This window comes from Salmo salar, chromosome ssa13 (genome assembly GCF_905237065.1).
Source record: "Salmo salar chromosome ssa13, Ssal_v3.1, whole genome shotgun sequence".
Classification (NCBI taxonomy): domain Eukaryota; kingdom Metazoa; phylum Chordata; class Actinopteri; order Salmoniformes; family Salmonidae; genus Salmo; species Salmo salar.
In genome coordinates this window covers 23,892,190-24,034,751 of record NC_059454.1, presented here as the reverse complement: position 1 = coordinate 24,034,751, position 142,562 = coordinate 23,892,190, and the positions used below count along the sequence as shown (strand labels likewise).

General features: G+C 42.5%; 9 protein-coding genes across 18 annotated transcripts in view; 5 read left to right on the top strand and 4 right to left on the bottom strand.

Moving 5' to 3' along the window:
- LOC106566735 (cadherin-4) overlaps positions 1-9,791 on the top strand; it is a 512,548-nt gene extending 502,757 nt beyond the window's left edge. The window contains exons 13-17 of the mRNA XM_014135075.2: positions 2,601-2,837; positions 2,921-3,154; positions 4,642-4,781; positions 6,631-6,795; positions 8,507-9,791. Of these exons, the coding sequence (XP_013990550.1) occupies positions 2,601-2,837; positions 2,921-3,154; positions 4,642-4,781; positions 6,631-6,795; positions 8,507-8,713 (983 nt within the window). The 3' untranslated portion in view covers positions 8,714-9,791. The remainder of the gene's footprint in view (positions 1-2,600; positions 2,838-2,920; positions 3,155-4,641; positions 4,782-6,630; positions 6,796-8,506) is intronic.
- Positions 9,792-42,575: 32,784 nt separating this feature from the next.
- On the bottom strand, positions 42,576-54,709 carry LOC106566737 (transcription initiation factor TFIID subunit 4). Its single transcript, XM_014135076.2, has 16 exons — positions 53,939-54,709; positions 52,992-53,786; positions 50,972-51,120; positions 50,753-50,878; positions 50,532-50,660; positions 50,320-50,442; positions 50,105-50,194; positions 49,738-49,980; positions 49,216-49,351; positions 47,509-47,620; positions 47,231-47,400; positions 47,016-47,146; positions 46,623-46,748; positions 46,453-46,509; positions 46,008-46,124; positions 42,576-45,161 (listed from the first exon to the last, which is right to left on the bottom strand). Exons 1-16 carry the CDS (start codon positions 54,414-54,416, stop codon positions 44,997-44,999), a joined length of 3,147 nt encoding a protein of 1,048 aa, XP_013990551.1. The 5' UTR covers positions 54,417-54,709; the 3' UTR covers positions 42,576-44,996.
- A 436-nt stretch (positions 54,710-55,145) lies between these two features.
- Positions 55,146-58,799, top strand: LOC106566738 (protein LSM14 homolog B). 3 transcript variants are annotated; one of them, XM_014135080.2, is made up of 9 exons: positions 55,146-55,400; positions 55,727-55,890; positions 56,591-56,723; positions 56,862-57,050; positions 57,390-57,464; positions 57,604-57,765; positions 58,042-58,180; positions 58,321-58,481; positions 58,582-58,799. In XM_014135080.2, the coding sequence occupies exons 1-8, from the start codon at positions 55,280-55,282 to the stop codon at positions 58,472-58,474; spliced, it is 1,137 nt and encodes a 378-aa protein (XP_013990555.1). In that variant the 5' UTR covers positions 55,146-55,279; the 3' UTR covers positions 58,475-58,481; positions 58,582-58,799. The 3 variants fall into 3 exon arrangements, with proteins under 3 accessions (XP_013990555.1, XP_013990553.1, XP_013990552.1); XM_014135078.2 differs by having other exon boundaries at positions 58,321-58,493; positions 58,582-58,670; XM_014135077.2 differs by lacking the exon at positions 58,582-58,799 and having other exon boundaries at positions 58,321-58,521.
- Positions 58,784-63,382, bottom strand: LOC106566739 (proteasome 20S subunit alpha 7). 3 transcript variants are annotated; one of them, XM_014135082.2, is made up of 7 exons: positions 62,917-63,382; positions 62,102-62,228; positions 60,279-60,403; positions 60,088-60,210; positions 59,886-60,002; positions 59,724-59,806; positions 58,784-59,621 (listed from the first exon to the last, which is right to left on the bottom strand). In XM_014135082.2, the coding sequence occupies exons 1-6, from the start codon at positions 63,010-63,012 to the stop codon at positions 59,753-59,755; spliced, it is 642 nt and encodes a 213-aa protein (XP_013990557.1). In that variant the 5' UTR covers positions 63,013-63,382; the 3' UTR covers positions 58,784-59,621; positions 59,724-59,752. The 3 variants fall into 3 exon arrangements, with proteins under 3 accessions (XP_013990557.1, XP_013990556.1, XP_013990558.1); XM_014135081.2 differs by having other exon boundaries at positions 59,724-59,786; positions 62,917-63,380; XM_014135083.2 differs by lacking the exon at positions 60,088-60,210 and having other exon boundaries at positions 59,724-59,786; positions 62,917-63,381.
- A 1,157-nt stretch (positions 63,383-64,539) lies between these two features.
- LOC106566740 (SS18L1 subunit of BAF chromatin remodeling complex) lies at positions 64,540-91,878 on the top strand. Of its 4 annotated transcripts, none has more exons than XM_014135084.2 (10): positions 64,540-66,806; positions 70,860-70,936; positions 82,636-82,720; positions 82,914-83,061; positions 85,020-85,193; positions 87,850-87,951; positions 88,550-88,642; positions 88,877-88,996; positions 89,173-89,365; positions 89,525-91,878. In XM_014135084.2, the coding sequence occupies exons 1-10, from the start codon at positions 66,738-66,740 to the stop codon at positions 89,616-89,618; spliced, it is 1,155 nt and encodes a 384-aa protein (XP_013990559.1). In that variant the 5' UTR covers positions 64,540-66,737; the 3' UTR covers positions 89,619-91,878. The 4 variants fall into 4 exon arrangements, with proteins under 4 accessions (XP_013990559.1, XP_013990563.1, XP_013990562.1 ...); XM_014135087.2 differs by having other exon boundaries at positions 64,545-66,806; positions 89,173-89,300; positions 89,525-91,877; XM_014135088.2 differs by lacking the exon at positions 70,860-70,936 and having other exon boundaries at positions 64,542-66,806.
- A 6,575-nt stretch (positions 91,879-98,453) lies between these two features.
- Positions 98,454-101,383, top strand: mtg2 (mitochondrial ribosome-associated GTPase 2). Its single transcript, XM_014135090.2, has 6 exons — positions 98,454-99,189; positions 99,514-99,661; positions 99,960-100,075; positions 100,232-100,450; positions 100,609-100,747; positions 100,834-101,383. The coding sequence occupies exons 1-6, from the start codon at positions 98,956-98,958 to the stop codon at positions 101,232-101,234; spliced, it is 1,257 nt and encodes a 418-aa protein (XP_013990565.1). The 5' UTR covers positions 98,454-98,955; the 3' UTR covers positions 101,235-101,383.
- A 1,424-nt stretch (positions 101,384-102,807) lies between these two features.
- On the top strand, positions 102,808-105,497 carry y4629 (SCO4629). 3 transcript variants are annotated; one of them, XM_014134953.2, is made up of 6 exons: positions 102,808-102,929; positions 103,441-103,529; positions 103,927-104,050; positions 104,184-104,336; positions 104,722-104,904; positions 105,156-105,369. In XM_014134953.2, exons 1-6 carry the CDS (start codon positions 102,902-102,904, stop codon positions 105,272-105,274), a joined length of 696 nt encoding a protein of 231 aa, XP_013990428.1. In that variant the 5' UTR covers positions 102,808-102,901; the 3' UTR covers positions 105,275-105,369. The 3 variants fall into 3 exon arrangements, with proteins under 3 accessions (XP_013990428.1, XP_013990430.1, NP_001134830.1); XM_014134955.2 differs by having other exon boundaries at positions 102,883-103,022; NM_001141358.1 differs by lacking the exon at positions 102,808-102,929 and adding an exon at positions 102,957-103,301 and having other exon boundaries at positions 105,156-105,497.
- A 1,692-nt stretch (positions 105,498-107,189) lies between these two features.
- Positions 107,190-114,442, bottom strand: LOC123726135 (cadherin-like protein 26). Its single transcript, XM_045692729.1, has 5 exons — positions 113,811-114,442; positions 113,197-113,548; positions 108,188-108,415; positions 107,541-107,723; positions 107,190-107,203 (listed from the first exon to the last, which is right to left on the bottom strand). Exons 1-5 carry the CDS (start codon positions 114,009-114,011, stop codon positions 107,190-107,192), a joined length of 978 nt encoding a protein of 325 aa, XP_045548685.1. The 5' UTR covers positions 114,012-114,442.
- Positions 114,443-122,041: 7,599 nt separating this feature from the next.
- LOC106566742 (cadherin-like protein 26) lies at positions 122,042-140,308 on the bottom strand. The gene is made up of 19 exons (XM_014135091.2): positions 140,116-140,308; positions 136,171-136,242; positions 135,974-136,066; positions 135,605-135,766; positions 135,329-135,476; positions 134,920-135,092; positions 134,121-134,249; positions 133,782-133,967; positions 133,099-133,376; positions 132,829-132,974; positions 132,423-132,650; positions 131,656-131,877; positions 131,154-131,284; positions 130,145-130,228; positions 127,184-127,252; positions 126,206-126,313; positions 125,962-125,994; positions 125,760-125,822; positions 122,042-123,727 (listed from the first exon to the last, which is right to left on the bottom strand). Exons 1-19 carry the CDS (start codon positions 140,143-140,145, stop codon positions 123,521-123,523), a joined length of 2,562 nt encoding a protein of 853 aa, XP_013990566.2. The 5' UTR covers positions 140,146-140,308; the 3' UTR covers positions 122,042-123,520.
- Between the last annotated feature and the right edge of the window lie 2,254 nt (positions 140,309-142,562).

Here is a 142,562-nt window from a genome sequence, read left to right as displayed (position 1 = left end):
GCCATACAGGGGAACTAAACCGCCATACAGGGGAACTAAACCGCCATACAGGGGAACTAAACCGCCATACAGGGGAACTAAACCGCCATACAGGGGAACTAAACCACCAGACAGGGGAACTAAACCGCCATACAGGGGAACTGAACCGCCAGACAGGGGAACTGAACCGCCAGACAGGGGAACTAAACCGCAATACAGGGGAACTGAACCGCCAGACAGGGGAACTGAACCGCCAGACAGGGGAACTGAACCGCCAGACAGGGGAACTGAACCGCCAGACAGGGGAACTGAACCGCCAGACAGGGGACCTAAACCGCCAGAAAGGGGACAGTAAACCGCCAGACAGGGGACTGTAAACCGCCAGACAGGGGAACTAAACCGCCAGACAGGGGACCTAAATCATCAGACAGGGGACCTAAACCGCCAGAAAGGAGACAGTAAACCGCCAGACAGGGGAACTGAACCGCCAGACAGGGGACCTAAACCATCAGACAGGGGACCTAAACCGCCAGAAAGGGGACAGTAAACCGCCAGTCAGGGGACAGTAAACCGCCAGACAGGGGAACTGAACCGCCAGACAGGGGACAGTAAACCGCCAGACAGGGGACTGTAAACCGCCAGACAGGGGAACTGAACCGCCAGACAGGGGACCTAAATCATCAGACAGGGGACCTAAACCGCCAGAAAGGAGACAGTAAACCGCCAGACAGGGGAACTGAACCGCCAGACAGGGGACCTAAACCATCAGACAGGGGACCTAAACCGCCAGAAAGGGGACAGTAAACCGCCAGTCAGGGGACAGTAAACCGCCAGACAGGGGAACTGAACCGCCAGACAGGGGACTGTGAACCACCAGACAGGGGACCTAAACCGCCAGAAAGGGGACAGTAAACCGCCAGACAGGGGAACTGAACCGCCAGACAGGGGACTGTGAACCACCAGACAGAGGACTGTGAACCACCAGAAAGGGGACAGTAAACTGCCAGACAGGGGACACTAAACCGCCAGACAGGGAACAGTGAACCGCCAGAGAGGGAAACCCTTCCGGTCTTGCGTGCGTGCGTATGCACACAAAAGCAATGTGATGTGTGTCTTACCACTGTTCCAATAGAGAACATACAGACACAGTATGCAGTGAAGTGAGAACATAGTATCCACAGAGTTGATGAAAGGAGAACATACAGTATGGTAGCTGCCTGGTTTACACAGTGGTCATCATAGTATTGGAGACAAGTACTGAACAAGAGCCAACGTTGAGATGATAATCCCCATTTTACCTTTATTTAACTAGGCAGGTCAGTTACAAACAAATTCTTATTTTCAATGACGGCCTAGGAACAGTGAGTTAACTGCCTTGTTCAGGGGCAGAACGACAGATTTGTACCTTGTCAGCTCAGGGATTTGAACTTGCAACCTTTCAATTGCTAGTCCAACGCTCTAACCACAAGGCTACCCTGCCGCCTCATTTAATATATGGGGATTATCATCTCAACGTTGGCTCTTGTTCAGTACTAGTCTCCAATACTATGATGACCATATTCACCAACAACAGAGGTGGGTTATGAGCTGGTAACTGATGTAAATGATCATGACTGCAGGATATCCTTAATATAACCCACATTTTTACTTTTATTCTCTGCTTTAGGGGTTTCCGTGGCCTACTCCCAGTTAGCCTTAACAGGAGAGTAATAAATTTATCTTCCTCTGGTACCCCTCTCCCTCCTCTCTCTTTCTCTCTCCCGCTCCTCTGTAGTACTTTTTATCTCACTCTCCCCTCCTTCTCCATCTTTGTCAAATGTCTTGCACTGTTGCCATGTTTAATTGCCAGATCTGTGAGCTTTACATAAATCTTTGGTAAATGACAGAGCTCTTATCTCCATCCCGGGCTTGGTTCTGGGACACTTCCCCACTAACCATTGGCTGAGCCAGCGGGGCGTAGCAGGGAAATTACTCCTAATTGGAGTCAGCAAGGGTCACCGGCCCCCTGACAAACACTCTCAATAAACAGCATTGAGCTGATAGTACTGCTGCACACAGTCTCTCTCTCTCTCATTAAGACGGAGACAGACAGTCTCTAACTTTCTTTCTTTTTGACACACACATTACTCTCTTTTTCTCTAGTATCCTCTATCTATTCCTCTGTATTACACATTTGGACTTTTTCTCTTTCCTCTTGCTGTACTTTGTTGTTCTGTCTCTCTGATTGCTGAAGGCCTTTTCTCTCTTCCTTCTTTCCCTGACATCTAAATGTTATGTGGCCATGTTCCATTGGTTCACTCAATCAAAAAAAATGGCCTTCATATTGTGTATGTATACATTTACACACACACACACACACACACACACACACACACACACACACACACACACACACACACACACACACACACACACACACACACACACACACACACACACACACCTCAGAGAAAATATCCACAGACTGTTTTAATAACAACAACAGTAACAATAACGCCTTCCCTTACCTCATCTCCCCCTCTCCTCTCCTCCACTCTTCCCCTCTCCTGCCTCTTCTTCCACTCTCTCTCTTCCATCCTCTTCTCCTCCTCCACTTTCCCCCTCTCCTGTCCTCCTCCCAGGCTCTCCCATGGCCAGCGGTACAGGAACCCTCCAGATCTATCTGATAGATGTGAATGACAACGCTCCATCTCTGCTGCCCCGCGAGTCTCAGATCTGTGAGCGCATCAACCGCAACGCCGGCATCAACATCACGGCTGCAGACTCAGACACGGACCCCAACGTAGGACCCTTTGTATTCGAGCTGCCCACCTTCCCCGCCAGCATACGACGCAACTGGACTGTGTCACGTCTCAACGGTGAGGGGACCGCCAGATGTAGATTGGGGGGGGGTGTTCTGATATTGGGTATTAACAGTGTGTCTCTCCCCTCCCCTTCCCAGGTGACTATGCCCGGTTGAGTTTGCGGATCCAGTATCTGAAGCCTGGGGTGTATGAGGTGCCTGTGATTGTGAGCGACTCGGGGAACCCTCCTCTCTCCAACAGGTCCGTTATAAAGGTCAAGGTGTGTCCGTGTGATGAGAACGGAGACTGCACCCTGGTCGGGGCTGTGGCTGCCGCTGGACTGGGGACTGGAGCCATCATAGCCATACTCATCTGTATCATCATACTGCTCAGTGAGTATACTGACTGGACATCGTAGATAGACACAAACTCTTTTTCTTGTATTCACAAGCACACACAAAGAATACACATACACACCTGCCATACCTCCAGACGCTTCACTTAGATTCACTTAGAGCCATCACCTTCTTATTAACAACAAATCGGGTTCACCGCTGTTAGAGAGTATAGAAAGAGACTAGGTTTGTCAGAGTTTACATCAGTTTACTCAAGTTCAGTTTTCATTTGAGTGTAAACATTCTTTTCAATTGTGATTGATCGCATTGACTGAAAGTGTTGAAAATACGCTAAAAACATCCCAAATACATCATCTATACAGCTAAAAACAACAATACAATGTAAAAACAAGTTGACATTCAGGTTAAAGAAAGTGTGCTTTCTCAATGTACAGTTGAAGTCGGAAGTTTAAATACACCTTAGCCAAGTACATTTAAACTCAGTTTTTCACAATTCCTGACATTTAATCCTAGTAAAAAATTCCCTGTCTTAGGTCAGTTAGGATCACCACTTTATTTTAAGAATGTGAAATGTCAGAATAATAGTAGAGAGAATTATTTCTTTTAATCTTTTATTTATTTCATCACATTTCCAGTGGGTTATCATTGTAAATAAGAATTTGTTCTTAACTGACTTGCCTAGTTAAATAAAGGTTAAATAAAAATATATATTTTTTAAGATTATGCATATTGGGTCCGGTTGGGAAAGCCCCAGGTTCATTTCAGAATGGGTCCAACTTTTTGGACCCGTGAAGATCTCTACCTGTAGCTACCACTACCTCCTCCTCCCTACACACAATACATCAGATCCCTCCTTATGATCACATGGTATATTAAACCACCTTTCATACCAGATGCTGAAGAGGGTAATGATTTGCTGTTCTCTCGTTTGGGCCTTTACCATGCAGTAAACACAATAGCATACAGGTTGTATTGTAGATGAATGCCTAGCTGGCCACCAGAATGTGTTCTCTCTGAGTTGGTGACCCCATGGGTTTTATTATTGGGTTCTGTCAGACAGGGGTTTTAATGTGGAGTTGTCTTGCTGAGGTGCTGCTGGTGGTTTGTTTTGTGGCTGTGTGGTGTGTGCTCATTTACATCGTGGGTTTCGCTCCTGTGTATAGTGGTACAGTCCTATGCTCTACAAATGTGTCGTTTTTTGTGTGGTTGTGTGTTTTGCAGTCGGCCTTTAAGTGTGTTGTTAAAGGTGTGTTGGTTGTGTATATTGCCGTAGGCCTATAATGTGGTTTAAGTGTTTTGTAGTAGAAGTGTTTTAATAAGGGTTTATTGGTTGTGTGTTTTGCAGTTGAAGGGTATTCTTTAATGTGTGTTCATTGTGTGTTTTGCAGTATTATTGTGTTGTTAGAGGTGTTTTGTGTGTGTGTGTGTGTGTGTGTGTGTGTGTGTGTGTGTGTGTGTGTGTGTGTGTGTGTGTGTGTGTGTGTGTGTGTGTGTGTGTGTGTGTGTGTTGTGTGGTGTTCCAGGTATGGTGCTAGTGTTTGTGGTGTGGATGAAGCGTAGAGAGAAGGAGAGGCAGACCAAACAGCTGCTGATCGACCCAGAGGACGATGTCAGAGATAACATTCTGAAATACGACGAGGAAGGAGGGGGAGAGGAGGACCAGGTACACACGCACACACACACTGAGAGACACACTCAGAGACACACGCACACACACACACACACACACACACTGAGAGACTAACACATACAGAGACACACACTGAGAGACACACACACAAATACAGACTTATAAACATATACATGTATGTTTACAGTATACAGTGCCTTCGGAAAGTATTCAGACCCCTTCACTTTTTCCACATTTTATTAGGTTACAGCCTTATTCAAAAATTGCTATAATATTTTTTTTTGGTCATCAATCTACACACAATACCTCATAATGACAAAGCAAAGCAGGTTTTTATCAATTTTAGCAAATTAAATGTATGAAAAAAATAAAATGAACATGTACGTACTGTAAGTATTCCGACCCTTTACTCAGTACTTTGTTGAAGCACCTTTGGCAGCGATTACAGCCTCAAGTCTTCTTGGGTATGATGCTACAAGCTTGGCACACCTTTATTTCGGGAGTTTCTCCCATTCTTCTCTGCAGATCCTCTCAAGTTCTGTCAGGTTGGATGGGGAGCGTTGCTGCACAGCTATTTTCAGGTCTCTCCCGAGATGTTCGATCGGGTTCAAGTCCGGGCTCTGGCTGGGCCACTCAAGGACATTCAGAGACTTGTCCCGAAGCCAGTCCAGCATTGTCTTGGCTGTGTCCTTAGGGTCGTTGTACTGTTGGAAGGTGAACCTTCTCCCCAGTCTGAGGTCCTGAGCACTCTGGAGCAGGTTTTCATCAAGGATCTCTCTGTACTTTGCTCCGTTCATCTTTACCTCGATGCTGACTGGTCTCCCAGTGGCTGCCGTTGAAAAACATCCCCACAATATAATGCTGCCACCACCATGCTTCATGTTAGCGGTGGTGCCAGGTTTCCTCCAGACATGACGCTAGGCATTCAGGCCAAAGTGTTGAACCTTGGTTTCATCAGACCAGAGAATCTTGTTTCTTATGGTCTGAGAGTCTTTTAGGTTCCTTTTGGCAAACTCCAAGCAGGCTGTCATGTGCCTTTTACCAAGGTGTGGCTTCTGTCTGGCCACTCTACCATAAAGGCCTGATTGGTGGAGTGCTGCAGAGATGGTTGTCCTTCTGAAAGATTCTCCCATCTTCACAGTGGAACTCTAGAGCTCTGTCGGAGTGACCATCGTGTTTTTGGTCACTTCCCTGACCAAGGCCCTTCTCCCCCAATTGGTCAGTTTGGCCGGGCGGCCAGCTCTAGGAAGAGTCTTGGTCGTTCCAAACTTCTTCCATTTAGGAATGATGGAGGCCACTGTGTTCTTGGGGACCTTCAATGCTTCAGAAATGTCTTGGTTCCCTTCCCCCAGATCTGAGCCTCGACACAATCCTGTTTCGGAGCTCTACGGACAATTTCTTCGACCTCATGGCTTGGTTTTTGCTCTAACATGCACTGTAAACTGTGGGACCTTTATATAGACAGGTGTGTGCCTTTCCAAATCATGTTCAATCAATTGAATTTACCACTGGTGGACTCCAATCAAGTTGTAGAAACATCTCAAGGATGATCAATGGTAACAGGATGCACCTGAGCTCAATTTCAAGTCTCACAGCAAAGGGTCTGAATACTTATATAAATAAGTTGTATTTTATTTTGTATTCGTATACATGTGAAAACATTTCTCAAATCCTGTTTTTGCTTTGTCATTATGGGGTATTGTGTGTAGATTACTGAGGATTTTTTTTTATTTAATACATTTTAGAATAAGACTGTAATGTAGCAAAATGTTGAGTGATCTGAATACACATATATATTACACATACACCCACAAACACTGAGTGCAAGTTAGTTATGTCTTGAGGTTGACTGTATCATCTGTCTGTGTGTGTCTCTGTGCAGGACTATGACCTAAGCCAGCTGCAGCAGCCTGACTCTCTGGAGCACATCATCAGTAAGCCCCTGGGGGTACGGAGGGTGGACGAGCGCCCCATCATCCCTGAGTCCCAGTATCCCATCCGGCCTGCGGTCCCCCACCCTGGAGATATCGGGGACTTCATCAACGAGGTGAGGGGGGCAACCAGGGGTCATAGTATTGTTTTGTTTATTTCTTTATCAAGATACCGTTTAGTCCGTCAGCACTTTTCTACTTGGGATCTGACACAAACACAGACACAATTCCACATACAAGGCACAATGACTAACCTACAATACACAACTACAAACACTCAACATGAGACATTGAAATAAAAAAGGAAGACATCTGTAAATATGTGGAGGTGCATATACTGTGTACCTCCTTATTTCTAAGATACATTTGATGCACCTTCTGTTTCAGGTAAATGTGTGAGATCTGAGGATAATATTGCATAAATGTCGGCATTTTCTGCGTGCTGTTTGTTTATAGGCTTCAATCCTCTGAGCTCTGGCAACAGTGGAGATGGAGATTACCTGACAGCTGTTATCACACACACACACACATACATGCACGCACACATGCGTGTGTACGTAACCCCAATTTAAACGCACTCGTGCAAGAAGGCTTTGACTGACAGGCGGCGTGACAACATGTTCACACTTGAGAAGTATTGGCAGCTTTTCAGCTTTGATCCATCCTGCCTACACACACATATACACACACACACACACACACACACACACACACACACACACACACACACACACACACACACACACACACACACACACACACACACACACACACACACACACACACACACACACACACACACACACACACACTGATCTCGCTCCAGCAGTCTGGCAAAACACAAACACATGGTGGCTCGGCTGCCCACTGTATCCTCCTCCTTGGGGATTCTACATCCCTGCCAATGACATCACTCTGTCACTCCCAATATATTGCCTGTATGCCAACATTTCTCATCTCCTCTATGGTGTTTCCTTAGCCTGTGTATGTTATCTTACTGAAAGCCTACCCTCCTCTGGCTCTATATAGTACTATACACTAACCTTGCTAATCCTGTTGGCCTTTGCTGTGATGCTTCTTCAGCCTGTGCTCTATTAACATGTAAACAGCCTAACCAGCTCTGCTACGGTGAGTAAAATGTTCAGAGTGAGGTGTTCTCTCATTTGTGTCTGGAAGTAGCTAGCTAGCAAGCTAGTTTGGGTGCTTGGTTGGGACAAGCATGCATTGGCAGGCAAGGTGCAGAAGGACGAGTAGGCTACAATTCCCCATTGTTTATCAGTGCAATTTTGATGGCCAACTAGCTGTAAAAGTTTGAGAGGGTTTATCTAATGTTCCTTCGTTATATTTTAGCTCATCTTGCTCTGGCTAGCATTAGTTGTTGACCTTGTTGTTGTTGATGTGCATGACTGAGGGAGAGAAAGCCTACCCTTTCATGGTAGTTTGATCGATAGCACTGTAAAGTTCCCAAATGTAAGAGGACTCCGTGGGATTTACATATTTGCAGAAATCCATTCAGGTGTATTTTGTGGCTTTTGGCAAATGCGTTGTAATGATCTAAAGTCACGCTGTTGCTACTACCTGTAAACACACAGTCCAGTTCAAAGTGAATGATGGCAGGACCATGTGGCAAATGACTTGTTTTCATAAAGGCCTACAGTAGCTCTGATTGGCTATAGCGCACTGGTAGACGCTATATTGGTATTCTTCCTAGGGGTGTATATGAACAGATTTTAATATTGCTAAAATGCTGTCAGTTCCACTTTAACCCCCCTCCCTCCCTACAGGTCAGCCTGTTTACTATTAACTCCTCTCTCTATCTCCCTCCAGGGTTTGCGGGCGGCAGACAACGACCCCACGGCCCCTCCATATGACTCCCTCCTGGTGTTTGACTACGAGGGCAGTGGCTCCACGGCTGGCTCCGTCAGCTCCCTCAACTCCTCCAGCACAGGGGACCAGGACTACGACTACCTCAACGACTGGGGCCCCCGCTTTAAGAAGCTGGCCGATATGTATGGGGGAGGGGAAGATGACTAGGGCCACAGGGGGCCTGGTCAAAGATCAACTTCCCCAATCCACCCTACTCAGCTGGTCTGCCATGCTCTCTATGTCTTTACAACCTTGGTGGGGTCCTCAGATCTCCAACTTTAATACACACCTCACACACACACACCAACCAACTGAACTGACCTAGCAACAGACCAATCAATTAAGCAACCGCCATAGTGGACTGTGCAACAAGGCAGCTTTGGGTCCTACTGTACTGTACTGTACTGTACTATACTGAGCCCTCTGCTGCTCCAAGACTGTCTAAGACTGAAACTTATGCTCTCCAGGTTTTTTGGTAGATTATGGGGTTGGTTACTTTTGTTGTGTGTTTTTTATTTTTTTTATTATTTTTTATTATCTCTTGCTGTCTTCTCTGTCCTTAAAAGCAAGCTATTTTCTGGTGTTGGGAGGCCATTGGCTCCCCATTTCCGCATCAGCCCCCAGCCGTCCCTTTGCAGATAGTCCAAGCTGCATATTGTGTGACGGGGAAGAAAAGAAAGAGAAACACAGAATGTCAATTCTTTCTTCTGCGTGGAAGGCCCTGGTTTAATCTCTCTGAACTTTGAATTCCATAGAACAGAAGCACTGTTGTTTAAGAAGTGCCTTCAGTGGTGCGTATTATGTCTGACTCTCGCTATCTCAGGATTGGTTCCCATTTTCTGGGCTAACGTGGGGCACCGCCCCCTTATAACCCCTCACATTAGAAATCTGACCTTCACGTCCAACTTCCTGTGTGTCATGTCCATCACCCTGTCATGCAACATGGACAGACACAGGAGAAGTTGCAGAGGGATTTGCCTTTGGGGGTGAGGGGGTATCAGGAGAGAGAGTGCTCTGTACAAAGACATACATTACCAGTCAAATTTTTGGACCCACCGACTCATTCAAGGGTTTTTCTTTAGGTATTTTCTACATTGTAGAATAATAGTGAAGACATAACAAATATGAGAACACATATGGAATCATGTAGTAACCAAAAAAGTGCTAAACAAAACAAAATATATTTTATATTTGAGATTCTTCAAAGTAGCCACTCTTTGCCTTGATGACAGGTTTCGAGCGCCAGAGAGGGTAGGCACCAGAGAGGGGAAGAGGTAGCAGGTGTGACAGATGGAGTGCTGCATCAGATGACCTGGCCTCCACAATCACCCGCGTCCACAATCAACCAACTCAACCCAATTGAGATGGTTTGGGATGAGTTGGACCGCAGAGTGAAGGAAAAGCAGCTAATAAGTGCTCAGCATATGTGGGAACTCAAGACTGTTGGAAAAGCATTCCAGGTGAAGCTGGTTGAGAGAATGCCAAAAGTGTGCAAAGCTGTCATCAAGGCCTAGAATGCCAGCATCCCGGAGTTTCCTCTTCACTGTTGACGTTGAGACTGGTGTTTTGCGGGTACTGTTTAATGAAGCTGCCAGTTGAGGACTTGTGAGGCGTCTGTTTCTCAAACTAGACACTCTAATGTACTTGTCCTCTTGCTCAGTTGTGCACTGGGGCCTCCCACTCCTCTTTCTATTCTGGTTAGAGCCAGATTGCACTGTTCTGTGAAGGGATTAGTACACAACGTTGCACAAGATCTTCAGTTTCTTGGCAATTTCTCGCATGGAATAGCCTTCATTTCTCAGAACAAGAATAGACTGACAAGTTTCAGAAGAAAGTTCTTTGTTTCTGGCCATTTTGAGCATGTAATCGAAACCACAAATGCTGATGCTCCAGATACTCAACTAGTCTAAAGAGGGCCAGTTTTATTGCTTCTTTAATCAGGACAACAGTTTTCAGCTGAGCTAACATAATTGCAAAAGGGTTTTCTAATGATCAATTAGCTTTTTAAAATGATAAACTTGGATTAGCTAACACAACGTGCCATTGGAACACAGGAGTGATGGTTGCTGATAATGTGCCTCTGTACGCCTATGTACATATTCCATTAAAAATCAGCCATTTCCATCTACAATAGTCATTTACAACATTAACAATGTCTACACTGTATTTCTGATCAATTTGATGTTATTTTAATGGACATTGCTTTTCTTTCAAAAACAAGGACATTTCTAAGTGATCCCAGACTTTTGAACGGTAGTGTATTTTGATTTGTTTAACACTTTTTTTGGTTACTACATGATTCAATATGTGTTATTTAATAGTTGACGAATCAATGTAGAAAATAGTACAAATAAAGAAAACCCTTGAATGAGTAGGTGTGTCCAAACTTTTGACTGGTACTGTATCTCTCCTTAGTCGAAGGACAATTATTTTATTTCCTTCAAGCCTGAGGTCCTGATAAAAAGCCATCATCAGTGTCACAATAGGAATTTTCACACAGATACAGGATTGGGACTGTCTTTAGACAACATGTATTTACTGTATTAAAACCATTAGTCATTGCGGCTCTAAAAGCAGTTGAGTTTTGATGGCTTCGGGACTTTGCTTTTTTGAGTTCACATTTACTTTGCACTTTTAACTTAATGAGGCTGGGTAGCTCGGAACAGAGGGATGAAGTGTGAAATGTGAAAGAAAATAATCCATAGTAGGACGAAGGATGAAGGTGTGTTGTATGGTTCTGTCCCCTGTTTCCAAATGTTATTAACATAGACCAACCAGACCACAAGATAACTATGTGTTGAGATAAACTATAGAAATTGTAAAAAGAAAAAGGGTGTGAAAATAAATATTTTTGAAGTATTAGTAAACGTCAAACCGTTTGTGCTCCATGCCCTCTTGCACTGCTGGCAGAGAAGACAAAGTGTGAGACACAAAATTTCAAGCTTCGGCTTTTGTGCTGTTTCACTGTCGTGTCCTGACACACTTTTAATATACAATCTCTGATGCTGGTCCCTGTCGCAGCAACAACACAGAGAGAGAGAGAGAGAGAGAGAGAGAACTGAGATTCTGTCAGGGACTTAGCAAGCACCACCGTCTGTCTCCTCTCAGACATTTTCATTCATATGACATTTTGGTGCAAGAGGTTTTGAAAAACAAGTTGGGGAAAATCCGTCGTATAAACTTTTTGGAAAGCGAGAAAGAAAATAACTGCACCTTTCCAAAGAAATGTTTATTAGTGCTAAATATATCATAAGATGTTGGTATTGAGGAATGGCCATTTTATTGTATTTTATGGAAACACCACTACCCATGCATCATCCTATGATACAGTATACAGGACATTTCCCCCAATGTCATTCCAGTTGAGATTTACAATTGAGAGGAATGTGCTTTCTACATACGTATATTCTCTCTCTTTCTCTCCCTCCTCTCTGTCTCTCGCTCTCTAATAGTAGATTTCATAGGGATTGGGTGAGGTTATGTATTTAATCCATCCTCCAGTTCTCCTCATAATTAAGAGGATGATGGATTCCTCCAGGTAATCTCCTTGACGAAGAGAGAGAGCTCTAAACTCCTAGATAAGATGTGAGGAGAGGATGACTCAGCCTCCCATGCTCTTCCTCACAGCTCCCCCTTCACTATCAGGTTATTTCCCTTTACACTGCACCCAGTATCTCTCCCTCACATCTCCCTTTGGAGAAAAAAGATATGTACAGTATGCCTTACACAGACAGGGAAGAAAATAGAAGTCTCTGAAAGGGGACAAGGTCATATAGGTTATTGGGGGTGTAATTATAACTGAATAACAGTGAGCCCTCAGAGTGTAGGTAGACCCTAAACCACCTGTGGTGGCTACAGGGTATCAGTGAGAATGACCTTTGACCCTCTGATCCTGCTGTGTGCCCACAATGCCTCTGGGTGACAGAAGCAGAAACAAGAAGCTGTGTTTAGGCTTTCCACCTCACCTCTCGCCATCACAAAGTAGGATTAGTGCTTCTTTCTCCACTAGAACGTAGCTCAGCTCAATGCACACACATGCTCGCTTACGTGCACGCACACATAAGCACATACACACATTACACAGCTGTTGCTGTTCGTGATTTATGATTATCTCTTTTTACCTAGAAATGTTGTACATATACTTTTTTTATACCTTTTGTTGTTTTTCACTTTCGCTCTCTTTTTATTCTTCACCCTGTATTTTGTTGTCTTTGTTGTTCGACGAGTAGCCTACCGAGCCTGCTCGCAAGCTTCAAATTACCATAAAAGCCATTTGCGTTCACTGAAGATTTAAAGAGACTTGTACGGTCACAGCCAGACTTGTTTATGTGTCGCTGTTCGAGATTGACTTCATTATTACATTACAAGACATCCTACTGTACATATTTACACTCACCTTCTCTGGGCATCATCTTACATGTCATCCATATAGATGAGGCCTACTTGCTTTGCTCTAGCCCCATCAGACACAGTAGAGACAGTATTCAGATATACACCTACCATGGGGGCAGCAAACCAAGAGGAGATAGATCCAGGCACTTCATGGTCCCACTTTGCATAATGCTGCTGTCATAAGCACTACATAGCATCATCAAGTGAATGGCCTAATGCCTGTCATAGTGTCTCATTATCACGGCTAGGAGTTATTTGGGGGACAAATGAAGCCATGCCATTCCGACACTATGAGAGGATGAGAGGGAAGCCAGGGATGGGTTAAATGAAGGTTTTGGAGAAATGAAGGATTGAATTGGAGGATTAAAAGTTGTACATGTAAAATGCAAAGGTGGTTAGGTTAAATGGATGCGATTGATGTGACATTGACACACAGGGGAACTGGGATCAGGATGTATGGATTTGCGCATCCACGCTTCAGTTTGACATATTGAAGACAGAGTACGCGGGAGGCTTAAGGTGTGCAAATAAATTCCTTGAGTCAAAGCTTGGGGTGAATGATATAGTGGGAGGAACGCAGTATGTTTAGCTAGTGCAGATGTATTTCAGACCTGCTATGTAGTCTCTGTATGTACTAGTTACCCCCTTTACCATGAGGCCTGCACACAAACAGTCACTCTGTCTGTCCCTGTCTGTCTGTCTGTCTGTCTGTCTGTCTGTCTGTCTGTCTGTCTGTCTGTCTGTCTGCCTGCCTGTCCCTAGAGGGAAGTGGTCATCTTCTTTCAGAGTGGTGTTAGCCTTTGAACCCTCACTGAAGACCACTGATCCTGATAGCGCTCACCAACCCATGGAGTGTGCTGCACACTATTCAACTGCAGGAGACTCCAACAGGAGTGAGGTTACAGTGTTAGACATAGCCTTCGCTATCACCAGGCCTGCACCGAAACATGACAGTATTTGAGTCTCTCAAATGGCACCCTATTCCCCATGTAGTGCACTACTGTGGTTGAAGGTAGGGCACTATATGGGGAACAGGGTGTGATTTGAGATGCAACCAATGTCGTATTGGAGTGGTCCTGATGTTGCTCACGTCTGAGTGTACATAATGTAGTAATTGCTTAAAGCTAAACGGATCAAGTTAGGCAAAATATAACTGTACAATTGGAGCTTTTTTGCATGTGTCTTTTTATAGTGGACTGAAGAAGAATTCTATGACGGTTATCATAAAGATTATTTAAAACATGTAGCAGCCCGCATGACCGAGGTTGTGGTCCAGAAGGACTTCTGGTGTGTAACATACTCACATACACTTAAGTAAATAAAAATACAAAATACAAAAAAAACACAAAATGCTTAAAAAAAAGAATTGCACAGTTATCAAGTTAAAATACTTTTTTTTGTAAACTGTCAACAGCACAAGTATTTTGTAATGTTGTTTGTACCATTTTGTATGAAAAAAATGGAAAAAAGGGAAAGAGTCCGTCGTTTTAAGCGTGTGTTTCTAGTGCCACTGCAATCTTGGTTTCCAACTACAGTAACAGTACATATGCAGCCTTGCAGATAAATCTTGTAATATAGAAGTTGAGCTGGCAACTCCATGTCAGAGCCCCTGTGTTATAAATAAAGTTTCCCCTCCTTATACAAACACTGCTTCCTGTCTCCACATTCTCTTCCTGTTTTACATGTAAAGTTGTTGATGATGATTATGAACAAAGACACAGATTATGTTACTATTTTCAAATACCTTCAATGTGTTCGACCCCGGACCCCAGACCTCATCTATAAGCGAACAAAAACAAAGCCATAACGTACAGCAAACACTAGCCTATAAGCATAACGTGTGCTCAAGCTTTTTTCTCCTCCATATTGGTAAAACATATTCTAATTTGTTATGAGCATTTCTGCTGTTTACTATTCCAGTTAACTCACCTATGTTTGAGCCAGTTTATCAACTCACTGAGATGTGTCTCCGTCTCCCAGCCTTTAGCATCAGGGGAGCACAGATTGAACCTGAGGGTAGTTATGTGATTTGGTAACTGCATTTGATTATGGCCCCGGAAAGGCAGAATGCAATTTGATGGGAGGCCTCTAGCCTCGTATAGAGTAACACTCACCTTGATAGAGCGAGCGTGCAAACTGCATGATAACTGGATTACAAGAACCCATCAGCCAAGACCCAGACTAGGGGGCGTCTTGTCAGGGTGTGTGTGTGTGTGTGTGTGTGTGTGTGTGTGTGTGTGTGTGTGTGTGTGTGTGTGTGTGTGTGTGTGTGTGTGTGTGTGTGTGTGTGTGTGTGTGTGTGTGTGTGTGTGTGTGTGTGTGTGTGTGTGTGTGTGTGTGTGTGTGTGTGTGTGTGTGTGTGTGTGTGTGTGTGTGTGTGTGGCCTGGATTTCCAACGACTTTGATCAAAATGCTATCAATCCTCATGTTTTCAGGCAGAGGACCGATTCCGAGGCTCACTGGGGGAAAAAAACACTCACTCAAGCACATGCGCACACACACAAGCATGCACATACACACCCAGGGTACAGCAGTGAATTTCTACTGGGAAATTACTCTGCTTTCACTTCTATGGTACAATACAACTTTATTGGTGATGCACTGAAGACAGTCTGACTTCAAAGTTAAACTTAATGTTAAACATTATGATTTATTTCACTAAAAATGACTGTGAACAATAAACAAATCAATTAACTCTGTGCATTTGTCTTCTCTCTCCCTTTTACAAGGTGTGGGAATGATGTCTGTACCAGCTGCAGCTGATGCTATGAAAATAGGACTAAAGCCAATATGCTAATATATAGCAAGATGGGTGCAGATTGTATTTTCCTAGGGGTCTATTTGTATTGCGAAAGTTCAGAGTTACAGCGTCATTGACATTTAAAGGCAATGTTCCCGCAATCTGTAATGCTTCAGCGATACAGATTGAATAGAGCCCCCTAATGTGATGCTCAACGCTTGATTTATACGCTGCCGCTTAAGATTCAATTGCAATCATTGATATATAGTTACTGCTGTCCAGATAACACACTAGTAAATTAAAGACTGGCAAAAGTATGGACAAACAAACAGCTTTGAAAGAAAACAGAAGATCAGTTTGAGAGAACAGACGCCCCACCCAGATGAGGAGAGAAGTCAGATAGAGGGCGCTGAGATGGACCTCCAGCAGTACTGTTACCAGGGCAGGTCAATGAAACAGCAGCAGGCCAGACGGCAGCTCCTCCACATCGATTGGCCTGTCACTGGACATCAATGCACAAGCAGACAGCATATCCCCCACCGGAGCCAGGCCAAGTTCTAGACACACTCCCAGACACACACACACACACACACACCCTCACAATGCCCTCCATCAATACCCCACCCACGGTGAGAATGTGCAGGAAGCCTGATCTATTTGAATCATTTCACCTGCTCTCTGACACACAGACATGCTCATCTGAAATAAGGACACGGTGAGGCAGAGAGACAGAGGGCAGAGGACGATTGTTAAAGAGAGAGAAAACAGAGGGGTGCAGTTAAAAGGAGTTGTGCTCAGCAGTTAAATGTCAAGGTTGACAGGATGAGGCAGTATAGATTAACCCAGCCAGGTAGCCTATGGTCATCTGGAACAAACCATGCTGCTGCATTTTGACCCATTATGGATTCATAGAGGTAGGTAGTCTAGGATCATATTGATCAAATGAAGCAGCGTTTTTCTTGTCATATAACAACCTATGTGTTGTGATAATTGCATTGTTTGCTCTAAAACCTGTTCGCTCATATCGCTTGCCACTGTGATATGTAGGCATAAGGCCGAGGCAATAAGAAGACACAGTGGCAGAATAAATTCAACCACACCTTTGTTTCATCACAAAACCGGAGAACAACCTCTGTCCGGTGAAGTCCACAAAGCATATTGCATGTAATAAACAGTTCCATGACCTACAGCATGTTAATGTTCCTGATATTTTTGGACTACTAAACAACTATTGATTTAGAACAACCGCAAGTCACAAAGAAAACAGGAGCTGCCTCCACAATTCCAGCACCATTTCAACTTCAACATTTCAACATCATCAACTAAAATATACCAAAAACAATTTTGTCCAATCAATGTAAGCTGAATATGATGTGGCTGTCCATGGTTCTGATTTTTGTTTGTGTGTGTGTGTGTGTTCGAAAGTATGTGTCCCCCCTATCTATACATGCAAGTAGAAACATGTTTACTCACCCTACTTGTAGAGAAACGCCAATGCCATCCTCCTCTCTTTCATGTTGACGAAACGGTCTATGACTGTCATATAGTACACGCTTTTCGTTTTTGTTGTTTGTCCTAGGCTACCTGGCTACCTTGCTTGCTAGCTGAACTTCCTTTCATGGGCAACGATGAGCCAGCTAGTTAACATTAGCCTACTACATGATACATCTAGCTACATATTGACCTTCCATCCTCTCAGGCCAGGGATCCAATGTATGGTTGGATCCGAATCAGAGAACTAAAACCAAGTCCAAATCCCTATCTCCATCTATTTCTAATTTAAGAAAGGGCCAATTTTAGCTAGCTAGACACTGGAGGACAATGACACAATGAGATGCAACAATTCAAGTTTTTTCTGGCAATGACGTTTTGCTTTGATGTGATGTGATTGGTGTGAAGCCAAATCCAGACTGGCTTCCCTTGACACTTTTTTTTGGTGCACAAGGACCATTCACAGTTGAGCTCACTCAGTTTACCTCAATGCTGATTGACTATTATTTGATGTTCTTTTTATCAAGGGAGGCCAAATGCTCACTGGCTTCCCTTACATTCAATGCTATGGGTATCATGACTCAGGATGAGACCCAGATGCAGACACGTGAGGCAAATGGTTCAAGTCTCAGAGATTTATTGAATATACACGGGCAGGCCAAAGGCAGGTCGAGGACAGGCAGGGGTTCATAATCCTGGTAATAGTTGGCAGACGTAAACGGCAGGCAGGCAGGCTCAGGGTAAGGACAGGAAAACAGGTTGTAACCGGGGAGACTAGAACAAAAACCAGAAAGAGGAAAAAAACACAGAGAAAGACACTGGCACGACTTGACAAGACGAGCTGGCAACAGACCAACTGAAAACGCAGGTATAAATACACAGGCGATAATGCCGAAAATGGGAGACACCTGGTGGGGGTTGGAGACAAGCACAAAACAGGTGAAACAGATCAGGGTGTGACAATGGGTGGCAACAATGTCATACTTATTTCGACCAGACAGCATCAGATAGATGGGTTACACATACAGAGACAGAAGGGCGCTGTTTCGCTCACTCTGATGCTTTCTCTGGGGAGATACATTCAGCCTCTTGCGAATTTAAGGAAAATTATGAAACACAGATAGATGAAAGATATATATATATTTATTTTTTTTGTCAATTTTGGGGGGGGGGGAGAGTGGCTTCCCTTGTCATTTGTGAATACAGGCCACTGATTCCATGTAATACTTGTATGAGATAAATATGAACTAAATTCCACAAAAGTATGCTAAAACTGGAGAACATTTCATTATCTTGGCTCTATATCCAAGTCGTGCTGTGTTTGAAAATACGCTCAAGAAAGAAATACTTAATCATGAAGACAGTTCACAGAAAAACACTCATTATACTCCACTAACATCTTAGTTGTTAATGTAATTTCCAGAGAGGGTCATATTGACCTATGGGGCCCGACTGTTCATGTTCTTACCAGAGAGTCATATTGACCTATGGAGCCCGACTGTTCATGTTCTTACCAGAGAGTCATATTGACCTATGGAGCCCGACTGTTCATGTTCTTACCAGAGAGTCATATTGACCTATGGAGCCCGACTGTTCATGTTCTTTCCAGAGAGTCATATTGACCTATGGAGCCCGACTGTTCATGTTCTTACCAGAGAGTCATATTGACCTATGGAGCCCGACTGTTCATGTTCTTACCAGAGAGTCATATTGACCTATGGAGCCCGACTGTTCATGTTCTTACCAGAGAGTCATATTGACCTATGGAGCCCGACTGTTCATGTTCTTACCAGAGAGTCATATTGACCTATGGAGCCCGACTGTTCATGGTCTTACCAGAGAGGGTCATATTGACCTATGGAGCCCGACTGTTCATGTTCTTAACAAAAAGAGAGGGTCATATTGACCTATGGAGCCCGACTGTTCATGTTCTTACCAGAGAGTCATATTGACCTATGGAGCCCGACTGTTCATGTTCTTACCAGAGAGTCATATTGACCTATGGAGCCCGACTGTTCATGTTCTTACCTGAGAGTCATATTGACCTATGGAACCCGACTGTTCATGTTCTTACCAGAGAGGGTCATATTGACCTATGGAGCCCGACTGTTCATGTTCTTACCAGAGAGTCATATTGACCTATGGAGCCCGACTGTTCATGTTCTTACCAGAGAGGGTCATATTGACCTATGGAGCCCGACTGTTCATGTTCTTACCAGAGAGGGTCATATTGACCTATGGAGCCCGACTGTTCATGTTCTTACCAGAGAGGGTCATATTGACCTATGGAGCCCGACTGTTCATGTTCTTACCAGAGAGTCATATTGACCTATGGAGCCCGACTGTTCATGTTCTTTCCAGAGAGTCATATTGACCTATGGAGCCCGACTGTTCATGTTCTTTCCAGAGAGTCATATTGACCTATGGAGCCCGACTGTTCATGTTCTTACCAGAGAGTCATATTGACCTATGGAGCCCGACTGTTCATGTTCTTACCAGAGAGTCATATTGACCTATGGAGCCCGACTGTTCATGTTCTTAACAAAAAGAGAGGGTCATATTGACCTATGGAGCCCGACTGTTCATGTTCTTTCCAGAGAGGGTCATATTGACCTATGGAGCACGAGTGTTTGCGTTCTTACCAGAGAGGGTCATATTGTGCTATGGAGCCCAAATCAATTGGTAGTAGGAAGTAGAAAAGTACAGTCCTGAAGAGAAGCACACACAGGCACACAGGCGGGCTCTGGAAAGGAGGGTAGCTAGGGGAGCTAGTTGTCGTCAGACACTAGTGTGTGTGGCTGAGGCTATGTGCAATATTACCTATCTCCTCATCCACTTGAGCTTTAATGACATACTGGGTTGTAAGAAGTGTTGACATGCTGAATGCCCCGAGGTGTCTGTTTAAACTACTAGCACACAGCTTGGACACACATGCATACCCCACAAGACATGCCACTAGAGGTCTCTTCACAATCCCCAAGTCAAGAACAGACTATGGGAGGCGCACAGTACTACATAGAGCCATGACTACATGGAACTCTGTTCCACATCAGGTAACTGATGCAAGCACTAGAATCAGATTTAAAAACAGATAAAAATACACTTTATGGAACAGCGGGGACTGTGAAGAGATACACACACACACACAGGCACAGACACACATACACGTGATAAGACACGCACTCTACGCACACGTACACATGGATGTTGTATTGTAGATGTGTGATAGTAGAGTAGTGGCCTGAGGGAACACACTTAATGTATTGTGAAAAGTGTTATGAAATGTAATGTCATGTAATATTAAAATTTTTATTTAACTGCCTTAATGTTGCTGGACCCCAGGAAGAGTAGCTGCTGCCTTGGCGATGGTGATCCTTAATAATTACAAAAATACAAATACAGTACTGTTTAGTGAAATAAGACCATACCACAACACTTCAGAGGGAATATGGATGATGCTGCTAAATATATCACACAAGAAGAGATGTAGTTGTCAAGCAGGGGCAGCAGGAAACCCCATGACTGTATCAGATTATTTTGAAATCACCTTCTCACATATTGCCCCCGTTATAAATGTTTTTGACTGAACCAAAGTCATTGTCACAGCTCAGAATTAGTCTATTCACACGTTTTACCTGAATAAGACATTAGCCGTTAAAGGACAACAAACAAACATATTTTTTTCTGCAGACTCTGACTTCAGAGAAGCTGAAGTCTTACTTTTAGACCCTTGCTCCTGAAAACAAGGGATGAAAGACAGTGTTAGAACCCAGGATAAAAAAATACACCAACCCAGCTGTGCACACAAATCACTGTGGAGAGCATGCTGAGTGATCACCAGCAAGAAAACACTGTTTGCCACAACATCTATCACTTGTAATCAGAGGTGTTTGTTTTGACATGTAAATCAGAACACATCATGATGAGAACACATCATGATGATGCAAATGACTGTAATTATCTATCGCTCACCCACCACCTCAATACAACGTTAACTTTGCAAAGACTTCATACACAAACTCTCTGCACATATACTGTAGTGACAGAGAGTGGCAAAGAATATGAGGGAGGGAGAGAGAGAGAGAGAGAGAGAGAGGGAGAGAGAGGGAGAGCGAGAGAGAGCGGGAGAGAGAGGGAGAGAGAGAGGGAGGGAGAGGGAGAGAAAGGGAGAGAGAGGGAGAGAGGGAGAGAGAGGGGGAGAGAGCGAGAGAGAGAGAATTGGCTCTGAAGCATATGGTCAGATATGAGTTTGCCTTCAAGGGGGCTCTGTCTCAACACATCTACTCCATCCATTCATCTATCCACATCCGTCCATATTCTCCCTCTGTGATTCTCATTTCAAGCCTGATCGCCTTAGAACTATATGAAGAGAGGAGAGTACAGGAGAGGGACGAATCTGATATCTAGATAACTGTTATGCATCTGATGGGTGTGTTAGTGGTGTTCCTGTGGCCTCTGTGGAGACTGGTGAAATAAAGCCAATGGGGATCTGTGCTCTGTGGTCTCACAGTAATGTGTTTGCTCAGAGGTAGACATGTCACTCTGGGTAATAGGAACAAAACAAACGCTGTGATCACATTGGCATTACTGTCTTACAGATGCGTTCATTTACTCGTAACCGTGGTGGTGGGCTATATGCAAATTAGCTGTTGGCCGCATCATGAACTCTGCATTTCCTCCCGGGAGTGATGCACTCTGGGTAAAAACTTTTTTTTGAGAGGAGAGGGTTCAAACAGTCAAACACACCTCAAATGGTGCGGAGAAAAACAATCACACAACTTCAGATCGCTCTCTTATCACATAACAAGATATTTTCAATCTATATGCACCTCCCCAAAATGACAGTTGGCTGGACAATTTGATGATGAATGACATTTGGGTAATGTATATGATGCAGGCCATTTTGAGAAGTACCTAGAGCTGTGGACATCTGGCTGTGGGATGATGGGATAGATAGGATAATGTGTCCTCTCCCTGATCGTCAGGACAATGCCTTAGGGTAGATAGCCTCCCGGCTGGGAGATGACCACATTAAGGATGCTGAGGGATGGAGATGGAGGAGGGTGGGGTGCTGGGTCCATTCTACTGTCCAAAATTTGATTTACATTCCACTCCCAGCAGCATCCAAATCACATTAGTCTCCACAGCTATTCACCAAAGTTTTATTTATCACTCAGTCAGTCACACAACGTCAAAACACTAGCTGCTGCAGCCAGCAGCCCATCCTCACCAGCACACTCATTACCTACTGTACACTAGAGTGCTTCATGATTCTTACTGAGACCTTTCATTATTTCTCTTCATCAGTCTCACCACTCAAGGGCAATTTTCCTAATAGAATAACCACGCTAGATTTGACTGGACTCGTCATTTTTTTCTGCCTATTTTAATGTACAGTATGAGAAGGAATTGAACAAAGATCAGTTAAATAAGTCTTGAAAATATTCTGAAATGTTATGTCGCTTGTTGCATGCATGGCCAACTGTAGTGTGATCCATTTGACGATGCGTGTGTCTGTACAGTGTGTGTGTGTGTGTGTGTGTGTGTGTGTGTGTGTGTGTGTGTGTGTGTGCTGATCAATACATTACATTAGTTTCATCCTTGTCTTTCTCATATTTAGTAGATACACATTTATCACAAAAAGCTCATATTTACATAAATCATCCAAATGGTGTCATTATACAAACAAAGAAATTAATATTTTACATTTAGATTTGCGCAAACATTTTAGTTTTTTTGACCAACAAACTTCACGGGAAAATAAACTGTCTTTCCCTTCTGTAAAACAGACTTCAAATAAATGACACAAACCTAAACCTAACCAACCCAAACCTAACCAAGCCTAGAACTGAGTGATGTACGCATGCACTGACATGCTTGATTGATGAGATATTGGTGAAACCGAAACACAAGTATTGCCTTTGTGTATTATGACTCAAGGCTGAAATACTGATAGAAAAATATGACGGTTTTTGGTTTATTTAAATCAACAACAAATGAGAGAAACTAATAAGCGAGCAGGTTGACAGAAGGGTCAGTGGTGGGAAGTTTTCTTATTGTTTTATTGTGTTGGAAATCTCATTTTGTCTCTATCCTTTCTCCGTTTCCTGTGCTCTTTCATATTTTTAGTTGTTGTTGTTTTGTTTGGAAGAGTGGTGATGAGATTAGGTTGGACCCAGTCAGGTTTACAGTCTCTCTACAAGGCATCTCTAAAGGAGCTGGGCTTTTCTCTGTCTTACTATTGTTCTGAATAATTGCCAAACTGAAATTTGAAATATTGCTACACACACACACACACACACACACACACACACACACACACACACACACACACACACACACACACACACACACACACACACACACTTTAAACCCCCTATGCTCCTTTGAGAACCTTTTTTCAAAGTCACTGAGATCTCTTCATCTAGCTATGGTATTCAAAATCATGGGCAACTGGGCATTTTTATACACAACCTTAAGCATGAGGGGATGGCAATTGCTTAATTAACTCATAGCTGTGTGGAAGCACCTGCTTTCAATATACTTTACGTCCCTCATTTACTCAATTGTTTCCTTTATTTTGGCAGTTACCTGTATGTGTCCATGTTGAAAATAGTATAGGCTAGTCTTTTGTGGATAAATATCTGGCTGAAGAAACACATTGTCAAAAACAAACATTTCAGATTCCGTTTACAGAGATTACTTGAAGCCCAAAATCAGTGGATGGAATGACAACCATGAGGATAGAATGACAGTCTAAAGTCTAAGCCTTTTACTACAGACAGTAAAAAAAAATCAATGAAAAGGAAGTTTGTTCTGAAGTGTCTGTTCTATATCTGAGAGATATCACAAAGATCAGGAAACTATATACAGTACCAGTCAAAAGTTTGGACACACCTACTCATTCTATTGTTTTTCTTTATTTTTACTATTTTCTACATTGTAGAATAATAGTGAAGACATTACAACTATGAAATAACACATATGGAATCATGTAGTAATCAAAAAAGTGTTAAACAAATCTAAATATATTTTATATTTCAGATTTTTCAAAGTAGCTACCCTTTGCCTTGATGACAGCTTTGCACACTCTTGGCAATCTCTTAACCAGCTTCACCTGGAATGCTTTTCCATACAGTCTTGAAGGAGTTTCCACATATGCTGAGCACTTGTTGGCTGCTTTTCCTTCACTCTGCGGTCCAACTCATCCCAAACCATCTCAATTGGGTTGAGGTCGGGTGATTGTGGAGGCCAGGTCATCTGATGCAGCACTCCATCACTTTCCTTCTTGATCAAATAGCCCTTACACAGCCTGGATGTGTGTTGGGTCATTTTCCTGTTGAAAAACAAATGATAGTCCCTGATAGTGAGCATTTCTCCTTTGCCAAGATAATCCCTCCACCTGACAGGTGTGGCATATCAAGAAGCTGATTGAATAGCATGATCATTACACAGGTGCACTTTGTGCTGGGGACAATAAAAGGTCACTCTTAAATGTGCAGTTTTGTCACACAACACAGTGCCACAGAGTTCTCCATTTTGAGGGAGCGTGCAAATGGCATGCTGACTGCAAGAATGTCCACCAGAGTAGTTGCCAGAAAATTGAATGCTCATTTCTCGACCATAAGCTGCCTCCAACGTCACCACATGTAAGCACACCAGTCCAGGAACTCCACATCTTGCTTCTTCACCTGCGGGATCATTTGACATCAGCCACCCTGTCAGCTGATGAAACTGAGGAGTATTTCTGTCTGTAATAAAGTCCTTTTGTGGGGAAAAACTCATTCTGATTGACTGGGCCAGGCTCCCCAGTGGGTGGGACTGGTTCCCAAGTGGGTGGGCCTTCCTGCCCGGTCATATGAAATCAATAGATTAGGGCCTAATGAATGTATTTCAATTGACTGATTTCCTTATATAAACTGTAACTGTAAAATCATTGAAATTGTTGTATGTTGCATTTATTTTTGTTCATTGTAGTTTGTTGGCCAAATATTTCAGATGTTTTCTTTAGAAGCCCGATTTTCGGGATGTCTCATGGTTTGACAAACACCACAGATGCGGAAGGGCGATATTGGCGGATGCGGTAGATTGAGACGCAGCCATGCAAAAAAAAAACACGTCTCTAGCTTAAACTGAAGTATTATGATGGGTATTTTTTTCTAATGTAATTCGATTACCACAGGGCTGCAGAAATTGTGGGTTAGGGTTTTTTTCCAGCCCATAGCCATGTGTGTGAGGTGTATACTTTTGTTTCAAAGTAGATTGTTTAATACTACCAAGAAACACTCTGCGTGACCCTGATTTAGCACACTGCAGTAAAAGGTGAATGTATATATATATATATATATATATATATATATATATATATATGTATATTTTCTAAACTTTCGAGACAACAATTTGAGGGCAATTAGAAAGTTTCCAATATCCAGCAAAAGTAACTAAATCTCTATGTGTAAGGAAAGTATCTAAGCAACTGTACGTGGTCTGTGTACTGACCAATCAAATGGCATAGCAGTGTTTTTGCACACATATCCTCATTGAACAAAATCACTTCAGTCTCAAATAAACCAGTCCTTGGTAGGCCTACCCGTGGGTTTACCCATAATGAAAGGCCTAGAGAATGGTATACGTTATCACAGGCCTATGTCCATTACAAGGTTTTGTACCAGTCAGAAATGTGAGTGTTTGCTGTTGCTGTTAAAAATCCCAACATAATCAAGAAGAAAACAGCTGCAATGACCATGTTGGAAACCATGTGTAGGCCATGGCGTACCATCATGCCTATTCACAGTTAAAATGCTGGACCATTCTCCCCTCTCTGTGTCCTCTCAGACAAGCAACATACGAATGAACATGAGGTCCTAATAATAAGCTTTACATTACAGGTTATTTTTTTCCCGGAATACTGTGGCTGTAATTAATGGACACTTGGCATGCTTGGTGTGCCTGGCGATTTGTCGAATCCATAAAAGGAGATGTCGAGGTAATTATGTTTGGCATGATATATTGAAAGTAGGAATGGGCGAGCTAATCAGAATGCCTGACAGCTGTGGTGTGCAGATGCTATCAGACCTCTTGTCCACGGCGATAAAATGAAAGCGGGTCATTTTAACAGCTAACAGCTGTTCATGACTAATTTGTTCAATTATGTGTGGAGGAGGCACGAAGAGGTTGTTTCTGGGCCCTAAGGGACTTCCACTCCTCCTAGATATTCTCTCTTACTCTCTCTCTCGTTTTCTGAGAAGGAACATACCTGCAAGCAGAGCGACTTTGCATTCTTAGCATTCAGCAGCAAGGGAAGGCTCCGATGATGACACTATTGATGTTGTTATTTCTGTTATGGTAGCTCATGTTGAGCAATTAATCATCAAGACATATGTATTTATTGCAGTGCAACTGTCTTAATAAAAGGACACCAACAATAAAAATCCCTTGATGACTTATTGCCAGAACAGTTTTTTCCCCTGAGTGAGATGTAAAACTACTAGTGTGTAAAGTTGAATGATTTCAAAACCATATAACATTTATTTTAAGTATTTAAAGTGTGTTTATTGGTCAGTGTGGCACGGCAGGACGTGTGTGTGTAAGGGGGAGGGGGGGTCCACATGTGTTTGTGCATTTGTGCTTGTGTGTGCAGAGCCGTAGCCAGCGTTCATTCACCTCAGTCTATCTACAAACACATAGCCTATTAGCTATATAATTAGCCGCTGCACATTAACTGAGCACTGGGAAAACTATAATTTACACCGAACAAAAATAAAAACGCAACATGCAACAATTTCAATGAATGTACTGAGTTGTAGTTCATATGAGGTAATCGGTCAATTTAAATCAATTCATTAAGCCCTAATCTATGGATTTCACATGACTGGGAATACAGATATGCATCTGTTGGTCACAGATACCTTAAAAAAAAGTAGGGGCGTGGATCAGAAAAACAGTCAGTATCTGGTGTGACCACTATTTTCCTCATACAGCATGACACATCTCCTTTGCATAGAGTTGATCAGGCTGTTGATTGTGGCTTGTGGAATGTTGTCCCACTCCTCTTCAATGGCTGTGCGACATTGCTGGATATTGGCGGGAACTGGAACACACTGTCAATACTGAGCATCCCAAACATGCTCAATTGGTGACATGTAGCAGTGAATTGGTTTAGGTCTTATATGACCAACAGAACACAAGTATGTAATGTTGATGATGTTCTGTTAGAGGCAAAATAAATACTGTGGAGTACCGCAGGGATACATTTTAGGGCCTCACTTATTTTTTATATGCCAGATACAATAAAGTGCAAACTCCTGCTTTATGCTGATGACTCAGCCATACTGGTATCATGGAAGGATACCGTTTACATAGAGGAGACCCTTAGTAAGTTTAGCATTTTGTAGAGATTGGTTGACTGACAACAAATTGTCGATACATTTGGGAAAAACTGAATCGATTTTGTTTGGAACAAAACGTAGATTGCTTAGAGTTGACAAGATATCCTTACCTGTGCAGGTAAGGATATTGAATCTAAAACAAGTGTAACTTATCTTGGTGTGTCCATAGATCAATCCCTTTCTGGAGACCTGATTTCTGCAAAAATGATTTTAAAAATGGCGACCAAGGGGGGTTGGAGGGACGCCATGTGCGACTGACTTGTTTTCCGTTTGCTCCCGCGGTATTCTTAAAGTTTTTGTGAAATTTGCAGCAGACCGTATTTATTTTCAAATATTAGTTTGGTGATCCCTTTCCGTAAAAACCAAGACTACTTTGCTTTCGAATGTCAGCATGTCAACAAAACATAGGGCCAAAAACATGACTTTGACAAAACCCGGCCTACAAGACCCACTCTCATCACCACCCTCTCCTTAGTCTGAGGGCCCGGGGACTTACACTTTACCCGGGGGTGCGGCTTGGCCTGGCGGCGCTGAAATTAACATTCTCGAGGCCATCAAACTACTACGCTCTGAGATAGTTGAACTGAAAACGGAGGTAGTTGCTACGATTGAGGCCCGAATACAGGTTTCTGATACTTTAAAAGCAGATCTAACCAAATTGTAGTTATAACATACTTGTCTTGTATAGTTGGGGAGTTGGCGAACCCATTCAGGCTTATTTGATGTGATCTAATGTTTTGATCATCTAGTGTGCTTGCCTTACAAGCATTCAGTCATTTTAATTTCATTGTATTAAGGTTTTACTTAACTCCTTTGTTTCTAGGCTGTCTAGTTCACCTATTCAGTTTGTTTACATAGTGTCTCAGTGACCCAAAATATTTTTGGTTATTTGTTTACTGCATCCGTTTGCACCGACCCAGTAAACAGTAAATGTTTCTGAGGCTACACATTTTTGGGGGTCTTCACTTCAATTACAAAGGTTTTGAGCATCATTTATGCCCAGCAAACGTTCAACGTTGCGCACACGTAATGTTTTGGTCTTGGTTGTAAGTTGTCTTAGCATCAAACTAGACAATTCTTTTTTTTTTTTTGATTGTCTTACTACGATTTGCTTACTTCAAATTAGGTTTTTGGTTGAGAGCCTTTATACATTGGATTTATTTTCACTCTCAATGCCTGTTATAAGACAGGAAATATAATTATATACATCTACAAGTGGTGCTTTTGTAATTTCGTTTGCACAAGGGATTCACATTTATTTGTATTTTTCTCTCTTTTTGCTGCTTGATCCACTAACACAAAACGTGACTTTAAAGAGCGGGACAGTGGGTTTAGGTTTACGACCGCACTCTCACAGACATACTGTGCGAAGAGAACATGTTCTATTTAGGCTTGTACTTCATTTGGGGAGGTACTGTCTGGGATGGGGGAGGGGGTGGGGGGGGGGCTGAAGGTTGAATTGTTCAGTTCTAATGTTGTCATTGTCTTTTTAGTTTTTTTTCTGTACTTTTTCCAAACATCTTGCACCGTACATTATTACTCTGAGACAAGTTATTCTGGGGTTTTTGGGCACTCATTGCTTTTCCACTCTATGCTCTAATGGACAGAGTTGTATAACGGGAGTGCCCAGGGTGGCCGAAATAACGTGATCAAGTACATTTCGTGGAACATCAAAGGGGATAACAACCCTGTGAAGCATAAGAGGGTGTTGACACACTTAAAGGGTTTGAATGCAAATGTTGCATTTCTACAAGAGACTCACTTGAGGACTGGTGAGCATTTTAGGATGCGTAGGGACTGGGCTGGTCAAGTGTTCCAATCTAACTTTCATAGTAAATCAAGAGGTGCTGCCATTTTGGTTGATAAAACTACTCCCTTTGTAGCTTCTGAGGTTATTGCTGATCCTAGGGGACGATACGTCAAAAAATGTTTTACCCCTCTTGTTTTGGCTAGTGTTTATGCTCCCAATTGGGATGACACAAGTTTCATTTCTTCTTTTTTTATCTGCTATACCCAATTTAGATTCTCATTTGTTGATTTTAGGGGGAGATTTCAACTGTACAATGTCCCCAGTTCTTGACAAGTCTAAGAATAAATGTGCCCTACTTATTCAATCTTTTCTTCAGAAATATGCTATGTTTGAGGCCTGGTGTTTCCTACACCCTACAGATAGACAGTATTCCTTTTATTCTCATGTTCATCAGACATACTCCCGTATTGATTACTTCTTTTTGGACAAAAAACTTCTGCCTAACCTTCGGTGGTGTACTTACGAGAGTATTGTTATTTCTTACCATTCACCATTAGTGCTTGAACTAGAGTTTCCCCAGCGACCTCCTATGTGTTATCAAGTGTCTTAACCCCATTTTACTCTCAGATAAGGAGTTTGTCAATTTAATTTGTTCTGAAATCACCTTATTCCTAGAAACTAATTCAACGCCAGGTATGTCCTGCTCTACCATATGGGAGTCTCTCAAAGAGTCTCTCAAAGCTACGTGGCCAAATTATTTCTTATACAGCCAACCAAAACAAAGTTCTCTCTGAGCGAATCCATAGCCACATTGGATGAGAAGTATGCTACGGATCCTTCCTCTGATCTACATAAAGAGCGCCAACTACTCCAATCTGAATTTGATGAGCTTTCTACCAGGCAAGCTGAACAGTTACTCTTGCAAGCTCGGTACAGAGTGTATGAACAAGGCGACAAGGCCAGTAAACTCCTTGCACATCAGATCCGTAAATCTGAGGCCTCACGTTTAATCCCACAAATAAGGACCCCGTCTGGTGCCACCACAGTTATACATAAAGAGATCATTGATCAATTCAAACAATTTTACTCTGCGCTATACACCTCTGAATCCCCTCAAGACCCTTTGCTGATTGATTCATTCTTTAATGGCTTGAATATGACTTCAATTGATACAGACTCCCATGACTGTCTAGAAGAAGAATTTACACCTGAGGAAATTGCAACAGCAGTGTGCGCAATGAAAAGTGGTAAATCACCGGGTCCGGACAGTTTTCCAACCGAATTTTACAAGATGTTTTCTGGTCTGCTTTGCCCATTCTTGTCTCGATTATTTGCAGAGTGCCTTAATACCTCAAAGCTACTGCCTAGTCTTTATCAGGCTTCAATTTCATTACTATTAAAGAAAAACAAAGACCCCCTGGAATGTGGATCCTATCGCCCAATCTCGCTTTTAAACTGTGATTACAAAATCCTAGCCAAGCTTTTAGCCATCCGTATGGAAGGCTCGCTGCACCAAGTAATACACTCTGACCAGACTTGCTTTGTGAGAAATAGGCATTTGTTTTTCAATATTAGGCGCCTTATGAATATACTGTACTCCCCAGCGTTGGGGGACCCGGAGGTGGTCTCACTTGATGCGGAAACTTTTTTTGACCGCGTTGAGTGGGACTACCTAACAGCTGCCCTTTATAGATTTGGCTTTGGCCCCAAATTCATTGCGTGGATAAAGATTCTTTATTTTTCCTCCATGGCTTCGGTACAGACTAACAACTTGTCCTCTGACTATTTCCCTTGCACCGCGGATCCAGACAGGGTTGTCCACTCTCCCCCTTGTTTTTTGCATTGTCAATCAAGCCTCTCGCCATTGCACTACGCTCTAATGATGCCATTCAAGGAATAATCAGGATGGGCTTAGAGCAGAAAGTCTCGCTATATGCTGACGACCTCCTTTTGTTTATCTCTAACCCTGATACCTCATTGCCACGTGCCTTATCTGTTCTTAAAAAGTTTGGATCAATCTCACGGTACAAGCTGAATCTAGGCAAGAGTGAGCTTTGTCCTGTAAATAAGGCTGCTTTAACCTGTCTGGGCTAGGGGGCAGATGTACCCAATTTAAACAGGTTACTACTCTGGCCCAGAAACTAGAATATGCATATTATTAGTAGATTTGGATAGAAAACACTAAAACTGTTTGAATGGTGTCTGTGAGTGTAACAGAACTCATATGGCAGGCAAAAACCTGAGAAAAAGTCAACCAGGAAGTGGAGGATCTGAGAATTGTAGTTATTCTTTCTAGTCCCTTTCGAAACTACAGTATCCGTGGGGTTACGTTGCACTTCCTAAGGCTTCCATTCGCTGTCTAAAGCCTTCAGAAAGTGGTTTGAGCATTCTCCTGTCACTGGGCAGATAATAGGAGCTCAGTTTCTGAGTGGACAGCCTGGCAACAAAGGGATTGGATATGCGTGGTCACGCAAGCACGCTGTTCCTTCTTTTTCTCCTTGAATGAATACGCTATTGTCCGGTTGGAATATTATCGCAATTTTACGTTAAAAATACCATAAAGATTGATTTTAAACAGCGTTTGACATGCTTCTAAGTACGGTAATGGAACATTTAGACTTCTCGTCTCTGGTTCCGCGCTCGCGCGTTATGCCTTTGGATAAGTGATCTGTACGCATGAACAAAACGGAGGTATTTGGACATATATATATGGATTATTTGGAACAAAAACAACATTTCTTGTGGAAGTAGCAGTCCTGGGAGTGCATTCTGACGAAGATCAGCAAAGGTAAGAGAATATTTCTAATACTAATTCTGAGTTTAGGTTGCCCCAAACTTGGCGGGTGTCTGTATAGCTCACCGTGAAGGCTGAGCTATGTACTCAGAATATTGAAAAATGTGCTTTCTCCGTAAAGCTATTTTAAAATCTGACACAGCGGTTGCATCCAGGGGTAGTCTATCTATAATTCTTTAAATAATTGTTATATATTTTGTCAACGTTTATTATGAGTATTTTTGTAAATTGATGTGCACATTCACCGGACGTTTTGGTGAGAATACATTTTCTGAACATCACGCACCAATGTAAAATGCTGTTTTTGGATATAAATATGAACTTTATCGAACAAAACATACATGTATTGTGTAACATAATGTCCTAGGAGTGTCATCTGATGAAGATCGTCAAAGGTTAGTGCTTCATTTAGCTGTGTTTTGGGTTTTATTGACACATGTCCTTGCTTGGAAAATGGCTGTGTGATTATTTTTGTCAATATACTCTCCTAACATAATCTAATGTTTTGCTTTCGCTGTAAAGCCTTTTTGAAATCAGACAATGTGGTTACATCAAGGAGAAGTGTATCTTTAAAATGGTGTAAAATAGTTGTATGTTTGAGAAAGTTGAATTATGACATTTTGTTGTTTTTGAATTTGCCGCCCTAATATTTCACTGGCTGTGTCCCGCAGGTGGCGTCCCAAGTAGCCCATAGAAGTTAATGTGCTATTTTACAAGTTTTCAATTTAAGATTGTCCGGGATCAATTCACCTATTTGGGAGTTAAAGTGACAAGGAAATATTCAAATTTGTTTCAGGAAAACTTTTTTGCTCTAGCAGACAGTTTGAAACAATGTTTTACTTTTTGGAATTTGCTACCTCTTTCTCTTATCAGAAGGATTAATGTCATTAAAATGAATGTGTTTCCCAAATGTTTATATTTATTTCAATGTTTATTCCAAAATCTTTTTTTAATTCACTGGATCAAACATTCATGTATTTTATTTGGGATGGCAAGGTACCACGGATTGGTACAAAACATTTACAGAAGCCTAAGGCATTGGGGGGTTTAGCTCTACCAAATTTTCAGACATACTATTGAGCTGCAAATTTCAGAGCCCTTCTGTACTCGCTGCAGACTGATCCTACTGGCCCTAGACCACTCTGGGTCCAGATGGAGTCTGAATCGTGTAAACCTGCTGCACTTTCTTCTGTGTTGTGCTCGTCTCTCCCAGTGTCCCTAGGCAAAAGGTGTGTCAACCCAATTGTAAAGCAGTCTCTTAAAATGTGGAATCAGTTACGTTTAGCCTTTAGCCTCCGAGGCTTTTCTCTATCAGGCCCAATCAATCAGAACATTTTATTTCCTCCATCTTTGAATGATGGGGCTTTTGCCATCTGGCACTTACTAGGCCTCTCCTCACTCGCCCAATTATTCTTTGATGATATATTTGCCTCTTTTGCTCAGCTAAAGGAAAGGTTCAACCTCCCCCAATCCCACTTTTTCTTCTATCTCCAGATTAAGAACTTTGTCAGCGCTAACACACCTGAATTTCCCCACAGACCTGCGAATACAGCTATAGAGAGCATCTTTGAGCTGAACAAGCTTCCTAGGGGCGCAATTTCAGATGTATATGCAATCATTAATGACTTACAGAACCCTTCTTTGGTGCCTTTAAAGACTCGATGGGAAAAGGATTTGGGGGAGGAACTTGGGGAAGACACCTGGGAATCTGTGCTGCACAGGATGCATTCGTCCTCTTTTTTAGCACTAGACACAGCCTCATTCAATTCAAGGTGGTTCACCGTATCCACTGGTCCGGGGCCAAACTTGGAAGAATATTCTCTGATTTTGATCCTACCTGTGTCAGATGTAAAATGGAACCGGCCACACTGTTGCATATGTTTTGGGGCTGTCATAAACTGTCAGGTTTCTGGGAATTAATATTTAAATGTTTCTCTGATATATGTGACACTGTTATAGATCCGTCTCCCCTTACAGCCCTTTTTGGAGTATTGCCCATAGGTACCCCCCTGTCAAGAATCCAGTTGGACACTGTTGCTTATCCTCTATGAGCTAGGTGGGACACTTAAAAAAGGCTTTACAACGAAAGCAAAACATTAGATTATGTCAGCAGAGTACCCAGCCAGAAATAATCAGACACCCATTTTTCAAGCTAGCATATAATGTCACATAAACCCAAACCACAGCTAAATGCAGCACTAACCTTTGATGATCTTCATCAGATGACAACCCTAGGACATTATGTTATACAATACATGCATGTTTTGTTCAATGAAGTTCATATTTATATCAAAAAACTGCTTTTTACATTAGCATGTGACTAGCATGTGACTAGCATTCCCACCGAACACTGCCGGTGAATTTACTAAATTACTCACGATAAACGTTCACAAAAAACATAACAATTATTTTAAGAATTATAGATATAGAACTCCTCTATGCACTCGATATGTCCGATTTTAAAATAGCTTTTCGGTGAAAGCACATTTTGCAATATTCTCAGTAGATAGCCTGGCATCACAGGGCTAGCTATTTAGACACCCAGCAAGTTTAGCACTGACCAAACTCAGATTTACTATAAAAAAAATTGGATTACCTTTGCTGTTCTTCGTCAGAATGCACTCCCAGGACTTCTACTTCAATAACAAATGTTGGTTTGGTCCCAAATAATCCATTGTTATATCCAAATAGCGGCGTTTTGTTCGTGCGTTCAAGACACTATCCGAAAGGGTAAATAAGGGTGACGAGCATGGCGCATTTCGTGACAAAAAATGTGTAAATATTCCATTACCGTACTTCGAAGCATGTCAACCGCTGTTTAAAATCAATTTTTATGCCATTTTTCTCGTAAAAAAGCGATAATATTCCGACCGGGAATCTGCGTTTAGGTAAAAAGAGGAAAGAAAATAAAGCACGGGGTCGACTCGTGCACGTGCCTCAGCCCATTGTCCTCTGATCGGCCACTTGCCAAACGCGATAATGTGTTTCAGCCAGAGGCTGCCTCGATATCATTCAGCTTTTTCCCGGGCTCTGAGAGCCTATGGGAGCCGTAGGAAGTGTCACGTTACAGCAAAGATCCTCAGTCTTCAATAAAAAGAGCCAAGATGAACAACAACTTGTCAGACAGGCCACTTCCTGTTCAGAATCTTCTCAGGTTTTTGCCTGCCATATGAGTTCTGTTATACTCACAGACACCATTCAAACAGTTTTAGAAACTTTAGGGTGTTTTCTATCCAAAGCCAATAATTATATGCATATTCTCGTTACTGGGCAGGAGTAGTAACCAGATTAAATCGGGTACGTTTTTTATCCGGCCGTGTCAATACTGTCCCATAGCCCTAACAGGTTTTAAACAACTATTTTAGCTAGACGGCTAATATTACAGAACTGGAAGATGGCAGCTCCCCCATCTTATAAATATTGGGTGAGAGATGTGTTGTGCTCTCTGAAACTAGAAAAAATGTAATTCAATACACGTGGGAACCCCAAACTGTTTTATGAGGCTTGATCTCCATTCCGGTCTTACTTTAAACAGTCCATCCTCTGATGGCATTCATATTAAAACAAAAATAAGTCTGTATTTGACCCCCTTGTGACTTAAGGGTTGGATGAGCATTTCTTTGTGTTTTTTCTGAGGGGGGCATTAAGGTTGATGATGTGCTTATTGATTGTGACCTGCAGATGCCTTGTTCATCTTGCCCGGTCAGAGACTAAAATGTGAGCTTGTTTTTCCCATAAAATAAATAAATAAATAAATAAAAATAATTTGTTCACGCTTACATAAAATGATTATTATTCTTTTTTTATTTATTTTAAAGCATTGTAAACTTTTTTTTTTGGTCCAGTGGATGGTCGGTCTGTGGCCATGACAGTCTGAGAGTGGTTGCATTTCTCCACCCCTATCCCTTGACTGTTTACAGGAACAATGGTGAGGTGTTTGCTCTGTCCCTGTACTATAGATTGCCCTTTAACCTTTGTAGCCCTCTACCTGGTGTGTTTAACTTGTCTAAAGTATGGTATCTTTAAAGCTATTTAAAAAAAATATATATATTGTTTGTATTTTTTCGAGTTGAGTATATTATTTATATTGCTTTGTGTTGTCTTGTGTGTGTAAAACTGAATAAACAGACTTTTCAAAAATGGCGACCAAATTGACATTTTTATATTGTAACACTAGATAGTTTTAAACATGAGCTAGCGCACACCCAGAAAAATAGTTTGTGTGGAGGTGCTGACTAACGGCGAATAAACAATAAACTATCAAAATAAAGAAAGTTGCACACTCCATGTATGAACTCCCAGCAATTTAATGGGTATTTACCAACTTTTCGGCATCACTGTGCCTTCCTCGGGGTAATGTCATGAATACTTGAACCAGGTTATGTAGACAAACAGTGCAATTAGTGCAACCAATGACAATAGTGAAGGGTGGATCATAATGATTAAGTTAATTATTATTAATTAGTGAAACTGTTAAAAAATTGTATATGGCATATTAAATATATTTTTCGTATTTTGTTTCATATTTGTTACATGTAATCTTTTGGTTCAACCTTAATGTATAATAAGCATCATCAACAGGGGGAACATATTGGGTGTATGCTGATAAGCTGTAGAAAGAATATAGCAATATATAAGACTTGTTCATAAGGGAAAAATTTGTTCATAAGACAGGCCTGAGATCAAAGTAAATATTCAGACCACTGGGTCAATGTTTTTAGATAGGATATCCAGTAGGCCTCCCTTTGTAATAGTAGGATCTCCATGTTACCTCCTCTCCTTGGTAGAGCAACATGCTCAATGCCTTTGTATTTGAGGGAGATGGGATGGTCAGCTTCAACAACGTAAGCTGCTACTGGATGTTCTTACACCTGATTGAGCTGCAGTGTTCAGCTATGCATTGTTTTAATTGTCCTTTCTTTTGTCCTATGTAGGCTTTTCCACATGAACAGGTGATGAGATAGATTACTCCCTTGGTCTTGCATGAGATGATACACCTAACAGAGATCTTTCGACCTGTATGTGGGTGTCTGAAGAAAGACGTTTTTATAGTGCTATTGCACTGTGCGCATGAGCCACATTTGTAGTTCCCATTTGGGATAGGTGTCAGGAGTGTCTGAGTGGGCTCAGAGGGCATGTCAGATCTCACCGAACTATCTCCAGGATTGCGACCACCCTTATAGACCACCAGTGGTGGCTCCTTGAAGAGGTGTGTGTTTTTTTTTGTCTGATTGCAGAATATGCCAGTGCTTTTTCAGGATTGCTTTCATTTTCTCCGAACCCTTGGTGTTCTTAGTTCAAAAGACGGTTGCGTTGTTTTTCTTCTTTGGTTGAGTTTTTAGTAATTCCTCTCTTGGTTTTTGAGATATTTTCATCATTGCAGCAGCAAGAGTTTTGTCCTTGTAGCCTCTCATTTGAAATGTATCTGTCATTTTTTTTAGCATTGATGTCAAAATCTGACTGGTGGCCAAAGATTCGTTTAACCCTGCATAACTGGCTAAATGGTAGAACATTCTTGAGGGGAAGGGGATGCATACTATCCGCACATAGCAAGGTATTGATGCCGAAACGTTGGTAAATACCCATTAAATTGCTGGGAGTTCATACATGGAGTGTGCGGCTTTCTTTATTTTGATAGTTTACATGAGCTATTTTAACATAAGTTAAGAAACAGCTAGTCTCAACTTTGATTCAGTGTTATTTTGATTATGCCTGCTCTGCTTGATATAGTGGGCTATCAAAAAAGCTAAAAAAAAAAGAGAATGCAGGTCATGCAAAATAATGTTATCAGTACAGTGCCTTCGGAAAATATTCAGACCCCTTGACTTTTTCCACATTTTGTTACGTTACAGCCTTATTCAAAAATGTATTCATTCATTTTTTCTCTCATCAATCTACACACAATACCCCATAATGACAAAGCATAAACAGGTTTTAAGAAATGTTTGCTAATTTATATAAAAAATAAATAAATAAATAACATTTACATAAGTATTCAGACCCTTTACTCAGTACTTTGTTGAGGCACCATTGGCAATGATTACAGCATCGAGTCTCCTTGGGTATGACACTACAAGCTGGCACACCTTTATTTGGGGAGTTTCTCCCATTCTTCTCTGAGGATCCTCTCAAGCTCTGTCAGGTTGTATGTGGAGCATTGTTGCACAGCTATTTTCAGGTCTCTCCAGAGATGTTCGATCAGGTTCAAGTCCGGGCTCTGGTTGGGCCACTCAAGGACATTCAGAGACTTGTCCCGGAGCCACTCCTGCATCGTTTTGGCTGTGTGCTTATAGTCGTTGTCCTGTTGGAAGGTGATGCCAGCAGATGAATGGCACAACAATGGGCCTCAGGAACTCGTCACGGTATCTCTGTGGATTCAAATTGCCATCGATAAAATGCAATTGTTTTTGTTGTCAGTAGCTTATAATTGCCCATACCATAACCCACTGCTACCATTGGGCACTCAGTTTACAACATTGATATCAGCAAACTGCTCGCCCACACAACGCCATCTGTCTGGGTACATCCATGAAGATTCATCCATGAAGAGCACATTTCTCCAGCGTGCCAGTGAAGGTGAGCATTTGTCCATTGAAGTCGGTTACGACGCCAAACTGCAGTCAGGTCAAGACCCTGGTAAGGACGACGAGCATACAGATGAGATTTTCTGAAACGGTTTCTGATGGTTTGTGCAGAACTTTTTTGGTTGTGCAAACCCACAATTTCATCAGCTGTCCAGGTGGCTGGTCTCAGACAATCCTACAGGTGAAGAAGCCAGATGTGAAGTTCCTGGGCTGGCATGGTTACACGTGGTCTGCGGTTATGAGGCCGGTTGGACGTACTGCCAAATTCTCAAACAACATTGGAGGTGGCTTATGGTAGAGAAATATGGTAGAGAAATTAACATTTAATTCTCTGGCAACAACTCTGTTGGACATTCCTGCATTCGGCATACCAATTGCACGCTCCCTCAAAACTTCAGGCATCTGTGGCATTCTGTTGTGTGACAAAACTGCACATTTTAGAGTGACCTTTTGTTGTCCCCAGCACAAGATGCACCTGTGTAATGATCATGCTGTTTAATCAGCTTCTTGATATGCCACACCTGTCAGGTGAATGGACTATCTTGGCAAAGTAGAAATGCTCACTATCAGGGATGTAAACAAATTTGTGCATAAAAATTGGAGATACGTTTTTGTGCATATGGAACATTTCTGGGATCTTTTATTTCAGCTCATGAAACATGGAACCAACCCTTTACATGTTGTGTTTATATTTTTGTTCAAAATAATTCATGCTGAGGGATCTGTTTGCAGAAAAAGTATTATGTAAACAAATGAATTTGACAGCAAATTTCCAGCAATTCCACAAATTTGTACATGACTTATGGTAGGTTATTAATATGATATCTGAGTGAGATTGACTAACAAAATCATTGGGGCCCCCTGGAGGTCAGGGCCCCTGGGCACTAGCCCTGCGTGCCAGGTCGGTAATTCGGGCATGATTACAAGTCTAAAAAGCTGGCTAGACTAACTAATTTCCAAAACAAAAATATTTTAACTGTCATGAGCTAATTGAGTGACTGTCAGTGAGTGATATAACAAGAGCAAAACTGCTGCAACCAAGTTTTGAAATTGCACCTTGCGTATTCTAACTCTCAACAATAAATTGAGACTCCGACTGAGTTCCAAAAAATACTCTGTTTACTAAAGAGTATCGCTGTCTAATCCTCTCCCACTGATAAAAAAACCACTCAGTGGATGAAAGTCATCAGTAGGGATCTATCCAAACAAACAAACCACTGTCTCTCTCTCTCAGCCCCACTGCTCAGAGGGATTTGGCTCCTTGGTGATTCAACCTGCTAACATATTTCTGCCAAATAAGTTAGATATGGGCAAGGCAATATGTAAGAGTACTCAGTTATGAAGAACATACACAGTGGAAGTGGGAAGTTTACATACACTTAGGTTGGAGTCATTAAAACTCATTTTTCAACCAATCCACAAATTTCTTGTTAACAAACTAGAGTTTTGGCAAGTCAGTTAGGACATCTACTTTGTGCATGACCCAACAATTGTTTACAGACAGATTATTTCACTTATAACTCACTGTATCACAATTCCAGTGGGTCAGAAGTTTACATAAACTAAATTGACTGTGCCTTTAAACAGCTTGGAAAATTCCAGAAAATGATGTCATGGCTTTAGAAGCTTCTGATAGGCAAATTGACATAATTTGAGTCAATTGGAGGTGTACCTGTGGATGTATTTTAAGGCCTACCTTCAAACTCACTGCCTCTTTGCTTGACATCATGGGAAAATCAAAAGATCAGCCAAGACCCCAGAAAAACTATTCTAGACCTCCACAAGTCTGGTTCATCCTTGGGAGCAATTTCCAAATGCCTGATGGTACAACGTTCATCTGTACAAACAATAGTATGCAAGTCTAAATACCATGGGACCACGCAGCCGTCATACCGCTCAGGAAGGAGATGCGTTCTGTCTCCAAGAGAGGAACGTACTTTGGTGCGAAAAGTGCAAATCAATCCCAGAACAACAGCAAAGGACCTTGTGAAGATGCTGGAGGAAACAGGTACAAAAGTATCTATATCCACAGTAAAACGAGTCCTATATCGACATAACCTGAAAGGCCGCTCAGCAAGGAAGAAGCCACTGCTCCAAAACCGCCATAAAAAAGCCAGACTATGGTTTGCAACTGCACATGGGGACAAAAATCTTACTTTTTGGAGAAATGTCCTCTGGTCTGATGAAACAAAAATATAACGTTTTGGCCATAATGACAATCGTTATGTTTGGAGGAAAAGGGGGGAGGCTTGCAAGCCGAAGAACACCATCCCAAACGTGAAGCACGGGGGTGGCAGCATCATGTTGTGGGGGTGCTTTGCTGCAGGAGGGACTGGTGCACTTCACAAAATAGATGGCATCATAAGGAAGAAAATTACAGGGATATATTGAAGCAACATCTCAAGACATCAGTCAGAAACTTAAAGCTTGGTCGCAAATGGGTCTTCCAAGTGGACAATGACCCCAAGCATACTTCCAAAGTTGATGCAAAATGGCTTAAGGACAACAAAGTCAAGGTATTGGAGTGGCCATCACAAAGCCCTGACCTCAATCCCATAGAAAATGTGTGGGCAGAACTGAAAAAGCGTGTGCGAGCAAGGAGGCATACAAACCTGACTCAGTTACACCAGCTCTGTTAGGAGGAATGGGCCAAAATTTACCCAACTTATTGTGGGAAGCTTGTAGAAGGCTACCCAAAACATTTGACCCAAGTTAAACAATTTAAAGGCAATGCTACCAAATACTAATTGAGTGTATGTAAACTTCTGACCCACTGGGAATGAGATGAAAGCTGAAATAAATCATTTTCTCTAATATTATTCTGACATTTCACATTCTTAAAATAAAGTGGTGATCCTAACGGACCTAAAACAGGGATTTTTTAACTCGGATTAAATGTCAGGAATTGTGAAAAACTGAGTTTAAATGTATTTGGCTAAGGTGTACGTAAACTTCCCACTTCAACTAAGTATTTGGGTAGACTTGCGATGCTGCCCATGTATGGGATATAAACTGGGTGAAGACACAGGGATTCACAGGAATCTACTGTGTCTGCAGAGTGAACAGAAACAAATTCCATAAGCTTAATATCCACACTATCTGAAACAGGGACATGACTCTGTGTGCTTTACTGTGAGCCCTCAATGAGCTGCCCAACTGTGTGTGTCTGAGTGTCTGTAGTAACCCAGTGGTGTGTACCTAAAGATCAACAGCCTGCATTCTCAAAGTCACTGGAGCCATAGCACAGCCAGAGACATACTCCTGGTGCTGCTTGGCTAGCTAGTGTTGCTCATAAAATCTCTCATCAGTATGATATTCTCAGCTCATATCTCTTGCAGTTGTTGCTGAGCTAAGGGGAGGGTTGGGAAACTGACGGTATGCACCAAAGGCTGCTGTACTGATAAAGCCATATGCAGGGGTGGAATTGGGAGAAATCACTCCAGGAACTTACCACTGTCATATCCCCGGGCATTCAGCTTTGAAATATTGTACCATCTTAAAATACTCCCCCCTGGGATTTTCACTTTGTGAACTCCATTCACACGTGTAAGTGTGACTTTGGCGGCATCGACTTGGATCACGTCCACAAAGATACAGGTGAGATCGCTCTCACTTCCAAAAGACACAAAGCTAATTCATTTGGTTTTCTGAGTTTGACTGTTTTCTGCCTGATGCTGCCTCGCTCTGTTTGCGGGACGTATGGATTTAGTGACAAAATAGTGCCCTCCTGTGGAAGAATTATGCACTTTAACTCAGGAACTATATTAATTAAAATGTAAATCATTCATCATAGCTACATCATTGGAGCCCATCTGCCTTTGGGCTAATAAAGTTGATAACCACTGTATAAGACAAACTATAAAACACAGGCATTGGCAAGATCCACCGATAGGTTGTTGTACTATTTTTCTTTTTATGAAGGAGATCATTCTCTCTCAATTACCTATAAAACAATTGCAATTAAAAAAACATTCTTTCACTTAGAATATTTACATATTAACAAGTGGCTGTGCAAAATGTACAAGATATTAATACATAATCTGCTTCAGGTTTTCACTAAAAACAGTTCTCTGATAGAACATGGATAAAGGGAAAGATGTGTAACAGCTGCTAGGGGCGATGGTATTGAAAAGTATGTACAGTCTGAAAGGTTTCATCAATACCATCCAAAAGCTTAACAACCAACCAATTAGTATGTGCGCTAAGAAATATAAAAAAGACACATAAAGTGGGTGTATCCCTCTGAGCGACTGCTTGATTAAAAAACGGATTGTTCGGGGGTGCATTCTGTATACTCTGTCCATATTCTGCATTCCATCCCACATCGCCATGGCAGCTAGCAATGGCCTCCCTTCAATCATAAAGGCTATCTATTGCCAACTTTGCATCAAAGTCTCACTTTGCATCAGTCTTACTTTGCATTGTTGCATCAATTAATGAATATAAAATGGTTTTACATTACTCTTCTGAAAAAAATAAAAATAAATGTATATCAATTTCTTCACACGGTCTACTGATAAAAACCTACAATTTACCGACTGCTTCCATAGGATGTGTTTGTGTGTGTGTGTTTTCATGTATGCATATACATGTACAAAATGTTATCAACAGACATGTTGACAAAATAAATAATCATTATAAGTGATTAAAAACAAAGTCCAACACACAAGCACCTGGGAAGAGATGCTAAAAACAGAAATCAAACAAGTCTAAAAACTCTGTGGAAAATTGACTGATTGAGAAGGAGTGCTCCTGTTCTGTCATCAGAGTTCTGGAGAGTTAGAGATGTATGATTAATATGGCTTATTTTGGCTGCAAGGCAGCTCGATGGAAGAGTAATATCAGTCAAATTAAAATAATCCACAGGCAGTAAAAGAGCACTAGAATGAATGACTATAAAATAGGAAAAATAAAACGTCTCCTCAACAAAATGCACAGAGTTTCTGTATCGTCAGGTATTTGACGTTACTCCTGCAGGTTTACAGAGTTTCTGTATCGTCAGGTATTTGACGTTACTCCTGCAGGTTTACAGAGTTTCTGTATCGTCAGGTATTTGACGTTACTCCTGCAGGTTTACAGAGTTTCTGTATCGTCAGGTATTTGACGTTACTCCTGCAGGTTTACAGAGTTTCTGTATCGTCAGGTATTTGACGTTACTCCTGCAGGTTTACAGAGTTTCTGTATCGTCAGGTATTTGACGTTACTCCTGCAGGTTTACAGAGTTTCTGTATCGTCAGGTATTTGACGTTACTCCTGCAGGTTTGTACATATGTTGGTTAAACGTATAAAAGTCCACTAGCTGGGGATCTTTCTAAAAAAAGTCTAATCATATATTGCATGAGGTTAAAGGATGGAAAAGATAATGCATGTCCCTACTGCAAAACATGCAGATGTTTCCAGACCCAAAGGAGACCTCTCAAATAAGAGCATTTCCCCTCCAGGGGAGTGTATGGGAGGGGACCTGGTTGCCAGTAGCAGGTCTCTAACATGGAGAATGATTGAGGCCTCTAGTGGCCAAAAGGCCGTATTAGCATAGGCAGCGCCATTGGGGGCATCCACCATTTTAATGTGGTCAACTAGGTGGGACTTCCGACTTTATTGGCAGATCCCTCCTGGTGACCTTGCTGAAGTCATGTCCAACTGGGTCATCAGGAGGGATCAGGCAATCGCAAAGAAAATGTAATACTTCAAAATGGAGATTGCGTCAATGGAGCTGCCCATGCTGTCAGACGCTATAATGGCACAGATACAAAGATGAGTCCTCTATCCATCTCTATGGTCTCTACATAACCGTGAGAGGCACTGTAAAGGAGAGGCCAGAAGAGCTAGTCTGATAGGTCAGTCCCAACAACTCATTGTTTCACAGCTGCAACAGCCTGGTCTCTCTTGAGGAGGGAGTGTAGGGCTCAGCTGATGATTCATTTTCCAGGTGTCATTGGTCTCTCATCTAGTCTAGGTGGTCATGGTTCTAGGAGAGCACAGAAGAAGAGACGGTACCATCAAGTGTAGCTGGTCTATCTTGCCCTTTGAGGGAGGTGCTATTGGTTGCTCTTGTCTCTAGGGGAGGTGCTATAGGGAGTGGCTGGTCTCTGTCTGTTAGGGAGGTGCTATAGGGAGTGGCTGGTCTCTGTCTGTTAGGGAGGTGCTATAGGGAGTGGCTGATGTCTGTCTGTTAGGGAGGTGCTATAGGGAGTGGTTGATGTCTGTCTGCTATAGGAGGAAGCATCAAGTGCATCAGAGTGACTTGTTTAGTCTCATTCATTTCTTGTCCCTTAGGAAAGTGTTATTGGGCATGTCCGGTCTCCCTGTGTGTTATTTGAGGAAGCCTTTATAAAGCAGGTGTGAGCGGCTGGTCTCTCTCTCATTTTCCAGACAGAAGAGCAGGTCCCTGAGGTTGACCCGGGTGATGCGCTGGCGCTGAGGCCTGGAGCCTCCGCTACTGTACCCACCTGACGGAGAGGGACCAGAGCACAAGTCCTGAAGAGAGAGAGGAGGAAGAAGGGGAGAGAGGTGGAGGGAGATAGAGAAAGTAAAGTCCATGTTGATCTTCAAAAATATGTGTATGATAGGGTGCTATCATCTAAAAGCATTGTTTTCTTTGTTAAGATCCATTAGGATACTGTCTCAGCCTCCAGTATTTATGCTGCAATAGTTTGTGTCGGGGGGCTAGGGTCAGTCTGTTATATCTGGAGTATTTCTCCTGTCTTATCCGGTGTCCTGTGTGAATTTAATTATATATTCTCTCTCTCTCCCCCTCTCTCTCCCTGAGCCCGAGGATCATGCCTCAGGATTACCTGGCCTGATGACTCCTTGCTGTCCCCAGTCCACCTGGTTGTGCTGCTGCTCCAGTTTCAACTGTTCTGCCTGGGGCTATGGAACCCTGACCTGTCCACCGGACGTGCTACCTTGTCCCAGACCTGCCGTTTTAAACTCTCTAGAGACAGCATTTACACCTGAGGTGCTGACCTGTTGCACCCTCTACAACCACTGTGATTATTATTATTTGACCCTGCTGGTCATCTATGAACATTTTGGCCATGTTCTGTTATAATCTTCACCCGGCACAACCAGAAGAGAACTGGCCACCACTCATAGCCTGGTTCCTCTCTAGGTTTCTTCCTAGGTTCTGGAATTTCTGGGGAGTTTTTCCTAGCCACCGTGCTTCTACACCTGCATTGCTTGCTGTTTGGGGTTTTAGGCTGGGTTTCTGTACAGCACTTTGTGACATCAGCTGATGTAAGAAGGGCTTTATAAATAAATGTAATTGATCAGGAGTCAATGATTCAGCCCAGAGTACTAGTCTGTTTGGTTATGATACTCTACCTCAGCCCCGGTTCTGACAGGGGAGTTCATTTTCCTTTTCTTCCTGGGGCCGATGGCTGCCAGGGCCGTCATGTTGGCCTCCTTCTGCCTGATCTGATTCAGTTCCTGCTGCTGCATCTAGAACACACACACACACACACACACACACACACACACACACACACACACACACACACACACACACACACACACACACACACACACACACACACACACACACACACACACACACACACACACACACACACACACACACACACACGGAACAGGCATGACAATAGAAGACTCCTTTGCCTGAAGACAGACACATGACATGATCACACATACCAGCACCCACTATAAATGAACATACTGACACACAAAGAGTATGAGAAACACTACAATTCATTCACATACAACATGTTACACACACCATGTATACAGCTACACAAGCCTGTACTCTTACCTCTTTAGCCTTCTGTTTAAGCCGAAGCTGTTCTGGGTCCTCTTGTCGTGATCGAGACTGGGGGAAGAAAGAGGCACAGTTTTCAGTATCAACACTACTAGCACTTACAGTACATGACCACTAGATGGCACAAACAGCTATACATTACTGCCTCTGGTGGAGTTAGTTACCTTAGCTGCCTTCATCAGGATCTCTCTCTCCTGCTCCTCCTTCCTCTGTTTCTCCATCTGATCCAGCTGCTCAAAGAACTTCAGCTGCGCTCGCACGTCACTCACCTGTTCACACTTATCATCCTCCTGAAAGAGAGTGAGAGAGAGATGGAGGGAGAGGGGAAAGATAAATAATGAATTACAAGGGTAAAATGGTTCAATCAGATATTATCACTGGCATCATCAAATTATTTCAGCACTTTTTGCAAACCTGTTGCAATGAGCACCAGTGAAGATCAAATACCAAATAAACTGGTTTTGACTAAATATAACATACAACTTGAATAGCTCATTAAATAACTTTACTAGTGAACCTCTTACACACAAACGCCCACAGAAGCTGTGTTCATTCACCTTGAAGGTGATGTTTTTCTGCTGCGCCACCACCGTCACTTTCTCCAGCAGGTTCTGCAGCCGATGCTGTGTAGCATGGGAAACGTAGTTGATCACCTCCGGCCCCAGGTCAGTCACCCCTAACATCCTGCCTGTTACAACAGAAGAGGACAGGAGATGTCATAGATTTTAGGTACAGAATGTGTGTGTGTGTGTGTGTGTGGTGTGTGTCTCACCTATCTCATGTACTCTCTGCGTTAGTGAGGAGGTGTAGAGGAAGGCCTCGTCTTTACAGGAGCGAGTCACCATGCCGACCAGCTCAGAGTTGGTTGCCAGAATGCGGGCACTCTCCTCTGATAGGTTGACTCCAGCCATAGAGGCCACGTCATTTATATCATCATCATCCCTGAATGGAGGGAGAGAAACTGTTTATAACGCCTCATTTTCACTTGAAGAATCCCAAAATCATCTGATTTGTACATGCATGTCTATGAGTGTGTGTATGTGTGTTTACTTGAAGGTTCCTCCGCCTGCCTCCTGCCTGTTCTTCAGTACTACAGAGAGCATAGACTGGGGCCCCAGTGTTACCTTGGCCCCTGGTGCTAGAGCCTGCTTCACTACAGGAACTGAGAGAGAGGGAAGAGATGGAGAGAGAGCGAGAGAAAGGGGGGGGGGGGGGGGACAGTTACATAACAGAGACACTATATTTTTTTATTTAACCTCCTAACCCTTTCACATTGTATATCATAACTCAGCAATAAATAATTAACTTTTTCTTGGTAGAGTTGCTGTGAGCAGAAAAGCGAAGCAGACCTCAAGAGGAAGAGAGATGGAGGAAGAACACATTTCACAGATGAAGAGCTTTCCATGGGTCCCTCAAAACACCATTCATCAATATAGCATGCAGTTATATACATATGTCACAAGGGGAAGTGTTTCAATATAGTCCTCGGTCAGTGAAGACAGCAAGGCAAGCCAGGAGGACACTGGACACACACACACACCCACAGCAGCAGCACTTATTATATTACTGCTGTCTCCACTAGCTAATAGTAGCTGGCCCACAGACAGAACCAGTACACTTCTTTCTGTCTGTCGCCTTCGATCATGGACACTGCTAACTGGCATTGTTCACACTGTGTGTCTTTGTCCCAGAGCCTCACAGCCCAGTGGGAAAAATACCTCACACAGGAAAGATCCAATCCTGCACAGGTGTCGTATCACATTCTACAGTGATGGTATCAAAGCATTAAATAATACAATTAATAAGGTCATACAAAGTACTATTAGGCCCATAGTATATTTTATATAAATTATATTTCTATTAGAGATGTTCATCTATGACGAGTACACAAACGCATGCATCAAACACACAGGCAAAATGCAGATAGAGTCGATGTCTGCGCCCCAGCGGAAATCTAATTAGCATTGCCTCACAAGACACGTCTGAAGGTTCCCCGTACCAGTTGAAAAAAATGAATGGAAGTATACAGAGCGTTCAGAAATATTCAGACCCTTTGACTTTTTCCACATTTTGTTACGTTACAGCCTTATTCTAAAATGGATTAAATGAATTGTTTTCCTCATCAATCTGTATACAATACCCCATAATGTTAGAGCAAAAACCAAGCCATGAGGTCGAAGGAATTGTCCGTTGAGCTCCGAGACAGGATTATGTTGAGGCACAGATCTGGGGAAGAGTACCAAAACATTTCTGCTGAACTGAAGGTCGCCAAGAACACAGTGGCCTCACTCTGACAGAGCTCCAGAGTTCCTCTGTGGAGATGGTTGTCCTTCTGGAAGGTTCTTCCATCTCAATAAAAGTGAGTGGCCTAGCCGGAGCCTGGACTTGAACCTGATCGAACATCTCTGGAGAGACCTAAAAATAGCTGTGCAGCAACGTTCCCCATCCAACCTAACAGAGCTTGAAAGGAGTGGCAGAGAAGAATGGGAGAAACTCCCCAAATACAGGTGTGCCAAGCTTGTAGTGTCATACCCAAGAAGACTCAAGGCTGTAATCGCTGCCAAAGGTGCGTCAACAAAGTACTGAGTAAACAGTCTGAATACTTATGAAAAAGACTAACGTAACAGAATGTGGAGAAAGTCAAGGGGTCTGAATACTTTTCAAATTTCTGAATACTCCACCCACCCCCCCAGCTTCGACAGGGCTAAGACTGTAATGGGATAAGAAGGGACACAGAAAATACAAAAACACACACACCTGTCTGCAGCTGTCTGACCACCTGCGGCTGCCCCATGATGATGTGACTGTGGGGCTGGCCTCGGAGCGTAACCATGGATGACTGGGCCAGAGTCACCTGAGGCCTCGCCATTGCCCCCTGCTGCTGAGGCACCATCTACACAGACAGAGACCAGAGAGAGAGCGAGACCAGAGAGAGAGCGAGACCAGAGAGAGAGCGAGACCAGAGAGAAAAAACAGAGAGAGAGAGACAGAAAAAAGAAAGAGAGAGACAGAAAACAGAAAGAGAGAAAGTGAGAGAGGCCAGAGAAAGAAAGAGAGCAGACCTGAACCTTACTGTGCAGGCTGGAGTATTTCCTTTTCACATTGTCCTTTCCAGCATGTTTCCAGCAACTATGGTGGACGCGTAACCAGGCGATACACTTGGGGTCATCCCTCAACATAACATAGTCATATAGACTTCCTATTACATTAAAACAACAAGGCACCCTACCCATACAATAGAGGAAACACTGAGTGGAGTATCGTTAGGATATAGTATACCAGGCCAGGCTTGCTATAAGATGTCTGGGCCAGGCTGATGACAGGAGACTGGTGCATGGTCCCCTTGGCCCCAGGGCTGCTACTGTTGAGACGGGATTTCTGTGCCGTGGACGTGCCCCCCAGCACCACAGCAGTCAAGGCCTTAGAGGAGGCGGCAGGCTGGGCACCACCGTGAAGCAGCTGGCTCTGCTGGATGAAGGCTGCCGAGTCTGGGGTCATTTGACGCAGTGCAGGAAGACTCCTCTGGAGATGGGGAGGAAGAGCACAAATCATTCTCTCATCTACAGTATATTGCATCATTGGCCACTTGTATTTATTTGGGTGTATAGCTAGCTACATTAGAGAAGGGAAAAGCCATCAGTCTCACCTTGAGGAAAGGCACGAGATATGGCTGAGGAGAGGAGTTGAGCTCCCGGTATAACCGACTGGTGAAGTCCTCCGCTTCGATCTTACCCTCCTGTGGTGGTAGAAAAACAGACAACATAGAAAGACAAAGTGAGAAAAATAGTGAGAGTGAGCACAAGAGACAGAGAGATAGACACATATGGCCAGACAGATGGCCAGACAGACAGACAGGTGTACCAGCAGGCTCTTGACTAACTCCTTGACGTTGGCTGTGGTCTCAGACGACTGCTTCCCGCTGGATGCCAGTTTGATCAGCGTGGACAGGAAGTTCTTACACTTCTTCACGTTCTCCAGGATCTCCTACACACACATATACACAAGTTAGGACCACTGCATGACTATTTAGGAGTAGATAAATGTCGGAAGGAGGGAGATGAGTGTTGTCTCACCGTGGTAGAAAAGACCGTGGGGGCGCCTGGTGTCCCAGGGGTCCCTGCTCTCTGGGTGACTGCTGCCGAGCAAGGCTGCACTGGAGCCTGACCTGAGGTGGCGGCCGCTCCACCCAGCATAATGGTGTTCTATAGGAGATGGGAAAGAGGAAGCAGGGTATGAAAGGAGACAAAGGGGGAGATTGAAGAGAATTGAAGAGGGGGATGAGTTGTGTACCTACCTGTTGTAGTACAGGAGGCCTCTGGAGGGTGGTGGTGGCCTGGACGGTGGTCTGGGCCGGGGAGCCCTGCTTAGTGATGGTTGTGGTGGGGGTCACCTGACGGGACATCATGGGCGTCCCTGGAGCCTGCAGGACAGAGGAGAGGACAAGGGTTCAGGAGTTCACAGTGATCTCTCCATCACTGTAGGTAAGAGATGATTAGTGTGTGTGTGTGTGTACCTGTACAGAAGTGATCTGGACAGGGGGAGTGCTGGTGGGGGTGGCTGCCCGTGGGGTCATGGCGCTCTGGGACTGGGACTGCATCTGGGCCAGGGTCTGCTGGTGGATCATCAGAAACTGCCCACTCTCACTGCGTACCAGCACCATGCCTACACAGGGCATGGAGGGGTAACGGGTAAGAAGTCAAACAGGAGATATAGATCGACAGACAGACACTTACTTGCTAAATACAAATAACGTTACATATCTTAATAATAGCTATGGAAACACATTGTTTGGTTAGAAAATACAGTGTTGGCCACTCTTGGCAGAAAAGTACTTTTTTTATTGTCACAACAACAAGAACATTCAGCTCTCAGTGGAGAGCTTAACTAGAGCTAGCATTGTTAGCCAGAACCTGTGAGACATGCAACTCACACAGAAAATGTGCCATATGCATGCAACTACGTTACATGATGTGCTATGGTGTCAGCGTGCCTATTGATAAAATCAGTCAATTTTATGTGTGCAAGGGTAGCCTGTGTGTTATTTTACAGGCGACACAAGTAGACAGAATCAATAGAACGTTCCCACAGGTCAATGTGCTCGTGGAGCATAAACAGCTGACAGCAAAACACGCATGCACGTGGAGTTTTGTGTAATAAACAAACCAAAGGTGCAGCAGCGATGGCAACTGTAGCTGATATGACATAGCAAATGTTAACTACAAGTTTGCAACAAAGTTTCTGTTTCACAGAGAGTGTTACAAAGAAACACTAAGCTGCCAGCAAATACATTGTATCCTCTCTCGACTGTGGCTATTTGACATAGGGTTAAGTCAGCGTTAGCGGGACATCTTTTGGTAGATTGCTATGTAGACAGTCAAAATCAGTGTAGCCCTACTCAAGCAATGTTTATTTCAATTAATGAATGTCTTATCTACATTTTAATGATGAAACAAGTTGACCATTTATTATTCAGTGGATGCTACATCCCCTAAAACAACATCAGAACCCTACTTTTGATGAAGTCTTTCAATGCTAGTGGGACACTTTAGTAGATGAAGTGGGACACTATTTTCTCATTAAGAACACAGTGGCCCACTTTACCTGGCACTTGTGAAATCATCAATTATACTTTGTAGAGGCTTATACCTTCTGTATAAAAAAATATATATATATTAAGAAAAAGACAACCTTCGACTAGACCCTCTCAATGCCCTTGGGAAATGTATTTGGGAACATTCCAAGCTCTTGGTGAAAAATCTAACTAAACATAGACATCACAGCTTTTACCCCCCCCCCCCCCAAAAAAAACCCGCTGTCCCTTTCATAAATTGCGCCTCTTTTCTATCCTTCCTTCCTCCCTTACGTCATTGTCCTTTCCTACTCTTGCTATTTCCCGCTAATTCTATCCACCATCATCCTATGCTGTTTGTGCTAAATAGCGTCTAGAATCGATTTACAGATGTTAGGAACAACTAAAAGAACATATTTCAATGTATTTTACAATATCCAATGAGTCAATTTACATTTAAAATTGATTAAAAAGTTTATTTGGTTCATTTTAATAGCTGAAAAGGTCCCTGTCCCACTATCCAAACAGTGGGACACCACTATAAATCAAAAATATTAAACATTATAACTATTTTATATTATAACTATTTAGGTGAATGGTTATTATATTTCAAAACACTATCAATAAATATTAACTTTAACATGAAAAGCTAGATTGTTGAATTATATTTGACAGAATGACAGCCTTATCATTATAGTGCAATGTTTCCTATGTACAGCATGTTTCAACGGGTCACTCCATCTGAGAAACCTGATCACACACAAACACCACAATGATGTCACACTCACCAAAACCATTTTTTCCATGCACAAAACACATTCATCAACAACCAAATAACATGTGTTGGGATTGGGCTGCAAAATTATAGTACAGTTACAGTAGCCTCAAAGTAATGGCCCACTAATGCTGACTTCTCCCTAACTGGCTACTGTACTACGTCAAAACACCTGAGAATGAAAGTTACCTGGAGGGAGCTGAATGTTTTGGATGTTTGAAGCATTTTGTTGGGGTTGCGGAAGTCTCGGGGAGAACACCTGTGGCGCGATCGCCTTTATCCCACCAGGACAGGCTGCAAAAGTCGATGGGGTGGAGGTCCTCACATTTTGTAATACCAGGCTTTTACCTACAACACTGGGAGCGGTCACTTGTGAAGTCGTTTGTATGGTCGTTTTTGGCGACTCCAATTTGTTGATTTGCGCTTCTGAACTTGCAGGGTGGGCAACGTTGACAGATCGTATCAGAACCGTATTATTACTCCCGCTCTGCGAGGTGACTGTTCCGGGGGTTTGCATAGGCGGCCTCGCGAGCGTGACAGTGGGCACACTGTTTAGAACAGACAGCTGAGACGATATCACAGTTGAAGTGACAGCATTGTGCATAAGAGGTGTTTGAATGACTGTGCTGGAAGTTGAGGGTAAGATCACGTTTCCTTTGACCACCGAGCTCGGTCCGTTGTTGACAACCGCAACGGCGGGCACTGTGCTGCTTGCCGAGCTCACCAAAGCGGCAACACTTCCTGAATTATGAGAGTTTATCACAACGCTCCTTCCATTTAAAGTTTGTACACCAGCCGCCCCAGTTTTTCTGGTCCCAGTTCCGTGATCGGGAACCCCCGTTATCACACCACTGACTGCCCCAGTCTTGCTCGGACTGTGCCCGGCTGTCATGCTCGAGCCCGCCGCGGTTGTCCCGACCGCAGCATACATGGTTGAACCCTGGGACCTCCTACTATTAATGACACCCCCTGGCACGCCAGTCCCTACAACAGAGGAAACAGATGAGGGATGGGAATATCTATCAATTGAACATGTGTAGCTGTAAAAGCAAGTTGTCAAATTGTGTGGCTAAGAGACTAAAACAGAAAAACAACGTGACCAGAATAAGCTAACGTTAACCACTCAGCTATCTTACCTGGTTTAGCAAGCTCTTGTGAAAGTCCCATTTCGCTGTCCTGGACATTGGAATTGCGACCTACAGCTGAGTTGTCAATGTGATTTGCTGCAGCCTGGACCCTGACTGAAGAATTTCCACGACCCGATACCGTGAGCTCAGACTCCAAAGACCCAACTAGATCACTAACTACTTTCTCGTCCACCTCTGTGTTGAAGAAAACATCATCCAATAAACCGGAGCCCGCCGCCATCTTTACTCTGCTACCCTCGCTCGTGAGACGCATGCACCGATTGGATACTCCGTCACTGACATCGGATTCCAGGGTGCTCTGATTGGTTATTGCTAGATTTACCGTTTGGGATGAATTGTTACAAATTGCATTTAAGGAATCCCAGCCAGATGAGATATAACACGGGCAGCACGACAGTACAGACAGGGTTGCATTTGGTAGTTGTGTGGCTAGCGTTGCCAAATGGAAACGAACCACACCAGACATCGATTATGTTACCGACTTGTGTTACTATTTTGAATCATTATAGAGGAAATGGAGTGGCTTTCTTTGAGCTTTTATCTCGACTCAAAATGGCTGCGTTGTTTTTCAGGCGGTCTGTCCTACAGCTGCTGTTACCGCCCGCACGAGGGCGCATACAGGGCGCTCGCTGCTAACTGTCAGAACGAGACAACCAGCTTCGTGCCCACTGACTGACACTGACGCATATGCTGGACAATAAAGCATCTGTCATTTACTTTGTTCTATTGCGGACATGTAACGGTACCCTATTCATACGTTAGAGATTGATGTACATGTGATATTTTAACTTTCACTTGGTATGCTGGTGCTATTGCCTCAATAATGCGCTCGAGAGAGAATGTGTAGGCTAAATGTAATTTTAATAAAGTTGAATAAAAACATTATAGGCCTATACAATTATCATATATTTCTTTGTTTCGGTCATATTGTACATTTGTTTTGATTAGCCTATTGATATTTAGCCTAGTTTATGGGCTACAACAAATATGATAGAACGAAATCGCATGAACTCGGCGTATTTGCAACGACACTTAGCCAATATGCATAAGCTATATGCCATCAATAATTGTTACATACAGAGCATAGTTGATGAAGTTCCAATTAACTTTTAAAACTTTTTAGAACATGCAATCCAAACATGACCCCTTGAGGCACAGGTGCACTTGTAAATGAGAAGGCGTGGCCCATGGCTCACCTTGGAGTGATGGGCCATAAATTCCCTCTAATGAACCGCATATTGCCTTGCTGTCATGTGAATCACATTTAAAATACAACGCAGAGATTAGGCTACTTGACGATTACTTGTTGCCATCAGTTCACCAGCCACCATGAGCGTCGGGACTCCTTATATCGGCAGTAAAATCGGCTTGATTTCCAAAGCTCTAAATCGGTATGAGGGCATCTTATACACCATTGATACCGTGAATTCGACAGTGGTGTTGACAAAAGGTAAATTATGCGAGTGGCCAAAGAGACGCATATCCACTCTGACAGCAGTTGTAGTGAAAGAAGACCTGTTTGCTCCTAAAATAAGTGATTGTGATCACATGTGACATTACACATATGTTGGAGCCCATACTTTTAAACACAGAGACAATGTGAGCAGTGGAATGTGAAAGTAAAGTTTCAATATGGTCACTTGGGCCTACTGTTACTGTATTTTACAGGATAGTTTACTTGGTTTGTGTGTACAACTATGTCAATGGATTGCATAGTAAAAACATCTGATTTGGCCTGTCAATGAACTTCCATGATTTTCTCTTGTTTATATGCAGTGAAGTCATTTGGATCAGAAGGCCGACCCACAGACAGGCCAACCCCTCCCAAAGATGACGTCTATGAGTACATCATATTCAGAGGAAGTGATATCAAAGACATCTCATTGTGTGAGCCTCCAAAATCCCACCATGGCCTGCCCCAGGACACTGCCATTGTGCAGGTAGGTAGGCAGGCTATGCCTACCTCTCAAACTCTAAGCGACATTCTGCCTTCTCAACCATTAGCTTCGCCCAAGACTGCCTAGTGTGAACTACAATATTGACGCTGTGTTTTAGCGTTAAGAAACGTCAATCATCGCTTGCGATACTGCTTTTGAAACATATGGCCATTTCATCATGGAAAAAGTCATTCAAATACTAAAGATACACTTACTGTAGCAGTTTTGCACAGATCGATACAGCTATGGGTGCCTCCATCCAACAAAACTACACTTCCACCACATTTCCAGAGTTGGCTTACACACAGGTGTTTGGAACACGCTAATTAGCAAAGGTGGTAGCTTGTATTCTGTTTTCCGTAAACAAGCGCTGTAATATGGAGGTAATTTGGGAACACTAGCCCTTAGGTGTTAATCAATTTAAACTTTTCAACTTTTTAAAGTATTTCTCGGTGTTGTGTAATGAAAGCTAAAGTCCAGCTTCCAACACTGTACCGCAAGCGACACGTTAATGTTCAGATTGAGCATCGGGGATCTTAGTTAACGAAACTCCCCCTACAGAAAACGTCTTCGTCCAATAAGTCTTATGTGTAATGTAATTGAGTCATGATCAAGGGCTATGCCATGAGCCCGTCCATGTATCAGTGTTTCGAGTAAATTATTTATAAATGTGCTGTATTCTTTCCGTTTTGGGGGGGTTCAGTCATCACTCAGCACCTCAGCGTCCTCCTATAATCCAACTCCAGGACCAATCAGTCCCTACAGGATCCCATCGTATAATCAGCTAGCAGCCAACTATCTGCTCAACCAGCAGTATGCTGCAGCCCTTGGTCTGGGTGAGTCAGTGAATAAGACCGGAAACTGTTGGGGATGATTCATGTTGCAACACTATTCATTTTAATGATAAAATCCATTATCGGGTGCTTGTTTCCAATGATGATATATAACCTCCCTCTTGGCCCTGTTCTACTCAGGTGGAACTCAAGGCCCTCAACTGAGAAGGGGTCCTATGGTGGAGCAGGCTGTCCAGACTGTGCCTCTAGATGAGGCAGGGCAGACGAAAGGCCAGAGTCTGTCTCAGGAGCAGCGCAGGGAGACCAGTAGGCCCATGCAGCGAGCTGCACGAGGGAGCCCACAGCCCCAGAGACGCTCTGGACCAGGCAGTAAGCAGACTGGGAGCAAGCCGGGATGAGCTGGTGGTACTTCAGGCTGTTGAGGGGGGGGGGCTGGCTCCTCTGTATTTACTTTATGCATGTAGAATAAGGATAAAGAAATGCGTTGTAGAAAAATAAAAAGGACCTGAATGTGTGTTCAGCTTTTGCATTGAAGATGCACTACTTCCCATAGTATACATTGGCATAATGCCTGATTTTGAATTTAACTCATGTATTTTCACTTTGCTCTGGTTAAGTTGTAGATGTAATAAAAAATTACCCCTGTGGAAAAACATGCATTCATACTGTAAAACTGACTGTGATTTGCAACTAGTTTTCTACCATCAGGTGGCGCCGATGTACAGCGTCGGCGTACAACTTCCCAATCCAATGACGAGAACAGGCCACCACCGAGAAGACAAGGTGACCCCTCCCCCCCCTTTAGCTCATGGGTCAGGGACAAATCTAATTTGCTTTGGATGGTTGTATAGTAAACCATTTTGTTATAGAATTTCTCATACCTTAGAATGAATGACTTATTCTTTCCATTTTTGTCCTGCAGGAGCTCGTAGGCCCAGGAATCGTAATCGAGGCCAGCTCCTTGTGAAAAGCTCCAAGCCCAGCACCCTCAAGTTTGAGTCAGACTTCGACTTTGATTCTGCAAACGCCCAGTTCGACAAGGAAGAGCTAGAGCGGGAGATGCAGGACAAGTTGAACATCAAAGGTTGGTTGCATTAAAATAACCACATGTCGGTCACCATGTGACCAATGGGCCTTCGTGCTTTGTACTGTAGTTGCAGGAATGCGGCAATTTGACCATGACTGTGATCATGCATTAGGCAACCATTAGCTCATGATTTGGCCATCACTGATTGGGGAAATTAATGCAAAAAGGGGACTTACATTTCTGCCAGAGATATATCCAAAAATTATTTTATTATCTGCAAGCATTTCAGAACCATGATTAGTCATTGTTCAGCCATGCTTGCATCTTCACTAGAAACACAGGATGAAGGGAAGGCGAAACCAGAAGTAGACACTGGTGAGGAGACAGTGAAGAGGGATCCATTTGGGCCCAAGTGCTACTATGACAAGGCCAAATCCTTCTTTGATAACATCTCGTCAGACCATAAATCCAGGTGACCATGTTCATTTTATAAATGTGCTCTGAAAGTGACTAACCTATCTATTATGCTGTCAATTTCACATGTCACAAAATGCTTATGAAGATCTGATGATGTAATCTCTGTGCTTGTCTAATCATGTTACACTGTCCCAGACGCACTACCTGGGCAGAGGAGAGGAAGCTGAACGTTGAGACCTTTGGTGTTCCTGGCCGCTTCCTGAGGTTCCGTGGGGGCTACCGCGGCCGGAGAGGGCTAGGGTCAGCACAGCGCCGGCCCTCCCAGCGAACTGGGACTGGAAGGCTGTGAGGGTCAAGTGAGTAAGGACGTGCGTGTTTCTTCAAAAGCCTGGGTATATATTGCTTGCGATTGAGTGTAACCAGGCAAGGCTAGTAATGTGTTTTTTTTTTTTATAGCCCTGCAGGCCTCGTTTGAAGCTTGGGTTACCTTGTGCATGAATTGCCATAAAGTGGTTGTGTATGTACTTTTTGTTTTTGTTAACCAAAATGTAACATTTTGCATTCCATTATTTTTCTCTGCCATCATGAAGTGTTTTGTAATGAGAATTTATTTTGACTCTTGTGACCCCACACCTGAATAAGTATATGAGAAGTGAAATGCATTGCTTTTTCTTTATTTTCTTTGAGCCTGAGGTACATTTTGGCTTTTGACATTGTTTTGAATTTGCTTGTGCTTTTTATCCTTATCTGTATTCTGATAAATGGATGACATGCAAACTTCCTAAACTATTCAAGGGATCAATTTGAAGATGAAACTGGTGAGGGTAAAATACTTCATGGTATTGTAGATATTACTTAATATAATTATACCTAACTTAATTAAAACAGACCATGTCTGCCAAAAATATTGAATTCCCATGTATTAGTTTGTTTTCTATCATTTTGAGAAAATAAGTGTTCAATTGTTACATATCTAATAAACATGGGAAATTGCTTATTCACTTGTTCTCTGTTCAATGATAGTAAGTGGATGTTGTAGTTTTTAAATGCAGATATTTTTCTTTGCAAGAATAAGGTAAAATCTTAAGATTGCATGTGATCCATTTAGGGCAGCAGTGTTTCTCAATCCATTCCATTGGGACTCCCAGGGTGGGAGCATTTTGTTTGTCTTAACACCCAGTACCTTGTGAGCACTGGAGTCTACCAGCACTACCATAGCCTACCTGATTCAACCAAACAAGAGCCTGCTGATTAGTCAAATCAGGTGTTTATGCCAGACTAGAATAAAAATATGCAATCCTTGGGTGTCCCTCCAGCAATGGCTAGAGAAACAATGAGAGTTCTTGTGAATGAGATTCCTGATGCAATATTGACGGACAAAGGCACATGTTTGTTTTTGTCATGACTGGTCAAAGTGTTCATGGTTTCTTTTGTTTCTCTGCTTTCTCCGTTTCAATAGCCGTGACATATTCCTCGATTTCCTCTTGGACCAGAATCTATTTACAGTGAAAATAAATAATTAGGGGAACATTTTATGTTGCACTATTACACAGGTGAGATCCTCTGGATTTGCTTAGTTGTCATGATTTCAAACAGACCTTCATTGATTCATCCCGCTTCATAATGGCTAGCTCAATGTTCTTTCCCCCTGACTGGACAACCTGCGAACACAGGGTGCGAACTTTGATGGAAGATCTGTGCTTTGTGTTCCAATCACTACATTGTTGCTGTCAAATGTTCTAAAGTGGTGTAAGCCTCACCTCAAGTAGCGCTCTGATGGCAAGCTTAATGGTGTCTGTATCGGACTCCATATCCTCTTTATAGTTCTTCTCTAGAAACTCCCGAACAGTCTTGGCAGATCTTCCAATGGCATTTGCCTATGTACACAACCGCATTTTATTTTTCATATTTTGAAGCATCTCATCAATGATTCAGATGTATGGGTCAGAAAAACACCCCTACCTTCCAGGCATGGTATGTTCCTGAGGGGTCTGTTTGGTACAGATGGGGTGTTCCATCGAAATCAAATCCCACAATGAGGGAGGAGATGCCAAAGGGCCTCCGCCCATTGCTTTGGGTGTAGCGCTGAAAGTCGGAATATATAGAAATGATGTATCCGCACGTGTGGGGATGGCTGGGTGGGTGGGTGGTACCTGTTTTATGCTGGAGATGTAGCGTGTGATGTACTCTACTGTCGCAGGGTCTTCTACTGTGAGCCTGTGACTCTGACACTCCACCCTGGCCCGGTTAACAATGATCCTGGCATCTGCGGTCAATCCTGCAGGCCATTGGATAAGAAGGAAGTATGTTACACCAATTAAACACCTCACCCAACTTGGTGAAAAATCTAATTGCTCAATTTCAGCAGTAACATTACATGTATCATTCAAAGTAGGCCTACAGTGCCTAAGTATTTTCATCCCTTGACTTTTTCCCCATTTTGTTACAAAGTGGGATTAAAATGGATTTAATTCACATTTGTGAACTATCTACACAAAATACTCATGTCAGGAAGAAAAACACTTAAAAAAAATTAAACCAACATGATTAGATAAGTATTCAGCCCCCTGAGTCAATACATGTTAGAATCATCTTTGGCAGCGATTACAGCTGTGAATCTTTGTGTAAGTCTCTAAAGAACTTTCCACACCTGGATTGTGCAACATTTGGCTACTTTAAAAAAAATCATTTTAAAATACTTCAAGCTCTTTCATTGGTTGTTGATCATTGCTAGACAACCATTTTCAGGCCTTGCCATAGATTTTAAAAACAAAAACTCCCCATTCCTTAATGATTACAAGCATACAAATCAAATCACATTTTATTTGTCACATGTGCCGAAATGCTTACTTACAAGCCCTTAACAAACAATGCAGTTCAAGAAATAGTTAAGAAAATATTTACAAAATAAACTAAAGTGAAAAAAAAAAAAAGTAACGAGTAAATTACATAACGAGGCTATATACAGGGGTACCGGTACCGAGTAAATGTGCGGGGGTACAGGTTAGTCAAGGTCATTTGTAAAGTGACTCATAACGTGATGCAATCACCACTGTTTGAAAATATGGAGATTGGCACTCTGTAATGCATTGGATTTGCCCAAACATAACACTTTGTATTCAGGATGAAAAGTTAACTGCTTTCCCACATTTTTTGCAGTATTACTTTACTACCTTGTTGCAAACAGGATGCATGTTTTGGAATATTTTTATTCTGTACAAGTGGCCTTTTCACTGTCAATTAAGTTAGTATTGTGAAGTAACTACAATGTGAAATCCCTAAGCGGTTTCCTTCCTCTCTGGCAACTGAGTTAAGAAGGACGCCTGTATCTTTGTAGTAACTGGGTGTATTGATACACCATCCAAAGTGTAATTAATAACTTCATGCTCAAAGGGATATTCAATGTCTGTATTTTTATTTTATTTACACATCTACCAATAGGTGCCCTTTGCGAGGCATTAGAAAACCTCCCTGGTCTTTGTGGTTGAATCTGTGTTTGAAATTCACTGCTTGACTGAGAGACCTTACAGATAATTCTATGTGTGGGGCACAGAGATGAGGTAGACATACAAAAAATCATGTTAAACCTTTATTGCACAGAGTCCATGCAATTCATGTGACTTGTTAAGTACATTTTTACTCCTGAACTTATTTAGGCTTGCCATAACAAAGGGGTTGAATACTTATTGACAATACATTTCAGCTTTTCATTTTTAATTAATTTGTTAAAATTCAAAACATTATTACACTTTGACATTATGGGGTATTGTGTGTAGGCCAGTGCCAAATCTCAATTTAATCCATTTTAAATTCAGGTTGTAACACACAGTGGAAAAGGTCAAGGGGTGTGAATACCTTTTGAAGGTACTCAAATGTTGATGACATAAATTATACCAGACATGGTAATTACATATTTGCAATCACCACTTGACACCGTCTGTGGTTTGGTGTGCACTATCCTATGTTTAAAATGTACCTGCAAAGGCCATGAAGACATTGTCATCCAAGGAGCAGATTTTGCGCACCGTCCTGTCTTCTTGGAGCTTGGCAACAGTTTTCTTCTCCACTCCTAGAACAACAATATTTTTTCCTCGCACTCCAACCTGTAAAAGAATTAGGCACAATTGATACAGTTGTGCCTGTTGGAGCTCAATTTGGTTCCCACCATGCACTTCTCTTTGATAGGTTACATTGTGGCATCAGTAGTGCTTGACCCAAAAGCGATTGATATATTTAAAGAGGTAGTGCAGTCAAAAACATGATTTCCTATTTTTGTATGTATGTATGTATGTATGTATGTATGTATGTATGTATGTATGTATGTACAGTGCCTTGCGAAAGTATTCGGCCCCCTTGAACTTTTCGACCTTTTGCCACATTTCAGGATTCAAACATAAAGATATAAAACTGTAATTTTTTGTGAAGAATCAACAACAAGTGGGACACAATCATGAAGTGGAACGAAATTTATTGGATATTTCAAACTTTTTTAACAAATAAAAAAATTATAATGCACTTACAGTGTAAGAGGAGTTTGAAAAGATCCTTGCTTGTTTGGCTGGGTGTTTTTGTTTTGACGGCCTGGTTAATAGACTAATAGCAAAGGGAGTTTGCCCTCCTCTCTGCCAATAACAGTTAGTTTTCTAAGAAGCTATTTTTGTTTATTTTTAACTATTTTAATTTTAAACAATTACAGTAAGGTACTGTTACCCAGAAATTATTTGATATTGCGATAAAAAAAACGGAGCATTGGAACTTTAAGAACATAACGTGAATCTATATGGTACTTACAGCAGTTGAACCTTTTTTGACCGCCTCCTGTGCGTAGTCCACCTGGAATAAGTGCCCATCAGGTGAGAACACTGTGATGGCACGGTCGTAGCTCATCTTTCATTCAATTCACTTTTACATAAATTATTATTTCTGTGTCCTTGACTTGCCTACGCTCTATAAACAAAAGTGAAAGTAATCAGACTGAAGGAAACAACCAAGCACGAGCTAGCGAGATACTATTGGGGCATGTATTTGCATATTTCCGTTAGGGAACGATACCTACTCTGTAAAGTGCGGTTGTGCAATAACTAAATTCGCCCTTGCACTCCTTCTAAACAACGCAATTTGGCAAAAGGTAAAATCTATCAAACTTTGTCCACTCGGTTCTAGTTTTGGGAACAGAAAACTGTATTGAGAAAAATGAAAACATTTGCATAATGTCGGCCAAAATCCATCTTCTCCCACTGCCGGCCACTAGGCTTCCTCATCACCATATTTAGTAGTGAGTTGAAACGCCAACCGGGTGCTTCACACTTATACATCCGGTGAAATATCTGTATAATTGTTCTATCTGTTATTCTGTGTGGAACAGCCAACATCTGATTTATTGCGGCCATCAACCTGTCGCTATTTACGTTGGAGAGCGAGCGTAGTGAATCAAAAAACACCCCTACCACCGTTTCTGGACTGATGTGAAACTATATCTTCGCCTCAAATTGCATACAACCGTTGAAATTTCTGAGTTTGACATATTATTTACTACACTGATTCACGTTTGAACGTGAGTATGTCATAAATGTCTTTATTTTATTAGGATAATTTTTCATACACAAATCTAAATATCTTATTTTTTTTATCTGATTTGGAAAACTATTTAGAGTCATTAAAACGTATACAAAACAAAATGTCAAAAAAAAGTATTCGCTACATGTCTGTATTTGAATTGATGTAATGTGGATTATTTTTTTAAATTTTCTTTTCATTTCTTTGTGGAATCCCTCTGGCTGTTATGTTTATATTTTGCATGTTACTGTTAGTAAAAAAAAATAAAACACCGTTTCTAAACCCAGAGGCGCAACATCGCGAGACTTCTGGGTAACGCTTGTGAAACAGACCAGGGCCCAGATTCACAAAACCTTAAGAAGAAATTTCTTCATAACTGCCATTTTTTTCCTTAACTATAGATTTATGAAGAAAGTTAATCTTGGAAATGTTGTTAAGCTATTTAGTTTGTTTCTCCTTTAGCAAAAGTTAAGAAGAAATTAGATTATTGAAAATAACGTTTTTAGATTTCTTCTTAATTCCAAGATAGCTAAACCCTTGTTTTAAACTCAGGCAGTGAGAGAATAAGTGCATGAAAGCAATTGAACATGTTTAATTCACTCACAAAGTTCATCTGAAAGTTTCAGTATTGATTATTTTAAAACCAAGAACATATTTTAGAACAGTGATCTCAGTAGGAAATATGGTAACATGATTCTCGGTTGCCTAGCAACAAACATTCTAAGAAGATTCTTACAAGATATTTGAGAAGTTTGTAGGAAAATCATTACATCTTAAGATATTGTGGAGGAATTGCACTTACAAACTATCTTATCAACTTCTTTATTTTTTTTCGTAAGAATCTTCTTAAGTTTTTGGGCAAGAAGTGTTTTGTGAATCTGGGCCCAGGACCTTTGTTTGGGTTTGAGAAGTCAATGAGAGAAGTGAACAATTCTTCCCTAGTTGTTATTTTTCTCGAAATCAAAAAGGTACAACCTAGATTCGAGCCAATCTCTAAGGTAGTTGAACATGTTATTACTCCAACCTCGTGAAAGTGACAAACTGATACATTTTAATCAAAAACAACTTTATCTTTTATTTAACTAGACAAGTCAGTTAAGAACAAATTCCTTTTTACAATGACAGCCAAACTCAGACGACACTGGGCCAATTGTGTGCCGCCCTATGGGACTCCCAATCACAGCCGGATGTGATGCAGCCTGGATTCAAACCAAGGACTGCAGTGACACCTCTTGCACTGAGATGCAGTGCCTTAGACCGCTGCACCACTCGGGAGAAACATATTGAAGGAGTACCTTTAATTTTGACAACTTGGGCCCATATTCACAAAACACTTCTTACGCCAAAACTTAAGAAGGTTCTTAAGAAAAAAATAGTTCATAAAATAGTTCGTAAGTGTAATTCCTCAACAATATCTTAAGATTTAAGGATTTTCTTCCGAACTTCCCAAATATCTTCTTACAAATCTTCCAAAGATGTTTGTTGCTAGGTGTGTTGTTATGTGTTAGGCAATCGTTTTAGCTAGCTAGCTATCTATTTAGCAATGGCAATCTTGTTAGCATATTTCTTACTGAGATTACTGTTCTAAAACATGTTCTTGGGTTTAAAATAATCAATACTGAATTTTTCAGATTAAGTTTGTGTGTGAATTAAACATGGTCAATTGCTTTCATGAGCTTTTTTCTCTCACTATCCTGAGTTTAAAACAAGGGTTTAGCTATCTTGGAATTAATAACATTTCCAATAACTTAATTTTTTATTACATTTCTTCTTATTTTTTTGTTTAAGTATAAACATATGAAATAGCGCAAGAAAATGTCCAAAAACCTTTTTGAGGAATTGCACATTTGCTTAACTTTCTTCTTAAGTATTTAGTTAAGAAAAAAATGTCAGTTAACAAGAAATTGCTTCTTAAGGTTTTGTGAATCTGGGCCCTGCACCTGCGAAATTCGGCGCGAAACGACACGATTTCGTGTTTTTACGCATTAGTTTAGCTAGCCAACGTTGCCATGACATTGACTACAAGTGTGATGGGGATTTCTATTGGAGAAGCAGTTTTAGCAAAGATATAACTAAGCCAAGATAGTTCATCTGTGTTGTTCACAGTGTGCGCAAATGAAGCATAGTGAGCGGAACACGCAAGGACGTCGGAAAAGCCAAGTACTAGCTGGTGAAATCCTATTGGCGCGTTGTAGCATGTATTTGCATATTTCCGTTAGGGATCGACACGTCTGTGAAGTGCGCGTGTGTACAAACTAAATTCATTCCTTCTTAACGTGATGTTTTACAACTTTGTGCACAGTGTTCGTAACAGATTCTAGTTTTGGGAACAGAAAAGGGATCAGATGTATCATGGATGAGAAAGTTAGCATAATGACGGCTCAGTTTCATCTAGTTCCACTTCCTCTCACTACCCGCGACTGGACTTCCTCTCACTACCATATTTGGTGAGAACGTTCTAAACGGATGCTTCCTTCAGATATATAGCCATGTGACGTGTCTGGGTTACCTCTTCTCTCTGTGGTCTTCTTACTCTAATGTCTTTGCCTCTACTACTGGGTTGTCTGGCTATATCGTAAAAATGAATGAAAACCAAAATGAGCTTTTTGGTCTTAATTTAAGGTTATGGTTATGTTTAAAATCACATTTTAAGAAGACAAATTGTAGAAATAGGCGGGGTTTATGACTTTGTGGCTGTGGTAACTAGTGACGACCCTACTACTGTGAGCAAATCTACTGCAGCCAATATCTGTCTGGTTTATACCAAATAATTACTGAGTGAGCGTCTCGATCAAGGCGAATCTTTTCATAGACATTATGTAACTCTCCATCTTTGCAACATCACCAAATGTAGAGTAAGCTATCAATTTGCATCCAGGAGAATATTGTTGTTTATTCATAATTTCTTTTCATTTTGGTGTAATCCAGGGCTTCACACACCCCTATGATTTTCATAAAATGGGAACCCTAACTATTTTATAGAGGGCTGCGCGCTAGATATAAGCTACATATTACAATAAAAAGGAGCTTTCATTTGTTCATTTCCTAATATCACAATGTCGGTTGCATTTTTATCGGCGCGCCCAAGGAGCAAAGGGGAGGTGACACAACAAACTATACAAAAGGTAATGCTATTTCTTTTTGCTCCATTACGTCGTCAAATATGACACATTTTGTCGACTTGAGAGCTTGCATAGTCAGTCAGTGTCAATGGTGGGAAAGTAGTGAACATCAGCACAGAGAAGGCAACTGGTACAGTAGAGCGAGCCAAACAGCGAGGGGATGATATGACACTATTAAAACAGGTTGACATTACTCAAAGGCTACTTTTTGTTGTTGTTTCCGTTGCCCCCTAAAACTTCAGTGTGTCTTTCTATGTAAGCTTACATAACGGCTACTATGTTATGCGTTAAAACATCAATGTTGTCTAATAATAGAGCATAAAGATCCTAGAAAAAATATGCAAGTTTGTCCAGAGTCTGACTGAAATATTGCTTATTCTGGTGCATGCCCTTCATAGGATTTTTTTGTGAACTGTTGCGAGTGATTTTTTTCTTTCATCAATATTGTATCCTTTGAAAACCATACTCCAAAATGTTACCAAAAATAGCAAGCCGTGACAGAGACGTGAGAGTAGACTAGTGAGAATTCTTTGGACAGCCAGTGGTAAGAGGCACGTGCACTCGATGAACGGATAGTGGCTACAGAGAGTGATTCATTGAAGGTGTGTGGATTACGGGACAGTTTTGAGCCTACATGCAACATCCTTGGACCTTTGTTAATCCTCGAAGGAATGAGGCAGGCATTGCATTAATTTAGGGTGGCTTTCAAATGTTTTTGTGCATCTGGAAGTATTTTAATCAAACACGGTTAGAGCGCTTAATTTGGATATGCGTACCGTAGTTAATAGAGGACAGCACAGGTTCTCCTTTCTAGTTCACTGTTTTTTTTGTCACTGATGACAGAATGTTATGATTGGCTGAAGATAATGAAAGACATGAGTTGCAGGGAAAAAAATAAACAATGGCTCCGTTCCACTGAAACAGTCTCTTCTGCGACGTTAATGATGCTCCAAGAAAAACATCCGACCCAGATAATTGAGCAAGGGGGGGGGGGAGTATTCTGGACAATTTATTATAGTGTAGTAACATTATAGTAAGCTACTCTCCTAACGTTTTTTTTTGGTAACACTTTACTTGACACTCAGTGTCATGACACGGTCATAACCATGTCATAATATGTCATAATAGCTGACATAACCTGTCATAATATGGTCATGACCCATATTTTTACACCTGTTGTGACATACACTATATATACAAAAGTATGTGGACACCCAGTGGATTCAGGTATTTCAGCCACACCCGTTGCTGACAGGTGTATAAAATCGAGCACACAGCCATGCAGTAGAATGGCCTTACTGACAGTAGAATGGCCTTACTGAAGAGCTCAGGGATTTTCAACCTGGCACCGTCATATGATGCCACCTTCCCAACATGTCAGTTCGCCAATTTCTGCCCTGCTAGAGCTGATCCACCCAACTGTAAGTGCAGTTATTGTGAAGTGGAAACATCTAGGAGCATTAATGGCTCAGCCGCGAAGTGGTAGGCCACACAAGCTCACAGAATGGGTCTGCCGAGTGCAGAAGTACATAGAATGTAGAAATTGTCTGTCCTCGGTTGCAACACTCACTACTGAGTTCCAAACTCCCTCTGGAAGCAATATCAGCAAAATAACTGTTCGTCGGGAGCTTCATGAAATGGGTTTCCATGGCCGAGCAGCTGCACACAAGCCTACGATCACCATGCGCAATGCAAAGCGTCTGCCGGAGTGGTGTAAAGCTCGCCACCATTGGACTCTGGAGCATCTGGAGTGATGAATCACTCTTCACCATCTGGCAGTCCGCCGAACAAATCTGGGTTTGGTGGACGCCAGAAGAACACTACCTCACCCAAAGCAACTGTAAAGTTTGGTGGAGGAGGGATAATGGTCTGGGGCTGTTTTTCATGGTTCGTGCTAGACCCCTTAGTTCCAGTGAAGGGAAATCTTAATTCTCCTGCCTACAATGACATTCTAGTCGATTCTGTGCTTCCAACTTTGTGGCAACAGTTTGGGGAAGGCCCTTTCCTGTTTCAGCATGACAATGCCCTCATGCCCAAAGTGAGGTCCATACAGAAATGGTTTGTTTCGAAATCAATGTGGAAGAACTTGACTGGCCTGCACAGAGCCCTGACCTCAACCCCATCGAACACCTTTGGGATTAATTGGAACGCAGACTGCGAGCCAGGCCTAATTGCCCAACATCGGTGTCCGAAATCACTAATGCTCTTGTGGCTGAAGCAAGCAATGTTCCAACATCTAGTGGAATCTAGTGGAAAGCCTTCCCAGAAGAGTGGAGGCTGTTATAGCCGCAAAGGGGGGACCAACTCCATATTAATCCCCATGATTTTGGAATGAAATGTTCGACAAGCAGGTGTCCACATACTTTTATATAAATATATATAAAAGTATATATTTAGTATATATTTATATATACACTGCTCAAAAAAATAAAGGGAACACTAAAATAACACATCCTAGATCTGAATGAATGAAATAATCTTATTAAATACTTTTTTCTTTACATAGTTGAATGTGCTGACAACAAAATCACACAAAAATAATCAATGGAAATCCAATTTATCAACCCATGGAGGTCTGGATTTGGAGTCACACTCAAAATTAAAGTGGAAAACCACACTACAGGCTGATCCAACTTTGATGTAATGTCCTTAAAACAAGTCAAAATGAGGCTCAGTAGTGTGTGTGGCCTCCACGTGCATGTATGACCTCCCTATAACTCCTGGGCATGCTCCTGATGAGGTGGCGGATGGTCTCCTGAGGGATCTCCTCCCAGACCTGGACTAAAGCATCCGCCAACTCCTGGACAGTCTGTGGTGCAACGTGGCGTTGGTGGATGGAGCGAGACATGATGTCCCAGATGTGTTCAATTGGATTCAGGTCTGGGGAACTGGCGGGCCAGTCCATAGCATCAATGCCTTCCTCTTGCAGGAACTGCTGACACACTCCAGCCACATGAGGTCTAGCATTGTCTTGCATTAGGAGGAACCCAGGGCCAACCGCACCAGCATATGGTCTCACAAGGGGTCTAAGGATCTCATCTCGGTACCTAATGGCAGTCAGGCTACCTCTGGCGAGCACATGGAGGGCTGTGCGGCCCCCCAAAGAAATGCCACCCCACACCATGACTGACCCACCGCCAAACCGGTCATGCTGGAGGATGTTGCAGGCAGCAGAACGTTCTCCACGGCGTCTCCAGACTCTGTCACGTCTGTCACATGTGCTCAGTGTGAACCTGCTTTCATCTGTGAAGAGCACAGGGCGCCAGTGGCGAATTTGCCAATCTTGGTGTTCTCTGGCAAATGCCAAACGTCCTGCACGGTGTTGGGCTGTAAGCACAACCCCCACCTGTGGACGTCGTGCCCTCATACCACCCTCATGGAGTCTGTTTCTGACCATTTGAGCAGACACATGCACATTTGTGGCCTGCTGGAGGTCATTTTGCAGGGCTCTGGCAGTGCTCCTCTTGCTCCTCCTTGCACAAAGGCGGAGGTAGCGGTCCTGCTGCTGGGTTGTTGCCCTCCTACGGCCTCCTCCACGTCTCCTGATGTACTGGCCTGTCTCCTGGTAGCACCTCCATGCTCTGGACATTACGCTGACAGACACAGCAAACCTTCTTGCCACAGCTCGCATTGATGTGCCATCCTGGATGAGCTGCACTACCTGAGCCACTTGTGTGGGTTGTAGACTCCGTCTCATGCTACCACTAGAGTGAAAGCACCGCCAGCATTCAAAAGTGACCAAAACATCAGCCAGGAAGCATAGGAACTGAGAAGTGGTCTGTGGTCACCACCTGCAGAACCACTCCTTTATTGGGGGTGTCTTGCTAATTGTCTATAATTTCCACCTGTTGTCTATTCCATTTGCACAACAGCATGTGAAATGTGTGTATATGTATATATGTGTATATGTGTGTGTGTCATGACAGTGTTATGACCATATTATAACAGGTTATGCCAGCTGTTATGACATATTATGGCACGTTATCACCGTGTCATAACGTGTTATGACGCTGGGTGTCAAGTGCGGTGTTACCTTTTTTTTTTTACCTCCCCAAGATGCTGGATGAAAATCACCATCTGATACAATGTATAATGGATTACCAGAGCAAAGGAAAAACAGCAGAATGCACACAGTAGGTGTCACATCTGTCCTCATAGGCCTACTGTTGTGCACATATGCATGTTATAGGTTACTGTATAGCAGATGTTTGCCTGGAAACTCGACGTTGAATTGCATTGAATTCCACTTTGGGCAGAAATTAGCGTTTGCATCAGGAAAGTTTCCTTTCCTGATGTTGAATAAAATTATATTTTAATTAGAGGTCGACCGATTAATCAGAATGACCGATTAATTAGGGCCGATTTCAAGTTTTCATAACAATCGGTAATCGGTATTTAAAAAAAAATATATATATATTTTTTTTACACCTTTATTTAACTAGGCAAGTCAGATTAAGAACACATTCTTATTTTCAATGACGGCCTAGGAACGGGGGTTAACTGCCTTGTTCAGGGGGAATTCGTTTTTGCAACCTTCGGTTACTAGTCCAACGCTCTAACCACCTGCCTTACATTGCACTCCACGAGGAGCCTGCATGGCAGGCTGACTACCTGTTACGCGAGGGCAGCAAGAAGCCAAGGTAAGTTGCTAGCTAGCATTAAACTTATCTTATAAAAAACTACCAATCTTAACATAATCACTAGTTAACTACACATGGTTGATGATATTACTAGTTTAACTAATGTGTCCTGCGTTGCATATAATCGATGCGGTGCCTGTTAATTTCTCATTGAATCACAGCCTACTTCGACAAACGGGTGTTGATTTAACAAGCGCATTTGCGAAAAAAGCACTGTCGTTACACCAATGTACCTAACCATAAACATCAATGCCTTTCTTTAAAATCAATACACAAGTATATATTTTTAAACCTGCATATTTAGTTAATATTGCCTGCTAACATGAAATTGTGTCACATCTCTAGCGTTCATTGCACGCATAGTCAAGGTATATGCAACAGTTTGGGCTGCCTGGCTCGTTGCGAACTAATTTGCCAGAATTTTACGTAATTATGACATAACATTGAAGGTTGTGCAATGTAACAGGAATATTTAGACTTATGGATGCCACTCGTTAGATAAAATACGGAACGGTTCTGTATTTCACTGAAAGGAAAAACTTTTGTTTTCGAGATGATAGATTCCAGATTCGACCATATTAATGACCTAAGGCTCGTATTTCTGTGAGTTTATTATATTATAATTAAGTCTATGATTTGATAGAGCAGTCTGACTGAGCGGTGGTAGGCACCAGCAAGCTCGTAAGCATTCATTCAATCAGCACTGTCGTGCGTTTTGCCAGCAGCCCTTCGCTGTGCTTCAAGTATTGGGCTGTTTATGACTTCAACCAGGGTGGGTATAATTTGTGGAACGTTCCAACAGGAATCTATTCCAAAAACTTTGTAAATAACAAGGTTGCCAAAAAAAACAACGCATACAAAGTTGTATCCGGCAGAATAAGATACCGGGTAGGGAGTGGTCTATTTCATTGCGTTTTTCACTCATCACGTTGATTCTAAAAAATGTCTGTCCTCACTCTGGTTGCCTATGGGCAAACATTAAGAATAAGCTACGTGGTGAGTTGATGCCAATTCGGCAGCTAGTTAGCTAGGTTTGTATGCGTTGCTACTTTGTATGTGTTGTTGGTTGGCAACCTTTTACTTTATGTTTTTTTGGAACAGATTCCTGTTGGAACGTTCCACAAATTATACCCAGCCCTTCAAGCCTATCAACTCCCAAGATGAGGCTGGTGTAACCGATGTGAAATGGCTAGCTAGTTAGCGGGGTGCACGCTAATAGTGTTTCAAACGTCACTCGCTCTGAGACTTGGAGTAGTTGTTCCCCTTCCTCTACATGGGTAACGCTGCTTCGAGGGTGGCTGTTGTCGATGTGTTCCTGGTTCGAGCCCAGGTAGGAGTGAGGAGAGGGACGGAAGCTATACTGTTACACTGGCAATACTAAAGTGCCTATAAGAACAGCCAATAGTCAAAGGTATATGAAATACAAATCGTATAGAGAGAAATGGTCCTATAATTCCTATAATAACTACAACCTAAAACTTCTTACCTGGGAATATTGAAGACTCATGTTAAAAGGAACCACCAGCTTTCATATGTTCCCATGTTCTGAGCAAGGCACTTAAACGTTAGCTTTCTTACATGGCACAAATTGCACTTTTACTTTCTTCTACACTTTGTTTTGCATTATTTAAACCAAATTGAACATGTTTCATTATTTATTTGAGGCTAAATTGATTTTATTGATGTATTATATTAAGTTAAAATAAGTGTTCATTCAGTATTGTTGTAATTGTCACTATTACAAATAAACAAATACATTTTTTTTTAAATTGGCCGATTAATCGGTATCGGCTTTTTTTGGTCCTCCAATAATCGCTATCGGCGTTGAAAAATCATAATCGGTCGACCTCTAATTTTAACATACTTTACCTGTTGTCTGTGCGGTTGGTCCTTTTGGCGGTAGGAATGTGAGACAATATATCCACAGGAAAGTATAATTACATAAACTTTTCAAAGTTCTGATGAATGAATGAATTACATTTTATTTTCGTGTCAAATCGCCAGTTGGCAACCCAATCCCTTATGGGATTAATTGACACACAAACATTGCAATAATTAACTGTGATAATTGTTCTTCCGGTGTTCTCTGCAGTGCACATCGAATAAAAAGTGAACAAAATTAAAGATAAAAAATCAATACATAATAATAAATAAGGTTATCCAAACAATAATTATATCCCTTGAGCAGTAAATAATGTACAGTACATACATATATATACATAAACATACCTGTCATGCCTGCTCCCACTCCCCCTCCCTGGCGCCTTGCGCCAGGCTCCCCACATTACGCACTCTTGCCACCATCATTACGCACACCTGCCTTTCCCCCGTCACGCGCATCAGCGATTATTGGACTCACCTTGACTCAATCCCCTCTGTCAATTCCTCCCCTATATTTGTCTGGTTCCTCGCTCTGTTCCCTGTTTCAACATTAATTGTCATTTGACGTTTTGTACCCGTGTGCTGACGCTGTTCTTGTCTTGGTCTTTGTCTGTTTTCTGATTAAATGTTGACTACCGGTACCTGCTTCTCATCTCCGGCGTCGGTCCTTACAGAATGCTGAAGCCCCCAAACGAAGCTTCGGGGAGTGCTGGCTTTCCGGTTGGTGGTGACGTTGGGGCCAGGGGCCGCAACTGATGGACCCGGGGGTGCCTAACCCAGCTCGTCGGGCTGTCACGCCCTAGCTGGCTACATTTTTACATTTTAGTCATTTAGCAGACGCTCTTATCCAGAGCGACTTACAGTAGTGAATGCATACATTTCATACATTTTTTTCTCCGTACGGCTAGAGAGTTTTCTTGCCCCGGTTGGCTCGGAAGGCACCCATCCTAGGTCAGGCCTCAGCCGGATCGTCAGGGATTTACGTCCAGCCGGCTTGTCAGGCTGCTATGCCTCAGCCAGATCATTGGGCTCCCACGCCTCAGCGGGACCGACAAGCTTTCACGTCCCAGCCGGATCGCCAGGCTCCCATGCCTCTCCCGGTTCATCGGAAGTTTACGCCCAGCCGGCTTGTCCAGCGCCCGTGCCTCGGCCGGCCTGTCAGGCTTGCCCAGGTGTTGCCTCTGGGTGGGGGGGGGTACTGTCACACCTGCTCCAGCTCCCCCTTCCCTGGTGCTCGAAGGCGCCAGGCTTCCCAGCTTTACACACTCCTGCCACCATCATTACGCACACCTGCCTTACCCCCGTCACACGCATCAGCAACTATTGGACTCACCTGGACTCAATCACCTCTGTCATTACCTCCCCTATCTGTCTGGTTCCCCAATCTGTTCTCTGCTTCAGTATTAATTGTCGTTTGTCGTTTTGTACCCATGTGCTGACTCTGTTCTTGTCTTGGTCTTTGTCTGTTTCCTGATTAATGTTGACTCTGTCAAGAATTTCCCTGTAGTTAGCGCCATACACCATTCCTTCAATTCTGACCAGTTTCACAGTCCCTGCCGATGAAAAACATCCCCACAGCATGATGCTGCCACCACCATCTTTCACTGTGGGGATGGTGTCCTCGGGGTGATGAGAGGTGTTGGGTTTGTGCCAGACAAAATGCTAAATTTTAGTCTCATCTGACCAGAGTACCTTCTTCCAAATGTTTGGGGAGTCTCCCACATGCCTTTTGGCGAACACCAAACGTGTTTGCTTATTTTTTTTCTTTAAGTAATGGCTTTTTTTCTGGCCACTCTTTCGTAAAGCCCAGCTCTGTGGAGTGTACGGCTTAAAATGGTTCTCTTTGTTGCCTCTCTGATTAATGCCCTCCTTGCCTGGTCCGTGAGTTTTGGTGGGCGTCCCTCTCTTGGCAGGTATGTTGTGGTGCCATATTCTTTCCATTTTTTAAATAATGGATTTAATGGTGCTCCGTGGGATGTTCAAAGTTTCAGATTTTTTTTATAACCCAATCCTAATCTGTACTTCTCCACAACTTTGTCCCTGACCTGTTTGGAGAGCTCCTTGGTCTTCATGGTGCCGCTTGCTTGGTGGTGCCCCTTGCTTAGACTCTGGGGCTTTTCAGAACAGGTGTATAAATGCTGAGATCATGTGACAGATCATGTGTCACTTAGTTTGCACACAGGTGGACTTTATTTAACTAATTAAATTACTTCTGAAGGTAATTGGTTGCACCAGATCTTATTTAGGGGCTTCATAGCAAAGGGGGTGAATACATATGCATGCACCACTTTTCCGTTAGTTTTTCTTTTGAAACAAGTTATTTTTCATTTCACTTCACCAATTTGGACTATTTTGTGTATGTCTATTACATGAAATCCAAGTAAAAATCCATTTAAATTACAGGTTGTAAAAATAAGAAAAACACGAAAGGGGATGAATACTTTCGCAAGGCACTGTGTGTGTATGTATATATATATATATACATGCATGCATTTGGAAAAGTATTCAGGCCCCTTGACTTTTTTGACATTGTTACCTTACAGTCTTATTGTAAAATTGATAAAATGTTATTTTTCCCCTTCATAAATCTACACAAAATACCCCGTGATGACATAGCAAAAACATTTTTTTAGAATTTTTTGCTAATTTATTAACAATACAAAACTTATATCACATTTACATAAGTATTCAGACCCTTTACTCATTACTTTGTTGAAGAACCTTTGGAAGAGATTACAGCCTCGAGTGTTCTTGGGTATGACGCTACAAGCTTCTCTGCAGATCCTCTCAAGCTCTGTCAGGTTGGATGGGGAGCGTTGCTACACAGCTATTTTCAGGTCTCTCCAGAGATGTTTGATCGGGTTCAAGTCCGGGCTGTGGCTGGGCCACTCAAGGACATTCAGCGACTTATCCCAAAGCCACTGTTGCATTGTCTTGGCTGTGTGCTTACGGTCGTTGTACTGTTGGAAGGTGAACCTTCAACCCAGTCTGATGTCCTGAGCACTCTGGAGCAGGTTTTCATCAAGGATTTCTCTGTACTTTGCTCTGTTCATCTTTCCCTCAATCTTGACTGGTCTCCCAGTCCCTGCCGCTGAAAATCTTGGTTTCATCAGACCAGAGAATCTTTTTTCTCATGATCTGAGGGTCCTTAAGGTGCCTTTTGGCAAACTCCAAGCTGGCTGTCGTGTGCCTTTTACTGAGGAGTGTCTTCCCTCTGGCCACTCTACCATAAAGTCCCGATTGGTGAAGTGCTGCAGAGATGGTTGTCCTTCTGGAAGGTTTTCTCATCTCCACAGAGAAACTCTGGAGCTCTGTCAGAGTGACCATCGGGTTCTTGATCACCTCCCTGACCAAGGCCCTTCTCCCCCATTACTCAGTTTGGCCAGGCGGCCAGCTCTATGAACAGTCTTGATGGTTCCAAACTTCTTCCATTTAAGAATGATGGAGGCCACTGTGTTCTTGGGGACCTTCAATGCTGCAGAAATCTTTTGGTACCCTTCCCCAGATCTGTGCCTCGACACAATCCTTTCTCGGAGCTCTATGGACAGTTGCTCTGACATATACTGTAAACTATGGGACCTTATATAGACAGGTGTGTGCCTTTCCAAATCATGTCCAATCAATTGAATTTACCACAGTCTTAACGTAAACAGTGAAGAGGCGACTCCGGGATGCTGGCCTTCTAGGCAGAGTTCCTTTGTCCAGTGTCTGTGTTCTTTCACCAATCTTAATCTTTTATTTTTATTGGCCAGTCTGAGATATTGCTTTTTCTTTGCAACTCTGCCTAGAAGGCCAGGATCCCGGAATCGCCTCTTCACTGTTAATGTTGAGACTGGTGTTTTGTGGGTACTATTTAATGAAACTGCCAGTTGAGGACTTGTGAGGTGTCTGTTTCTCAAACTAGACACTCTAATGTCCCGTGTGGCTCAGTTGGTAGAGCATGGTGTTTGCAACGCCTGGGTTGTGGGTTCGATTCCCACGGGGGACCAGTACGAAAAAAAATTAAAATATAAAAAAATGTATGAAATGTATGCATTCACTACTGTAAGTCGCTCTGGATAAGAGCATCTGCAAAATGACAAAAATTTTAAAATGTAATGTACTTGTCCTCTTGCTCAGTTGTGCACCAGGGCTTCCCACTCCTCTTTCTATTCTGGTTAGAGCCAGTTTGCGCTGTTCTGTGAAGGGAGTAGTACACAGCGTTGTACGAGATCTTCAGTTTATTGGCTATTTCTCGCATGGAATAGCCTTCATTTCTCAGAACAAGAATAGACTGATGAGTTTCAGAAGAAAGTTCTTTGTTTCTGGCCATTCTGAGCCTGTAATCAAACCCACAAATGCTGATGCTCCAGATACTCAACTAGTCTAAAGAGGGCCAGTTGTATTGCTTCTTTAATCAGAACAACAGTTTTCAGCTGTGCTAACATAATTGAAAAAGTGTTTTCTAATGATCAATTAGCTTTTTAAAATGATAAACTTGGATAAGCTAACACAACGTGCCATTGGAACACAGCAGCGATGGTTGCTGATAAAGGGCCTCTGTACTCCTATGTAGATAGTCCATAAAAACCTGCCGTTTCCAGCTACAATAGTCATTTACAACGTTACCAATGTCTACACTGATTAATTTGATGCTCTTTTAATGGACAAAAAATTTGCTTTTCTTTCAAAAACAAGGACATTTCTAAGTGACCCCAACCTTTTGAACGGTACTGTATGTAAATAAAAGGTATTTCTGTTTTTTATATTTTTAATACATTTTCAAGCATTCTAAAAACCTGTTTTCATTTTGTCATTATGGGGTATTGTGTGTAGATTGAAATGTATATTTTTTGGTGAATTAACTTTAGAATAAGGCTGTAACGTAACAAAATGTGGAAAAAGTCAAGGGGTCTGAATACTTTCCGAATGCACTGTACATATACACATACAGTTGAAGTCATAAGTTTACATACACCTTAGCCAAATACATTTCATCTCAGTTTTTCACAATCCTTGTAAAGAATCCCTGTTTTAGGTCAGTTAGTATCCCCACTTCATTTTAAGAATGTGAAATGTCAGAATAATAGTAGAGAGAATGATTTATTTCAGCTTTTTTTTTTCTTTCATCACTTTCCCAGTGGGTCAGAAGTTTACATACATTCAATTAGTATTTGGTAGCATTGCCTTAAACTTGTTTAACTTGGGTCAAACGTTTAGGGTAGCCTTCCACAAGCTTCCCACAATAAGTTGGGTGAATTTTGTCCCATTCCTCCTGACAGAGCTGGTGTAACTGAGTCAGGTTTGTAGGCCTTCTTCCTCGCACACGCTTTTTCAGTTCTGCCCACAAATTTTCTACAGGATGAGGTCAGGGCTTTGTGATGGCCACTCCAATACCTTGCCTTTGTTATCCTTAAGCCATTTTCCACAACTTTGGAACTATGCTTGGGGTCATTGTCCATTTGGAAGACCCATTTACGACCAAGCTTTAACTTCCTGACTGATGTCTTGAGATGTTGCTTCAATATATCCACATAATTTTTTTCCTCATGATGCCATCTATTTTGTGAAGTGCACCAGTCCCTCCTGCAGCGAAGCACCCCGACAAAATGATGCTGCCACACCCGTGCTTCACGGTTGGGATGGTGTTCTTTGGCTTGCAAGCCTCCCCCTTCTTCCTCCAAACATAACGATGGTCATTATGGCCAAACAGTTCTATTTTTGTTTCATCAGACCAAAGGACATTTCTCCAAAAAAGTACGATCTTTGTCCCCATGTGCAGTTGCAAACCGTAGTCTGGCTTTTTTATGGCGGTTTTGGAGCAGTGGCTTCTTCCTTGCTGAGCGGCCTTTCAGGTTATGTCGATATAGTACTTGTTTTACTGTGGATATAGATACTTTTGCACCTGTTTCCTCCAGCATCTTCACAAGGTCCTTTGCTGTTGTTCTGGGATTGATTTGCACTTTTCGCACCAAAGTACGTTCATCTCTAGGAGACAGAACGCGTCTCCTTCCTGAGCGGTATGACGGCTGTGTGGTCCCATGGTGTTTATACTTGCGTTCTATTGTTTGTACAGATGCACATGGTACCTTCAGGCATTTGGAAATTGCTCCCAAGGATGAACCAGACTTGTTTGTGGAGGTCTACAATTTTTTTTCTGAGGTCTTGGCTGATTTTCTTTTGATTTTCCCATGATGTCAAGCAAAGAGGCACTGAGTTTGAAGGTAGGCCTTGAAATACATCCACAGGTACACCTCCAATTGACTCAAATGATGTCAATTAGCCTATCAGAAGCTTCTAAAGCAATAACATAATTTTCTGGAATTTTCCAAGCTGTTTAAAAGCACTGTCAACTTAGTGTATGTAAACCTCTGACCCACTGGAATTGTGATACAGTGAATTATAAGTGAAATAATCTGTCTGTAAACAATTGTTGGAAAAATTACTTGTGTCATGCACGAAGTAGATGTCCTACCCGACTTGCCAAAACTATAGTTTGTTAACATGCAATTTGTGGAGTGGTTGAAAAATGAGTTTTAATGACTCCAACCTAAGTGTATGTAAACTTCCGACTTCAACTATACATACATGCATTGACGATTTTAGTATGTAAATCTTGGTGGGGCCAAAAAAAAGTGGGATGCATGCCAGCAAAGCCACTACACAATACAACACTAAACAATACATGAATTGCACTATAACGGTGACATTTTGTGCCAACAAACGGTTAGGGCTTACATAAAGCTGTCCCAACAGCAGTCCCAAAGTCTTACCACTGCTACACCTGGCTATCAGCGGAGCCTTGTCTGGCAGCAAAACAGTTCACTCAGCCTCATTTACTGCCTTTAAAAAAAACATGATATGCTTGATTTGCTTAAACAAATGTCATTTCTCATGACAATTGAGATGTACAAACCTTGGCATAAGGGGATGACATCCGGATAAGAGGCAATCCATAATTTCGATAAAGACATTATTGAGAATTTTTTAAGTCTACCCTTAGACCTGGCGGTGACGTAGTGTCCCCATGGGTGACAGAACACTGAGCCAATCACGGCGTAATGCTCAGTATTTTCTGCTGTCTTGCCCCACCACCACAGAAAGCACTATGTGACACGTATTAATTCCAAAATAACATGCAAAACAGGCAAGCCGCCCCAAAAATTATGAATGAATGACGGGTCGCCACAGAATATATGCATACATATACATACATATACACATACATACATACATACATACATACGTTCATATATATACATACATACATACATACATACATTCATATATATATATATATATATATATATATATATATATATATATATATATATATATATATATATATATATATATATATATATACACACAGTACCAGTTAAAGGTTTGGACACACCTACTCATTCAAGGGTTTTTCTTTATTTTTATTATTTTCTAAATTGCAGAATAATAGTGAAGACATCAAAACTATTGAATAACACATATGGAATCATGTAGTAACCAAAATTGTTAAATATTTTAGATTCTTCAAAGTAGCCAACCGTTGCCTTGATGACAGCTTTGCCCACTTTTGACATTCTCTCAACCAGCTTCATGAGGAATGCTTTTCCAACAGTCTGAAAGGAGTTTCTACATATGCTGAGCACTTGTTGGGAGCTTTTCCTTCACTCTGTGGTCCAGCTCATCCTAAACCATGTCAATTGGATTGAGGTCGGGTGATTGTGGAGGCCAGGTCATCTGATGCAGCACCATCACGCTCCTTATTGGTCAAATAGCCCTTACACAGCCTGGAGGTGTGTTTTTGGTCACTAAGCGCAAACCAGATGGGATGTCGTAGCGCTGCAGAATGCTGTGGTAGTCATACTGGTTAAGTGTGCCTTGAATTCAAAATAAATCACAGACAGTGTCACCAGCAAAGCACCCCCACACCATCACCCCTCCTCCTACGTCCTTCACGGTAGGAACCACACATGCGGGCATCATCCGTTCACATACTTTGCGTCTCACAAAGACACGGCGGTTGGAACCAAAAATCTCTAATTTGGACTCATCAGACCAAAGGACCATTTTCCACCGGTCTAATGTCCATTGCTTGTGTTTCTTGGCCCAAGCAGGTCTCTTCTTCGACCATGAAGGCCTGATTCACGCAGTCTCCTCTGAACAGTTGATGTTGACATGACTCTGTTACTTTTACTCTGTGAAGTATTTATTTGGGCTGCAATCTAATGAACTTATCCTCTGCAGCAGAGGTAACTCTGGGTCTTCCTTTCCTGTGGCGGTCCTCATGAGATCCAGTTTCATAATAGCACTTGGTTTTTGCGACTGCACTTGAAAGTTCTTGACATTTTCCGAAATGACTTACCTTCATGTCTTAAAGTAAGGATGGACTGTCGTTTCTCTTTGCTTATTTGACCTGTTCTTGCCATAATATGGACTTGGTCTTTTACCAAATAGGGCTATATTCTGTATACCACCCCTACCTTGTCACAACACAACTGATTGTCTCAAATGCATTAACTTTTAACAAGGCACACCAGTTAATTGAAATGCGTTCCAGGTGACTAACACATAAAGCTGGTTGAGAGAATATGCAAAGCTGTCATCAAGGTAATGGGTGCCTACTTTGAAGAATCTAAAATCTAAAATATATTTTGATTTGTTTAAAACTTTTTTGGTTAGTACATGATTCCATATGTGTTATTTAATAGTTTTGATGTCTTCACTATTATTCTACAATGTAGAAAATAGTAAAAATGAAGAAAAACCCTTGAATGAGTAGGTTTGTCCAAACTTTTGACTGGTACTGTACATATGTATACATATACATATACTGTACACGGTATACATACATACATAACATCTACAGAAAAATTAAACAGAAGGCATTTGAACTATCTATCATTTGAATAATGTGCAGAACCTTGTAATGCAAGAGTTCAAGAAAGTATGCATGCTTCTGTGGATGTATGTTTATCTTTTACACATGCTTCAGGTGATAGAAATCTGAACCAGCACTTTGAAAGTTGATGTAATTATACTTTCCTGTGGATATATTGTCTCACATTCCTACAACCAAAAGAACCAACCGCACGGACAAACGGTAAAGTACTTTAAAATTGTATTTTATTCAACATTCTGGCTTGTAGAGATCGTGAGAGGAAACTTTCCTGATTGAAATGCTAATTTCTACCCGACATAGAATTCAACATAATTCAACGTCAGGTTTCCAGTCAAAGCCAATGTATACTTGGATGAAGATGTTTTAAGCATGAAGATAGTGTATCACAGGTTAATGATGGTCATTATGTTAAAGTCTTTCTGTGCTTTGATAGGTATCAGCAGATCCTTCACAGAAACCTGGTCTATCTGGCCACGATAGCAGATTCTAATCAGAACATGCAGTCACTGTTACCTGCGGTAAGTCTGCATGAAGTTACGCAATGTATTCTTTTTTTTTCCTCTCTCTCTCTCATTATCTCTCAATTTCTCTCACCACACACCTCTCTTTTAATGTCTTTCTCCCTCCCTCACCCTTAGAGCTGTTATTTTTCTGTAACACAATTCCTGAGAGATGTAAATTCACATCTCTCCTCTCTTTCTTTTTTGCCAGCCTCCTACCGCTAACATGGGGAGTATGGGTCCTGGAGGGATGGGGCAGAACGGGGGCAGTGGGCCCATACACTCCCAGAGTAACCTAAACGACACCATGACACCTGGCCTGCCCCCCCCCTCCTTGATGCAGAGTCAGATGAGCAATGGTGAGACCCCCATCTCCACACACACAACACACACGAACACACACACACCTCCATCCACACACACGAACACACCTTTGTCTGTACGTGTGTACAATCTCACTGCTGGCTTCTCTGCTCAACTGACTGTCTGCTGCATGGTCTGTCTGTCTGCCCCTCCATTTCACCCCCCTATAGCTTGGCAGCATCTCTGATCTCAAGTCTTCCCATCTCTGCAGACATCATTCTATGGGTGCATATTGATAGTTTAAAGTGGCTTCTTATTCTAATATCTTCATATCTTCTTCAGCTGCACTGATCCCTTAAAACAGGATAAATGGATGCAATTTGGCAGATGCTAACTGGGCATTTACTTTCACCTGGCCAGTTCTCTCATAGTATTGCACATTAAGGAATGGAAAAATGGAGAGGAAGCCACTTTAGACTATTGAGATGCACCTTTATGTATCCATACAGGTCATTTTCCTCTTGTCAATCTGTCCCTCCTTGTTTCCACTAATTCTTCTCTCGTTAAGTGTCTCTGCATAATCTCAGCACCCCAAACCTCTTAATTTAGTCCTACACGAGCCTCCTGTGGTGTAGCAATGAACTGAATGTGTTGCGTTTCCGTGGTGCCTGTGGCCAAGGTGGCATTACGTGTGCCTGAGGGTCCGGCTGCGTTGACTGCTCTGTGTGTCGTCAGGCCCCAGCCACGCTCCCATGCAGCAGCAGCAGCAGCAGCATGCGGGTCAGACACAGTCGGCTGGGCCCTCCTCCACGTCCCTCAGCCTGCCGGCCAGCACCCACAGCTCAGCCTTGGGCTACAGCCACCCCATTCCCCCCTCTTCCCAGGGCAGCATGATCCAGGGGCCTGGCCCAATACCCAGGCTACGGTTCTTCCTCTTCTTCCTCCTCCCGCAGCAACCTCAACATGCAGTCCAACCCAGGTGAGCCAGCCAGGTGCAGAGGAACCAGAGACCAAGGACCAGTGCCATAGCAATATGCCATCAAAGCCAATGATATTCAATAATTGAAAACACAATTCCTTTGGAAATACATGATTTCTAATTTGTCTGTTCTATGTTGCTTGCCTCTAGTGAGTCTTGTTGCTAAGTACGTTGCTAGTGAATGACGAGTCCATTCCTAGCGCAGGGAGTGTGATAGGCCAGCCCCCACTACAGTAAATGTCAGAGCTCTGGAAGGGAAGGGGGGATGATCAAGAAGAAAGGGAAGCTGAGAGGATGAACATTGGAGGATGAATCTTAGACTGAAAGATGTGAATCTGAGAGTGGAGTGTATTCTGGAGTTTTGGAGTGAGGTTGTAGTTTTGGCCTAGCTCTCAGCAGGGCAAAGAGAGGGAGGGAGCGATAGGGAGTTGTGCTCTCTCTGAGGATTCTAGAAAATGAGGATTGTATTGATTTAGACAGGACACCAGTGAATGATTGACTGATCCAGGGAACCCTGAAGGTATACCACCTCCACAGCTCTTCCACATCGTTCTCAATAACCTCCCCTCTCTTCCCTAGCTTTTAGAAAACCTTCTCTAGTCTTGATACGCTTCAGCTTCACAATCCATAACCTCTGAATGTCGCATTGTCCCGTATGAACGACAAGAAGATCCAAACACATTCAGTTCATCAGACTGTTCGGCAGCCCCTTCCGCCCTCTGGAGTCTAGTAGCGTCCCAAATCCCAGTCACCACCCTGCTTCAGGCTCTCCTCTCCTGACCTCTAACCCCTGACATGCAGGCCTGCAGCCCGCCCTCGTCTCCCTGGTTGTCAATGTGTATTTATCTCTGTTTTATGCACTGACCCCTCTCTGGCTTCTTTTGCATTTACTGCAGAGATTTACTCCCCCAATTTCTGTTGTGGTTATGAATGATGACGACAATAATGAAGACGATGATGATGTTGACATTGGGTGTGTGTGTTGATGTATAAGATCTCACTCTATAATGGCCCTTCCCCCCCACCATCCTCTAGTTTCCATGATGCAGCAGCAGTCGGCCACACCTCATTACCCGTCGTCCCAGACTGGGGCCGGGCAGCAGCACTACCAGGGCCAACAGACTGCTATGGGCATGTTGGGGCAGAGCGGACAAGGCAACAGTATGGTGAGCCAGAGGCCCATGGGGACTTACCGACCCACACAGCAAGGTAGGTGACCATGTCTTTCTCTGTGTTCCTACAGGCTGCTGCGGCTTGGTTATGGGCTGCAGGGGCATGCTAAGTCTGCAGGGATGCATGTGGCTCACTGTGGTCTATTGGTGGAGAAGATCGCTGTATGGTTTTGGGTGTAGGTGATTACTTGTGAAAGATGTAGCCAAAGTGAATGCAAAGGACATGGATGTGGGGTGAAACTTTGAGATGTTAATGGTTAACAGGCATTTAGGAAGTGTGCGCCTAAAAAACAGACTATGATATGTAGGGTGGATGTAATCTGTCAATGATGCACGTACCTTACCATGGTATCGCAGGTGTGTAGCCTAGAGGATCTGACCTATGGTAATGGTCTGCCAATGACTTTAGGAAGAAGCAGACTGAAGATTTATGGCTGTTGTCACTTGGAGTCCCAGTCTCTGTAAATCACTTTACCCACGCTGTGTCAGCATGTGCCTAAAAATAGTCCCCCAACGTCCCCTTGTGTTTGGTGTGGGATGTGGGCTAGACACATTCCTCACAGAGACTCGTCAGTAACTTGTCTGTTCTGGATGTCTGAGACACTGTCTCCAGGGCAACAGAGGTCACTAGCCCTGGGTTGTATGTTGTGACTTACCCTGGTCTTATTCCAGCTTGTCCAGGTACAATCACTGGGTCCTGTCTACATGGACTGTATTGTTCTGACTCCGAGTTGGGTTAAGTGATCAGCTCACAAGCCATCCTCTGATTGGTCGAATGGTTGTTGCTAAGGCTCTTCTCTCGACTGTGCCTGATGATATTGGGTATTGTATTGTCGGATATCACGCTTGGAGATTGTCTTTCTAACACTGTCAGACTTTTTTTATGGCAAATTGTTGCTGGTGTATAGTTCATCTCTGACAATGGATATTTATCAATGGGAAATTTAATAAGACTTCCTTTTGCCATGGAAGATGCTTTCTTCTCTAGCTGTTGACTGCTGTGATAATGGTCCTTTTGCATTACGTCATAGGATCAATATGTTTTAGAATATTTATATTTTGCGAGACTGTGAGTTTCTATCTTGCAGATATAACGATATTTCCAGTAATACATTTGGCAACAGAATTTTGTTTTTGTTTTTTTGAGTTGGTAGTTTGTGATGTAAAAGGAAAGAATGGCATCTGTAGTTTTTGCAGACCACCAACACCACCACCAGCACCACCACCAACACCACTGATTGACCCGCTGGGATTTCTGAAAACTTCCCTCTCTGTCATTGGTCTTTTCAGAAAGTCATATTTAATTTCATTCTCATAGGAATCTATAATTTTTCAGATCATGGTTTGGATAGGGCTGAACATTCTGACATGAGAATGATTGGACTCAAATGGCAGCCAAAATCCTTCAGTTCTTTGATGCATTTTCTTCCCAACACAAACGTTATCAATTCACATTTCAGATAGAATAGGGCATTGCTATCCTTCGGAACAAAATAAGGGAAAACCAGAATACGTGGGTTTCAACAAGAGACTTCAGTCTACTTAACGCCTCCTACACTATCATGTATTCAGTCTAATTCTACTTGAACTTCAGTCATTCAACCACAAAAAAAGCTTCTCATGACATAATTAGCACCCATATGACGCCACTTCTCCTCTCCCTCTCTCTCTCGCTCTCATACGCACAGACACACACTCATGCACATACTAATGCATGCAGGCACACATTGTGCATCTCTCACTCTTGTGCCTCTTGTTCTCTCTCACACTCACACATACACACATTTTTCTATTCTATCCTCATGGGGAGCTATTTTCCCTAACCTTAACCCCAGCCCTAAACCTAACTTCTAACCTTAAACCTAACCACTTACTCTAATTGTAACCCTAACCGCTAATCTTAAAATAGCCTTTGTCTTCATGGGGATGTGAGAAACGTCCCCACAAGGAAGAATTGTCCTTGTTTTACCTTCCTTGTGGGGACTTTGGGGTATTTAAGGTCCCCACAAAGATAGAAGAACTAACCAACACACACACACACACACACACACACACACACACACACACACACACACACACACACACACACATTTGTTTTACTATCCTTGTGGGGACCAAACAATTTAATCACAAATCCTACTTTCCCTAACACCTAACCTTTAACCCCTAACTCCTAAACCTAATTATAACCCTAAACCTAACCCCTAAGCCTAAAATAGTAATTTTCCTTCTTGGGACTTGTGAAAGGTCCACACATGTCTGAATTTTCCTTGTTTCACTATTCTTGTGAGGACTTCTGGTCCCCACAAGGATAGAAGAACCAACACACACGTTTATTTTACTATCCTTGTGAGGACCAAACAATTGAATCACAAATCCTATTTTACCTAACCCTTAACCCCTAAACCTAACTCCTAAACCTAAACCTAACTCCTAACCCTAATTCTAACCCCAAGCCTAAAATAGTAATTTTCCTTCATGGAACCGGTGAAATGTCCCCACTTGTCTGAATTTTCCTTGTTTAGTATTCTTGTGAGGACTTCTGGTCCCTAGAAGGATAGTAAAACCAAACACGCAGACACTCCCAACTCTCCAACTGCCAAAGTGCCCTGGCCCAGCCTCCTTTAGTCACCAACAGAGGCCCATTGGTCGGACCAGCTGATTAACCAATCCTGGTGTCGCCTGTCTTGCAGGATGTGCACTGCAGTACATGGGACAAGACGAGTTCTACGGAGAGCAGTATGGACACACTCAGAGCTCCAGTGAGCCCATAAACCAGCAGTATTACCCTGATGGTAATCATTCAGAGCCTTGACCCTCACACACACAACCACTCCAAACACATACACACCTTTCAGACATCTCAATCACACACACACACAGATACATGCCATCCCGTCTGTGTTATCCCACTGCCCTGTCTTCAAGTAATACTGCAGCGCTGAACTCAATATATCAATCCTCTGGCTTCTTGTCTTTTCTTTATCTTCGTGTGGGAGTTTAATGGGAGTCTTTTGTACAGTCATAATATGGATGGATTATGATTGTTATGGCAAAGTGCAGAGATTGGTCCCAGAACTGTTACCTCCCGGTGTGTCTCTGTTAATAGTGTTCCCCTTTGGTGTACCTAAACTTGCAGTTGGTCCCAGAGATTTCCCAAAGCTCCAACTGATTGTGGGGTGTTTGTGTGTGCTTTGTTTAAATGTGAGTTTGTATTTGAGTGTCCGAGGCACGGCAAATGTCTGTTTGTGCTCTTGCCATCTTATGGTGAACACCAATGTATGTATAAGCTTTATGAACTGTGAGAGGACCAAGCTCTCTACCATGTGTGTGAGGACCCACATTGTTTTTAATAGAGTGGTTTTGGCATGTGCTCATTCCTGCCCACTCCAGGTCATGGCGAGTACTCCTACCAACAGTCGTCCTACGGCGAACAGGGCTATGAGAGGCCCTTTGACGAGTCCTCACAGCACTACTACGAAGGAGGTATGTTCCCAAACCACATCAGACTCATGCCTAATAAGCATAAAGGTTGTGATAACATTGTAGCTGCTAGCTATCTGCCACACTAGGCCTAATCTCAGACACCCAGAAGTAAAATATAGCAGATGCTTGATTACTATTTATTTTATGTGCATCTGTCCACGAGGAACTACAGTCCGCTTAATACAAGTCTGAAGTAAATCTTGAAGTAGTTACATCCCTACTTCTGACCCCCAGGCAACTCCCAGTACAGTCAGCAGCAAGCCCAGTACCAGCATGGCTCAGGTCAGCAGCAGCCCTTCAGCCAGCAACAGTACCCCTCACAGCAGGGTTACAGCACACAGCAACAGGGCTATGGTAAGGAACACACACACAGGTGCGCACTTGCCTATGTTTTGCTATGGACATGTTGATGCAGATAGTTGGGAATTGAACATTAAATCAGTGAATTGGTATTTGAGAAGATGATTGTTTTACTGTTACATCTGTCAGAGTGATTGAATACTTGGTTGATTGACTGATTTGGTCTCCAGGTCCAGGTCAGGGTGCGTCGTCCCAGTACTCCCAGTACCAGCAGGGTCAGGGCCAGGCGTATAGCTCCTACCGCTCCTCCCAGGCTGCCCCTGGGGCACAGACACAGAGGCCCTACGCTTACGAACAGGTACAGCTACAGCTACCCCCGACCCCACGTTTTGAGGAGGACGGTGCTGTCCAACCAAACATTGGGTAAATTGGGCAACTCACACCGCAAATTACCACAATGGCGATGCCCATGGGTTGCTTTTAATCATGAGAAAGTATTAATGAACGAAAGTATTCCCCATCTCATGCTGACCTGAAATGACTAAAGATTTGTGTTTTCTTTTCTACCTCCCACTCCCTTAGGGTCAATATGGAAACTACCAGCAATAAGGCACCACCTCCTGGGCAAACTGGTGGACAAGTTAGGCAAGGGAACAGTTCTGTGAATGCCCCTTAACAGTCATGTGTAAACCAGTCTCTGAGTAAATTAGTTAGATTAAGCTCTGAATCGTTTTAGTTTGCTGAGAGACAGATTAGAAGGCTAGACTGTCAGCTCCATTGTCCACTTGTTCACTATTTTCTATCTGAGTAGAGGTTAACTGGTTCAGGAGATCCTGTATGAAGCACCTCTCATCTCTGCTTTCTCTCCTCACCCTCTATAAGAGGCTTTGAATTAGGGGGGTATCTGGTAACAAATCGGGGCACCCTCAATAGTATTATTATATTAACATGGGCACTATACGTGTTTTAAACTCATGTGAAATGTTAAACCTGCCTCTAAATGTCTTCCTTCCTTTGTCTGTGACCTCTATCAGCCTCTACCTGGCTCCTCATATCTTCCCTTTCTGTCTTTGTCTTTCACAGGGTGCACAATACAAGTGCTATCCTCTGTCTTTAAGAATGTAATTGCAAATGTGCCAATTAGGTTGTTCACATTTACATAAGATTGATCTAATATAATACATTCAGCATCTATTTTTCAGTGTAGAGAATAACTTAGAGTTGACTCTTGATAAGTGTACTTTGATTAAGGTGAAAATGGGGCTTGTCGGTGGTGTTCAACCTGATGTGTTCAGGTTGTGGTTTTTTTTCCAACTATGAAGTTGTGTAGGTCAGTGTGTGGTGTGACCGACTGTTTTGTGTTACCACTCTCTCTGTGTAAGAAGAACCAATGTTTTAGTAAGGTAATAGACACAATAGCTGGTGAATTGACAAATGTGCGTCAACTACACTACATTGCCAAAAGTATGTGGACACCTGCTCGTCGAACAGACTGCCAGATGGTGAAGCGTGATTCATCACGCCAGAGAACGCGTTTCCACTGCTCCAGAGTCCAATGGCGGTGAGCTTTATACCACTCCAGCCAACGATTTGCATTGCGCATGTTGATCTTAGGCTTGTCTGCGGCTGCTCGGCCATGGAAACCAATTTCATGAAGCTCCCAACGAACAGTTATTGTGCTGACGTTGCTTCCAGAGGCAGTTTGGAACTCAGTAGTGAGTGTTGCAACTTCAGCGTCTGGCGGTCCCGTTCTGTGAGCTTGTGTGGCCTACTACTTCGCGGCTGAGCCGTTGTTACTCCTAGACGTTTCCACTTCACAATAACAGCACTTAAAGTTCACCGGGGCAGCTCTAGCAGGGACGAAATGTAACAAACTGACTTGCTAGAAAGGGGGCATCCTATGACTGTCACTGAGCTCTTCAGTAAGGCCATTCTACTGTCAATGTTTGTCTATGGAGATTGCATGGCGGTGTGCTCGACTTTATACACCTGTCAGCAACAGGTGTGGCTAGAATAGCCGAATCCACTAATTTGATGGGGTCCACATACTTTTGTATATATAGTGTATCAACAACCATCATAATCTCATCACATAATACAGTATGAAAAATCCATGTCCATGATCAACCCCTTTTGTTCATTCTTAAATTTGGTCTGATTGCCTTTCTATTTTTTTAACTAAGTGTTTTTTAAATTAAGCTAAATCATTTGTAACTTTTATATGGTATATTGGAACTTTTTCCATCCTATATTTATTTATTTATTAATTAATATACAATTTATTTTATTTAATTATCAGATGTTTCTGTATTTATTATTCTGTTTCATTCTCTGTAATGCACTTTTATTTATCATAGTGTCATTCAAGTTGTTTCTAAGAAATGATTTCCAAACAGAAGAATGTGTTTGGCAATCGGTACAACACCTTTTCAATACGAGCAATACAGTCAGTCACTGGAGCAGAATGAGATTATCAGTAGGCTTGTTATTAGACTTTCTGTGTGCTACCACACATTTTTTAGTCTATAGCCTATTAGGGTACAAAACTGAAAAGTCTTATTGGCCTTGTGTCTTGTTGAATACATAACCCAAAGTATTATTGTTGCCATTGGGTTTGGATTTTGCTTCAACTGTCTTAGCCCATATGAATGGATTTTTCAACCAAAAAAAAAAGGTTCTTACCAAATTGATGTAGTCGTAGCCTATGTCTGTGAGTGCATATGACATACTGACATATTTGGTTTCCAGCAACTAAAAGGTTTGCCATTTGTCTTGCTCAATTGACTATATTTGACGTGATCATAGATCAAGTGCGGGGGTAAGTCCTTAGTGTTATAGAAGACAATTGTCAAATCAATTTGTCACACAAACACATTGCCTTATTATTTATTGACAAAGTACAATAAAGAGGGTTTTTAAAAGATTTTGTGGTTTTTATTTACCTCAAAAGATTTGATCATTTTTGAAAATCATGGTTTGCTTTGTTGTATAGGCCACCATTAATACATCCCCTGTAATAATCCTAGTAATGTCAGACTACAACTTTCCTATATGGTGCTGGAATTATATTAATCTCAAAAGGGGACAGCACAACTCATTACACCTGGAAGTTGCCGTAATTTACCAAGACAGTGGGAATATCTGGCTGTCAAACAGCTCACCTGTATGTTAAATTAACTCTACAGTGACAATCATAGGCTTCTTTACATTGCATAATAATGTATTCATTTCCTGTGATTTAGATATATACTGTGGCCTTTTACTTATAATGCAGTGTGCATGTATGTATGTCAGTCCCGAGGGCTGGGGGCTCTCGTTTTCCGTGGCCGACGTGAGTAAGTCGTGTGTTAACCCTCGCAAGGCTGCCGGCCCAGACGGCATCCATAGCCGTGTCCTCAGAGCATGTGCAGACCAGCTGGCTGGAGTGTATCCGGACATATTCAATCTCTCCCTATCCCAGTCTGCTGTCCCCACTTGCTTCAAGATGTCCACCATTGTCCCTTTACCCAAGAAAGCAAAGGTAACTGAACTAAATAACTATCGCCCTGTAGCACTCACTTCTGTCATCATGAAGTGCTTTGAGAGGCTAGTTAAGGATCATTTCACCTCCACCTTACCTGATACCCTAGACCCACTTCAATTTACATACTGCCCCAATAGATCCCAAGACAATACAATTGCAGTCACACTGCCCTATCTCATCTGGACAAGAGCAGTCCCCGTGAATAGTCCCCACGATATGCAACTGTTCAGGGAAGTCAGGAACCAATACACGCAGTCAGTCTGGAAAGCAAAGGCTAGCTTTTTTTAAACAGAAATTTGAATCCTGTAGCTCTAACTCCACAAAGTTTTGGGACACTGTAAAGTCCATGGAGAACAAGAGCACCTCCTCCCAGCTGCCCACTGCTCTGAGACTACGTAACACGGTCACCACCGATAAATCCATTATAATCGAAAATTTCAATAAGCATTTCTCTACGGCTGGCCATGCTTTCCTCCTGGCTACCCCAGCCAACAGCTCCGTCCCCCGCGCAGCTACTTGCCCGAGCCTCCCCAGCTTCTCCTTCACCCAAATCCAGATTGCAGATGTTCTGAAAGAGCTGCAAAACCTGGACCCGTACAAATCAGCTGGGCTAGACAATCTGGACCCTCTATTTCTAAAACTATCCGCCGCCATTGTTGCAACCCCTATTACCAGTCTGATCAACCTCTCTTTTGTATCGTCCGAGATCCCTAAAGATTGGAAAGCTGCCGCGGTCATCCCCCTCTTCAAAAGGGGGTGACACTCTAGACCCAAACTGTTATAGACCTATATCCATCCTGGCCTGCCTCTCTAAAGTCTTCGAAAGCCAAGTTAATAAACAGATCACCGACCATTTCGAATCCCACCGTACCTTCTCCGCTGTGCGATCCGGTTTCCGAGCTGGTCACGGGTGCACCTCAGCCACACTCAAGGTACTAAACGATATAACCGCCATCGATAAAATACAGTACTGTGCAGCAGTCTTCATCGACCTGGCCAAGGCTTTCGACTCTGTCAATCACCGTATTCTTATTGGCAGACTCAATAGCCTTGGTTTCTCAAATGACTGCCTCGCCTGGTTCACCAACTACTTCGCAGACAGAGTTCAGTGTGTGAAATCGGAGGGCCTGTTGTCCGGACCTCTGGCAGTCTCTATGGGGGTACCACAGGGTTCAATTCTTGGGCTGACTCTTTTCTCTGTATATATATATCAATGATGTCGCTCTTTCTGCGGGTGATTCCCTGATCCACCTCTACGCAGACGACACCATTCTGTATACATCTAGCCCTTCTTTGGACACGGTGTTAACTAACCTCCAAACAAGCTTCAATGCCATACAACACTCCTTCCGTGGCCTCCAACTGCTCTTAAATGCTAGTAAAACCAAATGCATGCTTTTCAACCGTTTGCTGCCCGCACCCACCCGCCCGACTAGCATCACTACGCTGGATGGTTCTGACCTAGAATATGTGGACAACTCCAAATACCTAGGTGTCTGGCTAGACTGTAAACTTTCCTTCCAGACTCATATTAAACATCTCCAATCCAAATCAAATCTCGAATCGGCTATCTATTTCACAACAAAGCCTCCTTCACTCACGCCGCCAAACTTACGCTAGTAAAACTGACTATCCTGCCGATCCTCAACTTCGGCGATGTCATCTACAAAATAGCTTCCAATACTCTACTCAGAAAACTGGATGCAGTCTATCACAGTGCCATCCGTTTTGTTACCAAAGCCCCTTATACCACCCACCACTGCGACCTGTATGCTCTAGTCGGCTGGCCCTCGCTACATATTCGTCGCCAGACCCACTGGCTCCAGGTCATCTATAAGTCTATGCTATGTAAAGCTCCACCTTATCTCAGCTCACTGGTCACGATAACACCCACCCGTAGCACACACTCCAGCAGGTATATACCTCTTTAAGGAATACCTGGGATAGGATAAAGTAATCCTTCTAACCCCCCCTTAAAAGATTTAGATGCACTATTGTAAAGTGGTTGTTCCACTGGATATTATAAGGTGAATGCACCAATTTGTAAGTCGCTCTGGATAAGAGCGTCTGCTAAATGACTTAAATGTAAATGTAAATATCTCACTGGTCATCACCAAAGCCAACACCTCCTTTGGCCGCCCTTCTTTCCAGTTCTCTGCTGCCAGTGACTGGAACGAATTGCAAAAATCGCTGAAGCTGGAGACTTATATTTCCCTCACTAACTTTAAACATCAGCTATCTGAGAAGCTAACCGATTGCTGCAGCTGTACATAATCCCTCTGTAAATAGCCCACCCAATATACCTACCACATCCCCATATTGTTTATATTACTTTTCTGATCTTTTGCACACAAGTATCTCTATTTGCACATCATCATCTGCTCATTTATCACTCCAGTGTTAATCTGCTAAATTGTAATATTTTGCTACTATGGCCTATTTATTGTCTACCTCCTCACGCCATTTGCACACACTGTATATAGATTTTTTTTCTTCTATTGTGTTATTGACTGTACGCTTGTTTATTCCATGTGTAACTCTGTGTTGTTGTTTGTGTCGCACTGCTTTGCTTTATCTTGGCCAGGTCGCAGTTGTAAATGAGAACTTGTTCTCAACTAACTTACCTGGTTAAATAAAGGTGAAAAAAAAAAAAAGAGGACTACCTATGTAAGAGTACTGTTCATTGACTACAGTTCAGCCTTCAACACCATAGTACCCTCCAAGCTCATCATTAAACTCAGGCCCTGGGTCTAAACCCCACCTAGTGTAACTTGGTCCTGGACTTCCTGACAGGCCGCCTCCAGGCGGTGAATGTAGGAAACAACACCTCCACTACGTTGATCCTCAACACAGGGGCCCCACAAGGGTGCATGCTCAGCCCCCTCCTGCACTCCCCGTTTACCCATGACTGCGTGGCTACGCACGCCTGCAAATCAATCATCAAGTTTGCAGACGACAACAGTAGTAGGCCTGATTACCAACAATGACTTGACAGCCTACAGGGAGGAGGTAAGGGCCCTGGCGGAGTGGTGCCAGGAAAATAACCTCTCCCTCAACGTCAACAAAATGAAGTAGCGGATCGTGGTCTTCAGGAGATAGCAGAGGGAGCACGCCCCCATTCACATCGTCAGGACCGCAGTGGAGAAGGTGAAAGCCTTCAAGTTCCTCGGCGTACACATCACTGACAATCTGAAATGGTCCACCCACTCAGACAGTGTGGTGAAGAAGGCGCAACAGCGCCTCTTCAACCTCAGGAGGCTGAATAAATTTGGCTTGGCCCCTAAGATCCTCACAAACTTTTACAGATGCACCATTGAGAGCATCCTGTCAGGCTGTATCAACGCATGGTACGGCAAATGCACTGCCCGCAACCGCAGGGCTCTCCAGAGGGTGGTGCGGTCTGCCCTACGTATCACAGAGGGAACACTGCCTGCCCTCCCGGATACCTACAGCACCCAATGTCACAGGAAGGTCAAAAATATCATTAAGGACCTCAGCCACCCGAGCCATGGCCTGTTCACCATGCTATCATCCAGGAGGCGAAGTCAGTACAGGTGCATCAAAGCTGGGACCGAGAGAGTGAAAAACAACTTCTCTCTCAAGGCCATCACTGTTAAATAGCCATCACTCACCGGCCTCCACCCAGTGCCCTGAACTTAGTCACTGCACCAACCGGCTACCACCCAGTTACTCAACCCTGTACCTTAGAGGCTTCTGCCCTATGTACAGTGAGGGAAAAAGGTATTTGATCCCCTGCTGATTTTGTACATTTGCTCACTGACAAAGAAATGATCAGTCTATAATTTTAATGATAGGTTTATTTGAACAGTGAGAGACAGAATAACAAAAAAAATCCAGAAAAACACGTCAAAAATGTTATAAATTGATTTGCATTTTAATGAGGGAAATAAGTATTTGACCCCCTCTCAATCAGAAAGATTTCTGGCTCCCAGGTGTCTTTTATACAGGTAACGAGCTGAGATTAGGAGCACACTCTTAAAGGGAGCGCTCCTAATCTCAGTTTGTTACCTGTATAAAAGACACCTGTCCACAGAAGCAATCAATAAGATTCCAAACTCTACACCATGGCCAAGACCAAAGAGTTCTCCAAGGATGTCAGGGACAAGATTGTAGACCTACACAAGGCTGGAATGGGCTACAAGACCATCGCCAAGCAGCTTGGTGAGAAGGTGACAACAGTTGGTGCGATTATTCGCAAATGGAAGAAACACAAAAGAAATTTCAATCTTCCTAAGCCTGGGGCTTATTGCAAGATCTCACCTCGTGGAATTGCAATGATCATGAGAACGGTGAGGAATCAGCCCAGAACTACACAGGAGGATCTTGTCAATGATCTCAAGGCAGCTGGGACCATAGTCACCAAGAAAACAATTGGTAACACGCTACGCCATGAAGGACTGAAATCCTGCAGTGCCCGCAAGGTCCCCCTGCTCAAGAAAGCACATATACATGCCCGTCTGAAGTTTGCCAATGAACATCTGAATGATTCAGAGGACAATTGGGTGAAAGTGTTGTGGTCAGATGAGACCAAAATGGAGCTCTTTGGCATCAACTCAACTCGCCGTGTTTGGAGGAGGAGGACTGCTGCCTATGACCCCAAGAACACCATCCCCACCGTCAAACATGTAGGTGGAAACATTATGCTTTGGGGGTGTTCCTCCATATGCTGAGCACTTGTTAGCTGCTTTTCCTTCACTCTGCGGTCCAACTCATCCCAAACCATGTCAATTGGGTTGAGGTCAGGTGAGTTTGGAGACCAGGTCATTTGATGCAGCACTCCATCACTCTCCTTCTTGGTCAAGTAGCCCTTACACTGCCTGGAAGTGGGTTGGGTCATTATCCTATTGAAAAACAAATGATAGTCCCTCTAAGCGCAAACCAGATGGCGTATTGCTACAGAATGCTGTGGTAGCCATGCTGATTAAGTGTGCCTTGAATTCTAAATAAATTACACACAGTGTCACCAGCAAAGCACCCCCACACCATCACACCTCCTCCTCCATGCTTCACGGTGGGAACCCAACATGCGGAGATCATCCGTTCACCTACTCTCCGTCACACAAAGACATGGTGGTTGAATCAAAAATATCAAATTTGGACTCATCAGACAAAAGGACAGATTTCCACCGGTCTAATGTCCATTGCTCGTGTTTCTTGGACCAATAAAGACTCTTCTTCTTATTGGTCCTTTAGTAGTGGTTTCTTTGAAGCAATTTGACCATGAAGGCCTGATTAACACAGTCTCCTCTGAACAGTTGATGTTGCCATGTGTCTGTTACTTCAACTCTGAGAAGCATTTATTTGGGCTGCAATTTCTGAGGCTGGTAACTCAAATGAATGTATCCTCTGTTGCAGAGGTAACTCTGGGTCGTCCTTTCCTGTGGTGGTTCTCATGAGAGTCAGTTTCATCATAGCACTTGATGGTTTTTCAGACTACACTTGAATTTCTTGAAATTTTCCAGATTGACTTACCTTCATGTCTTAAAGTAATGATGGACTGTCGTTTCTCTTTGCTTATTTGAGCTGTTCTTGCCATAATATGAACTTTGTCTTTTACCAATTAGGGCTATCTTCTGTATACCGCCGCTAGCTTGTCACAACACAACTGATTGGCTCAAACGCATTAAGAAGGAAAGAAATTCCACAAATTAACTTTTAACAAACACACCTGTTAATTGAAATGCATTCCAGGTGACTACCTCATGATTCTGTTTGAGAGAATGCCAAGAGTGTGCAAAGCTGTCATCAAGGCAAACGGTGGCTACGTTGAAGAATCTCAAATATAAAATATATTTTGTTGACTGGTACTGTATATATATCTGTATATATATATAACCAAATAGTTGCTTGTTCATCTTCGATTTATTTTACTGTTTTAATATGTAAAATAAATCGACTTTCCGCTGGTTTTGTATCCGTATTGTATAATTTATGAAGAAGCAATGTGTCGACCCATCGCTGTGATTTTTGACCCTCGGTATGTCCCGTAGGTAGGTCTCGTTGAAGTTGACATTCAAAATAGGTACCATCTAGCTAATTTGATCTAAAAGCTACATTTTACTTAGAGTTGCAGATGGCGATGTTATGTGTAACCTCTAGCTAGATTATTGTTGTAATTTGTTATGTTTGTTGCCGATTTAATTAGCTAGTCGGTTTATTGACAGTGACTTCGCTAACTAGCAATAATAGCTAACATTAGCCTGCTGGCTACAGCTTGTCTAACGCAGGGTTTCCTGGGTGCACATTTTGCTTTTTGCCCTAGCTCATCACAGCTGATTCAAATAATCTAAGATTGAAGATGAGTTGGCTATTTGAATCAGCTTTGTAGTGCTAGGGCAAAAACCTAAACAGGGCCCAGGACAGAGTTTGGGAGACCCTGCTTTAACGAAACGAGGTCAGGGCGACACTGGCTGTCTCACTACGAAATAACGACGGTCTATGCTCTGAGATTACATTTCATTATTTTGCAATGTTAACTACATTGACCAAATTTCAAAGCCGAAGATGGTTTGTCCAAGAGATAGGTCGACTATTTGCACAAGTTTGTGTTAGGCACGAGTTCAATGGCAGCTTGTTGCTAGGGCTCAAAAGCAACTTGGCAGCACAGAGGAAAACAACTGGAATCGTGAATGTCAGCACGTCCTGTGCATGGTGCGCCAAACCTCGAATTTCTAAAAAGAAAGAACTTTCAGAAAAGAAACTGGTATGTCATGATATACTAGGCAGATAGCTATCTCATATCCTCTGTCCTCATCACACTAGCCATGCACACATTGGTTTGTTTATATTTGCAATACCCTAGTTAGCTAGTTTGTTTTGTTGGTCTTCTGCTCTATCATGCACTCAAACATGGATAAGCAAATATTGATGACACTATGAGTTAAGATGAAACATTGGTGCTATGCCAGTCTGGTGTGATATGCGTTTAGACCAATGACTTGTATATAAACTGCAGGTGGCTAGTTAACTAAGCTTATGTTAATGTTCACACTGGGTCTCTCTCTCTCTCTCTCTCTCTGTTGCTCAGACTCGCCACTTTGTGGACCACCGCAATGTAAAGCTACTGGCTGGAGCAGGTGGAAAAGGGGCCTGCACCTTCCACAGTGAGCCCCGGAAAGAGTGGGGTGGACCAGACGGAGGGAATGGAGGAGATGGTGGGAACATCATCATCAAAGGTGTGTCAGAGACACCGGCACACTCAAGTGTTGCACTATTCCCAAACAGAGCTGTTTATACATTGTTTATAATCTGGTTACAATGTGTTGGTCTTCTGAGTTGCTCTCATTTGGCTATTCAGATCAATGTTTTGATCATCAGGAGATCCACAATAGGCTTACAATTTCACACAAGAATATAATCAGGCCGAAGAACATTTTTAATTTGTAGGGATATTTTAACCAGGGCATTGGAGACGTTTTTCGTATGTGTACTTCAAGCCCTATTTCTGAATATCTGTGATTTGCGTGCCTCCAGTTGACCTGCAGGTGAAATCCCTGGCGCAGGTCGCCCCCGTTTACAAAGGAGACGACGGCAATTCAGGAGGCAGTAAGAACTGCTACGGACGCAACGCCAGCACAACCTACATCGCTGTGAGTTAGTTCCCATGACTACAGCTGGGGTGTTGCTTGATTTTTTTTATTTAATTTTTTTTAACTTTCGTTTAGCCATGTAATTGCCACAAATACCAGATACTAAAATGCTGACTGTAAAATAGTGTAACTGAATGTTGTTTTGGGATGGTGCAGGTGCCAGTGGGCACGGTGGTGAAGGAGCAGGGGAAGACGGTGGCAGACCTCTCCCAGCACAACCAGGAGTACGTAGCTGTGTTTGGAGGGGCGGGGGGAAAGGGAAACCGCTTCTTCCTGTCCAATGAGAACCGCGCCCCCATGACGGCCACCCTGGGAGAGAGGGGACAGGAGAGGGTCCTCCAGCTGGAGCTGCGCACCATGGCCCACGCCGGACTGGTGAGACACGGAAGAGGGACTCACTCCACTGACTAGGCCTATCTTATTAAATGTGGGCTGGTTAAAATAATATTGTAGAAATATAAATGGAATGCACTCTATCCCCCAATGTATAACATTTTCTTGATTTACCTGTTGGTGTGTGTCTTCCACTCCAGGTTGGGTTTCCCAATGCAGGGAAGTCTTCCCTTCTAAGGGCCATTTCCAATGCCAGGCCTGCTGTGGCTGCCTACCCCTTTACCACCCTTAACCCCCATGTGGGTATTGTCAACTACAGGGACCATGAGCAAGTTGCAGGTAAAGAAGTTTTTGATCTTTGTGTTGTATATTATGTTGGGCACAAAGGTTGGTGTTGTAGTTTATTGTCCCCTCCCCCTGTCTAGTGGCTGACATTCCTGGTATCATCTGTGGGGCCCATCTGAACCGAGGCCTGGGGATCTCCTTCCTGCGCCACATTGAGCGATGCCGCTTCCTTCTCTTTGTCCTGGACCTGTCCTCCCCAGAACCCTGGACTCAGCTCCAACAACTGCGCTATGAGCTGGACCAGTACGAGCCCGGCCTAACCCACCGGCCCCATGCTATCGTAGCCAACAAAATGGACCTGCCTGGGGCTCGGGGAAACCTTGAGGCCCTCAGGGGCCATGTGGCCCACAGGGTGATCCCTGTGTCCGCCCTCACAGGCCAGAACACAGAGGAGCTGATCCTGCACCTCAGGGAGCTCTTTGATGGCTATCTACAGACCCATGGACAGGGCAGTGGGCAGGACATGCCCACCAGGTGGTAGGTCTGCCCTGGAAAAGGACTGAAAGACTTCCATGCCTTTTCCTCACTGCTCAGCACCTGCTAAGTGTATTTTGTTTAAATTATAGAACTAAATAAATATTTATTCAACTGTGAAAAATGGAATTGATTTAATAAATGCATTTCAGTAAATCTGATTCCTCATTGTTTTATTTACACAAGTATTGAGATCTGTGTACAAGGGTCAGTACTGATGACATCAGATAGTTATTGTGATGTCATATGTACTTAAGCGTTTTCCCTTATATCAACATCACACATTTTACCCCTTGGGATGTCTAGAAACACACGTCATCAAAAATGCTGGTACATGTTAGACATTTTTATTATTTTAACTACGCTGATAAAAAATATTAACGCAACAGGTTTCCTTAAATGAACTGTAGCTCATTAAAATCTTAAATTGTTGCATGTTGCGTTTATATATTTGTTCAGTATAATGACAGGAATTCTCACTGATGCATCTGTGACCTTCGCTAAAGGATTTTTCTCTGTTTCTTGGTTGAGAAACGAAACAGCAGTGAGTTTCTGCTGACCTTTGACCTCAACGCAAATGAGATCAGGTATGGGCTGGCACACCATGGCTGGGTTTCATTTTAGAAAACTGATCCCACTGTCCTCTTTATATGGCAGAAACTAGGTGGAGCTAATGTGTGTAAAGGGGAAAGAATTAGAGAATAGAAGGGGATAAAATAAAATGTAGCCCTTGTGTTGTGGATGGGGTTGGGTCTAGTCATGTGACAAAACAACACCCAATCTAAACTTGGGTGGGTGTGTGAGTAGGTTAGCAGGAAATAGCTAGGTGTTAACAGTTAACAGCAGTAGAGCTCTGTTGATGTTTTCTCACAGATCTTTCACTTTGGGACCTTTCAGATTTGTGTCTGCTTCTTTCTACTCCACTTAGAAACATAATCAGCAGCTTACACTCAGAGACCAGCCAATCAGTCAAATAAAAATGGACAAAGACAGTTATACACTAATGTCACGTTCGTGCTATAAGAATTATCGGAAGCTCCAAGTTCCCTGTGGGAAATTTCACTTGAAAGACACCAAATCGTGATTACAAGTGGGAACTGAGAAAATTGTGTTTGCCGAGTTGTGACTTTTCACCCACTGACCTTTTACCTTTTCAACCGAAAGATGACAAATCAGTTTTTGACAAACATATTGCCATATTACATATTACAAGACATATTGACCTTATCAATATGTATAATGTAGCTAGTTTGACCATATGTAAATGTTAAACAAGCTAGCTAACAACTGGGAACTTGGAAAGAAATGTGATCAAACCATGAAATCAGTGATCTTTAGGTCAGAAAGTCGGAGCTCTAGAAATGCCAGAGTTTCCGACTTGGAATTCCGAGTTGGATAACCGTTCAAAACGATTTATCCTAATCGGATATCGAATTGTCCCTTGTTCCCAGTTGTCATGAACACACTATAGTCGGAGATTTCTCAGTTCCCAGTTGTTCTGAACGCGGCATTACAGAGACTCACCAACCAATCGAATAAGAGAAAGGAGGCCTAATCAGCCGGTCAGATAAAGAGTGAAATGTACATTAGCCAATGAGAGTTAGACTGAGCAGCTGGATATAATTTAGACTAGCCAATCACAATAATGCCATACAGTGGATTCTGCAGTGGAATATGCCGGAACATTGGCAGTGCATCCAGGGTAAGAAAACATTGACAGGTGAAGGGGAACAGTGGAGAAAGGGAGAGCATCGTGCAGCATGAAAGAAAGAGACCTGGATAGAGAGCCGCTGGGGTGTGTAAAGCGTTCATCCTTGCGACAAATGGGAAATAGAACGACAATTCTAATGGCTTCTGAATGATGTTAAGGGAGTTAATGAGTTTAACACTGGTGCAGTGTAGTGTAGTGTGTTGAGCATGGCCACTTCTGCTGCAGACGTCTGTACTTTTAAAGGATGACCCACGACACCTGCCCTCAGGGCGCTGTTATTGTGGTCTGCATGCTGCTGTTGCGTCACATGTTCTTTGTCAACGCGACGGACCTCCACTACAGCTCAGTTTGTTCTCCCCTGAGGTGAGGTGGAGTGCCTCCTCTCCACACATGTATTTAATGAGGACCTGTGAAAATGTCTGCTTTTAAGTGTTGATTCATTCAGTATCATGTGTTGTTTATTCCATTTGGTTCTGCATTTTAAGTGTTTTCCCTTCCACAGACCACCATGTGAGAGAAATGGACAATGAGAGTGAGAAGTGGGCCAGAATTCTGTGGGACTACCTTTGTCTGCACCATTCTCTGGAAAAGGCAAGCCTTCATATCTGATTGTACATACAGCTAAGATAAGTTTTGACTGCAGTGCATTTAAAATGCACTGCAATCAGAATTGTAAGCAGTATGATGCTACATCCTTCCCCATTTATCTTTTGATTTGATATGATTTATATGATATGCTCTTCTGGCTTCACCAAAAATATCATAATGCTCTGTCCCCTTTGTGGATGATGTCATATTCCATGTCATACTCCTAGATTTTCTCTCAGGGTTTTGTAACAATCTCCCCTGTTGAATAATCATGTATGTTCTGTCAGTGATGTCATAATTTGAAATGCCATGATGTCCTCTGTTGAAATGCCATAATCCGTTCATAGTCATGTCATAATTTATGTATCTGAAATTGCATCATAATCCTGTCTGATCTCAGAGTGATGTCATAATAGGCCTGGGTTGCCATGATGTGCGTGTGGCGGAGAGGTCAGCTGCTCTCTTCTTGGAAGGATGGGCTCCTTGGCTGCTCTTCACTGGTTACCAAGGCAACCAGACTGCAGGTCAGCAAGACACTGAGCATCATTCTCTCTTTCTCTGTCCTTCTTTCTGCCAATGCAAGAAAGCACAAAGGCACACACACATACCATCTGTCTATCCAATGTCTCTAATGTCTGTGTGTCTTGTGTGGTCCAGGTGTGTGGTCGAGGCCAGAGGCTGACGTGTTCCTGGATGTGGCTCTGAGGATGGGAGTGCCCAGGGGGAACATACTGCTGGAGACAGAGGCCACCAACACTGGAGACAACATCTGCTTCTCATACAGGCTCCTCAAACAGAGAAACATCCCAGGTGAGGCTCTCCTCATTAGACACACTGATGGAGAACCTTTCATATGAAATGTCTGTTATTATTGTAGCGTTATTCTACAGCTAGGGGGCAGGACAGCACAACTGAATCACTGGAACACATTTCAGCCAAGCCATTATTGTATTCCTATTACAGGAGGCTGTTGAGGGGAGGACGGCTCATAATAATGGCCTGAACGGAAAGAATGGAATGGCCTCAAACACATGGAAACCATGTGTTTGATGTATTTGATCCCATTCCGCTCCAGCCATTACCACGAGCCCGTCCTCCCCAGTTAAGGTACCACCAACCTCCTGTGATTCCTATGTACAGTATGCCGATGTGTATTTTGTCATGTACCCATTAGTGGTTGTCATGTCTACCCCAGCCAACAGGGTGATCCTGGTCCAGCAGCCCTTTATGGAGCGCAGGGTCTCTGCAACATTCCTGCGCCAGTGGCCTGACCAAGGGGAACACACGCATGCCATCGTTACCTCCCCCCAGATGGGCATCTCTGCCTACCCCCACCCCACTGTGGGCACTGCCATGGACCTCATCACATGCATGCTAGGTATGTACTCTGTCCATAATCCCAGGACTTGTGTGTTGTCTTAAAGCATTTAGACCCTGTAAAATAAATATTTCTATGGTAAGCCCACCTGTCATCTTTCCAGTGCAGGAATGTATGAAGGCATTCAGAATCAAATATTCTAAAAGTCTAAAATATGTTGTCCCCTTGCCAACCATTTCACTTACAGCCGTGTAGAAACAACAGACATGAGTATGATGCTGTGAGTAAGGTGTAAACTTTGTGTGTTCCAGGTGTTCTAGAGAGGATCCGTGACTACCCACAGAAAGGTTTCCAGGTGGAGCAGGAGATCACACCCAGTGCTCTCTCTGCCTACCACTGGTTCCTGCAGGCTGGCTACATTCCCAAGTGAATACACAACATACACACACTTGTGCCTATGTTAAGCTATGGACATGTTGATGCTGCTGATGGTTGGGAATTTAACATTAAATGACAGTAAATTCATCTTTTGCGAAGATGGTTGTTTCATTGATGACATGAGACGTATGAAAATATACCACAGAACTCCATTTTTGCTTATTGTAAGTCAGTGGATTGAATGCATTTCTACATAAATAAAACAAAATGAATATAAAAGCTATTACCCTTATTTACATACCATATAGAATATACATTAAAAGACAACCACAAAATATACACCCAAATAAAACAACTGGACTTAAGCCCAAGTGTTTAATTGATAATGATCTTAAACATGACCATCATATATAAATAACATCATTAGACTATTTGGCTTGACGTATGTGTGTAAGAGATGGTGTGTTATGTTAAAAGAATGACCTCTTTCTCTCATTCACCATTATAGCACTATTTCATTGCAGCCATCGCGTTTGTAAAATCAGAGCTAAAAAGTAATTGACATTCAAGTATTTTCCACCCCATGTTGCTCACTTCCCTGTTCTGTTCTCAGTGCAGAAATCCTTTTGTTTTTTGCTGGCTGGTCAATCCAGCCAGAGTGGCCCCTGGCCAGTGTACAATAGAGTAGCATGCCTGATATGTACAACCAGGCTCCCTACAGCACAGCTGTACATAGCTACTGTCCATGTAAGATCCATTGGTAAATTGCATTTATTTTCCTTCCAGCACTGAGTTCCATCTTGGTCTTTGTATTGGTCATTGATCTCCATAGTCCTGTGTGTATTTGATGCTTTTTTTAAAATTAAGTTTAAAATTGCTTGTTGTTATCCAGATTTTGCAAGAGCAGGTTTGCTGTTCTACCTCATTTTTAAGCATGAGTGATCCAGTTCAATTTATAATCCATGAAAGCGGCCGGTACCTACCCTGTTATGCCCATGCTAACTAGCCAGTCCTGGCAGAGCCTCTTGCCCAAGAGGGTGAGGGCGAGGTGGGCTTAGGATGCGCTGGGGTATGGGGTGTTGCAAATGGAGGCCAGCGTGTTGAACCTGGCGCCCAGGTCGAGTAGCTTTTCCACATTGTTACATGATTGAGTAGAGTCATCAAGGGCCTGGCGTTATTGAGAGAATTATTTTCTCCCCATGAGGAGTATCTTGTTTTTGTCATCGTTGATCTGTTCATCATTGACCCCTGAGTGATCAGAAACATACTATCACTACACACACACACAACCAATGCAACATTAATCAAGTGAAAGTCTCAGAAAAAAATAGTTGACAAGTTTAATTGAAATATTAGATTTTGAAATACCTGTCCATAACCATTGGAGTGTAATTTTGTGGGCGCACTCTGAAACCAAATTCAAAATGTTGCTGTATTTCAGTGCCACTGAAAATGTAATTGACAGGTCAAAAGTGGATGAAGGTAGTAGATTTATTAGACTTACATGGCCTACCTTGCTCAGAGAGGTTCCTTGTTGAAATTGTTACTGTTGCTCTTGGTAAGAGGAAAATATCCTAAACATACCGGCGCTTGCATACTGGCGGACCTCTGTACAGCCTGGGGAAAGATACAGTATCATATTTACTTTGCATGGATCAACAATTTTCCATTTGTCAAATATGCCCAGTGTGAACCAAAACAATACTGATGAATGGTGATTAAATATTGCTGGTTTCCTAACCAGCATCTTGATTGGTAGAAAAGCAGCTTTTGTTCCCAGCAGACTGTCTACTTCGAGTGTGATATGTGTAGGCACCTATGATCAAAATAGCATATTGTGTGATGGAAAAAAGCAATGACCAGAGATGAAAGGGATTGTAATGTTGTTACCTTGCAATCAGTTCCTGGGATCTCAATGTTAGATTTGATCTGACGTTCTTCAGAGTTTTCATCTGTAGGGATCAGCTTCAGTTCTCTTTTACTGGTCAACAGGAGGGACAACAGTAGAAAACCTAGGAGGAACTCACACTTGAATAAATACAAATCTCCACACACTGAAGTTCTAATGAACTATACCAAATCAACACGAGGTGGGGATGTAGGCCAGTATGTCGTTCTCAAGTGTAAGATTCAGATCAGTGGTGAAGTTTCCCCTAGGTACAGATCTAGGATCAGCTTCCCCTCCCCCAATCCTAACCTTAACCATTAGTGCGGGAAATGCAAAACTGGCCCACAATTAACATCTAGGGGAATAATCACCCTATTCCTAAGATTGACTTACCTAGCAGTAGCAACATGACACCGATGACAATTCTTACAGCCCTCGCTCCAATCTTGGTTCCAGAGGCCCTGCCGAGACTGCAGCTGGCCACCAGAGCAGTCACATACAGTGACGGACAGGTTGTGGAGGGCTCCCTGACCCTGCTGGTCTAACACCATGAGCAGAAGGTTGTAGTGATCTGCGTACACTGGGTTCTCCTTCTCCAGGTTCACTGTGTATCCTGGAGGGATGTGTAGTGAGAAAGAGAGTCATTAACAGCATTAGTTTAGCTAGTTTATGACTGCATGAAGTGTAGGCCTATAGTATGAGACTTGGGCCTACTTGAGGTATGTGAAACCTACAATAGTGATGTGTAAAGGTCAAAGAGACCATATGTAATAATGGATCAGGAATGTGAGGCCAGATAGTGTGTACACACACACACACACACACAAAAAAAGGTGCTTTCTACAACCTAACAGGGTTCTTCGGCTGTCCCCATAGGAGAACCCTTTGAAGAACCCTTTTTGGTTACAGTTGGAACCCAGTTGGTTCTAGGTATAACTTTCCACAGATGGTTCTACATGGAACCTAAAAGGGTTCTATCTGAATCCAAAAAGAGTTCTCCTATGGGGACACCTGAAGAACACGTGTGGAATGCATTTTTTCTAAGAGTACGTGGCATTATGAGGAGGAAAACCTCACCATTGTCAGAGTCAATCCTCCACTTGCCCTTGACGTCGTCCCCTTGTGGCTGGAAGTAGAAGGGTCCGCTGTAGGGCTCTCCATCTAGGTCGTAGGCTGTGATGTTGACCTTGGATGGCTCATCTGACAGACACATGTCCATGGTGGCCATCTCCAGCTCTGGAAGTTTGTCATTCTGGTCCTTTATATGGATGTTGAGCGTTCCAGTTCCAGTCATGGGAGGCTGGCCTGTCAATCAGAGAAACTCTCAACTGAAAAATACTGGTGGTACTGTGGATGATATGCAGATACAGTTTTTTCACTGATATTGGTTTAATTTACTGTATTGGAGTACTTTTTATGCTTCTTACCATCATCAACGGCAAACAGTGTTACTTGATAGATATTCTCCTTCACGTAACTTGACTCTTGGTCTAATATCTTAGTTGTGGTTATTTTTCCAGTCTTTGCGTCTACTGCAACCCAGTCACCTGGTTCCACATACCTACAAGACATGGTTTGGGCCTGTTAGCTGTATGTTCGGCTACAGCTCTTGCAAACTAATGCAAATAAGTTGTATTTATCATCACCACATATTATTAAAGTATGATAATTCTTGATCTTATCAAAATACAATTCTGTGGTTATTGCTGAAGTTAAATTAATTATAGTAATAAACTGTTAATACACTGTAAAAACAGTGAACTGAGCTGAATCCCCAGTCTAGTATAGTAAACAGTAGGAGGTGCTGCAAAAACAGTAGGAATCCTACAGAACAGTAGGAGATGCTGCAAATAAGTAGGAGATGCTATAGAACAGTAGGAGGTTCTGCAGAACAGTAGGAGATGCTATAGAGGAGTAGGAGGTGCTATAGAACAGTAGGAGGTTCTGCAGAACAGTAGGAGATGCTATAGAGGAGTAGGAGGTGCTATAGAACAGTAGGAGGTTCTGCAGAACAGTAGGAGATGCTATAGAGGAGTAGGAGGTGCTATAGAACAGTAGGAGATGCTGCAAAACAGTAGAAGATGCTATGGGACAGTGGGAGGTGCTGCAAAAACAGTAGGGGTTTCTGCAAAATAGTAGGAGATGCCATAGAACAGTAGGATATGCTGCAAAGCAGATGCTGCAAAGGAGTAGGAGATGCTATAGAACAGTAGGGGATGCTATAGAACAGTAGGAGATGCTATAGAACAGTAGGAGATGCTATAGAACAGTAGGGGATGCTATAGAACAGCAGGGGATGCTATAGAACAGCAGGAGATGCTATAGAACAGTAGGAGATGCTATAGAACAGTAGGAGGTTCTGCAGAACAGTAGGATATGCAATAGAGGAGTAGGAGATGCTATAGAACAGTAGGATATGCTGCAAAGCAGATGCTGCAAAGGAGTAGGAGATGCTATAGAACAGTAGGGGATGCTATAGAACAGTAGGAGATGCTATAGAACAGTAGGAGATGCTATAGAACAGTAGGAGATGCTATAGAACAGTAGGGGATGCTATAGAACAGCAGGGGATGCTATAGAACAGCAGGAGATGCTATAGAACAGTAGGAGATGCTATAGAACAGTAGGAGGTTCTGCAGAACAGTAGGATATGCAATAGAGGAGTAGGAGATGCTATAGAACAGTAGGAGGTTCTGCAGAACAGTAGGAGATGCAATAGAGGAGTAGGAGATGCAATAGAACAGCAGGAGATGCTGCAAAACAGTAGACGATGCTATTGGACAGTAGGAGTTAAAGCAAAACAGTAGAAGATGCTATAGAACAGTAGGAGGTGCTGCAAAACAGTAGGAGATGCTGTAGAACAGTAGGAGGTGCTGCAAAAACAGTAGGGGATGCTGCAAAATAGTAGGAGATGCTATAGAAGAGTAGGAGGTGCTGCAAAAACAGTAGGGAATGCTGTAAAAGAGTAGGAGATGCTATAGAACAGTAGGAGATGCTATAGAACAGTAGGAGATGCTATAGAACAGTAGGAGATGCTACAGAACAGTAGGAGATGCTACAGAACAGTTGGAGATGCTACAGAACAGTAGGAGATGCTACAGAACAGTAGGAGATGCTGCAACAACAGTAGGAGATGCTATAGAACAGTAGGAGATGCTAAAGAACAGTAGGAGATGCTACAGAACCGTAGGAGATGCTGCAAATAAGTAGGAGATGCAATAGAACAGTAGGAGGTGCTGCAAAAACAGTAGGAGATGCTATAGTACAGTAGGAGGTAAAGCAAAACAGTAGAAGATGCTACAGAACAGTAGGAGGTGCTGCAAACAGTAGGACACGCTACAGAACAATAGGAGATGCTATAGAACAGTAGGATATGCTGCAAAACAGATGCTGCAAAAGAGTAGGAGATGCTATAGAACAGTAGGAGATGCTATAGAACAGTAGGAGATGCTTTAGAACAGTAGGAGATGCTATAGAACAGTAGGAGATGCTATAGAACAGTAGGAGATGCTATAGAACAGTAGGAGATGCTGCAAAACTGTAGGTGATGCTACTGAACAGTAGGAGGTGCTATAAAACAGGAGGTGCTGCAAAACAGTAGGACATGCTAGAGAACAGTAGGAGATGCTATAGAACAGTAGGAGATGCGACATAACAGTAGGAGATGCTAAAAAAGAGTAGGACGTGCTTTAAAACAGAAGGAGGTGCTGCAAAACAGTAGATGCTATAGAACAGTATGAGGTGCTGCAAAACAGTAGGAGATGCTATAGGACAGTAGTAGGTGCTATAGAACAGTAGGAGATGCTACGGAAAAGTAGAAGGTGCTACAGAACAGTAGGAGGTGCTGCAAAAAAGAAGGAGGTGCTGCAAAACAGTAGATGCTATAGAACACTAGGAGGTGCTGCAAAAACAGTAGGGGATGCTGCAAAATAGTAGGAGATGCTATAGAACAGTAGGAGGTGCTGCAGAACAGTAGGAGATGCTACAGAACAGTAGGAAATGCTGCAAATAAGTAGGAGATGCAATACAACAGTAGGAGGTGCTGCAGAAACAGTAGGAGATGGTATATAACAGTAGGAGGTTCTGCAGAACAGTAGGATATGCAATAGAGGAGTAGGAGATGCTATAGAACAGTAGGAGGTTCTGCAGAACAGTAGGAGATGCTACAGAACAGTAGGAGATGCTACAGAACAGTTGGAGATGCTACAGAACAGTAGGAGATGCTATAGAGGAGTAGGAGATGCTATAGAACAGTAGGGAGATGCTGCAAAACAGTAGGAGGTGCTATAGAACAGTAGGAGGTTCTGCAGAACAGTAGGACATGCTACAGAACAGTAGGAGATACTACATAACAGTAGGAGCAGCTGCAAAACATTAGGAGATGCTATAGAACAGTAGGAGATGCTGCAAAACAGTAGAAGATGCTATAGAACAGTAGGAGATGCTATAGAACAGTAGGAGGTTCTGCAACAAGAGTAGGAGATGCTGCAAAAACAGTAGATGCTATAGAACAGTAAGAGGTGCTGCAAAACAGTAGGAGGTGCTATAAAAACAATAGGAGATCCTACAGAACAGTAGGAGGTGCTATAGAACAGTAAGAGGTGCTGCAAAACAGTAGGAGGAGCTATAGGACAGTAGGAGATGCTACAGAACAGTAGGAGGTGCTATAAAAACAATAGGAGATCCTACAGAACAGTAGGAGGTGCTATAGAACAGTAAGAGGTGCTGCAAAACAGTAGGAGGTGCTATAGGACAGTAGGAGATGCTACAGAACAGTAGAAGGTGCTATAAAAACAATAGGAGATCCTACAGAACAGTAGGAGGTGCTATAGAACAGTAAGAGGTGCTGCAAAACAGTAGGAGGTGCTATAGGACAGTAGGAGATGCTACAGAACAGTAGGAGGTGCTATAAAAACAATAGGAGATCCTACAGAACAGTAGGAGATCCTACAGAACAGTAGGAGGTGCTATAGAACAGTAGGACATGCTTCAAAATAGTAGGAGATGCTACAGAACAGTAGAACATGCTGCAAAACAGTAGGAGATGCTGCAAAACAGTAGGAGATGCTATAGAACAGTAGGAGATGCTATAGAACAGTAGGAGATGCTATAGAACAGTAGGAGATGCTACAGAACAGTAGGAGGTGCTGCAAAAACAGTAGGAGGTGCTACAAAACAGATGGAGGTGCGGCAAACCAGTAGATGCTATAGAATAGTAGGAGGTGCTGCAAAACAGTAGGAGATGCTATAGAACAGTAAGAGATGCTACAGAAAAGTAGGAGGTGCTGGAACAACAGTAGGAGATGCTATAAAACAGTAGGGGATGCTGCAAAATAGTAGAAGATGCTATAGAACAGTAGGAGGTGCTGCAAAACAGTAAGAGATGCTGCAGAACAGTAGGTCACGCTACAGAACAGTAGGAGATGCTATAGAACAGTAGGAGATGCTATAGAACAGTAGGTAATGCAGAAAAACAGATGCTGCAAAAGAGTAGGAGATGCTATAGAACAGTAGGAGATGCTGCAAAATAGTAGGAGATGCTGCAAAATAGTAGGAGATGCTATAGGACAGTAGGAGATGCTACAGAACAGGTGTAGATGCTATAGAACAGTAGGACATGCTACAGAACAGTAGGAGGTGCTGCAAAGACAGTAGGAGATCCTTCAGAACAGTAGAAGGTGCTGCAAAAACAGTAGGAGATGCTCTAAAATAGTATGAGATGCTATAGAACAGTAGGAGCTGCTGCAAAACAGATGCTATAGAACAGTTGCAGATGCTATAGAACAGTAGGAGATGCTGCAAAACAGTAGGAGATGCTGGAAAACCTTACGAGGTGCTGTAGAACAGTAGGAGGTGCTGCAAAACAGTAGGAGATGCTAGAACAGTAGGCGCTGCTGAACAGTAGGAGATGCTATAGAACAGTAGGAGATGCTATAGAACAGTAGGAGATGCTATAGAACAGTAGGAGATGCTATAGAACAGTAGCAGATGCTGCAAAACAGTAGGAGATGCTAGAACAGTAGGTGCTGCTGAACAGTAGGAGATGCTATAGAGCAGTAGGATGTGCTGCAGAACAGAAGTCCCACTGAAGGGCGGGTTAAATCCCCAGTCTAACATGAAGGTGCTGGCGTGGCTCCGGTCCAGGTCGATGGCGGTGAACTTCTCCAGGTAGCGGCCCAGCTTCATGTTCTCCTCCTCCATCATGGTTTTGACGGCGTGGGTGAAGAGGGGCGGGTTGTTGACATCCTCCACCATGACTGTCACCTGGCGGTTGGGCAGCGGGGGCGGTGTGATGCCTGTCAAAGATGTCCCCCATGTGGTGACCACATCCCACAGGCCTGTGACGGGACAACCTTTGATCTTACAAGAGAAGTAGGGCATCTCGTTCTCCACGCTGACTGACAGGTTCCTCAGAGAGCCGTCCTCATAGTCCAGAGGCTGGCAGGAGACAGAGGTGGGTTATGGAAGGATGATTTAGTATTTAGTCAAACAAATGGATACAGGTAAATGATTATTACAACCACAGCTATAAGCAGAGTTCATCAGCTACTACTACAGGTCTGCTATTAGTTTGATTGCAACAACAACAACAAAAATAGGATTAATACAGCAATTTAATCTAAATTGTAGAAAATGTGAGTCTCATTTCACATACATCATCTTATTTAGGTTACATTGACTTATTTGACAGGTAACAGACCTTTCCAACAAACAAGACTCCTTCGTTGGTCTCTGGGTCAGTGGCGATTCTGAAGTTATGGTCCTTGTCTCTGTGGATAGTGTATTTAGCCTTCCAGGCATCAGTACCTTTGGTATCTTGGTCTGAAACTTGAAGCCGAAGAACTGGTACATCACTGCTTTCTCTCTCCTTGATGTTTCCTGCAGCCTGAAATAACATCATATCCCAGCATGATGGAACATTATATGGTCACAGTTGTGGTTATGGAGATTCATTAGTGTATTTTAACATACTCCCACGAGTTCTTGTGATGAAGTGAGGAGGATAGAATTATGTTGCCCACCGTTTGCCCAGTGAAGACTGGCAGATGGTTGTTTCCATACTCAACATTGATGATGACTGTACAGGTGCTGGAGAGCTGAACAACCTCTCCACGGTCTTTAGCCTCCACCAGGATGGTGTATTTCTCTGCTTTCTGAAGTGGATGATTGAAATAGTCAGTCACACTATAGTTAAAAGTTAATGAAAGAAAGAATATAGATACATAGAGGCCCCTCTTTTGTACTATTTTGCTCTAGGAAAAACTCCAGGTCGTCTGGGGGTGTAGGGGTGACGGAGACAATCTTCAGGTAAAATGTGCCATTGTTTGTGCTTCTTTTATCTTTCTCTTTCGCTTTACAGCTATCAGAGAATCTCCTGACATGATAGGAAACAGAAAGAGTTAAGGTTTCAAAGGCCTATATTCAATCACTCCTATATAAAGGACTGTGTGTGGTTTCCATTGTAAATGTCTGCAGGTTGTGTTTGTTTTAATAACAATACATCATAAACATTCTACATTCATAACCACCCACAGTGTGGTTTTCCTTTATCTGCAATAAATACAAGTATGAAAGAAAGAAAGAAAAGAAAGAAACAAACTCACGTGCGCAGGCGTTACAAAATAAATTGACACAACGTTATTTGATCATTTCATCCAAACTGCTCGTGCACGTCAACGAGCATCTGTGTAGCCAGATTGACGCGCTGCAAGTCCCGCCTCTCCCATCTCCTCATAGATTTTTTTGGAGCATATGACTACGTTGGTGATTGAAAAATGACCTGAGGTCCACACTCCAGTCCAGTTGGTGGCCAACCACCATATAAAGTCCACAGAAGACAAAGAAGACTGAAGGAGGAGAGATTACTAGAAACTAACTAGGTTTCCCGTTTTATCTATGGATTAGTTGTCAGAGTAGAGAACACATGATTTTGAGTGACTCAAAATCGGTCAAAATTCTACAAAGATCCAGAAAAAAATGACCTTTTGCGTTTCAGGTAAAATAACAACCCAATGTTCATATCCCAGGACAAATAAGCTAGCAACAGCAAGCTGTGGCTCAGTTGGTAGAGCATGGTGTTTGCAATTCCAGCATGGTGTGTGCAATGCCAGGGTTGTGGGTTCGATTCACACGGGGGACCAATACTAAAAAAAATTAAAAAAAATAAATAAAAAATGTATGAAATGTATGCACTCACTGTAAGTCGCTCTGGATAAGAGCGTCTGCTAAATGAGTAAAATGTAAATGTCCATTAATGTTTCATACATTTTGACCTGTCCCCAAATTAATATAGTTGGTTCAGAGTTTGTTTTGATATTTCAACCTGCGTGTCCTGATTGCGTCTGGTGTGGATGGACAAAATCAACATGCGCACGTGGACGCACGCACGTGCCTGGTCTAGTCAGCATGTAACTGTCCTTGGATTTAGGCAAAAGGATTTGAGAAATATGATTGGATGAAGATAGGCCTATGACATTGGCCTACATCTTGTCTTGCGTTGCGCAGAATATCAGATCTCAGCAACAATTGGAGAAGTGATATATATATTTTCATAAGCGCAACGTGACTGCAAGAGGCAGGTCGGAATGTCTGACTGAAATACGGGACAAGTTGACCTTTTTTCTAAATTAGTGGTGTTTGAATTTGTTGATATACGGGACATGATTGTTTGGTTGCGGGACAAAGGGCCAAAATGCAGGACTGCCCGGCACAATCCGGGACATGTGGTGGTCACCCTACCTTGTGAGGCAGACTCTTTAAGTTCGGTGGTGTATGTGTTCAATTGGAAAACAGGTGGGTTGTCATTGATGTCTAGAACCTCCACTTCCACTCCCAGTCTGTTAGGTTACTGGATACATCTCTGGCCTCAAATGTCAGCTGTAGTCCCATGTGATAAGGATGATATGAATCAATCAAGTAATCAATCAACCAACCAATACGTCAACCAATCAAACAAGCCATCAAAAAATCGAGCAATAAATGAAATACAACTAATATAACTGGAAACCTGTTTCATCACCATGCACTGCAAAATCATTCTGGCGATGGATACGAAGGATATCAACACATTAACACGAAAGAGCATATACTGATTGAACTTGGAGCTCTGCTGGGAGTTTACCTCATATTTTGAATTCTGCTTTGCCACTAAAATCATAATAAACACTGACAAATAATAGTTTGTGTTATTGTTATGCTTATTTATAATGGGCGGGGTAAAAATGGTTATTCGAGGAACCATTAAAGGGGGTTCTCTTCAAAGAACTTGTAGAGGTTCCCCCAAAGTTTCAATTTGAAGAACCCCTAAAAGATCTTCCTCGAATCTTTTATTTTTTGTGTGTACCCTAAGTGTTAATTACTACAGGGTTCCAGACTAACATTTTCCTCTACTGTCACTGGTGCCTCAAATTTTTACAGTTGGTGGCACTAGTCCATGATATGGTGATTTGGTCGGACACAATTCATGAGTAATCATCGTATAAATGAATTCATAGGGCTTTATTAAGAAGTGTAATAAATAGACTACTGGGGTATTAAAGAAATGTTTAATCTAACACGTCCAAGCAGTAATGCATGCCTCAAGATATTTTGGATGTGTAACCTAATCCAGTGATCGACATGAATTTTGGGTTGACAATTATACTATAGATGCTATATATTTAGACCTATTGGCCTATGCCCTCCCAATGGCCGGTGCACATTTTATGTGTGTGCTACTCAATATCTCAAAGCCAAATCAAATATCTTGGTTATAAAATAGTTGCTATTAAGCTGACTATTGAAAGTTATAGAAATAAAAATCATATATACAGAAAGCTGAGACCTTCCTTGCTTCGACAGGGACAAGGGGACGAAGCTTCCAAAACTGTGTTTTTCCCACAATTGCATTTTGAACTGTTACACATTTACATTTATGTCATTTAGCAGACGCTCTTATCCAGAGCGACTTACAAATTGGTGCATTCACCTTATGATATCCAGTGGAACAACCACTTTACAATAGTACATCTATATCTTTTTTTTGGGGGGGGGGGTTAGAAGGATTACTATATCCTATCCCAGGTATTCCTTAAAGAGGTGGGGTTTCAGGTGTCTCCGGAAGGTGGTGATTGACTCCGCTGTCCTGGCGTCGTGAGGGAGCTTGTTCCACCATTGGGGTGCTAGAGCAGCGAACAGTTTTGACTGGGCTGAGTGGGAACTGTGCTTCCGCAGAGGTAGGGGGGCCAGCAGGCCAGAGGTGGATGAACGCAGTGCCCTTGTTTGGGTGTAGGGCCTGATCAGAGCCTGAAGGTACGGAGGTGCCGTTCCCCTCACAGCTCCGTAGGCAAGCACCATGGTCTTGTAGCGAATGCGAATGGGTGGTTCGCTCAACACAGCAGCATACCCCATCGAAACAGGGTAAGGGGCAGGGCAGACACTTTCATTGCAGGATTCATGAGGATAATGCATGTTATTGTGTGAGCAAATCATGGTTTTAGCAGCCAAAAAATAGGCCGTTTTGAGGGAGGTGACAATGTAGAATGTGCTCTTTCTAAGTTTATATGCACCCTTTCCGCATTTCACAATCCATGATATTGGCTGTCTAACTGATGTCCTAGTCAGATCAGGTCTCTTTGCTGATGCCGTGTTTGACTTTGAGTGTGAGTTTGCGTGCTAAGATCAGCCAATCAGAAAACTGGGCCGTTCCTTCTTGGTAAGGAGACCAGCCATTGCCCACTCATCAGCCAAAGGCTCATTATAGATTATTATCAGTGGCGATTTGAGCATGTAAATCTTGGTGGAGCAAAAAATATATATAATAATTATTCATTCCAGCAAAGCCACAACACGACACTACACAACACAACACTAAACAATAAATTAATTGCACTATAACAGTGACAAACAGTGACCATAAACTGTTAGGGCCTATATAAAGCTGTCCCAACAGCAGTCCCAACACCTTATTTTTTTAAATGTTATTTCACCTTTATTTAACCAGGTAAGCTAGTTGAGAACAAGTTCTCATTTACAACTGCGACCTGGCCAAGATAAAGCAAAGCAGTTTGACACGTACAACAACACAGAGTTACATACATACAGTTGATAATACAGTAGAAGAAGTATATATACAGTGTGTGCAAATGAGGTAGGATAAGGGAGGTAAGGCAATAAATAGGCAATAAATAGGCCATGGTGGCGAAGTAATTACAATATAGCAATTATAACACTGGAATGGTAGATGTGCAGAAGATGAATGTGCGGTATTGATATCTGTTTCCCACCTTATTGTCATTGTTGATAATTATTGTGAGAAATTATTAACGTGATCAGTGTCTTCACATAGATGAGTATCATTAATCATTATTAATAACGTATAACTAAAGGCAAACTGAGCAAATTTGTTATTTCAGAAGAGCGTATCAAACTGGTAGCCCTTTGTATGACTCAGTACCCATGAAGTAGCTCTCAGTTTCAAAAAAGTTGGTGACCCCTGCCCTAGACCCACTCCAATTTGCATTCCACCCAAACAGATCCACAGATGATGCAATCTCTATTGCACTCCACAGTGCCCTTTCCCACCTGGACAAAAGGAACACTTATGTGAGAATGCTATTCATTGAATACAGCTCAGCGTTCAACACCATAGTACCCTCAAAGCTCATCACTAAGCTAAGGATCCTGGGACTAAACACCTCCCTCTGCAACTGGATCCGGGACTTCCTGACGGGCCGCCCCCAGGTGGTGAGGGTAGGTAGCAACACATCTGCCACGCTGATCCTCAACACTGGAGCTCCCCAAGGGTGCGTGCTCAGTGCCCTCCTGTACTCCCTGTTCACCCACGACTGCATGACCAGGCACAACTCCAACACCATCATTAAGTTTGCAGACGACACAACAGTGGTAGGCCTGATCACCGACAACGACGAGACAGCCTATAGGGAGGAGGTGAGTACTAGCAGTGTGGTGCCAGGACAACAACCTATCCCTCAATGTGAGCAAGACAAAGGAGCTGATCGTCACCAACACGACTCTAACTCCATCATTAAGTTTGCTGACTACACAACAGTGGTAGGCCTGATCCCCGGCAACGATGAGACAGCCTATAGGGAGGAGGTCAGAGTACTAGCAGTGTGGTGCCAGGACAACAACCTCTCCCTCAATGTGAGCAAGACAAAGGAGCAGATCGTGGACTACAGGAAAAGGCGGGCCGAACAGGCCCCCATTAACATTGACGGGGCTGTAGTGGAGCAGGTCTAGAGTTTCAAGTTCCTTGGTGTCCATATCACCAGCAAACTATCATGGTCCAAACATTCCAAGACAGTCGTGAAGAGGGCACGACAAAACCTTAAACCACAGGAGACTGAAAATATTTGGCATGGGTCCCCAGATACTCAAAAGGTTCTACAGCTGCACCATTGAGAGCATGCTGACCGGTTGCATCACCGCCTGGTATGGCAACTGCTCGGCATCTGACCGTAAGGCGCTACAGAGGGTTGTGTGAATGGCCCAGTACATCACTGGGGCCAAGCTTCCTGCCATCCAGGACCTATATAATAGGCGGTGTCAGAGGAAAGCCCAGAAAATTGTCAGAGACTCCAGTCACCCAAGTTATAGAGTGTTTTCTCTGCTACCGCAAGGCAAGCGGTACCAGAGCACCAAGTCTAGTACCAAAAGGCTCCTCAACAGCTTCTACCCCCAAGCCATTAGACTGCAGAGCAATTCATAAAAATCGCCACCGGACAATTTACACTGACCCTTCCCCCCCCTCTTGTACACTGCTGCTACTCGCTGTTTGTTTGTTACCTATGCATAGTCACTTCGGCCCCACCTACATGTACAGATTACCTCAACTAGCCTGTACCCCTGCACACTGACTCGGTACCGGTGCCCCCTGTATATAACCTCGTTATTGTTATTCTTATTGTGTTACTTTTTATTTTAGCCTACTTGGTAAATATTTTCTTCTTCTTGAACTGCACTGTTGGTTAAGAGCTTGTAAGTAAGCATTTCACGGTAAAGTCTACACTTGTTGTATTCGGCACATGTGGCAAATAAAGTTTGATTTGATTTGATAAATTGGACACACCTGAGTGTCATAAATGTCTCTAGGACGGTCTAATAGGATAAAATGCCAGGGCTGAATTCTTGTCCCAGTCCATCCCTGGCGGGAAGTCATTTCAGCCCCAATGTCATTTACCTTAGAAGGTGGATACTGTATAAAAAAATATTAGGACTTGCAATAATGTTACTAATAGAAATTGGTTTTCTAGCAAATGAATATGTATTATAAACAAATCAAACTGTTAGCTCATTATCAATCCTCTACTTAGGATATGTTTTGCATAAAGTTGCAGCTCTACTGCAACATAGAGGACAATATTATCTAGTACTTGATGTTGTGTACATACTGTTTTTTATATGTCACAAACTTTACAGAATCAAGTCTTGTACCGCACCTCTACACACTCTAGGTCTCTACACTCCTCTATTCTGTAGTATTACAGAACCAGTTCTACAACTTTGTCTGTAGCATCAACAGGAAGGGAGGGTCAGAGCACATACTATCGGCATGATTCAAACTCAGTTTGCTGAGGGATCATTAGAATGGGTTAGATATGGGTACAAGTTTAGGATCTTAACTTGAGCCAGTTTGCTATAGCAGGAAAATGATCCTGCAGCGACAGGAAATGTGCATTATTATGTGGGTTATAATTAATGGCCATTTTTGTAGGGGTTGATATATTCATCATAAGAGAAAATCAAGTCTGAAATTTCAACATGGAAATTACGAACTTCAGAAGCTTTTTTAAACCTCAAATACACTACACGTTTTAACCTGTTGAGGTGTAGGGGGAAGTCTTTTCACGGCCGGATGAAAAACGTACTCAAATTAAACTGGTTACTACTCTTTCCCAGAAACTAGAATATATATATATATATTATTAGTAGATTTGGATAGACAACACTATGAAGTTTCTAAAACTGTTTGAATGGTGTCTGTGAGTATAACAGAATTCATATGGCAGGCAAAAACCTGAGAAAAACTAAACCAGGAAGTGGAGGATCTGAGAATTGTAGTTCTTCTTTCTAGTCCCTTTCGAAACTACAGTATTTGTGGGGTCACGTTGCACTTCCTAAGGCTTCCATTGGCTGTCAAAAGCCTTCAGAAAGTGGTTTGAGCATTCTCCTGTCTCTGGGCAGAGTATAGGAGCTCAGTTACTGAGTGGACTGCCTGGGGACAAAGAGATTGGATATGCGCGGTCCCGTGAGCACGCTGTTCCTTCTTTTTCTCCTTGAATGAATACGCTATTGTCCGGTTGGAATATTATCGCAATTTTACGTTAAAAATACCATAAAGATTGATTTTAAACAGCGTTTTACTTTTTGTGTCTTGAATTGCGGTCGCGTGTTAGCCTTTGGATAGTGATTCTGATGAAGATCAGCAAAGGTAAGAGAATATTTCTAATACTAATTCTGAGTTTAGGTTGCCCCGAACTTGGCGGGTGTCTGTATAGCTTTCTGTGCTGGCGAGCTATGTACTCAGAATATTGAAAAATGTGCTTTCTCCATAAAGCTATTTTAAAATCTGACACAGCTGTTGCATAAAGGAGTACTGTATCTATAATTCTTAAAATAATTGTTATGTATTTTGTCAACGTTTATGATGAGTATTTTTGTAAATTCACCGGAAGTTTTTGGTGGGAATACATTTTCTGAACATCACGCGCCAATGTAAAATGCTGTTTTTGGATATAAATATGAACTTCTCCTATACACATGAAATTGTTACAGCAGGTGTGTCAGTTTTACGGAGAACTCAAGGGTGTGTTCCAAGAAATCCATGTCATTGAAGTCATTTCATGTCATGTTTAGTGTGACAAACCTTGAAAACCATTTAGGATCATAATAGTGTTTGTTGTGAGGTATGTCTGAGAGATACGGAGACACTTTTCCATGACGTGCACACTTTAATCAAGTTTGAAATATAAACAAAAACATTTTGATATATTGATATATATAGCAGTGGACGTTAGCAGGGAATAAAAGAGAAGCAAGTCAAAAAGAAAAAAAGACCAGTGCGCAAAAGTGAAGAAACCAAGTCTAGTATTATACAGTGAACCTTTACATTATGTTTAGGAAACACAACAGCACAGCTTTGATTGCTCTTAAAGGTTTGGTGAGGGCAGGGCACACACTGGTTCCAGGCTCTCAGGTTAGCCATGGTTAGGCATTGTCACTTTTCTGCAGATAGGTGATGATTCCAAAATAGCTATCAATTGTTCTCCTGAATCTGCTGTGTCCCAATTCTATACTACCAGATACCTTGTGGGATTCTACTCCAGGGAGGTCATGAAATTAGTTGAAAGCAACATGTGTAAATCATTATCCTAAGCAGAGAGAGGTTATGAAGTATCATTCGCACAATAGTAAAGCTCCCACAGAGGTGATGTTGACATTTCCATCCAACTGTTGGCATTGAAGTTATCCCATTCTGGCATAACTAGTAGATCAAGAGATGATAAGCTGCTGCTGAAAATTACTGTGAAGCGTGATGATAAAAAAACACGTTAAACATCAAAACAACAGTGGTGGAAAAGTACCCAATTGTAATACTTGAGCAAAAGTAAAGATACCTTAATAGAAAATTACTCAAGTAAACGTGAAAGTCACCCAGTGAAATGTACGGATAGCCAGGGGTACACTCCAACACTCAGACATTATTTACAAACAAAGCATTTGTGTTTATTGAGTCCGCCAGATTAGAGGCGCTATCGATGACCAGGGATGTTCTCTTGACAATTGTGTGAATTGGAAAATGTTCCTGTCCTGCCAAGCATTCAAAATGTAACGAGTACTTTTGGGTGTCAGGGAAAATGTATGACGTTATTTTCTTTAGTAATGTAGTGGACTAAAAGTAAAAGTTGTCAAAAATATAAATAGTAAAGTACTTTAAAGTATTTGTGCTTAAGTACTTACTTTACACCGCTGCAAAACAATCACCATACAAACACACCCCGACCCTGTCAAAACATGAATCCATAAATCCATAAATCCATCCGAGCATGATGTGGTTTATTCAGTGCAGTGAGGTCATTATTCACTTAGTCTTCAGACATCCAAAATATCAAAAGTGTCTCTCCCAGTTCCTCCTTGTGTGGGTAAAATCCAATCCAGCATGTTTTTTTTCCCTCTGTCGTATATGACGCAAAGCATGATCCAGAATCTCAGTGGACGATGTTTGGTGTAACTGTGTCCTCTTCTCCAGCTGATGGCTCTCACCCTATCAGTGTCATAGCGCAGTTACGTTAGAACCATCTCCAGTCCCAGTCCAGCCAGCTGTGTGTGTTTGTGTTTTTGTTTGTGTGTGTGTGTGTGTGTGTGTGTGTGTGTGTGAGCGTGCATGCATGTGTTCATGTGCGTGCGTGTCTACAGCCTGATGTTTTTCTCCTGCATGTCCTGCTGACAAATGCCCCCCAGGGTGTTGAACTTTGACCCCAGGTCCCCCAGGAAATCCAGGTTGTTATCCAGGTTGTTTAGCGACAGCTCGTCCAGCGACTGGCACTTGCTGCCTGTCCCCTCGTAGCCATACCCGTAGGGTTGGTAGTCCACCTCGTCTCCAATCATATACAGCTTCTGGAGAACCAATGTGTCAATGTTAGAAAAAAGTTATCTTAAATCATATTTGAATTAGATTCTACAAAATCTTATAAAACTCTCAATACTAGTAACTAAACAAGTAGGCTATTTATATGTAATAGATCCAACAGAGGGATACTTCTTACATTACAGAATTTGTATTAATGATAAGACAAATATTACTACCATTCTTGTTTTCAAGACCACATGGTGCATCGTACACATCTTTACCTAAATGTCTGTCTCTGTTTTAACACCACAGGCTACTGGATGTAACCTTTTCTACATGTCACCATGACATTTTCTGCATGTCACATACAGTACCAGTCAAACGTTTGGACACACCTACTCATTTCAGGGTTTTTCTTTATTTTTACTATTTTCTACATTGTAGAATAATAGTGAAGACATCAAAACCATGACATAACACATATGGAATCATGTAGTAACCAGAAAAGTGTTAACCAAGTCTAAATATATTTTATATTTGAGATTCTTCAAAGTAGCCACCCTTTGCCTTGATGACAGCTTTGCACACTCTTGGCATTCTCTCAACCAGTTTCATGAGCACCTGGAATGCATTTCAATTAAGAGGTGTGCCTTGTTTAAAGTTAATATGTGGAATTTCTTTCCTTCCTAATGCAGCTGAGCCAATCAGTTGTGTTGTGACAAGGTAGGGGTCATATACAGTGGGCTCCCGTGTGGCGCAACGGTCTAAGGCACTGCATCTCAGTGCTAGAATCGTAACTCCAGACCCTGGTTCGATTCCAGGCTGTATCACAACCGGCCGTGATTGGGAGTCCCATAGGGTGGAGCACAATTGGGCCAGTGTCGTTTGGGTTAGGGTTTGGCCGGGGTAGGCCGTCACTGTAAATAAGAATTTGTTCTTAACTGACTTGCCTAGTTAAATAAAGGTTAAATTAAAAACAGAAGATCGTCCATTAAAAATTTTTTTTAAAACAAGATTGTCCTATTTGTTAAAAGACCAAGTCCATATTATGGCAAGAACAGCTCAAATAAGCAAAGAGAAGTTACAGTCCATCATTATTTTAAGACATGAAGGTCAGTCAATGCGGAACATTTCAACAACTTTGAAAGTTTCATCAAATGCAGTCGCAAAAACCATCAAGAGCTATGATGAAACTGGCTCTCATGAGAACCACCACAGGAAAGGCAGACCAAGAGTTACCTCTGCTGCAGAGGATAAGTTACCAGCCTCAGAAATCGTCAATTAACTGCACCTCAGATTACAGCCCAAATAAATGCTTCACGGAGTTCAAGTAACAGACACATCTCAACATCAACTGTTCAGAGGAGACTGCGTGAATCAGGCCTTCGTGGTTGAATTGCTGCAAAGAAACCACTACTAAAGGACACCAATGTGAAGAAGAGACCTGCTTGGGCCAAGAAACACAAGAAATCTGTCCTTTGGTCTGATGAGTTTTTGGTTTTGGTTCCAACCGCCGTGTCTTTGTGAGACGCAGAGTAGGTGAACGGATGATGTCCGCATGTGTGGTTCCCACCGTGAAGCATGGAGGAGGAGGTGTGATGGTGTGGTGGTGCTTTGCTGGTGACACTGTGATTTATTAAGAATTCAAGGCACACTTAACCAGCATGGCTGCAACAGCATTATGCAGCAATGCACAATCCCATCTGGTTTGCACTTAGTGAGACTATAATTTGTTTTTCAACAGAACAATGACCCAAAACACACCTCCAGGCTGTGTAAGGGCTATTTGACCAAGAAGGAGATTGATGGAGTACTGCATCAGATGACCTGGCCTCCACAATCACCCAATCTCAACCCAATTGAGATGGTTTGGGATGAGTTGGACTGCAGAGTGAAGGAAAAGCAGCCAACAAGTGCTCAGCATATGTGGGAATTTCTTCAAGACTGACTACCTCATGAAGCTGGTTGAGAGAATGCCAAGAGTGTGCAAAGATGTCATCAAGTCAAAAGGTGGCTACTTTGAAGAATCTCAAATATTAAATATATTTTAATTTGTTTAACACTTTTTTGGTCTCTTACCCGGTCTATGTGCTCTGAGATGTGCTGGTTTGACAGCAAGCGGGAATACCTCGAAGAGTTACTCTGAGGAGAGAGTGGAGAAAACATAAAAAAACAAACATGGATGATTGATGGAGGAACAACAGTGTATGTCGTGTGTATGTATGTGTCAATGGTGTGGTGTCAAGTAGACCAGATCCTGATAGTGCACGGCAACACTTACCCTCATGGTATTGTTCCTGCTTGTAGTCTGGTACTGCAATTAGAAAATACACATTCATATTGTTGATGTTATAAGGATCGACTGTATTAATGCACCCACTTCACTGTATAAAACCTTGATAACCTGTAGTTAATCTGTAATAACCTGTATCTATACACCTGTCAAATCATACAGCACTATGGTAAAAAATTCATAAAAGGCGGGTTATGTTGCCCTCTAGTGGCTGCCTGCAGATGTCACTCACCATGCCCCGCCCACCCTGGCTTCTCAGAGTTCCGTAGGCCTCGCCCATTCTCTGGAATGTTCCCCCTCCTGAGAACCCTCCCTCTCCTGACGAGGACACCTGGGTGACCTGGGGAGAGATGGAGGTAGTTCTGAGACATAGGCACTGCTGCTAAGACTGTACTGGATGGCCGCTGTTTTGCAAGCTCTGACCCAACTTTGCTATTTTGTGATTCTTTTGTCATTCATTTTTACTTTATTTTCATGAAATGTATCCTCTATCATTTCTTACAACCGACAATAATGTTTGAACATCAGATCAGCAGTTAATTACCTAAATTCAGGCTTCATCTTCAACTCGTCTGCCCTGAGCTATTTTTGTAATTCCGACACAACTTTGGGGATACCCAAGAGGAAACGTCGGCATTACAGAGGCAAGAGTGGGGGGATCCTGAAGAGTGTAAGGCGAATGGAAAACCGGCCACCCCTTCCCTCCATTGTACTTGCCAATGTCACTTGATAATAATTTGCTTCTAACGTGATTCTTGAAACTGCAATATTCTCTGCATTTCTGAAACATGGCTCTCGGACACGTCTCCCTCACCACTAGGGGTGATAAAGTCGTTGACCACTGTTATTTTACCTACAAGCAGGCATACAAGGCCCTCCCTCATCCACCATTCGGAAAATCAGGTCATAACTCTGTACTCCTGTTTACAAGCAGAAGCTCAAACAGAAAGTACCTGTGACTCAGTTCATTGAAAAATGGTTACCAGAATCAGAGAATATGCTACAGGACTGCTTTGCTAGCGCTGATTGGACTATGTTTCGATAACATCAACATAACCACTTCCCTCACTGGCTTTATTAGGAAATGCATCAGCAAATTTGTCCCCACAGTGAATTTGTCTTCTCAACCTACTGAGGTGGAAGAGAGGTGGACCTAAGTCTGAAACTTCAATGCTTGAAAATCGTGTTTGTCAGCAAGGATGTAACTCACAATGGTCCTCCCTGTGGTTCTGTACATCTCATTGGTCTCTTGGGTCATCTCATTAGTCTTCTGAATAAACTGTCCAATCAGAGAGCAAGAATTAAGCACAGCATAAACAACAGTGATTTAGACTGTGATCAAAGTGTTGTAGTAAGATGGTAGAAGATATAGTATATAGTAACTAGTCTTGTTATTGGTGGTGACAGAATTAAGAATTTAATAATATTTACATTTTAGTCATTTATCAGACACTCTTATCCAGAGCGACTTACAGTTAGTGAGTTCATACATTTCATACTTTTTTTTCTACATGCTGGTCCCCCGTGGGAATCAAACCCACAACCCTGACATTGCAAGCGCCATGCTCTACTGTACCAACTGAGCCACATAATATGATATACAGGTATGTGGAGTAGAAGTTCTCTAATGGTGGCAAATGAAGTGGTGTAGTACAGATGTAGGATCTTCATTTGATCCCTCTGTTGCAGGAGAACTGCAATGCAGGAAATGTTTCATTTATAGTGTATTTGAGGTTTTAAAATGCTTCAGAAGTTTTTAATTTCCCCTTTGAAATTTCAGACTTGATTTTCCCTTATGAAAATCTATCTTCCCCTACAAAACTGTCCATTAATTATAATCCACATAATAAATCACATTTCCTGTTGCTGCATAATTATTTTCCTGCTGTAGCAAACTGGCTCAAATTAGAATCCTACTTCTGTAGCAGATAGAAAGGTAGGGACAGGTATATAATAGGTATTTCTGTTCAAACAATAGCACTATCTTACAGATAGGAGACTTGGCTCTAACTCATTCTCCATTGGCAAGCATATGATATATATTGCTTGTAAATCCCTCAATCTTAGGAAACCATCATTTAATGTTACATTATATATACAAAAGATATGTGGACACCACTTCAAATTAGTGGATTCGGATATTTCAGTCACACCCGTTGCTGACAGGTGTATAAAATCGAGCACACAGCCATGCAATCTCCACAAACAAACATTGGCAGTAGAATTGCCTTACTGAAGAGCTCAGTGACCTTCAACATGGCACCGTCATAGGATGCTACCTTTCCAACAAGTCAGTTTGTCAAATTTCTGCCCTGCTAGAGCTTCCCCCGGTCAAATGTAAGTGCTGTTATTCTGAAGTGTAGGAGCAACAACGGCTCAGCCGCGAAGTGATAGGCCACACAAGCTCACAGAACAGGACTGCGGAGTGCTGAAGCACGTAGCACGTAAAAGATGTCTCTCCTTGGTTGCAACACTCCCTACCGAGTTCCAAACTGCCACTGGAAGCAATGTCAGCACAATAACTGTTCGTCGGGAGCTTCATGAAGTAGGTTTACATGGCCGAGCAGCCACATCACAAGCCTAAGATCACCATGCACAATGCCAGGCATCGGCTGAAGTGGTGTATTGCTCGCCGCTATTGGAGTCTGGAGCAGTGGAAACGCATTCTCTGAAGTGATGAATCATGTTTCACTTTCTGGCAGTCCGGCAGACGAATTTGGGTTTGGCGGATATCAGGCGAACGCTACCTGCCAATGCATAGTGCCAACTGTAAAGTTTGGTGGAGGAGGAATAATGGTCTGGGGCTGTTTTTGATGGTTCGGGCTAGGCCCCTTAGTTCCAGGGAGGGAAATCTTAACGCTACAGCATACAACAACATTCTAGACGATTCTGTGCTTACAACTTTGTGGCAACAGTTTGGTGAAGGCCATTTCCTGTTTCAGCATGACAATGCCCCTCTGCACAAAGCAAGGTCCATACAGAAATGATTTGTCGAGATCGGTATGGAAGAACTTGACTGGCCTGCACAGAGCCCTAACCTCAACCCCACTGAACACTTTTGGGATGAATTGGAACACCCACTGCGAGCCAGGCTTAGTCGGCCAACATCAGTGCTCGACTGCACTAATGCTCTTGTGGCTGAATGTAAGCAAGTCCACGCAGCAATGTTCTAACATCTAGTGGAACGCCTTCCCAGAAGAGTGAAGGCTGTTATAGCAGCAATGGCGGGACCAAATCCATATTAATGCCCATGATTTTGGAATGAGATGTTCAACGAGCAGGTATCCACGTACTTTGGTCATGTAGTGTATGTCAGTCAGCGCCCTTCTAAATCTTCTGAATCTCACTGATGTGGTCCACCGGGCCTACTTCACCATGCACACTGTGCCCTACACAATCCACTACACTCAATATCTTAGTACATAATAATTCGCTCCATAATATTCCGTACACTCTATAAATCTCTGGTACACACAACTGTGATGTGGCCTATACTTAGCTTTTTAGTAATCACATCTGTACTGTATTCTATATTTAATCTTCACCCTTTACAAAATGCAAGTCTCCTCCAAGACTTGTAAGCAAATGTTTAGGTTTTTAAAAGCACATTTTACAGTGGAATTGCCAACTGTTCTGGGGCCTCTAACACATTCTTTGAGCAGATGAGTCATCTTCCCTGCACAGTCAGCCTTACCATATAAATGTGGTTTGGAGAATGTGGTCAGTGCGGTAGGCCTACTCACTCTGCATGTGACACATGTGGTCATGAGTCACACCCAAATCATGGATGTGATCTCTTTTACTATCTCATTGGTACTACAGAAACTAAATTATGCTAATAGTGACCGAACATGCTTCATTCAGTGATTACCATACATACAGTACGTATTAGAGGGAAGCACACACCCTACACAGAAACCACTAATTACCTGTAACTGTTGTGATATTAATGAGTTTTTCCTCCATCATATGACACCTCACACACTCTCACACAACTCCACTTAACCGTGCAGAACACACCCACAGACACGATATTGAAAAATCTCAGACCCTGTGTTGACCATAGACAGTTTTTTGCATTTTTAAATAAGGGTTGTGACATGGAAATAGATGAGTTACAGAAAGAATGAAAAAGAAGACAAGAAGAAAGTAAGAATAGTGGCCAGTTTACCGGTATGCCTGGGGTGGCCTGCTTCATTCCATCTATCACTTCCCTGTTAGGAGTGGTGGGGGTCAGGATCAACATGGGCTCACCCTAAAAGGTAGGGACAGGAGGAGAGGGAGAGGAGGAGAAGAAAAAAGGAGGATATGGGTATAAGAGCGGAAGAGAGGAGACAGGGGAGGTAAGTAGAGAGGATTGGAAAAGAAGAAGAGTTTATGATTACGGAGGAGAGGAAAGAGATGAGGAGAGGAAAGAGGAAAGAGACAAGGAGAGGAAAGAGATAAGAAGAAAGAGATGAGGAAAGGAAAGGAACGAGATGAGGAGAGGAAAGAGATGAGGAGAGAAAAGAGATGAGGAGAGGAAAGAGAAAAGAAATGGTGATAGGAAAGAGATGAGGAGAGGGAAGAGATGAGGAGAAGAAAGAGATGAGGAGATGAGGAGAGGAAAGAGGAAAGAGATGAGGAGAGAAAAGAGATGAGGAGAGAAAAGAGATGAGGAGAGGAAAGAGAAAAGAAATGAGGATAGGAAAGAGGAAAGAGATGACGAGTGGATATTTCATGCTGAAACCCTCATATTAAACACCAATGGTATTCATTAAGTTGATGGTTTATATTTAGGATGGTGTTTTACAGCTTCGTCATTCTATTTTTTATTTTAAAATAATCTTGTTTAATTATTACATATTTTACATGTGATAAGGCCGCACAGAGTGACAGAGATAGTTACAGACACCTGTGATGTTCTGAAGTACCCAAAAGGGCCACTAGATATCTTGTGATAGATAACATAACATCTGTGAAAGACACCCAAATTCTGGTAGTTTACTGGTAAACCTTGAAAGTTTCCATTAATATACCCTCCCTTTGCAACCCTACAAATGACAGCTCAGTAAGTGATTGTATTGTACACTCCTGTCTTTGTGCTGAACACTCAGACACATAACTTAATGTATACATTCGGCACAAATACTGTAGATATACATGCACGCATGTACGTGAACATATACACCCACACACACCTTGCATGCACTGCCCCCTGCCTCCTCGTTGTATTTGATGAGAGTCTGGTTGCCCTCTTCTTGCAGGTTGAGGGGGAGGTGTGTGAACGTCTTACCGCCACACTCACACAGCAGGAGGAAAAGCAGTAGCACTGGGAGAGGGACACACAACCACAGAGTCACCACTAACAGTCATATCTCATAGCATTTTACCATACAAAAAACGAATGGATGTTTAGTCATGTTTTTATAATTTTTCATAGCATGCTGTATCACTGCTATCTATCAACATGTTTTAATTACAATAATGCATCAAAGGTTTGCTCTCAATTTGATAGATGTGATTTAGTTTAGACTGAATTGGTGTCTCTCTCTTCATTTTTTCCACTCTGAATTTCAGGCCACAAGCACTAAGTTCTAAGAGTGTCTTAGTAACTGACTTACTGATTATCCACCTACTCTCTAACTATCCCTTATCCCTATATACTATACAGTACTCCATTCCTATTCCCTTCTAACTCACATAAGAGGAGCAGCAGTCCAGCCATCAGCAGTCCTATAGCGGCAGAGCCCAGGCTGGAGCTCCGGGGGAGAGAGGCCCTACACTTGTCTCCTTTCCCACAGTCACACACTATCACCTGGACAATATCATGTGCCTCCTGGCCTTGCTGGTCGAGGATCACCAGAGGCACCGTGTAGTTACCGTACGGCAGGGTCTTCAGACTGACCAGACCCGCCTCCATACCTGACCACCGGGGGAGAGCGAGGGAGAGTGGTGATGGAGAGGAAAAGAAGGTAGGAGGTTAATTCATCAATAAGTCCCGAGGGGGTGTGGTATATGGCCAAAATACCACGGTTAAGGGCTGTTCTTACGCATGACTCAACCCAGAGTGCCTGGATAGCTGTGGTATATTGGCCATATACCACAAACCCCAGAGGTGTCTTATTGCTATTATAAACGGGTTACCAATGTCATTAGAGGAGTAAAAATAAATGTTTTGTCATACCCATGGTATACGGTCTGATATACCACGGCTGTCAGGCAATCAGCATTCAAGGCTCGAACCACCCAGTTTATAATGATATTTAATTCTGTGCTGCTACAAAGGAAGGACCTGGCGTCTGAGTAGCGGTATTTTCTAGGTTAGCAGGTTGTATGGAGATAGTAGATGGATAAAAGCAGTGCTTTGGTGTGTGGGCATGTGTGTGTGTGTGTGTGTGTGTGTGTGTGTGTGTGTGTGTGTGTGTATGTATGTGCATGTGTTTATGGGTGTGTGTGATTCTGCTGACCATTGGCAGGGTCCAGTTTCCAGTGGCTCTTCAGTGTTTTGTCTCCATTGTCCACTCCCAGGGAGAAGGAACAGGGGCATCCAAAGGGAGGTTTGTCTTTGTCTTCTACTGGCACAATCACTTTGTTACCACACAAGACCAGCTCCTTCTCCACCAAAGAGGGTATGTTATCATTGATATCCCCCAGGTGAACCAGAATGGTGCATGTAGCTGTGGCAGGAGGTTTGCCTGAGAGAGGAAGAGATTCTTTAAATACTTTATTATGCTCAATACCATATGCTGTACATATGCATACGTACGTACACACACAGCTACATGCATGTTCACACGCACGCAGGTGCACACGCAGGCTCACACACAAACACTCACACACAGACACAGACAAACGCACACCTCACGCACTAACCGTCATCTATGGCATGGATTAGGATAGTGTATATGTTGTCTTTGTTGACGTGAGGTGACTCCCGGTCCATTTTCTTCACTGTAGTAACCGCTCCTGTCTTGTTATCTATGCTGACCCAGCCTGCTGGGTCCTCAACTAACTCATACCTGGTCAGGACATGGACGGGACAGATAGATGCTTACTTTGAATGCATACTGCTCATACAAAATAAGTTGTGGTAATCAATATCAAAACCCAGGTGAATCTGAGTCATCACATATTGCCACCTACCTGATTTTTCCCACATCTGAGTCAACGTCGGTGACCTTGGGCGTGTACAGCAACATCCCTGTCACCTCCTCCTCCTTCACGTACACGTTTACCACCTTTTTGTCAAACTCCGGGGGGTCGTTCACGTCAATCACCTTCACCGCCACGTTCACCGTCTGAGGGAGCGCGGTCAGGGTTTTAGGGGAGTTGGGCCCTCCTGAGCCACACACAAACAAAGGCTCCTCGTTCTCCACAGCGATCTCCACGTTGGTCACCGTCGTCTTCTCAAAATCCTTCCCCTGGGAAATGTAGTCCCGTACTTATGTTAGAGCAATGCAAGTCAATACAATACAAAAATGGAAAAAACTATTTGGAATTGTACTATCTTAATTTGACCAGTTTCTCACAGTAGGAAAGTAATCCTGCAGCAACAAGACATGTGAGTTAATATGTGGAGTGTAATTAATGGTCATTTTTGTAGGGGTTTATACATTTTTCATCAGGGCAAATCAAGTCTGACATTTTAAAGTGGAAATTACAAACTTTACAAGACTTTTTAAATGTTGAATACGCTACAAGTTTGCATTTACTGCTGTGCAGGAAAATGATCTGCAACAACAGAGTGATCAAATTAAAATGGCAAATCTGTAAGTGACATTGATGCTCAGAACCTTGTATAAGGTCATAAGGTCAAACAGACTCACCTTGATGACAGTCAGTATACCCTCGTTGGTCTTGGGGTCGGTCTCAATCTTATAGTTCCCTTCCTCGTTCCCCTTAACAATGGAGTAAACAGCCCGCCATGCGGGGGTGTTGGGGGTGTCTGCATCAGTCACAGCCACTCGGAGTATCTCCCTATTGGACTCCATCTCCATAACCTGAGTATTGTACTGCACAGAAAGAAGGTAAAGTAAATATTTGTGTTTCACAAATCAATAAAGACATGTTCACTCAATCAATCAGTTGATCAATTGATTAATCAACCAATCAACCAACAAATCATTGAATCAGTCAATCAACCAGTCAACCAACTTGGAACTTACCGTCTTGTTTTTGAACACTGGCTGGTGAGTGTTAGAGTCCATTATGTGGAGGTTGACCACTGCAGTTGAGGACAGGGCTGGTTTCCCGTGATCCTTAGCTTCAACAACCACTTTATACATCTTTACTTTCTACATGAAGAACAAAATAAATGAAATATTGATCCCACCATTTTAAAATACAGATGTACACTGAGTGTACAGAACATTAAGAACACCTTTGTAATATTGAGTTACACCCCCCTTTTGCCCTCAGAACAGCCTCAATTCATCGAGGCATGGACTCTACAAGGTGTTGAACGCATTCCAGAGGGATGCAGGCCCATGTTGAGTCCAATGCTTCCCACAGTTGTGTCAAGTAGGCTGGATGTCCTTTGGGTGGTGGACCATTCTTGATACACATAGGAAACTGTTGAGCATAAAAACCCAACAACGTTGCAGTTCTTGACACAAACCGGTGCGCCTGACAGCTACTACCTTACCCTATTCAAAAAGACGCTTAAATCTTTTGTCTTGCCCATTCACTCTCTGAATGGCATATACACAATTCATGTCTCATTTGTCTCAAGGCTAAAACATCCTTCTTTAACCTGTCTCCTCCGCTTCCTCTACACTGATTGAAGGGGATTTAACAAGTGACATCAATAAGGGATCATAGCTTTCACCTGGATTCCCCTGGTCAGACTATGTCATGTTCATAATGTTTTGTGTATGTGTTTGTGCGTGGGTACGTCAAGTGTGTGTGTGTCTGTGTATGTAATGGCTTGTCTGTGTGTGCGTGTGTGTTGTAGTGGAACCTCACGTCATAGTCGAAGCAGCCGGTGAAGGTGAGCTGGCTCATCTTGGTGCCCTCCACCTGCTTCAGGTTGATCTGGGGCTCAGCTGGCTCCTGAGACAACACCCTTAAACTGATGGTGGAGTTCTCTGTGTTCGCCTCATCCCTGTCCCTGGCTGTCAGAGGCACTGGCAGATAGCCTAAGACGGGGAGAGGAGGGCAGGAGGAGAAGATCAGGAAGGATGAGGAGGAATATTGGGGAAGAGGAGGAGGAGAAAAGGAGAAATTAGTTCCCCTTTACATGTTCTCTCTGCTCAAAAAGAGCACCCACTTGTCACTTGATTTCTCGGCCAAACGCAATGACTGATTGGTTCTTGTGCGAACAGTCTGGTTAAGTATACTTTGTGCAAGGCCTACAGCCTTTGTGTGTACTGACCCTCTGGTAAACTTTCTTTCACACTGGCTTTCGTGACAAGGTTCTCAAAGTAAGGCGCATTGTCATTGATGTCCTTAATCGCCACGTCAAACCCCAGAGTCCTGTCCACGGGATTACCAGTCTCCTTGTCCATGATGTCAAAATTAATCTGTAGGAAATAATATTATGATTGTCAATTTATGTTTAGATATTCTGTTTAAGATAGTTTTAGATAATCTGTCTGTTCGTCCGTCAGTCTGTCTGTCCGTCCTTCTGTCTGTGTGTGTTGATGCTCACATGAAAGATGGGGTATGTCTCCCTGTCGATGGACTTGTGTACATAAACCACTCCGTCCGTGTCGCCGATGGAGAACACGCCAATCGGTTCCTCGGTCACTCCGGTTCCACTTATACGGAACTGGTAGTTGTTTTTGAGCATTGGCGTTCTATCGTTGAATATCTGGAAAGACAGCCTTGTTGATGAGCAGTTTGCAGTGCTATGAATACTGGGTCCCTGGTTTAGGAGAAGCCCAAAACGGGTCCAGGGTTTACAGTATGACTTATTACAGAGTTATGTTGGAAGCAACTGTTCTTCTGATGAATGACCATAGACTATTTATGGGCCCAGTGCTTTTGTACCTTGTTTGGTGGTGTATGATGTTTTTACCTGTGTGCCTATCTTGGGAAAAGGTCCAGGGTCCTCCTCCACTAGCTCAATGGTGGACAGGACCCACCTTCTTTTGGAACGCACCAGCAGCTCCTTTAGGAAAGGGGATGAGGGTCATTGTACTTCTTTCTTTAAACTCAAATATGTATTTCAAATTTTTCTCTTTCTTTTTTTTTCTGGAAATGCCCATGACATACCCTCTTTTCCCGCTTGTTCATTGTATAGTTGCCAGTATCATGTGCCAGTGCTAATGCAACCATGATTGAGACCTGATGACATAAACAGTGCAAACATGCAATTAGAGAGAATATGTGTGCATAGTACAAAAATACATAAATACATGAAGGTGTGATTCATCCAGTCATATTCCCACCCTGGGTTTGATCTAATAGCCCGCAGGTGAGTCATTGTAGGTAACAGACCTCTGGGAGGCATGAGCATAGTCTGTCTGTCTGTCTGTCTGTCTGTCTGTCTGTCTGTCTGTCTGTCTGTCTGTCTGTCTCTCTCTCTCTCTCTCTCTCTCTCTCTCTCTCTCTCTCTCTCTCTCTCTCTCTCTCTCTCTCTCTCTCTCTCTCTCTCTCCACCCCATGAACACTGTTCATAGACATAATAAAAACCACAAATTATACCTAATGAAACATCAAATGAGGTAGCCTAGTGCTTAATAGCGTTTGGCTAGTAAGCAAAAGGTTGTGTGTTTGAATCCCTGAGCTGACTAAGTGAAAGGTCTGTTTATGTGTCCTTAAGCAAGGCACTTATCCCTAATTGCTCTAAATAAGAGTGTCTGCTAAATTACTCAAATGTACATTTAATTAGAAGGAACACTAAGAGATGGACACTTTTAGATGGTCAAATTGAAAAGTTGCACCACAAATTAAAATTAACAAATTAAAAAGCTGAAGAATATGTTTATTCAGGGTCAGGCATTAAAACGCAATGGGGTGTGTATTATGATGATTTAAGCAAAGCTATTACGGGTGAAGGCAAGGTGAAGGTTTATAACAATTGATTTGGGATTATATTTACTGCAACCAATTGACATGTATAATACATAATAAGCAGTTTGAGAATGTGGGGCTACACCCCAATGAAGGCTGTCCGCTACACATCGACAGTTTTGGCTCAGTACAATAAAGAATCCAAGTTCAGAGTGAAAACGCAATTCGATAGATCCGTGATCGATTAAATTCTGGAGAATGTTACAAAGTATGACGTGAGATGAGGGCACTTGCATTCTCACCACCATGGCCTCTGATAAAGACTTTAGGTTTAATAATAATAATAATAATAATAATAATAATAATAATAATAATAATAGGCATCCTTGCACACTCACACTTAAAATCTCTTAAAGATCCTCCCCTTTTTTTCAATTTTCACCTAAAATGACATACCCAAATCTCACTGCCTGTAGCTCAGGCCCTGAAGCAAGGATATGCATATTCTTGGTACCAATTGAAAGGAAACGTCTTCGCTGTGGCTCAGTTGGTAGCTCATGGTGTTTGCAACACCAGCATGATGTGTGCAACGCCAGGGTTGTGGGTTCGATTCCCACGGGGGGCCAGTACAAAAATATATATATATATATATATATATATATATATATATTTTAAATGCATGAAATGAAATGTATGTATTCACAACTGTAAGTCGCTCTGGATAAGAACGTCTGCTAAATGACTAAAATGTCAAATGAAACTCTTTGAAGTTCGTGGAAATGTGAAAGGAATGTAGGAGAAAAAAAAAAAGGTTTTTTTGTATTTTTTTGGACCATCATCTTTGAAATTGAAACGAAAGGCCATAATGTATTATTCCAGCCCAGGTGCAATTTAGATTTTGGCCACTAGATGGCAGCAGTGTATGTGCAAAGTTTCAGACTGATCCAATGAACCATTGCATTTCTGTTCAAAATGTTGTATCAAAACTGCCCAAATGTGCCTAATTTGTTCATTAATAACTTTTCATGTTCAAAACTGTGCACTCTCCTCAAACAATAGCATGGTATTCTTTCACTGTAATAGCTACTGTAAATTGGACAGTGCAGTTAGATTAACAAGAATTTAAGCTTTCTGCCCATATCAGATATGTCTATGTCCTGGGAAAAGTTCTTGTTACTTACAACCTCATGCTAATCGCATTAGCCTACATCAGCTCAACCGTCCCGTGGACGGGACACCGATCCCGAAGAAGTTTTAAAGACACTGTCAATCAGATGGCAATGAAATCTCCCATTTGTCCAAAGTGTAATGGGTATCTGCCTATATGTAGCCTAACTGAACATCAGGGGCACCAGGTAGCCTAGTGGTTAGAGCGTTGGGCCAGAAACCAAATGGTTGCTAGATTGAATCCCTGAGCTGACAAGGTAAAAATGTGTCATTCTGCCCCTGAACAAGGCAGTTAACCCACTCTTCCTAGGCTGTCATTATAAATAATAATTTGTTCTTAACTGACTTGCCTCGTTAAATAAAATTAAAATCTGTTTTGCTCTAGGATGCCCACAAGCCTCACAAGACTCGTCTGAAGTCGGTACAGCCTCTTCCGCCAACTTCTGTCTGTAGCATCCAAACGGTTTCGGCTACACACTAGTATGACCCCTCTGTGGAAAGCTGAGACTCTCACAAGACCTGTCTGAAGGTCCCCGGTCCCAGATTTAAAAAATGAATGGAACTATATATCGAGATAATTTCGTGCCTAAAATAGGAGGATAAATACATGTAAAAAAATAAACATTTCTGATCTTTTTTTTATATCTCTCAGATATAGGACAGACACTTCAGAACAAACTTCCTTTAGATACTTTTTTGGGGACTATCTGTTGTTCTGTGTAGTGAATCTGTTATTCAATGTGATTATATTGGCTAATAGCAGTAATGCCAAATTCAATGTGTCATCCAATAATTGTTTATATATTTGTTTGATACCTTAAGGGATCTTAAAATTCAAACTCAAATAGCTAAATAATCCTCGGTATGACCATCTTAAAACAATTCCATATGTTAGTTTAGAACAGAACCAACATTTTTTGAGGAACATTACCAGAACCGAGAACAAAAGTGATCTATACAGTTCTGGAACAGAACTGTTATTTTAAAAGCATGGGAACAGGTTATAATGTTGTTTTACAGTCTGGACATTTTTTTCCAATCCCACAAAAAAACACAACAAAGCGCCTATGCAAAACCCTCACTGTCACTCAGAAATATATTCCAGTGTCTGCCTGCTGAAAATCTTTTCCAGTGTGTGTGTGTGTGTGTGAAGCCCACCTGCCCGTCCCTCCGCAGCATGCATAGGGTACTGTAGCTACTGACGTTACAGGCGTGATTCAGAAATTAGGGAGAGAGATTTTAATTAGAGAACAATGGATACACTTTTTCAATGCTAGTTAACGATATTATAGTTATCACGTTTCACATTGTATTTATCAACTACAAAAAGGTAAGAAGTGTTTTTATTTTAATTCCAGTGTCGCTCCACACATACAATCTTGTTAGCTAGCTAGCTTGTTAGCTAGCTCTGGTCTAGCTCTGGAAAACTCTAGGTGACATTATGTGTAATGTAATGGATCTGAGATTCATGATCAAGGGCTAGCTCTGGTCCAACATTAGTTAAGCCAACTCACTGAAATTCAAAGACATTCAAAGTTCCTTCATAGAAGCCGATCCTCCTTAGGTATAATTCTGTGGGTCTAATTCAGATAATGCAGTCATAACAAGATGCCCAGTGCTTCATGCCCAGAGCTCTCTTCACCCGCAAAATTTCAGTCGCATGTCGCACCCTACACTACACTTCTCTGTCCAATGCATGTACATAGCTTGCCCACTCCACAGCAAGCTACTCTATCCATTGGCGAAGCGATTTAATGTCAAGCTAAATGTAAAAAAAAAAAAAACTTTTTCAGAGATTTAAAAAGGAACAGAGAGGAACAATATTAACCATGACTTTTTTTGGGTCGAAACATTTCAGAATTTTATTTTGTTGGTCGGAACAGTGGAACTGAACACAAAAAATTATGGTTCTGTTCAGAACGAAACGATTGGAAAATAATTTTGGTTCCAACCCCTGGTTTAGACAAATGTGCCTATTTTGTCAATGCTAATCTACTTTAGCACAATGAATTCTGTAGAAGCTGGTTTTGTACTCACTATCAGCTGAAGCAAGGACAACTTCCCCATTTTGGACCGTTCCGCTTGATATCCTCTGGGTGAGTGGCAACAACTCACCTGTGGTTGAGGAGATTGAAACACTTGGTACAGGCAGTATGTGAGGGACGGCCCACTATCCTTCCAGGCAGAACAGGCAGGCGTGTTTGATCCTGTGAGCGTGTGTGTGTGTGTGTACATTATCAGGATCCTAATGTGCTAACAAATCACCAGAATGTCCTAACAAGGTAGGAAAACAAGAAGATTTTAGATAATTCTGAACTTCTATCATGTTCTGAATTTGTTAAAATGCTATTTTAGGCTTAAGGGTTACACTCTTAGAAAAAAAGGTGCTATCTAGAACCTAAAACAGTTATTCGGCTGTCCCCATAGGAGAACCCTTTTGAACAACCCCTTTTGGTTCCATGTAAAACACTTTCCACAGAGGGTTCTTCCCACTGTTCTCTCTAAGCTGTTCGCTGCACAGGACTGAGCGGTCCCTGGGACTGCCCAGGCAGAGAGGAACCAGATTGAACTTCACTCCACTAGAGATTTCCCTGTTAGTTAGCACTATCAACGTTTCTCTTCACTGTGGGAATTGTGATTGAATCAACGCAATATTAGCCACTTTCAATGCAACATACTGAAACAAAACAAACTATGCTTTTGTTGTAGGCAGAATGCAGTGGAGAGTAGGATTCTATTGCATTGACAGGCACTACTCAGGCCCATACTCTTCTACACAGACCTGTGCACCATAACCAGTGCTGAGAGCTGTAGTACGCCTAAACGCAAATAGACCATTGCAATGTACTGTATGGATCTGTGCCATTCAGCGGTTGTGAGTAGATGAGCTTGTTTTGAGATCAAAGCGCGAGCAACATGTAGCGACGTGAGCACATTTGTTCATATCCTTTCCTTGTTAGTGATTTATTAGCCCCGTTACAGATAATGTGTAGTCAGCAATGGGGGAGTGATTACCTCCTACAAGAGCACAAAACGTGTGCATTTCTAGACATTGTTGACCAATAAAATTTATAAAAATTATAAAAGAATTTCTCTTTCGTCTCTCTGTTTCATAATTTGCTGTCAATTAGCAAGTGGCTGAATCTCACAGGAGAAATCATCCGAGTGAGGGAAACAGCGCCCCTCTGTCTCAGTATGTGTAGCCCATGTATCTGATGCTGTCTGGAACAAAAGAGTATGACATGTTGCCGCCGTAGCATTTGATTGATTGATGCTAGCAAGCATTTGGCCTCCCGTGACCATTTTTCAAAATAAAAGAATTAGCCAATCAGCGTTGAGCTGAGCTCAATTGTGGGTTGTCCTGGCACAGAAAAATGTCCCCCAAGGGAAGCCAGTTTGGATTTGGCTTACACCAATCAAGTCACATCCTAAGCTAAACGTCACCATTGTCAGACAAACGTGTCTGTTTCTGGTCTGCTTGTGTTGATGTCCTGCAGTAGTCTTGCTAAATCAGCCCTTTCCTAAGCCATGGATGGGGATTTGGATTTGGACTTTTGACTGAATTCTCTGTACAGGCCAATGATTATGAAGGCGATTCTGATCTAACCATGAATTAATATATTGTGTCACTGGCCTGTGACGATTTAATTTCAATATGTAGCCTTAACTAGCTAGCTAACTTAGCTGATTCATTTTTGCCCATGCATTTTAGCAAGGTAGCCTACGAAAACTAAAACTAAAAGAGTACTGCATGACAGACCCATAAAACATTTTGCAAACATGAAAGAAAGGAGAATGGCATTGGCATTCAACTAATCTACAAGTAGGGTGAGTCAACATCGTTTGTTTAACTTGCGCATGCACACAAGCACGCACACACACACACCGACAGGAATCAGTACCATTGACAGCCACATGATACAGTGCATTCTGAAAATATTCAGACCTCTTGACCTTTTCCATATTTTGCTACGTTACAGCCTTATTCTAAAATTGATTAAATGAATTGTGTTCCTCATCAATCTGTACACAATACCCCATAATGACAAAATGAAAACATATATATTTTTTAATTTTTGCTAGTTTATAAACAAATAAAACCTTATTTACATACAGTACCAGTCAAATGTTTGGACACACCTACTCATTCAAGGGATTTTCTTTATTTTTACTATTTCTTACATTGTAGAATAATAGTGAAGACATCAAAACTATAAATAACACATATGGAATGTAGTAACCAAATTTCTTTTCAACAAATCAAATATATATATTATATTTGATATTCTTTAAATTAGTCACCCTTTGCCTTGATGACAGCAATGCACACTCATGGCATTCTTTCAACCAGCTTCAGGAGGTAGTCACCTGGAATGCATTTCAATTAACAGGTGTGCCTTGTTAAAAGTTTATTTCTGGAATTTCTTTCCTTCTTAATTAGTTCGAGCCAATCAGTTGAATTGTGTCAAGGTAGGGGTGGTATA

Excerpts from the sequence above, each read along its gene's own strand:
- LOC106566737 (XM_014135076.2), bottom strand. The coding sequence starts at position 54,416 with ATGTCTGGTGTGGTTCGTTTCCATTTGGCAACGCTAGCCACACAACTA. Across the intron at positions 47,401-47,508 it reads GCAGGCGGAGGAACCTTCAA|GGATGATGATGATATAAATG; the intron begins GTAAACACACAT and ends CCCTCCATTCAG. Across the intron at positions 47,147-47,230 it reads GCAGAGAGTACATGAGATAG|GCAGGATGTTAGGGGTGACT; the intron begins GTGAGACACACA and ends CTGTTGTAACAG.
- LOC106566738 (XM_014135080.2), top strand. The coding sequence starts at position 55,280 with ATGAGCGTCGGGACTCCTTATATCGGCAGTAAAATCGGCTTGATTTCC. Across the intron at positions 55,891-56,590 it reads AGGACACTGCCATTGTGCAG|TCATCACTCAGCACCTCAGC; the intron begins GTAGGTAGGCAG and ends GGGGGGGTTCAG. Across the intron at positions 58,181-58,320 it reads TCGTCAGACCATAAATCCAG|ACGCACTACCTGGGCAGAGG; the intron begins GTGACCATGTTC and ends ACACTGTCCCAG.
- LOC106566739 (XM_014135081.2), bottom strand. The coding sequence starts at position 63,012 with ATGAGCTACGACCGTGCCATCACAGTGTTCTCACCTGATGGGCACTTA. Across the intron at positions 60,404-62,101 it reads TGTCTTCATGGCCTTTGCAG|GATTGACCGCAGATGCCAGG; the intron begins GTACATTTTAAA and ends AATGGCCTGCAG. Across the intron at positions 60,211-60,278 it reads ACATCTCCAGCATAAAACAG|CGCTACACCCAAAGCAATGG; the intron begins GTACCACCCACC and ends TCCGACTTTCAG.
- LOC106566740 (XM_014135084.2), top strand. The coding sequence starts at position 66,738 with ATGTCGGTTGCATTTTTATCGGCGCGCCCAAGGAGCAAAGGGGAGGTG. Across the intron at positions 66,807-70,859 it reads CACAACAAACTATACAAAAG|ATGCTGGATGAAAATCACCA; the intron begins GTAATGCTATTT and ends TACCTCCCCAAG. Across the intron at positions 70,937-82,635 it reads AAAACAGCAGAATGCACACA|GTATCAGCAGATCCTTCACA; the intron begins GTAGGTGTCACA and ends GTGCTTTGATAG.
- mtg2 (XM_014135090.2), top strand. The coding sequence starts at position 98,956 with ATGTTAACTACATTGACCAAATTTCAAAGCCGAAGATGGTTTGTCCAA. Across the intron at positions 99,662-99,959 it reads TGGGAACATCATCATCAAAG|TTGACCTGCAGGTGAAATCC; the intron begins GTGTGTCAGAGA and ends GCGTGCCTCCAG. Across the intron at positions 100,748-100,833 it reads GGACCATGAGCAAGTTGCAG|TGGCTGACATTCCTGGTATC; the intron begins GTAAAGAAGTTT and ends CCCCCTGTCTAG.
- y4629 (XM_014134953.2), top strand. The coding sequence starts at position 102,902 with ATGCCGGAACATTGGCAGTGCATCCAGG. Across the intron at positions 103,530-103,926 it reads TGCACCATTCTCTGGAAAAG|AGTGATGTCATAATAGGCCT; the intron begins GCAAGCCTTCAT and ends GTCTGATCTCAG. Across the intron at positions 104,905-105,155 it reads CCTCATCACATGCATGCTAG|GTGTTCTAGAGAGGATCCGT; the intron begins GTATGTACTCTG and ends TGTGTGTTCCAG.
- LOC123726135 (XM_045692729.1), bottom strand. The coding sequence starts at position 114,011 with ATGATGTTATTTCAGGCTGCAGGAAACATCAAGGAGAGAGAAAGCAGT. Across the intron at positions 108,416-113,196 it reads GGGATTTAACCCGCCCTTCA|GCCAGCCTCCCATGACTGGA; the intron begins GTGGGACTTCTG and ends TCTGATTGACAG. Across the intron at positions 107,724-108,187 it reads GAGGATTGACTCTGACAATG|GATACACAGTGAACCTGGAG; the intron begins GTGAGGTTTTCC and ends ACATCCCTCCAG.
- LOC106566742 (XM_014135091.2), bottom strand. The coding sequence starts at position 140,145 with ATGGGGAAGTTGTCCTTGCTTCAGCTGATA. Across the intron at positions 133,968-134,120 it reads CAGTGTTCAAAAACAAGACG|TACAATACTCAGGTTATGGA; the intron begins GTAAGTTCCAAG and ends CTTTCTGTGCAG. Across the intron at positions 126,314-127,183 it reads GAACCACAGGGAGGACCATT|GTCACCCAGGTGTCCTCGTC; the intron begins GTGAGTTACATC and ends ATCTCTCCCCAG.